This window comes from Cydia splendana, chromosome 1 (genome assembly GCF_910591565.1).
Source record: "Cydia splendana chromosome 1, ilCydSple1.2, whole genome shotgun sequence".
NCBI classification, from domain to species: domain Eukaryota; kingdom Metazoa; phylum Arthropoda; class Insecta; order Lepidoptera; family Tortricidae; genus Cydia; species Cydia splendana.
The window spans coordinates 32,694,081-32,825,074 of record NC_085960.1 but is presented as its reverse complement, the minus strand read 5'-3'; the positions used below and the strand labels follow the sequence as shown (position 1 = coordinate 32,825,074).

Sequence of the window (130,994 nt, the reverse complement as noted above, 5' to 3'; positions counted from 1 at the left end):
CTCATTAACGCAGAGCCGTAACTAAAAGCTCTGCCTACGTTTATAATTCGTAAAAAAAAAACATTATTATTGTATTGTATTGTAACTTTGGGTGGGAACATATTATTGGCATTTTGGATGTATACATATTTTTAGCTCACAAAACAAACGAAAACAAATGTTGCCCGAAAAGTGGGTTAGGTTAGGTTAAAACTGCGTCCCCCAAGAAAACGAACTGTTGTCTGAAAAGTGGGTTAGGTTAGGTTAGAACTGCGACCCCCAAGAAAACGAACTGTTGCCAGAAAAGTGGGTTAGGTTAGGTTAGGACTGCAACCCCACGAAAACAAACTGTTGCCTGAAAAGTGTTAGGTTAGGTTAGAACTGGAACCCCACGAAAACGAACTGTTGCCTGAAAAGTGGGTTAGGTTAGGTTAGAACTGCGACCCCACGAAAACAAACTGTTGCCTGAAAAGTGGGTTAGGTTAGGTTAGAACTGGAACCCCACGAAAACGAACTGTTGCCTGAAAAGTGGGTTAGGTTAGGTTAGAACTGCGACCCCACGAAAACAAACTGTTACCAGAAAAGTGGGTTAGGTTAGGTTAAAACTGCGACCCCACGAAAACAAACTGTTGCCAGAAAAGTGGGTTAGGTTAGGTTAGAACTGCGACCCCACGAAAACAAACTGTTGCCTGAAAAGTGGGTTAGGTTAGGTTAGAACTGCGACCCCACGAAAACAAAAAGTGTTGCCTGAAAAGTGGGTTAGGTTAGGTTAGAACTGCGACCCCACGAAAACAAACTGTTGCCAGAAAAGTGGGTTAGGTTAGGTTAGAACTGCGACCCCGCGAAAACAAACTGTTGCCTGAAAAGTGGGTTAGGTTAGGTTAGAACTGCGACCCCACGAAAACAAAAAGTGTTGCCTGAAAAGTGGGTTAGGTTAGGTTAGAACTGCGACCCCACGAAAACAAACTGTTGCCAGAAAAGTGGGTTAGGTTAGGTTAGAACTGCGACCCCACGAAAACAAACTGTTCCCAGAAATGAAATTATGAGAAAATAATAGTTGCGAATTGGGAAAAATTTGGCGAATTCATTTCCGCCAAAAAATATTCGGCATACAATATATATGATTCTTGCAAGTATGCAAAACATTTCTATGCCATAAGATTTTATGCTTGTAGTATTATGCTTAATGGCGAATTATGAAAAACAAATTATTACAAATAAAATTATGCGAAATGAAACAGATACCAAGTCTCGATTCGGACATTAAATTTATGCCAAAAGATACTTCGATCAATAAAAATTATGCGTAGAGTATGTGTGACGTTTATACAATAAAAGTGCAATGCGAACTACCTGCAAGTCGACATTCTGTTGTCAACTGTCATGGCGTACAGGCGGGTCGCGGAGCACACGTGACTGACCAACTGAGTTTTATTTATCACCTTGTAATACAACAGAACCTAGACGTCACAATGGCGACGAGGATAAAGAACGTAAGAAAAAACAAAAAATCGATGTAGTTGCTAAATAACCGACAAAAAGTTATCAGTTTGAAATAATTTTTTCAATAAAAGGGAGGGAGACGAATGACCCAAATAGCACAGGTATGATGGACCCATTGTGGACTTAATTTATAGCTCTGAGCACATAAACATCTTTATAAGGTACACTTCTGGTATTTAAACTATATTTTGATCGAGAAAAGAACTATTTTTACGCTAATATTATTACTATAGGGCACATTTCAACGTCTTATTCAGTTTAAATACAATTTAATGTTTTTACCTTTCCAAAAAACGGGTCGGTGAACAGAAATTAAGCCAAATACAGTAAAATAAGTTATTATAAAATAGAAATAAAACTTTTATAGCGACTGTGTATTTAAGGAAGCGTGTAAAACTATAATTAAGTTATACGTATAATAAATAAACTGTCGCGCATATTGCTGTGTAGTGCTGAATATGTCTGTTCACCGGTAATTTACTACAGGTAACTAAGTATACCAACGTGGTGCTGTCTGCGTTAACGGTTGTTGAAACAATATCTGGGTGCGCTGTAGTTTATTATTAGCTCACAAATGTATCAAATTAACGACAAATGCTTAATAATAGTTCACATAATAGGGTTAACACCTTTAACCAGAAGTTATCTACCTAAATAAATAATAAGTGTACGCTTTACTCTCAATAAAAATCAACAGATCATCTGCTATACAACATGGTGCTACTTAGCTTACGTGTGCTAGTTAGATATGCATATAAATTATTTAACCAAATCAGCATAATATTATCTGGGTCTTGTTTCTATAATGCAAAAGGAAAAATAAGTAAACAAACTGATACTGTCGGTGAAATTTGTCGTAAAGCTTAAGCTTAATACGAGTATTCTCCAAAAATGGAATACTTTTATGGTTGTAAATGTTGTTGTGTTAATATTGCACTCACCCTCCTGGGGCCCAGCCATACAAGGAAAAAGTCTGAAATTTGCTATTGAAATTTGAATCTATAGTGTAGGATTCAGGGTTGATTTTGTTTTGTTTAAAATGGAACGAAGCAAAACAGATGCAACTCTGCTTCAATTAAACATTAGGTTGTGTCGCTAAGGAGCAAAATGTCATGGTTACGGCGACGGCAAACATTGAATCCTGAACGAAGCGAGGTATTAAAATGGAATACTGAGCGTAGTGAGGGATTCAAGTATTAACGCCCAAAGTGAGAATAATTTTGCTACCATGTGACCCATACTGCTTTTCACATCACATAATATATGTATAAGGAAATAAAAAATAAAAATAAGTTAGATTAAAGAACCTAAAGTCTTAAGAGTTTAAACCTAAAGAGTCTAAAGAGTCTAAAGAGTCTAAAGAGTCTAAAGAGTCTAAAGAGTCTAAAGAGTCTAAAGAGTCTATGGAGTCTAAAGAGTCTAAAGAGTCTAAAGAGTCTAAAGAGTCTAAAGAGTCGAAAGAGTCTAAAGAGTCTAAAGAGTCTAAAGAGTAAATAGTCTAAAGAGCCTAAAGAGACTAAATAGTCTAAATAGTCTAGAGTCTAAAGAGTCTAAAGAGTCTAAAGAGTCTAAAGAGTCTAAAGAGTGTAAAGAGTCTAAAGAGTCTAAAGAGTCTAAAGAGTCTAAAGAGTCTAAAGAGTCTAAAGAGTCTAAAGAGTCTAAAGCGTTTAAAGAGTCTAAATAGTCTAAAAAGTCTAAAGAGTCAGAGTCTCAAGAAATTAAAGAGTAAAGAGTCTAAATAGTCTAAAAAGTAAAGAGACTACAGAATCTAAGTTAGAGTCTAAAGATTGTAAGAGTTTAAATAGTCTAAAGAAGTCTAAAGGGTCTAAGAGTCTTGAGAGTCTGAAGAATCTAGAGTCGTACATGTGTGCAGTAAACAGATTTTGTTGAAAATAATTATAATAAAATAAAAAAAACATTTTCCGAATAAATGTAAAAAATTCTTCCACCGAACTTAGAAAGTACCTACTACAGCTGGTAGGACCGTGGGCCTTGGGAAGGTATGGCTATGCTAATAATTCTGCCGCGCCAGCAATGATTGCGCGGTGATCGATTACATTTGGAAACTCATGAAATGCTTATCTTGTCCTCCTTAAATAAGTTCTTTATTTAATTATTTAAACGAGTTTTCAAATGCAAGTACCGCGGTTATGGTGGTGGGGCGGGGTTGCTGATGCCGACTATGGTGTATTTAAAATAACTAACTAGACATTGACACAACCTTGCCTATAAATATGAAAACTAGAAAAGTCGAGTTTCATAGGCTGAAAAGACAATGGTATTAATGTATAGTTTATGCAAGATACGAGTTCCGTATAAATAAATACCTACAATTGGAGTGAAGACTCCGTGAGTGAAACCTAAGTCCGAATAAGGAAATACCATTGGAGTGAAAACTCCGCGAGTGCTGCATGGGATATCGGCCCATGTAGTGCAAATGATAAGTTCTTCAGAATTAAAAATAAATATAGCTCATAAAAAAATCCATAAAATTTAAATTGTTAGTAATATGTGACTATAATTAACGCTAAGGAGTGAAACTCAGGTTATTGTCACAAAGACTCGTTGAACTTTAATGTATGTCTTGGGGTCCAATCCTATGTATATGTGTCTACCTGTTCTGTTTGTTACACGTTAGGTTACTTCGATAACTCCTTAAGTACAGAAACTCGGTAGTTAGAAGGTACTTACCTAACGCACATGTTCCGTGCTTACTTACGGATAGTATTACAATGATGTCTTAATTGTCCGCTTTAGAATGTGCCTGAGTGTCGTGTGCCTGCTAACTGCGAGCACTCTTCCAAGTACGCACGTTTCAGAAGCTAGCGTAATGGACATTTTTAAAGTTGCTGTCGACAAATTATAAGAATACTTTTCGCAAAAACAGAGTTTGTATGAACGATTCGTGTTTCGACTGATGCAACAAGAATGGTACTTTGGAAATTTCTAATCTAATCTATTCCTAATGATTCTAAATGTGATTTCAATGCGGAAAATTGAGCCTCCGCCGATCTAAAGGAAAATATTGAATCTAGGGGTTTCAGTTACAATAAACAAGTGATTATGGGAACAAATTTGATAAAATGTTAGGAGGCAACTGAAAGAGTTTTTGGGCAAACATAACAAACAGGTAGACAGGATTGCGATAATGGCGCCGCCTTCCCCCTAAAAGATAAAATGTGCCGGCATGTGATAAATGTGCCTACAAAGGCCAATTCAAAATGCAAAGCTGCACTAGGACTAAATCAGTACCGATAAAAGTCGACGGGCCGACTAAATTAAAGTCCAAAAATAAATAAATTACCTAAAGCCAATCAACTAATTTTAGTGCCAAAAGAACACAATAATTTTAAAAATAAATAAATTACCTAAAGCCAATCAACTAATTTTAGTGCCAAAAGAACACAATAGTAATTCTATAAATTTACAATCAGGTCAAAGGTCAATTTAAGGTAAATAAATAGACGCTGGGTCCGTCACAATGCCACACATTGTGTAGGTATCTAAAGTAAATGCTGAAAAAAATACAAAGTACCAATCAGTGACGATGCGTGAAACCTTGCACTCCCACTGCGCTACTTTATATATGACTTGTTCCTAATAGTGAAAACATACACATACGAACATAGTAACCAAATCCGTAAAATGGACGGCCAAGCGATGGCGTCAATATCGGACAGTTACCCAGATAGAGATGAGTTTTAATTAAGTGTAATAAAAAGGCACGTTAGTGGGAAATTTATACTGTGTACGTATAAAAACGTAAGGACCAAACGTGATCTTGATTGCACCAAATTGCAGTTTGCCTAGTTGAGGTTGAAACTAACAAAATCAAACAAACCTTGTAAATTGAGGTTGCAGATCGAGCCTCTATATTTGCAAGAGTACATATATATTATCAAAGAGTTATTTACTTAAGTCGTTGTTTAATTATCGTACAGGTACTAAGTACCAAGTATGAACTAAAACCCAAAATGGCCTAGGGTTTTATTAAAGCAACGGAATAATAATAAAGTAAATGTTCATGGTAATGAAATTCCATTGGTTCCTTGTAAAATATACATAATTAGAGTTAAACAATATATGCCACCATCAAAATGAACATACACAGGTGCTAGTTTTGCTCTATAATATATCTGTAAGTAATTGAACCTAAGGGAAGCAAAATGTCTATAAAAAAAAATATATTAATGTGACTGTAACCATGGTCAAATTAAGGCTGTGTATATTGTAGTCAAGGGCTACTGTAGACTATAGTCAAGGCTAAAATCAACTTCCAATTGTAAGCAGGGATTAAAGTTGTTTTCATAACATAAATAATATCATTCATTGTATAAGTAACATTAAGTTGCTAGATTAACAGTAGGTCGGTATACCATACTTGAATATAATTGAGGTCAATACTGTATTCAGCAAGTATTATAATTAAAAAACGGTAATAAAATAATGTATCCAATGCAATTTATAATAATAACGGTCAAATATGTAGGTACCTACATCATTTTACCCGAGTAATAGAAATCTATTTGTATAGATCATGGTTTGCGTAAATAACATACCAGTACACAAGTAAAACTAAATAGGTTGTGATATCTGGTATGACTTTTTACCTTACTTAACATTGGACCATTTACGTATATTATAAATTGCATTATATCTATATATTATACTATATTACCTATCAAACAGCCAAGTAAAAGTGAGGAAATCAGTTGTTGCCAATAAATAATGTACATGTACGAGATGTTATTGGAAAGCGACCTGTATGTTACAATTTTATTGGAAATTCACGAAATAGGTATTAATTGTGTGAAACATGTATATAGCTTGAACGCTAATGAAAATACCTAGAAAAGTGTAAGCATCCAAAGAAAATATGTATCAATTAAGGTTAAACTCGTAAGATATTTAAACCTCGAGTTATTATCATTTTGAATAAAAGAAAGCAGACTCAAAATTCAAAACTGAAAAAAGGAGAAGGAGAGAGACTGATATTGTAAAAGTAAAACCATAATTGTATTAAAACACTTTATTACGCTAAACAAGTACATAACAATAAGAGAATAGAATAAATGTGTACAAAGGCAAACTCATCCCTTTAAAGGATCTCTTCCAGCTGACCGCTAAGCAACTGAGAGAGATACTAGGAATAGTGTAAATATTCCAAGGTTATATTGTTAAATAATGTTTATTGTTGAACTGTTGAGAAATGAATATATCCACACCTCGCCGAGTTTCTTCCGCCGGTTCTTCTCGGGTCTGAGGTTAACGCTGTTTTCCGAACCGGTGGTAGTATGTCGGAATTAGAATCTAAATTAACCTAGCAGTTATAAGATAAACAGATGTGAGATGACTGAACTATTGTTGCATGGCTAACGCAAAAAATAAATTAAATAAATCATTATAAAAAGGAAGAGATGTGACGTTTATACAATAAAAGTGCAATGCGAACTACCTGCAAGTCGACATTCTGTTGTCAACTGTCATGGCGTACAGGCGGGTCGCGGAGCACACGTGACTGACCAACTGAGTTTTATTTATCACCTTGTAATACAACAGAACCTAGACGTCACAGTATGTATGCGCAACAATCCAGTACCAAGTGAGTTTATTCTAACAGTATGTTATGCCTAAAGGTATTATGCACAATAGAATTATTACAAAAAAAAATATGCCAAAGATAGGGGAACCGTTCCTAGCGCCTCCACACGCCTCCGATATCGGCGTCGATTGTCAGTTCTCCGCAGAAGCTCACGCAAGAAACATGTTATCCATGTCATCAAAGTTAATATGGTAGTTAAGTTTTCTTAAATTTTCTAATGTTCCGCGCAACTATCTTATTTTTTTCTGTCATAAGAAACTTCTCCTGACAATAACTAACATATAGACATTCAAGCAAATCTTGTCAGTAGAAAAAGGCACGAAATTCAAATTTTCAATGAGACGAAGTCCCTTCGCGCCTACATTTTTCAAATTTGCCGCCTTTTTCTACTGCCAAGATCTGCTTGACCAACTTTAAGGCCCCATTCGCACGACAGCTTAAAAAGCGTTGCGTTAAAACCCGACGTTGGCGCTTTTTTACCGTTTCCAATATTTGTGTTCATATGAACGCTTAAAAATCACTTGTGAGTCGTACTGCCACGTACGCATCTCAGCAAAGCCATACTTTATTTGCTATTACGACGTATTATTTGAATATAGCTTGAATATTTCAGGAATTTGTAAGCATAAGTTGATATTTTTAAGGTGAAACTAATTATAATCTTGACGATTGACACCAAAAATTTACACTTGACAGCCAACTGACAGCAGCGCCGGCGCTTTTTTAACGCTTGTGAGAACAGATACACGGAGTTCCGTATGCTCTATTCAATTTGACGCCAACGCTCAACGCCGAAAATCGAACAGTGCTCGATAAAAAAGCGCCGCGCTTAAAAACCGCCTTCGTGTGAATACATACATGGTTATCCATGTGCGTCACAGACTACAAAGAGATCAGACCGCCAACTCGGGAACAAAGACTATGTACGTTAGACAAGTATATTTTATCTGTACTCCTAGTCATGTATGACGTTTCTTTTTTTTAAATTTTGAATTGATGCGTAGCAAAGGACGTAACGTATACAGCCAACCTTGCGTGACCAGCCCCCCCCCCCTCCTTAGGAAATTAATACTTATAATTGATATAGTTCCCGGCATTTAAATTGAACACCGACTTATACAGTAAAATTGAGTCAGTGTTCAATTTAAATGCCGGGAACTACACTTGTCGCAATAATTTAAATAAAACACAATTTTATTTATTAAACGATTTATTCCTCAGTCTTTTCTTATATTTTAAAAAAGCTTTCTGCTGCATCGCAGGCAAAGTGCGGTTTTTTATCCGCACAATATCCGTTCCTTTTAATATTTTATTAATGTTATTGCACCAATTTGTAATCGAGAACTTTACTGTCACGGAAATAAAATATGACAAAATTTCACGGTGTGTGGTACATTTAAAGAAACTAAATGGATTGTTGAACAAAATTTTTTCCATAATTTTGGCCGTCAGATTTAATTCATGGGCTCGGTGTTCCAAGAATCCGTTTGTTTCTTTAATAATTGTACCGAAACACCGAACAGCACCTCTGGATGGGTAAGTAAGGCGTTTCGTGGCGGCATCATACTCTCTTTGATGAATCCATTTGTGGATTGCGCCTTCTTTAGTAGTAAGGCTTTTTCTGCAACTGTCACATTGATTATTATATTTCTGCATTGTTTTTGTTACCACCCATCCAGCAGTGTACGCTCGCGAATGGAGAACATTTAGTTGCTCCCGTTGGGCCTCTTCTACAGTATCTTCTACATCTCCTACTTTGGGATGACCCGGCTCGACCCTAGCAGTTTCACTATCTTCAAATAATGATTTTAAATTAATTATTTGGTCTGCCGAGTCATCCTCACAATTATAAGCGTCACCATGAAACTTTATCATTCTAGTAATCAATAATGATTTAAAGGTGTTCTTGAAACTGTGGCAGTTGGGGTCGTTGTTCCTATAATTATAGGCCCTGACTTGGCCAAAGAAGTTTTCAATTGGATCTGAATTGAAGAACCTTGGGCGCATTATTGTCATATTTTTGCTCTTAAAAAACTGCCACAGCTTCATGAATGTTTTTACCGTGGCAATAAAGTTTTTTAAGGAAGGCACGGATTTCGGATTTCCCTTGGAATCTACATATTTAATTTTTTCCAGTTTCTCGATGCTCTCCGGCCAAAATTCATGGTGCTTAGATTTTTCTGTCACTGCACAGCGTAGCTCTTTTCCTTTCTTTTGTGAATAGGTTGCTGATCCGTTGATGCTATCAAACAATTTATCAAAGAACAAAACTGTTTCAGCAGTGTTTCTTAATGTTTCACTCACAGGTCTGCCGTCCGCATAGTGAGCTAAAAACAAGAAAATGACCATATTTGTTTATTTTATGCATAATAGATTTGTGAAGTTCAAGTAGGTACTTTATCATCAATAGTATTCACTATCTATACCTATTGTTCTATCTTCATAAATTTCATTTCATTCCCTGCAGCACTTTATAGCAACAGACAGACAAATATTTTCGCATATAATATAAGTAGGGATTCGTGTTCTGAGTCTTCTCGGTCTACCGGATATTAATCTAGATATGTACCTATATACCGGGTGTGGCCTGTAATATGAGCAAAAAATTAAACTGTAGGCTGTACTCCTCATACTGACCAACATTTGTTCAGCGACTTTAAAAAATAACTTGTGGTTTGATTTCTAATACACTTTAAAGTTTATTCTAAGACGCAATGTATTGCGAATTTTGTTATGTTTAAGGCGTGACAAGCAACGTCTATCACAATGATATGGCGCGGCGATGGCGTCCATTGAAGATAATATTTATTTTGTATGAAAAATAGGGAGTCAAAATACTTCATAATTTTTAAAAGTTGTTGAACAAAAGTGTCACCGTTTAAGGAGTAGAGTCTATGTTTTAATTATTTGCTCATGTTACAGGCCACACCCAGTATAACTATATTTTTACTCTTGCATTCTACAAATGGGTACCTAACTATTTATGTTAGTGAAAAGGAGAAAAATTAATTACTTACAGAAGTTGGCTGTGTAAGATAGAGCCGAAGACAGTGTGTAACTAAATACTTTTACACAGTTCTTGACCTGAAAAGAAATATATATTTCAGTACTCAATATGTAATATATCGTTAATATATTAAAATACCAATAACCAAACTATATTTTAGCGGATAAAATGCAGCAATGTGAATGTAGTATAAATTACTTGAGTATTAGGATATAAAATCATTAAAATATTCCAACTGGTCATAACATTCTCAATGCATCTATAGGCTGATTATAAGGACGGAACCATTTACTACAGTACATAGGTAAAGCATATGCTAGTTGATTGTATAAGAAAATCTTTAGTTATACTAGATTTCACACATTGAGAGGGTATCGACTGTCAAGTGAGTCAGTGACGCCCTCATTATTGTGTTTTCTAATAAACCAATCCATTTGTCTATAATCCAGTAAGTGTAAGTATATATATTAAAATTGTAGCCCTATTGATTTCACCAACTTTTGTTCATTATAATCATTATTGTCTCATAGCTTTATTTTGCTACATCATCTAAATGGCAAATGGTGGCCACTTTTTTCCGTTCAAGTGATGAAGTCAAAAGTAAGTAACATATAAAACTATATCACAGATTAATTATTGTGGTATAAGTAGGACAACACTAATATATACTTATTTATACAGAAATTAATTGGTTTATTAGAAAACACAAACCCCCTAATGAGGGCGTCACTTGACGCTCTGCGCAGTCTTAGTAAAAATCGGCACCAACCTTCATCTTTTTAATTTTTTCAGGTATCACATGCTGGTCATTTAACTTATGCAGCATTCTTGTTTCCATATTATTGCAGTCCGTTTCGTATACATCCACGATGTCTCTCCATGTGGATAATTTTCCTTCAAAGGAAATGTCTTTATTCAAAAAATTATTTCTCAATCCTTTAATAAGATGAGGAGGGTCGAATATAACCATCAGTTTGACTTCGTTTATTGTTACTGTGCCATCTAAAAAAAACACAGAAAATTAAAAAAACACTTCAAATATCACACCTTTGAAATATCTTATTCTATTTTCGAGTTACAACTGTTTTACGATGGCTTTGCAATGATCTGCCCCGCGCTATGGTAAAAAAAATTAAGCCTTGAAGAATTATTTAACATACATCAATTCAAAGTGTTATTAAACCTATAAGTACTACTAACCTGGTTCCTGATTTGTCAGTAATTGGTCACGCGCTGTGTCAGCCTTCAGGCAATTTAGAGCCGCTTGGAAAGCTGACCCTTGGTCGCAAATAAGGGATATCGGCTTTAACCCGCATCCTACAACCGCTGTGATAATATCCACGAGTATACTTTTTAATTCTGTGCCTTTAGTAGCGCCTTGGCAAAAATAAAAGGCTATTGGCTGCTGCCACTTGTGGACAGCTCCTCTCAACATAAACACGAGGGCATGATCAGCGAAATCATTTTTTCTCTCGCCAAGCTCTACTAACCCATTAATTTTATCTTTGTTTTTGTCATAAGACAAGCCAGCCTCTAAAGACATTTCGTCAAATATGACTGAACACAGTTTTTTTTTGTAGCTCCATTTTTCGGTCTGAAATTTAAATACATAGATAAGCGTTAAAAACATTTAACTAAATGTATATATATAAATAAAACTAAATTATATCTAAGATCCCTTAATAAATCTAAAATTCAACACAATATGAAACTACTAAATAAACCGCCAGTGAAAAGGTACCTATCACACTTGCTGCGTTCAATTTCGATGGACAGCCAAGAATGACTCACAGCGCGGGTCAAGGTCCCTTTTAAATTACAATTATTACTAGTGGCTCTGTGAGCTGTAGACCTCGCGAGCAGAGCTTGAAATAACATGGTGCTAAGAGCTTTAAATACACCGTGTTTTTTTTTATTTCCGTTAATTTCAAGGGTGCATTCCTGAGCTTAAATCAAGTAACTTTCTCAAAGACACCGATGTTCTAATTAAGTCCATTTCGGAGATAATCCATAATTTATTTTTTTACTATAAGGCCTCTACAAGCGTGTACACTTGCCTTAGGGCCGGCTTACATATTGATTAGTGTTTAGAATGAGTTCATACATTTGCTACTAAACTTAAGTACAATCTCGGTCGATTGAGGTACGAAATGACATTGATATGTCACAGATTTCAATTGTTTGGTTGAGTTAAATGTAATGCCCGTGTTACAACAACGCTATATGCTACATTTAATTACTTTTTAAACAAAAAAAAAAACAAAAAAGAAAACAAAAAAAAAAATTTTTTTTTGAAAATTAACTATGCCATTTAGTTCTTATAAACGTACTTAACTATACCCCGAAGTTAACGGAATTCAATAAAAACACGGTGTATAGTAAATTAAAGAAAAACAATACGAAATTTATGTGTAAAAAAATACAAAAAGTTATAATATCCCAGCATACAATTACTGGGGATCGAACCCAGACCCTCTGTACAAACAGAAAAAGCGAACGTTTACAAACTGAGCCAAATAGTTCTTAGATGGGTTGACGAAATTTAGCTACTCCTTCTCAAATTAAAATTAGTTAAAATTAAATATCTAAATACCGACTAAACCAGCGATAATTTTTTTCTGCATTTTTTGCTATTAACTCTGTAAACATGTTTCAAAAAGAAAAAAGTCTTATGATATCGATACGACTATTTGTTTAGGCGCCAGGTATCACGACTCCGCCATTTTTAAAAATTTCTAAAAACCGGATTGACAAAAAAAATGTATTTAGTCATAAAATTCGGTCACAAAATTTCACGAGAATCGGTTAAGAATTGCGACCTGTAGAGGAGAACATCCGGACATACGAAAGCAAAATGCCCGAGTCAAAACGTAGACCTTCGCTTCGCTTCGGTCAACAATGAAACTCTATAATTTTCAACAAAATGAAAACAATATTCCTTTTATTAAAATATATTTAAAACCGGGTCCAACGCGATTTTTTTTTACTAGGACATCAGTTAGCTGCGACCACGACCACTGAAACCTGTGTCGAAACGTCGGAAATTAAGGTTACACAATAAATTCGCGTAAGACCAGGTCTTAACTGTTTTAATATGTGATCAAAATACGAAAGTTCAAATTTAATATGCCTTTTTTGCTTTAGTTTTTTTTTTACAATCTTCGCAATGTATTTTTTATTAAAAATTATGATTTCATGATATTGTTTAACTCAGTTATCAATTACTTAATGTAGATCCTAAGATTTTATGACGTAGATACATACCTCTCTTCTTATTACTTCAAATACTTGAGGACAAATCCCAGACTCGATCTTAAGTCCTGCAACCATTTTATTTAGAGTCGATCGCGACGGCAGGATAAAAATTTTGTGCAGGAACCTATAGCACTTAGGGCTTTGTTTCATTATCGACAGTGCTATTAGTTTTTCTTCCAATGAAAATCGACGCCCTTTCTTATTTTTATTGCAAAGGTTGATTTGCATTTTCAAAATAGTTTTCGCATACGGATTCATGTCTTTTGTCAATTCTTGAAAGGATTTCTCTTTGTTGAATTTCAAGGCCCTCTTAGCCCTGTGGTAAAAATCTGCCTGACGTTTAGATTTTTTATATTCGTCGTATATCATTCGGCCCGTTGGTGTCAGGTTCATTAATTTCCCAATCAATCGTTTCCTCTGCTTCTGTGGCCTTTTCGCACTTTGAACTTTAACTTCAACAACACCTGAAAAATATAAGCATTTAATTTAATTTAGGAAATTTTTATGTGGACACTTACTAGTGTCCGACCGAAGGTTCGGTTTCGGTTTCGGTTTCGGCCAGTTTCGGCCAAAAAATCATGTTTCGGCTGTAGTTTCGGTTTCGGCCAAAAAACGGCCGAACCTTTCGGCCGGGCCGAAACTTACGAAATGGTACTTCGTACTATGAAACTAAACTATGTGACAAAGACCAAAAGTTGGGGAATAAGTAGGACAACAATATTAATATGTACCTACATAATATACTGATTCATGTATAGGTACAGTAATTAATTGGTTTATTATCAAAACAATTCTACTAATGAGGGCGCCACTAGACGCAGTCTTAAGAGGCTGTTAATACCTATAGCACGCACACTGTCTAATTGTATCGGAGTAAATGAAATAGCACTGTCGCATGTTACTGGGCCTGGGCAAAGGAATAATAAGAAAACTCATCATCTTCCTCGCGTAATCCCGGAATTTTTGCCACGGCTCATGGGAGCCTGGGGTCCAATTGACAACTAATCCCAAGAATTGGCGTAGGCACTAGTTTTTACGAAAGCGACTGCCATCAGACTGACCTTCGAACCCAGAGAGTAAACTAGGCCTTATCGGGACTAGTAGTAGTACGTAAGAGTTTACTACTACTACTAGTACTACTACTACTACTAGTCCGGCTTCCTCACGATGTTTTTCCTTCACCGAAAAGCAAATAGTAAATATCAAATGATATTTCGTATACCTATAAGTTCCGAAAAACTCATTGGTACGAGCCGGGGTTTATACCTGCGACCTTCGGATTGAAAGTCGCACGCTCTTACCGCTAGGCCACCAGCGCTCAAGGAAATATCTCGCTTTTTAATACAATGGACGTTGGTTGGAGTTTGTGCTCAACTACTTATCCTGAACCCTGAAGCACGGCTTTGACTTCGCATGAAAGTTCGCCTCACTGGGGTACTTCGGACTTTTAGGCCCAGGTGAAGATCGGTACCCGGCCTTGCGATATTTTAACAAAAAATTTCGCGCTCGCTGCGCTCGCGTTTTTGTTTTGGTTGACCCTGTATCTACATGTTTACTTGACTGGTGAATGAATAGAGTTAGACTAAGAAAATTCTGCAATTATTTTGATAGCATACGCAGTGCAACTAGTGCAAATGTTATTTATACGTAATAATTTCATAGAAGTTTTGACGTTTATAATAACACTTGCACTGCGTGTGTTGTCAAAATCGTTGCAGAATCATCTTGGTCTAACTCTAGTAATTTTCTTAAAAAACTGCTAAAGTAACGTCAATTTCAAGGACATTGGGTGTTGACAGCTCCATAATATGTGTGTAAAAGCGGTTTTATGACATTTTTTTAACGATTTTAACAAGTCTACAAAAGGTTCGGTTTCGGTTTCGGTTTCGGTTTCGGCCGAAACTAGAGCCAAAGCCGAACATTCGGTTTCGGTTTCGGTTTCGGCAAAAAAACATGTTTCGGTCGGACACTAACACTTACTTAATCCAAAATCCTTCCTAAATCGTAAAGAACCGTATTCCGGATAGTATGGGTTCTGGGCCATGTCGCGTCCCGAAGTAACTTATATATCATTAGATATAGTGCATAGCCTATATCGAAATGCTAGGAACACAATTTTTGGCTCCGTAACTTTGTTTAGACTAGTTGGGAGGTGAACATATCAAAAGTCCCCGGCTGTAGCCCCGGTGCTGGGGGGTAGAGGGGGGTAAGCAGGTCTAATTTTTCGGTTTTTCACTGATATCTTGGAAACTTTGCGTCTTAGCGACATCCCCCCCCAAACAAATGATACCAAACACGGCCTATCAGCTTCACTAATGTAGATATCAAGATAAAATTGAAAGCCCTAAAATAAACTTTCAAGAGCGGATATCTCAAAAACTATTTAAGATATCGAAAAACTTGACTTAATAAAACTTGTAAAAAGAATTATCAGCTTTTAGTTTGTCTTAGTAGTCATGTCGCTAAGACGCAAAGTTTCCAAGATATAAGTGAAAAACCGAAAAATGAGACCTTCTTTTCCCCCTCTACCCCCAGCACCGGGGCTACGGCCGGGGACTTTTGATATGTTCACCTCCTAACTAGTCCAAACAAAGTTACGGAGTCAAAAATTGTGTTCCTAGCATTTCCCTCTATACCTTCTTATTGCTTGGCCTATGTAATTTATCTGTAAAATATTGAAACATTGTATTCATACTTTTCAAATGACAGATTCAGTTTTTTTTTAACATTTTAAAATGTTTGACTTTGGCCATAATTCAATTTAAATGGAAATCGTTACCGCCGCGCGCTACAAATTATTATTCACAAAAAATATATGAGTGCCTATTATAAAGTGATACTTTTTAGAATGAGGAATAAATGAGCTAAATTGTCCAATATTTTATTTAGTATAAATCACTACACTGTGATTGTAAAGGCCAAAATTGTCCTAAAAATACATATAATATTCATTTTTTGTGCAAAATTCAGTTTATTTGTATGAAAAGGTATAACGATTATTTCAAAAATGAATTCCTCGTCTCTAAATTATACAAAAATGATATATAACTTGCCCTTATTGCTAATAAAATGAAGAAATATAGCATAGATTAGACCTGGGGAGCCGACTATTTCCCCTCTCCCCTTCTTTTGGGTATACGGTATGATTTCGTTGCTACCGGGCCAAATTAGCGCATTCTCCTTCTTCCTCGCGTTATCCCGGCATTTTGCCACGGCTCATGGGAGCCTGGGGTCCGCTTGACAACTAATCCCATGATTTGACGTAGGCACTAGTTTTTACGAAAGCGACTGCCATCTGACCTTCCAACCCAGAGGGGAAACTAGGCCTTATTGGGATTAGTCCGGTTTCCTCACGATGTTTTTCCTTCACCGAAAAGCGACTGGCAAATATCAAATGATATTTCGTACATAAGTTCCGAAATACTCATTAAAAAAAATTAACCAAATTAGCCCATTATTTGGTAATAAGAGTATGCAAGGCATCTAACACAATAATAAAACGTCTATGAACAGAAATGGGAGACATATTTTATAAGATTTGACAATATCCTTGAAGAATCTTCAGACATAAACGGCAATTAAGCCACCAGTGTTGGGTTGCCTATAATCATATGCCCACTTTGATTAACAATGAAACTATTTTTCCGTGAATGTACTCGTAAACCCCTATCCGTTAGTATGCGATTCATTAATGGACGCACCATGGCCCAAATCGGGACACGGTTCTTTGTAACTGCGTTTAGTAAGACTCTGACTGCACTAACTAGAACCATTTGTTTAGTTAGGATGCCAGTTAGGACGATTGAATTAGTGTGTAAAGCGTTTTTATATGTTTTCCGAGCAAAACTCAATCTCCCAGGTACTTTATACTTAATTGTACTACAATGTACAAATTGCGGCTAAAATATCAAATATAAATATTGTCAAGGTAAATACTAACTTTGAACTTGAGACTGTTCCCTTGGTGAATTGGTAGAGGTAACCTCCTCAACCGCAACACATTCTGGAATATTTGCTTCTGGCAAAATCTGCTGCTCTTCAGCATTTGATTGTTTGATTGCAGCTTCAGCAGTTGTTACAAAGACTGCTGAAACAGAAATAACAATTATGAAACAATCAGTCTCACACATATGGATCATGCCTCAGTTCTAGCAGGCTCGCACGGGGCATACTCTAGTTAGACTTACACATGATGATCGTTATTCAAGAATTTCGAGACCTGAACAGGTAAAACTTAGTTTCATTAAAATTACTAGTTACACAAATTGACTTCTGAAATTATTAAATTTCCATTCACTTAGTATGGAAAATGGTAACGAAATAGGAATATAAACCTTGGGGCTTTTTTTCTCCTATTAGAACAGAGAGACTTCGTGATTCTGAGCACTTAAAATAGAATGACACATTTATTTGATTTGATTTTTCATTACTCAGTGACTATCATCATATTCATAACGCGAAAGACAGAGTGAGATAACCCTATAATGGGCATAAGAGTGTTAGAAATTGTGTAAAATTGAACTCTATCACATTGTAATAAAGTTTCAAATGATAGTGGGGAATAGGTATATTGCCTTTGCTTTAAAAATGATTAAGTTTAAGTACTATTTTATGTAAACACTGTCATTGCCATACAATAACATAAAATATTGCCATTGCTTTAAAAATGATTAAGTACTATTATATGTACTGTCACTGCCATACAATAACACAAAATAAGTTTTTGGCCAAAATTTCATTTTTGGTACAAGCTTTTATCGCCGACTGTACTTTTTTTTCCACAAGCAACGAATACTCATCGAGACAATTCTAAGAACCCCAAACACAATTAGGTTTCGTTGTTTTATCACGGAGTTCCTATGGCCACCTCCGGTCTCCATCATCAGATCACCTCGATGACACCATAATATTGCATTGTCACCCGACTTACATATGTATGTAAAATTTCAGCTCAATCGGAAACCGGTAAGTGGATCAAATTTAACTTGCAAGATTTGATTACACACAGACAACGGTCAGGTGAAAGTAAATAAAAGCTTGTAAAAATGATAAGAATTCACTAACCTTCATTGTGTGACTGTACACTAGGTGAAATACAAGCTGTAACCTTCTCAGCTACAACAAGTTCTGTAATAAAGCTGCTGCATAGTTCGGGCATGGTCTCCTTTTCAATGTCTGAAGTTGTCGGGACAGGTTCTGTGGCTATAGAAACGGCTGTAACATAAAATAGCACTTTAATTTTTTTTTATAAGATTTACTAATAACTTGTGATAATATTAAAATACATAGGAAATAGTGTCATATTCATTTATTTAGCTTACCCATAGTCTGTTTTGGTGTATGGCCCACTGCGGTTGATTTAACCCCCGATGTGGATGGAATGGCAGGAGACGCTAAAACAGAAATACATAATAAACACATTAAAACCGTTGAAAATTATTGTTAATAAGGGCTTATAATTATTATAAAATATCTTCCAAAGGACCTACACAGTGCACATTGCTACAAATTTGTTATGGGTAGTTACGGAAATACTTCTATGGGATAACTTTGGCTTTTCTTATATACATGCGTAATTAAAATGTACGTATATTGGTAAGGCATGTAGGTCCTTCCTCTGACAGTTTTGTTTCCTTATTGGAAATATTACTGTGGTAGGGTAGAGTGGTAAAATAAATTCATTGCCTTCCAAAACGGAGTTATTTAGAAAAAGTATATTTGAAATGGCGCCAAATTTTTTAATAAAATTCCTATTGAACTAAGAAATACAGATGACATGATTAGTTTCAAAAGTAAGTTATTTAAATTTTTAGATAACAAAGCATATTATGTATAAATAGATTTTAATTAACTTTTAAATGATAATTTTGGATGATAAATATTTAATAACATATAATTATAGTGTATGTGAATTTTTGTTAGATGATTTTGATAATTAATGGTAACTGCGCACAGCATGCAGTCACAGTCCATAAATGAAAAATTGTATGCCTTACGGCACAACATAGTGATACAGTGATGTATATGGGACCTGTACTTATGTTTGACAAATAAATACTTTTGACTTTTTTTTACTTTTGTGGTGATATTTTATAAAAAAAAATATTGCCCATGGAAACACTAGCCATGCCTGACCTTAATACAAGAAATTGATTCTTTACATTGCTTGCAGATCTAAGTACCATTAATGAAATATATATGTGCATAATAATATTAATAATGTCTTTGATAAGAAGGCATTAATTTGCACCTAAAATGTAATTGAGTATCTATCATGGCTATCATGCATTTCAGAAAAATTAAACAAACCTTTTTGAGGCACTTGTTGACAGTATGTGTGGTCGTCATGTGATTTACGAACATATGCATGTTCTTTCAGCGGATCCATGTTTTCTAAAATTGATAACAAAATATTATTTTTAAATAACTAAAGTGAAATGTGGTATTATTTATCTACAAATTCTGCATGGTGTTTTTTTAGGATTGGGAAATTTCTATATAAATAAAATAATTAATAAAAGACTGCAACACTTGCCAATGATATCTTTACCCAAAGAAGTACAAAAATGCTAAGCTAAAATTAACACACAAGTGTTAAGATATTAATATCGATCGCATGAAATAATTATCTTACTAGAAACATATGCTCTTATTACAGGAATAAACAAACACTTTGTATTACCTACACATAATAAAATCACCATGCCGTGATTCATGAGTCATCAATTGCATAGAAGTTTATGACATTATCTTTTATGGTCGTAAATGATACGAATTAGATTAGACTGATTTATTATATCACTTCTTATCATTTTCTACACTTACCGGCATTTTCATGAGATGGGATCCCACTGTTAATCTCATCTTGACTGAATAACGAAGGATAAGCCTTCGCGTTGAGACGCCGTGTCGATGCCGAAACAAACCGCTGTTCGAAGTGTTTCTCACAAATAAAAGCTTTTCGAACTTGCTCCGGCGACATATTTCCAAAACCATTTGTTTCCAAACACTTCAACCACATAATGAGTCTTTTCTCAGTACTAGGAAAACGGTACAAAGTAAAAGCGTCCTTTCGCAGAGTTTTACACACACAGCACTGATAATACATTTTGCACAATGCATAAATGCTTGCAGAACTGGGTGATGGATGAATCACAAATAAAGCGGAGAGGATAAGTACAAGAACTTCACTCGATCAACACTTTATTGCAATTGAAAATAATTTAAACTGTTCAAAGTTTTCAACAAACATGGGCGACAACCACTGACAACTGACGTTTAGGCGACGATCGGCCAATCAGAGCGCGGCAAGTTGTCAGTATCATCTAAAAGCAACATGGCGCTATCGTACACATTCCGTTGTACGTAGATTAACAGCCGTGCATCAATGTGCGTCATTCAAACGCTTTTTTAACGCGCGTTGAAAAAGCTGCCGTGCGAACGGGGCCTAACGATAAAACTGTGCAAACGCATCGACAACGATTTTTCTAATATAATTTGCAACTGCCACCGATCAACGATAATCGACAACGATTTGTCTTACACACGGCAGATAAAACTGCGCAAATCGGACTGCACAGTTTAATCGCTACGATTTAATGTTACGTATGTAGCCAGCATAATACAGTCACTTGCGCAAGTCACTTGACTTATTCCCGCGAACCACTTCCTTGATTTATTTGCTTCTCGGTCGCTTGAATTAGTAAGAGCGATAGAGAGGCAGATAACAAAGTTTCTTAAGGCCCCAGTACACAATGGGCCATCGCCGGCCACTCCAAGGGACGCAGCCATGCGGTAGAATAAGATAGCAATATCACTTGCTCCCTCTTACGCATAAATGCGTCCCTTGGAGTGGCCGGCGATGGCCCATTGTGTACTGGGGCCTTTACTTCAGTTAAGCCCCCTCCACACTCGTGCGCGAATCGCGGCGAGAAGCCGCGAACGCGAGTGTGGCGTTGATTTTCGCAGACAGCGAAATCGACTACACACTCGCGTTCGCGGCTTCGTCCGCGATTCACGCGCATAGCCTGGAGGGGGCTTTAGGGTTAAAGGAGTACTTCAGTTATTTGATCTGTGCGCAAGCATAATATGCAAAAATACCGGCGCGACGAGTTTACAGCTCGCGCGAGTACTTCTCGCTATACCTCTTGCCCATGAATCTAGTATATAGCTGGATCTGGCATGAAAGTTGGGGGGAAGTGACCGAACAGGATAGTCTTATATGTATCTTTCAGTAGGAGTAGCAGCGAAAGAGCAATTATTGTTGGTCCTTGTCACAGTCTCACATTTTATTTGTTGCCCGCCGTAAATTTAGTATGGATTATGGTGGGCAACAAATAAATTCGACCAACCATAGTGTCGCATTGCGTATGTTTTGTCCCTCACGGAGGCACGCGTATACCGCTTCTATAGGAACCTACCTTCTATAGCTGGTCAAGCAGATCTTGTCAGTAGAAAAAGGCGGCAAATTTGAAAAATGTAGGGGCGACGGAATATCGTCTTATAGAAAATTTGAATTTCGCGCCTTTTTCTACTGACAAGATTTGCTTGACCGTCTATATGCTCTTGCCTTTACGTGGTCCAGCTAATTGCGCCGCGTGCAATTATCCAGAGAAAAAAAAAATCGAAAAATACACTTGATAACTGTCAGTTCAATGAGTTCAAAGCAACTGTCACTGTCAGTGTCAACAATTTTAATATTTGTGCTAGTACTCGAGAAATATATTTCTACTCTTAATCCGCTTTAATCGTGTGAATCTTGATATAAACGAAGTGAATTAACCCAACAACAATGGTTATTAAAGCGGGCGGTGATTCCGCTAAAGTTAATTCGGCTGTTTACAAGGATAAAAGCAAGCCGACAGACATTCGGCTGAGCAACATAAATGCCGCAAAAGGTATCTACACTACGATTACCTATATGACTAATAACATCTGATTTTTTATTTCTATTGCAACGACAATATATGAATGAAATACATAATCTTCGAAAACATTATGTAATAAGGAGGCTTAAATTATCTAACTACATAGCTATTTTCCCTTTAACCGTCTGTTTTACGCGATATTTTCATTTTTTATACGTCTCGGTTTTGTTGAAGTTCTAAGTTTAGTCATGTGACTATAGAAAGGGAATAAAAATTAGAAACTTTCTTAATGATTTACTGTAGAAAGGCACAGATTCTATGTTATATGTGTGATTAGTTTCATTATTTACATCTAGGTATATTATTATTTTCCAGCCGTATCAGATGCTATCCGCACCAGTCTCGGGCCCCGCGGGATGGACAAAATGGTAACAATTAAATTCTACTGAAAATTTACAAGTCAACAATTTTTTATTTATTCACATTATGTATTGTAAGTACTTACAGTGGTGTAGCATCAAATAAGGAAAGTATGTTAATTAATTGAAAGAGCCTTAAATAAATTGTTATCTTTTTAATTTAATTACTATTAAGCCTTTTACTAAAGTGATAAGGATATAAAACATTGAGATTGAAACATTTTGCAGCTCATTCTAAATATTTACTTTTAGATCCAAGCCGCGAATGGTGAGGTGACAATAACCAATGATGGAGCCACTATTTTGAAACAGATGAGCGTGATTCACCCAGCTGCTAAAATGGTAAGGGTTATCAGTGTATATCCAGATATTCACACAGGTTGTTTCTACTTAAATAATATTGGTTAATTTTGTTTTATATAAGTATGAAAAGTGATATTGGTTAATTTTTTTTTATATATGAAAAGTTTATGATTCATTACTTGGAGTCTACTAATCCAGGATATTCATAATTGGAAATAATTGGTGTCATACCATACATGTTTGTCATTGAGTCATTGTTATTCATTTCTGAAAAAAAAAACAAGATAACACATGTTTTCAATTTTATAACAATTTGTTTATAGTTCGTTATTTGAGCATTAGAAGGATCTCCTCAGAAGTAGCCCTGAGGCTATATATTGGTATTATGTGGAGTAATATAAAAATAATTATGCTTGGGATTTTTCATAGTGTACCATGATTCTGAAATACATACATGTATGTATATAAACATTGTACATAATACAGGTGGAAAACACAATAAAACAAAATGTATGCAATCTACAAAGGCAAACATGTAGAGGACATGGTATTAATTGCTATTCACTTTAAATTTTAACTACATAAAGTGCCTGATTTAGAAAGTGCTTAGTTCCATATAATTGTATGGCTACGAAATACTAGAAGTCAGGAACATTTAGGACGCAAGTTGGCTATGAGTATATTTTGTTGCCATTTCAGTTGGTAGAACTGTCCCGCGCCCAAGATATTGAGGCGGGTGACGGCACTACCTCAGTGGTGGTGATTGCCGGAGCCCTGCTGGATTCGGCTGAAAAACTCTTGCAGAAGGGCATCCATCCTACAGTCATTTCAGATGGGTTCCAGAAAGCTCTACAAATGGCCCTACAGGTAATTTTTTTTTTTAACTGCTTAAATTCACTTATTTATTTTATTTTTATTTTATTTATTTATGTTATGGAGATCCAACAGCTATCTATACAGAGTATGCCATATTAATAAGAGATGGAAAGCCAATTACAGGATCACACATGTAGCTACAGATTATTACATTTAAGTTTACTTAAATGAAAAGTGTCAACGCTCGGACACAGCAACACACAACATAAAGTTTTTTACAGTACCTACATATTAAGTACAATCCAAAAATGACAATATTTTAAAACACCTACAATCAGAAATACAATAGAATACTTATAAAGAAATACAATACTTATAAAGAACACTAATAAATATACCTAATTTAAATTATACTGTAGTGTTTCATTATACATATAACTTCCATTTGGCCGCCAAAGATGTCAACTTTCCTGCATTACACAAGCCACACGAGGGTTAAAAAATTAAAACAAAACCCATGTAACTCAGTTGTGTTGTATTGTCAACACAAAATGTTGCACTATATTGACCAAATAATGGTTAGTTCCCGATTTGCCGGATTCTCGTATACTCGGATTGTGACGTGCGAAACAGGAATCCGGCAAAACAAGAATCTGGTGAATTGGGAACTAACCCAAATAATTTGTGCAATAATAATTGAATTATGGCCTCTTTTTGTTTACATTTTTTTAAAGATTCATGTGGAATAGAGTATACAAAGAGCACCATATAAATATGTACAAAGGTAGTGAAAAGATATATTTGTTTGAATTAATAATTATTTTGTTAAGACAACTTGTAACTCTTTATAAATTATTCTAATGGTTCCCCATTCTCGTAGGTGATTGAAGGCATGGCGACTCCCGTGGACCTCCAGAACGAGGAAGCCCTGCTACAGGCAGCAGCCACATCCCTCAACTCTAAAGTTGTTTCTCAGCACTCAACCATTTTGGCTCCTATTTCTGTCCAGGCTATTCGCGCTGGTGAGCTATTGATTCTAATAATATTTGTTGTACAGTGAAATCTCGATAATCCCGCACGTCGGTGGTCCGGTATACCCAGTAATCTGGCACTGAATTTCTTCATCCAAGTTAACTATTTTGCTCTTACAGAATGGCGGCATTCTTAAAGCGCGTGTCGATGGCAAATGCGGTGTGCATAAGCCCTTATAGCCAATCCTTCACACCATTAGGTGGGTCCACACGAAACGAGCCCCCTCGCAAGGGAATTGTGTAGACGTGCCTCGGCCGCGTTGCCTCGGGCGAGGCACGTTTCGCGCGGCAATTTCTGTGTGGACCCGCCTATTATAAAACGCCCTCAGGAATGAGTACTAACTGTAGTTGATTTCCAGTGATGGAGCCGATAGTGGGCGGCGTGGGCGCGCGCGTGGACCTGCGGGACGTGAAGGTGCTGGAGCGGCTCGGCGGCACCGTGGAGGACACCGAGCTCGTGCAGGGCCTCGTCATCCCGCACCGCGCCGCCAACGTCAACGGACCGCACAGGCTTGAGAAGGCCAAAGTCGGCCTGATACAGTTCTGCATATCGCCGCCCAAGACTGATGTTAGTAGCTGTAGTTAGTGAGAGTGTTGGAGTGGGGCGTGGCTCGTGCAGTCTATCCAGACACTGTACAGTCAACTCAAATATATTTTTACGCTTTTGCACCTTACTCCTTTGTAATAAGGCGAAAAATGTTCCTATTCAACTGTACGTAATACAATACATCAAGATCAATGAACTAATGATTCACTTTTGCCAATGTAAATCAAAACCTAAAAGCCGAAAAGTAATCTTTCCATTGGCGTGATACTTATGACGTCTTTGGCGTCAAAGTTAATAAAAAAAAACTACTTAATTTAAACAAGTCAGGTATTTAAATAACTAGACTTTATTTCGTATACAGATGGACCACAACGTAATCGTGTCGGACTACGCCGCGATGGACCGTGTGCTCAAAGAGGAGCGCCAGTACATCCTGAACATCGTGAAGCAGATCAAGAAAGCGGGCTGCAACGTGCTGCTCGTGCAGAAGTCCATCCTCAGGTCAGTTTACTAACGAACTATCCATTTTTTACCCGCAAGACAGGCTAAGGATAGAATCACATCTATCAGGATCGAGCCGCATTTTATGTATGAGCAAATAACTCAAGAATTGAGGCAAATACCCAGTATGTACGAAAGAGACTGGCCAATCAGATTACCTTGAAGGAAAATGAAGTAAATGTTGCATTTTATAGGTTTTTGTTTGAGACTTGCTTAAAGGTGATATTCCATCTGTCCAATATCTTGGTCCAATGTTATTGCGTCTCACTCTCATTAAGCAAAATGTGAGGCATAATACACATTGGACAAAGAAATTGACCAGGAGGAATACCACCCTAAGCAGCATGACTGTTTTGCGCGAACTTTGCGTGGCTATGCACCATTCATTAACCCGGTGTTAACCGGTTAAACCTGGAGTTACAATGATTGTCAGTATAATTTGACATTAGGTTAACGGTTTAATCGATTAACCTCGGGTTAGTGGGATGGTGCAAGTGGCGCTAAGCTTATAATAATGATTATGTTATTTACTTAACTTAAATATTGACGTCCAATTTCGTTGTTCCAGAGACGCTCTGAGTGACCTAGCGGTGCACTTCCTCGACAAGATCAAGTGCATGGTCATCAAGGATATCGAGCGCGAGGACATCGAGTTCGTGTGCAAGACGCTCGGCTGCCGGCCCATCGCGTCGCTCGACCACTTCACCGCTGAGAACTTGGTCAACGTGGATCTGGTCGAGGAGGTCAACGAGCCCTCCGGCAGGTATATCAAGGTGAGTTATTAGCGAGATGTGTGAGATGTGACGCGTGCAAGAAGCTCGGCTGCTGACCGATCGCTTCGCTCGACCACTTCACCGCCGAAAACCTGGTCAACGTGGACCGGTTTGCTTTTATCGGTCAAACGGGCGTCGCACGTAATTCGGATCCGGCTTTAAAAATGTAGACACGGCGTTAAGCGACCGTTAGGCTTCGTTCACACGGCATTGTCCTGCACGTTTTTTTGCAGTATACGTCTTAACGGATAAATAGTGGCACATACTTTGTGCATAGAACCATTCACACGGCGTTTGTACTGCAAAAAAACGTACATTGTTTATACGTTTAAACGGATACTCATCGGACTTGTCAAGCAAATCGAATGAACTTTAACGTATTCGGTTCGCAGTGGCGAGTAGTATAGTTCTGTTTGATTCACACGGTACGATTTTATACGTTTTTTTATCGAACAAGCATCTATAGTACTCGAGCGTTTTTTGGAGAGATCGCACGTATTTTGTTTGTAATTTCGTGGTTATTTCAAAATTGTTGACGAATCTTCTATACATAACGAAGTATTAATTGATTTAGTGGAACAAAACTTTCAATAGACGGACGTCTATTGAAAGATATTGAAAAACTTTGTTTAGCGTATCTATAAATTTTGAAATGTTTTATTACACACTGATTTTTTATTTAAAGGATGTACCCAAAACTTTCTATTTTGTCGGCGGCGAAAGCGTTATCGCCATCGATACCAAAATAAAAGTACGATGAAGCGTGGATCCATCTCGGACGTCCGCCCACTTCGACAACTGCGTGAAAACTGTCGCTACTCGGCGTGAAAACGGATTTTAAACGAATGAAAATCTACCGTGCGAACGCCCGACCGGTTGGACGTTTAAAATCGGATACGTGAAAAAACGTGCAGGACGTCGCCGCGTGAACCTAGCCTTACTCTTTCCCAGATGACGGGGTGCGCTAGCGGCGGGCGCACGGTGTCGGTGCTGGTGCGCGGGTCGTCGGGCGCCGTGGTGGCGGAGGCGGCGCGCTCGCTGCACGACGCGCTGTGCGCCGTGCGCTGCGTGGCGCGCCGCCCCGCGCTGCTGCCGGGCGGGGGGGCTCCGGAGGCCGCCGCGGCCGCCGCGCTCGCCCGGGCCGCCATCGCCGCGCCCGGCGCCGACCACTACTGCCTGCGCGCCTATTCTGATGCGCTCGAAGTTATACCTTCTACGCTCGCCGAGAATGCGGGTAATTTTTTTTTACTATATATTCTAGTTAAGAAATAGTACATTATTGTCGAGGCTCGGAAGTAGCTACTTGCAGCCTTCCAGCCGAGTCATATATAGTGCTTTTCTCAAAAATGGTGCAAGAAATATACATATCATACAAATATTTTACAAAAACAACGTTCTTACGTATAAATTTTCACAGAAAAAAGTAGAAACAATTGAAAAAATTAGCTTTGCCGCCTTTTTCTTTTTTAATAAAAAATAGAAGTGTATTTTTCTGCCGAAAATACGCCAACCTATTTGAGACAGCTAAGTAGTCGCGGTACTAATCATCTGTTTGGCTGTTTAATGGGCCTGTGCCTTCATTTGATATGGCCATTTCAACTTTTAAAAAGTTTGGAACTCGACAAATAATGGAATTTGTATGCAACATTGCAGACCCAAAATCGAGACTGCAATGTTTTTAACTTTTGAATTTTTGACTGACCATAAACTACGCGCTTCGCGACCTATTTTTTAAACGGCAAAGTCGACTTTGCCGTCCATTTTTGAGAAAAAGGTTTTTATCTACACACATATCATAAACTCTCTATGACGCCTTCGAAATCCGTAAATAATGGCCCACATTACGATAAACTGTTTTGTTACAGCAAATTTCTTATCAGTGAAAATGTGGTAATAGCTTCATTACTATATCAAAATCGATTTGGTAATGCATTTTAAATTTCGAACATCTCTGAATAAAAAAAGCAATTTGATTTGACCCCTATTCTAATATCAGTCGTCATGACGTTTTATTCGAAATCAAATGACAATTGCATACAATATTGACAAATCCCGTATGTAAGTTGGTATCGGACGATATGGTAATCGACCCCGACTCTAAGTTTGTCTCTGAATAAAAAAAAACTACGGATGCGTGACATACGTGAAAAAAGTTTTCCTTTGCCGCCATTTGACGTACAGTTTATATTTTAATTAATTTGTAAGTAAAAAATAATTTGTTTTGTTGTTTTTAAAGTAACTATAACAAAAGTTTCGTGTAAATTGTGCGATAAAGATATTTCGGAGACGCCAGCTCATATCCGCGAGTTCCGCCAGAGAGGAAAGTGCCCCAATGTCGGCTGTAATATGAGGTTAGTGAATATATCATAGAAAGTTTATAATATGTGTGTAGATAAAGCAGTGTATGTAACTGTACATAATTAGGCATTAAAACACTCGTGTGATACTATTATGAAACTCATTTCATTCGTTTCATAAACCCACACTCGTATTTTAATGCCTTTCATTATGTAGCAGTCACATAAACTACTATTACAGTACATATGGACCTATTTTCCCGCACTAGTGCGTAAAATAGCACTTTTCGTGCGTATGTCAAAAGTTTAAAGGGCCATATGTACTGTAAAACGTTGTACGATACACATGCGAATAGGTACACACGAGAGAATTTCCTCTTTTCCGCACTTTTATCGTAAATAACTATTCTCTGAAATATAGCGGGTTTGCAAGTCACTCAAAAAATGACTCGTCGACCTTGCCATTACATGTATCCATTCTATTTATCCTCCCCCCACAGGCTTGAACCCGATCGAGACGGTGACGGAGCTGCGTGCGGCACACGCGGCGGGCGGGTCGGGCGCGGCCGGCGCCGGCGTGAACGTGCGGCGCGGGCGCGTGACGGACATGCGGCAGGAGCACGTGCTGCAGCCGCTGCACGTTACCGCCTCCGCGCTCGCGCTCGCCACCGAGACCGTGCGCGCCATACTCAAGATCGACGACATCGTGAGTATACACTATACTTATCTGTGACCCGGTTGACTGATTGACCGGCATACACGCTTCACTGATAGTTAACTTTCCCAGACCGCACCGATCTAGGTTTCATAAAAGTTTATACTTTTTTGTGATTCATTTCTAGACTAGTAAATTTTAGCGAAAGTGTAATCCAATTCGAACCTTTGAAGTTGAAATTCTATTGATGTCTGTGGTTTACACATTATATGTATATGTACCTAGAAAAGAAAAAGTCCGTAAATGTGTTGCTATTTTTACAGTACCACATTAATCCGTTATATCAAAAAAAAATCCTACGATACCTTAAAGGAGCGCCTCTACATAACAGTAACAACATGAAACCCTCTAATAAATATTCTCAACACCTGAATGCTAACATAGTATTTTTTCTTTTCAGGTAAATACTATGAACTGAAGTGCCTACGCTATTCACAAAGTATTAGTTTTAATCTCCTTAGTTTCAATAAACGCTTGTTTTAATTTTCGTCACAGGATGGCATTTATGTATGTTCACATTTAGTGTTATATTATATTATTACTAATTCAGAATTAATGACTGTTAGGTCTCATATACTGCTTTTTACAACTTGATATCACAACAAAAATTGGAACTAAAATAAGAAAGTTCCTAAAATATTAGTCACAAGTACTTGTGTCCGAGATAATTTTCCGAAGATATCTGCACTATTGTTTTCGCATTGAAATAACTTTTAGGGAATTACTTTCCCTAGTATTAAATGTGTAGCCTGTCTATCTTGGATATATTGATTTTTGTATTTTTTGTGATACTAGCTACAAATAATTCAAGTCCCGGAAAATTTAATAAGGACTGCACACAACTTTAAATAAATTAATATTTCAAAATAAAAGTATTAATTCAATTGACCTGTTTATTTAACTTATCCCATCGACTCACTGACCCAGTGACCCAACTTTACGTCAGATTGACCTGTTGACTGAACGCGAACAACGCTTCATTGCGTCAAAAGCTGCCAACAAACTCGATACCGTAAAATCAGGTTATTCCCACTTACCACTATAGTCCCAAGTTAGTTATAGGCAGAGATCGGACAGATTGGCGTCATTGCTCGCAATAATGTGGACATGACTCCAAATTTGATTAAATAATTGGTCATTTAATTATTTTTTACCTAACATTTAATTTGGTTCCCTAGTCAATAAATAGCACTTAAATATATTGTTGATATAAAAAATGAGTACCTACAGAAAATTTGGAAAACATACTGATTATTTTTTTTATAAATTTACATACATTATAAGAAATCTGTGTGTTATTTATTGATTAGAATCAAAATTAAACCACAGGTAAGAAATTAATTAAATGATTAATTATTTAATCAATTTTGGAGTCAGGTCCACATTATTGCGAGCATTGACGCAAATTTGTCCGATCTCTGGTTATAGGTAATCCCAATAGTAACCAAACTATAATAGTCCAGTAACAAAACTTCAAGTCATAATTAAGTATAAATGACAATTTTCTACTTGCTTTTGAGTTTTTTCTTGCCTTTATAAATTTATTTAGTCATTGAAATAGTCCCATCTAAACGACGATATACAATAATTTTGAACCATAGTTACAATACAATAAAGGGTTAAATGATATAAGAAACTGAATGCAATGCATGATAGTAAAATATATGTATTTATTTACTACTCTTACATTAAAATCATAATAATTAAATAAGAATAACTCTATCGCTGATAGGGATGTATCTGATTAGCCGCCTTAATATTGGTCTTAATCGCGGAGGGCGCTTTAGGCATGGCGGGGGCCTGCGGGCCGGGCGGCGGCGGCGGGCCGGGCGCGCCGCGCGGGCCCAGCGCGCCGCCCACGCCCACGCCCACGCCGCCCAGCGCCGCCATGCCCGGCCGCAGCCCCTTGCCCGTGCCCACCGCCGTCACCAGCGCGTGCGTGTCGCCGATGCTGTGCGTCGGTTGCATACCTGGAAAACATGTATGTTTTCAAATTACAGGGAGCGTGGGACTCCTTTGACCCTCACAGTCTGCTATAGCCGACAAAAGTTATACCGCAAAATAAACCTTAATACATTCGAATAAAGTTTACTATTGCGAGTTACATAAGATAGTAGTGGCGGTCAAAAGATTGTAGCTGTGCTGTACAGCACAGGAATCCTCTGTTTATGGCGCAAAGTTTAAGTTGTAGATTTAAGACACAAGGCGGTAGACGCGTAAAACAAGCTCAGTCTATAGTTGTTTAATAGGAATAACAAAAAAACTTAAACTCTTAAAGTGGTATCACACTAACGCACCGCACCGCACCCCGACCTTGGTGCGTCGCACCCATAAGTGAGAGCGAGAAAGATATATCTGTATCTCGCTCTCACTTATGGGTGCGACGCACCAAGGTCGGGGTGCGATGCACCAAGGTCGCGGTGCGGTGCGATAGTGTGTTACGGCCTTTACATCAGTTGCTTGACAAAACAATAACAATACTCACCTTGTGATCTCATCGACTCCCCTTCCCAATCCTCTCGCCCCTTGGATATAATCTCCCAAACATGGTTGACAACTTTTGTGAATTGGGCTACTTGTTTCTGGAAATGATAATAAAAACCTAGTAACTACAAGTCAGATAATCCTCTCCAATTTTTTAATAATAATGTATTAACCTATTTCTCTGAGTCTTGAAAAACAAAAATAGCATAGACTGGCAGCATTGAAGTAGTAGCAATGTTCTGTAAGGCACGCCATAGTCTACTAATTTATGACATTCCATGGGTTTAAAGTACCTTTACAATGCTCCAATAGTAATGTGGTGCTAAAAAAACGAAAGCGCAATCACCATAATTCAGATTTACCAGAGAATGTCACATTTAGCTTACTTTTATTAGGAGACTAGTAGAAAAACTGCTTACTTAAATGCTTTTTAAATAGGTTAAGCGGTGAGAATTAAGTTCTCTGGTTGTAATAAATAACAGCAATATATAAAAAATATACCTATAATAAAATAACTTCAAAGTAAAAATTAAATCTTACCTGAGCAGTGTCGTAGCTAAGTGTGCTAGCTTTATGATTAAACTGCTGCAGCCTCTGCTCTGCCTGCGGTTCAGGTTTCGTTCGCAGCAGATCCGGCACCAAGTCATGTGTGCAAGCCGGTACCCTGCCCTCGGTGAGCCTCGAAAGTGCCTCATCCCTCTCACAACCCAATTGTAGAGGCAAGACCACTAAAGCTCGCAAGGATGGAGCCATCTCTGCTTGCAGAATTTTACTTAAGCCGGTCAACTGTGAAGAATGTTAAATGAATAAGAATGTAAATATCCATGATATGTGTTAAGTTTGCAGGTAATCTAGTGTGATTCTGTATACAGTAATATTTTACCTATAGGATCATGTGGTTCACTGGGTTTACCTTTATTTTGCCATCAATTTTTCTGCAGATTTTCGTTTCACAGAAAATTTTAAATTAAAAATTTTAGAAAGTAATTTCAAATCGCAAAATAATCTTTACATAGAATATTTACTTCAAATAATTTTAGTTCGGATTAGTTATGTTTCACCAAAAATTTAAAACATTAGTTTTGTTTCAAAAACAATTTGTTCATGTAATTTCATTTCACAGAGTCATCGATCTGTAGAAAAGTCACTTCTTATAAATACGGTTCACCAGGATTTAATATACAGAATAGTCATTTAGTCGAATTTATTTAGTCGTTAATTTAATGCAATCTGCTTCTCTGGAAGGAATTCGTTTTTAGGGGTTGCCGGTTTAACCTAACCCACTTTTATGGATAAAGTTCGTTTTTATGGGGGTTGCAGTTCTAACCTAACCTAACCCACTTTTCTGGCAACAGTTTGTTTTCTTGGGGGTCGCAGTTCTAACCTAACCTAACCCACTTTTCTGGCAACCGTTCGTTTTCTTGGGGGTCGCAGTTCTAACCTAACCCACTTTTCCAGCAAGGGTTCGTTTTCTTAGAAGTTGTAGCTCTAAAGTAACCTAAACTCCTTTTTTAGCAATTTCAATGAATACTACGAGTATGTGAAAGGTAATTTTGTAAAATAATAATTGTTGAAATTAATATTCTGTGAACTGTAGTGTCGCACAAATAATATTCAATGAATAATAATTCTACAGTCAGTCTATTATTTTATTTAAAAATCGTTAAATAAATATTCTGAATTTTAATCAAGTTACAAAATATGTTTCTTTGAAATGAATAATCAAAGAAACAGAATTAATTGTAACAAAATTGTGCGATTCGATTATTCTATGAATAATTTTCTGTATAACAAAATTCTGCAAAAAATTTGGCGATAAAATAAGGGTACACCGGTTCACTGTCAATATCATATGCAAATAATATTTCAAAAATACTTACATGACCAGATAATATGGCATAGTTATCCAGAAAAGTTGGCCAGTTGATAGTTTCATACTCATTTTCAAGTTTAGCAATAAGTGCCTGGATAGCAGTTTTTAAATCATTGACTCTGTTCAGGATTGCTTGAAGAGTTACCTCCAACTGCTTCTCTTCACGTTGCATTTTTAGATAGGAATTTAACTAAATCTCTCACTTTTAAAAATGGCTAAAATAAATAAAAAGGATACAAATTATAGATAGAATTGAGAAATAAAGAAATCATAATTGTCATTCCATCACAAAATAAATAAAGTGAGTGGAGTCCAGAATACTCTTAATGAGAATAACACAAGGTAATAATTAAATAAGCAATAGTAGCCCACCAAACAACACAACAGCTTAACCACATAAAAAAGGTATAGATATAGTACATAATTTTATTTCTGTTCAGAAAAGAAAAGCCAGCTAACAACGCCAACAACAACTACAACTGTCAAGTGTCAACTATCATTTCACTGACAGCACGCTCTTTTGTTGCCAGGGAAAAAACGTGGTCTATCTATAGTCCACATATGTTAAAGCGTTGACACACGGTCGAACCAATCGCTTGGTGTATACTCTAAATCATAATTATAGATGGCCAAGCAAATCTTGTCAGTAGAAAAAGGCGCGATATTCAAATTTTCTATGGGACGATATCCTTTCACGCCTACATTTTTCAAATTTGCCGCCTTTTTCTACTGACAAGATCTGCTTGACCCCGTATAGATTCCAAAAAAAGTAAGACAATGTTGCCACTTTTTACTAGCGCGTCTTGTATTTATGTAAAAATAAGTAAATAAAAGTACTTATTTAAATCGTAGGCGTAAAATTACCAATAAATAAATTATCTTAGCGTATTTATTTATAAAAAGGAATTTACTATTTTACAAACAAATTGTTGCAGTGGCAACATTTTTTGGAATCTAATTATGATTTAGAGTTTAATATATATTTTTGCACACCGCGCTTGTAGTTGGAGCAAGGACCTGGTGGGCTACCGCGAAACCGAAATTCGCAAATTGCGGGGATCTTTCTCTTTTGCCAATGAAGGCGTAATTAGAGTGACAGAGAAAGATGCCCATGCCCGCAGTTTGCCAAATTCGTTTTTCGCGGTTATTGCCCTGCAAACTTTTTTTACACCATTGGTTACACGCTTGTTGCATGTGCCGTGTGCTGCGATTAATTTCCATGAAAACCTGCATCTCGTTATCATTTTTTCCCGAACTTCCCATTTAGTAAAATGTAGGAATAAAAGACTGCATATAATAAACGGTTGATATATTAATATTATACTTCATATTGATCCTTAGCTTAAATACAAAAAAAAATGTGTAAGTACCTATAGCTAACTTCCTATAAGCCAAGCAACCATACAGTACATAAATTCATTTATACAACATTTTTATTTCATTACAGTTTCTTTCTAATTAAAACTTGGCAACTCTCAATAATCAATTGAGCCAGTTTGATATTTTGCAAATCGGTTGTCCCCTCGTTGGTCTTCTTCTCTAATTGCAGTAGTATCGTCTGCAGCACAATGATCGTAGTTTCCAAGCACGGATGCGCTGGTATAGAAGAGTCAAGAACCTGAAAACAAGATTAGGATTACATTACGCCGTAGTAAGAGTAAAATTTTTGATGACTTGCTTAGACGCTTGCGAAGCTTCGATTAACAACTTGCACCCGTCTCAATTCAACGCGTTAGCTGTGTTCCGTAGGCAAGCATCTAAACAGGCCAAGACATTGTCAATTTTATCAAAATTCAAAACCGATGTGCTCAGTCAATTTTAACAAAATCCAAAACCGATGTGCTAAAAAAATGTTCTATCAGTGTTACTGATTCCAAAGGGTGGGAAAAGAGGGGCTAAAGTAACAACGAATAAACTTTGCATACGGCCTTCCGAGGAATTGTCGAGAAGTCTCCCTTTACTCACTTTACCCTCACATCCTCGAGAAATTCCTGCGCTCAATGTACGGCATGGCGACTCGCACACCCTTCCGCTCCAAAATGCATAGATCTCATGCTGGCAGCGTAGTCCAGGTGTATACGTACCGTGGTTTGCAGCCGCTTATACAGATGCGGCGGCACGCACACGATCCACTCGGGCTGGTCGCGCGAGTGCTCGAGGGAGCGCTTGAGGCGCTGGATGCTGATGGCCAGCAGCGGCGCCAGCGCCGGCTCCGGCGATCGCAGCCGCGTTATCGCTTCCGCCGCTAGTGTGTCGTAACCTAAATGGTATAGCCCGACCACCTGGAGTAAGAGAAAGTTTGAGAAAATAGTGCCAAGTCCTTTTGGATTCTCGTGACAATGTCAAAGAGAAATAATACACACAATAGTTAAAAAAAAACCTATCTTTACAAATAACAAATCCAAAGAAACATAAACCACAGGGTAAAGATTTTTGTTTAGTTCCACCAACGATCTGTGGGTTTTTAGCACAAACCCCATTCTCAAAGGGATATACAACAACGGAATGTTAACAAAGTCTAATCAGCTCTAAGAGTACAAACTAACCTGTTGTCGCTTCAAGAAGTCGCCATCAATGTTCCACAGCTCTGCCAGCACCGCCACCCTTTCCATCCACTCCTCACACTCGGCACTATTGTACCCTCCCCGGTCATCACTAGCCGTAACAGTTTCTACAGCCGCGCGGACCAGCTTCGTCACAAACTTCATCCGCGGGTTCTGTAGCTTCTCCGAACCACGCATGCTGATGTTTCTGCTCACAACGCTCCCTGTGAGCGCCTCGAATATGTACTGGTAATCAATATCGTACAACGTATCTAAGGGTTTCGACGACTTTACATTGAAATGACACTGGTAGTAAACTGTGCAAGATATCTGATAGTTTAAACTTAAAATGTCACCGTTAACTCGTTTCGTATCTTGTGCGACTTCCATTAAAGACGGGTTGCTTTCATCCCAAATCTTCTCAAATTGTATCTCGCGCTTCTCTTGATCCATAGGTAATTGCGAACACTTTAGAAACTCGTCCAAATATCTGGTAGTCGTTTCGAGGAATTTCACCATCACCGTGTTCCCAAATCCGACGTCTTGTAAGCATAGGGGTTCCTTCGGCATTTTACCAACTTTGTTGACCAATTTACATGACGCTTCGAAGATTTGTCTTACGTATGTGGACCATATGATGGCGAAGAGGCCTAACCGTAGATGTGTATCTGATATATTCCTCAAGCAGTCGATAACGATGTTAAGTTTGTCCGTATGTTGCATATCTTTCTGCCACGCCATAGCGTATTCCCAGCACATGTTCGAGAGGATATAATTAGCTGATGTACTGAGCGGGAACTGCTGGCGTAGGAGCGATAGCCATTTGAAAATTTTCGGGTTATTATCGACGTGCACACGGTTGTTCTCTATGAAGGGATAGGAGGCGCTATCATCGTCATATTCATCCTCGTACGAAATCGCGCGGTTTTCCATCAGCTCATTGGCTACTACCGCCTCTGGAACGACTCCCATGCTGCACAACCATTTAGCTATCAACTCCGTAACCGACCCCTTTCCTCTGCTATAAATATACTTCAGATTTATGCTTATATCGTCAAACTGTAGCTTAGGAAGACAGTTCCCGTCGAACGTGTCTTTGAACATGAGAATGATGGTCAGCAGCGATATGTCTTCGAGTTTTCCGATCAACATGCCCCATTTCGCGTTCTCTGTAGTGAGTGACTCCCAAGCCTCCTCCTCGCCTTCTGAACACTTGATTTCGTATATTTTGCCCACAGACTTGCAGGCCATGGCCACGATCATGCTCCTTAATGGACAGGACATGTCAACGAGTAGATCGCGAATGCTTTGCCACCAAGGAGATATTTCGTTGTATGAAATTCTCGTCGCTTCCTCGGTCGCCTTGCTCGCGTAATACAAAACAGTTATAAGTTTTTCTATCAGATCTAAACTTATTTCTTCTAGTGACATGTTCATTAAATGCATAATAACAAGTTTAACTATATCTTTCGGATCGATAACGCTTTTTTTGAGAAAGTCGCTCAACCTCGCGATATCTTTGATATCAAATATAGATTTGAAAACATCGGCAGCTAATGTATTGATTTTTTCTTGCGGTAATTCTGGTTTCAAAGAGAGATACCCAGAGCTGTCTTCCACGAGGAAACAAGATACGAGCTCTTTGTACTTGTGACTTTTGTTTTCCGCAAATTTCACTCTGGGGTGGTGTTCTTTGTACCCATTTTCTTGGGAAAGAATTAGCAATCTTTCCAAAATGCAATTATCATCTTCTAATAGGTGGAAGTCTAGGTCGTTCCCTTGTTTCTCATCTACACTAAGCTCCTCCATGCAATCAATTTTTAAATATGAATAAATTTTGATCATTAACTCCGTCATGTCGTCTGTGTTTTCATTGTTTATATTCCTGTAGAACAGCGTCAGTAAAGCGAGGTTTGCGAAAAACCGCTTTATTTTTTCTTCCTGTTCCGTTAATTTCTCTAACTTCTCAATATTCTCCCAAAACAATGTTAAGCAAGAGATAACAATTTTCGGCGGTATTTCATAATTTCGAACGAGCATTTCCAAGCAGTGTTTCTGCAGTTCTACAGTTTTTAGTTTCTCCGCTCTCTCTACTATATCATTTTCGTAATTATCTACTGTGGTCAGATTTTTCTTGACGAATTCGCGCAGGTCGCGTAGTATATGGAGGTCCTTCGAGCGGTCGGAGTGCTCACCTTCTAGAGCGTAAAAGAAAGGTATTGTGAACTTCTTGAGTTTACCGTCTGGGTCTATAAGGACACATTGGAACTCTGGCAGGTTGAGTTTCTTGTGAGTGTAACTTTTCTCTGCGCCTACAAGCCCACAAGTATTGTAAAGTAGTTGTCCGTTTTTGGTGGCGGTAAAGACGGCAACTCGGTTGCCTCTCTGCATCAGTCGGATGTCGATCAAGCCCTTTTTGGGATTGTAAATGATCAGGAATGTTGCTCGACGAACTTCTTTGATGACCGAGAGCTGGGGTTTTTTACTGTCTTGTTCGAAAACCTGAAACAAAGCAGAAATTGTTAGCTATTAAGTAACCTGGAATATTTCCCGGGAAATTAAGAAAATAGTAGCCTCGTACTTTAGCAGTTTTTACATATACACTATGGATCGCCGATGGAACACCGATCGTACCCGAAATACCATGCTACCCTCTATAAAACCTTCATTGCTGACGTCCGCAAGAAAGCCGCTGACACCACCAGATGTTACCTGCAGGAAGGCGCACTGCGCGTCCCTGTGGCCCTTGAAGAGGCGCACGAGGTGGCCGCGCGCCACGTCCAGCACGCTCACGCGGCCCAGCCCGTCCGACACTGCGGCCAACCGCCGGTCCGGCGACACCTCGTATGAAAAAGAAGAAAAAACTCACTAGCACAGTAATACACATCGGCCGACGGATTGCTACTCTGAAATGGGCTTGGGCCGGGCACATATGTCGCAGAGAGGATAGCTTAGGAGATGGAGCAAGCGTGTCCTAGCGTGGAGGCTTCGTTCAAAAAGACGGATCACAGACCTCCAACAAGATGGGAGGATGACATTAAAATGATTGCAGGCCCACTCTGGAGGAGAGAAGCAGCAAATCGGGCTGCTTGGGGGAGATTTGGAGAAGCGTATGCCCAACGGGCGCATAGTCGCTGAGGAAGAAGAAGAAGAGAAGAGCATAGTAATATTGTTTTGTTCATTAATATGGTATCCGCAAAGTAACGCCTGATTCATTATTAAAATCGAGACGGACCCAATAAGTACCTAGATAGGATTCCTCGATTCTGCCCCTGCACCGTCCCGTTACACTCCTCCCGCCCCGTCATTCAACCGTAATGTGTTTTTTTTTCTATAGAAAAATAAGATAATAGTTGGGGACAAAAGGCCGCTTACCACGACGGAAGTCCCGGCACGCGCGGGGTCCCTGAGGCCGGCGCGCAGCGACAGCGGCTCGGCGCGCGCGGCGGCGCGCTCCGCCGGCGCGGCCTCGGCGCCGCCGCCGCCCAGCCAGCCTCTGCACAACACACATCTCATATATCCAATGAGGTAAACGCGCGTAGCCTAACGCAAATGGCGCTGCTATATTTCAGGTTCTTACTCCCGTGAGTTTAATTCAAATTTTAATTCACATTACCCTTTCCCTTTTTACGAACTTAAGAATTTAAAGTTATAGATACTGCAAAACTAAAACCATAATCCCCTCTATTATATATATAGTAACAACCAGTAACAAGAGTAATCGCGCGCGCTACATCTTGAAGCGGCAGTGCAGTCCCCCCTTCCAACGCGTAGTAGAATCTTTTCAAATTCAACCTTAAACTATTAGCAGCAAGGTTCAGTTTAAACTCACGGCAACGCAGACTTTATCTTATGTGCAACCGCGCGCGCTACGTCTTGGAGCGGCGGCGCGGTGCCCCCTTCCAACGCGTAGTGAAACCCGACGAACGGTCGCGTGCCCGCGCCGAGGATCAGCGTGTTCATTGGCGGGATGGAGCGGTACCTGAATAATAAAACATATGTTATCGATTATTTTTTAAATAAAGCCCAATCAAAATACACTTCAAGGAAACTGTCATAGGGACCATCATTCAACATAAGGGAGGTCATTTCGCCAATGATACAAATTATTAATTATAGAAATAGAAAATATTTATTTGGCGTAAAAACATACATTAGGTACAACATCAAGTTAAATAAAGAAACGTACACCAAATAGGATGCCGCTCAGCATAAGCTGGTTTTCAGCGCACCCAAAATTAAACTCAAAAACTTAAAACTAATAAATAAAAACAGAACAAAATAGAACACATGAAAGAAAGAAAGAGACAGAGAGAGAGAGAGAGAGATATCACAAATATTTCTTATAGTTCACAAATATGTATTTCTTTTGGAATATGTCCGCTTAGTTATAAACTGTGTTGGGTTATGAGTAAATATTTTTTTAGGTTGTACTTAAAAGAGGTAATTACCATGTATCATATCCCCCGTAGGTAGAAGCCGCCAGGAGATGGTCATACGAGTTCTTCAGCTCCAGCCCCACCACCGCTGCATCGTTGATCAGCTCCTGCTCGCTGAAGCTCCACTTCCTCACGCCCAGGCCTCTGTTGTCAACTGAATAAGTTTCCTGAATGCCAGCTTGAACTATAATGGTTACAAAACAGTGTTAGTTAGGTGTAGGTAGTTAGGTTTTTTTAAGCATGAAGGAAGACATTGGGGGGTACGTAAAATTTTTATTTTAACCTTTATGCTTTTCTGTCATTGATTTATAAAATAGGTATGTGACATTAAATTACTTTATGCTTGTGGACATCCTAGCTAAGGTAATCTTAGAAAAAATGGGTCAGTTTTATTATTTTAAAGTTACTTTATTACAATTGGCTAAACAGATGAAAATCAGCAAGGCTGTCCACAATAATTAAACTTATAATAGAAAGAAAAAAACTGTTTTGCAATGTTACCCTAGTTTATGAAACTAATATCTTGTACTGAGTACTGAAAATCCTGTTATCTACAAGATCGATAATACATACATTAGATTATTTTCTAACTCTAGCTGTTAGTTGCCTCCTGCTCTTACAAGACAGGATATGTGTACTAGGTTTAAGTATTGAGCAACATCAGATTTGTGACACTTATTGCTAACAGATAAGGTCTGAAATGTTTATAAATTGTAGTAGTGTTGGAGAAGAAGAGGAAGACCGAGCATAAATTATTTCAACCAAATAAAAGAAAAGGTTCAGGTTGTGTCATACCAGAAGGTTATGGAGTTGGCAGAGGACCAAACGAGTTGGAAATTGCTCCACCGACAAGAGCACAGCTCTTAAATATAAAGAAGAAGATAGTTGCAGAATTAGCATGCTTACCTTTAGCAAGCTGCACTTTCGCATTTCTCAGCAGCTGAAACAAACTCGCCCCGGTCAAGATACACACACATGTTGAGAATAGCACATGTATGTCATCGGGCAGTGTCCCGTATGAGCCGGTGTGGCAGGATATCTTCAAGACTGGGGTTTCATCAAGCTTCTCCAGTGACAACTGGTGTCCGGTGTTGGTGTAGAAACCAACACTGCCATTGTTGAAGCCTATGATGATGCAAAACCAGTCAGGTCCATTCTGGAAGAAGTTTTTTTTTTACTCTTTATATTTTGATGGTTTGATTGATCTAATCATGTCAGTGTATGTTATTGAATTTGTGTTGTCATTTATTTTTCTGTATTGCTGTGGATAATAGTGTCATCTTTACAATAACCTATTGTCTAGCAAACTCCCACAGCAGGGAATGTGAAATTATAACTTAAAAGATAAAAGATAAAATTTTTTATTTGCAAGAACACGGTTACAATAAAAGGTCTTAAAAATATAAAAGTTCCACGTATTCAACCTGCAAGCAGGTGTGCAAATTAACATGCAATGTGTTGCTAAGCATCACTTATTTTTACCTACTTAAAATCTAGAATTCTATACTTATTTACAAATATCATTATTATCCTATTTATTAAAATTATTATTTATGTCAAATACTCCTTAACACTGTAAAAACATTTTTCTTGGAGCCATTGGGTCAACCTAATTTTAAATGCCTCTCTACTTTCTAATTTAATTTCATCAGGTAATTTATTAAACAAGGTTATACACATATTGTAACAGTTCTTTTTATAAATATATGAGTGGCAAGGAGGTTGGTGCAGCAAATTTTTGTATTGTGCCCTTGTGTGTCTTGTACTCGTCTCACTACGAGATGTAAAGAAGTTTGGGTTATCTTTGACAAGTAAGCATGCATCTTTAATGTATTGGCACGGGAGTGGTAGTATGTTAAGTTTTTTAAACAATGGTTTACAGCTTTCTAAAAACCAAGTGTTTTCTATAGCCCGGATACATTTCTTTTGAACAATAAAAACTCGTTCCACTTCTACAGAGTTTCCCCACAGCACTAGTCCATAGCATAACACTGAAGACACGTATCCATGATACGCTATGAGCGCAGCTTGTGTTGAGACCGTTCGTCTCAGTCGCTTCAGAGCAAATATAAATTTATTTAACTTTTTACAAACTTGATCTATGTGGAGTTTCCAATTTAAATATTTATCAATATTAAATCCTAAAAATGTGCACATGTCAACTAAGTATACTTTGGCGTTATCATAATTTATATCTAAAGGTAGTGTGTTATCATTATAATTACAAAATGTCATCGCTTTCGTCTTGTTTATATTAATTTGCAACTTATTTTTCTTGAACCAAGTAATAGCGTCTGATAAGGTTTTATTAACATTGGCCTCAAAAGTGTTCTTGTCGTCTCCTGTTATTACCAGGGTAGTGTCATCGGCAAATATAATACAGTCTTGGCTAATACAATTCGGAAAATCGTTAATTGCAATCAAAAACAGTAAGGGGCCAAGGATACTACCTTGAGGGACTCCAGTATCTTTAACCAAAAATGTAGACCTAAACCTTTCCTTGCATTGGCTCTTATTATTTCTACAAATGATTTTCTCGATTTCCGTACACTGCATTCTGTTTTCTAGATAGCTTTTGATCCATTTGTTAGCATTCCCTCTTATACCGTATAGCTCTAATTTATTCAAGAGAATTGAATGATCAATGTAATCGAAAGCTTTGCTTAAATCAATAAAAATTGCCATTATAGGAAGCTTCTGGTTTAAGCTCTCTGAAACACTTTTCACTAGATTGAAGCAGGCAAGTGTAGTGGATTTTCCCTTGCGAAATCCAAATTGTTTGGGTGTTAGAATATCGTGCTTGTTTAAAAATTCATTCAGTCTCACGTGAAGCGCTTTCTCTAATACTTTAGATAAGACCGGAATTAAAGTTATCGGTCTGTAATTATTCGGGTCTGATTTATCACCCTTTTTAAATAGAGGTTTTACAATCGACAATTTCAACTCCTCAGGAAAGATTCCTTCAGTAAAAGATAGGTTTATGATGTGACAGAGTGGGCGGCATATATAAGAAGCACACGACTTTAAGACCATAGTTACAATTTCATCGTGTCCATAAGCTTTACTATTATTCAGTGATATAATGATTTTAAAGACTTCACTCTCGTCAATCGGTCTCAAGAAAATTGTATGTGAATTGTTTACAGAGGTATGATATAAAGATTTATTTAATGTCATGTCAGATGAATTATTCCGTTCATTACTTGTTAAGGCTATCAAATATTTATTTAAACAGTTACAAATGTCATCAGGGTCAGAAATTATTTGATTGTCATAATTCAAAATGTCAATTTCGTTTTTGGAATAATCTTTGTATACTGTCGTTGCAATAGTATTCCAAGTAGCTCTACATTTATTTTTATTCTCTTTAATATATTTGTTATTATTAATTTTTTGGGCCCTAAAGATACAAGACTTGAATAAAGAGTTGTATTTTTTAAATTTAAGTTTATTACTCTGTCGGTTTACGGTACTTGCTCTATATTTAAGATATAACTCACGTTTTGTTCTGCTGGATTTTCTTAAGCCTTTCGTGAGCCATTTTATTTTCTTTGAGCGATTTGTAATTTTTATTCTAATAACAGGAAAGCATAGTTTGTAAAGTAAACAGAATATATTATAAAAATTGTTAAATGCTTCTGACATCACATTTGAGTTAAAAACGTCATTGAAAGAAAGAGCTGACATATATTGGACAAACTTCTGTATATTTTCCTTATTGTAATCCCTTTTGAATTCAAACCAAGTCGAAAATAACTTTGGCTTATTCAATTTTATCTCTAGTGGCTGAGCCGACTCATGGTCCGAAAGTCCTAAATATACCAGTTCAGCATCAGCGCTCTTTGTATTACTCGCAATTAAATCTATACAGGAGTTTAACCTGGTCGGACTTTTTGTATGAATGTTAAAATCGAAGTTCTGTAAAATACTTAATAATTCTTTTGTATGTGAATTATCTTTTAATATGTTTAAATTCCAATCGCCACAGATTATAATCTTTTTTCGTTTAATTAATTGACAATAAGTAAAAATTCCAACTGAAGAGTTAAGTAATTAACTGGGTGGTACATTCCATTGTCAAGAACTTGAACATGAATAATTTTATTATCAACAAACTTTAATAGCATTATAGCTAATGGGCACAGATAAACTCAAAATAGATTTAAACAGACAACAACACAACAGAAATGGGAAGTAGATAAAATTTTTATTTAGAACAGCCATAAATAATTACCTGCGACGAATGGTGCGACGGACAAATAGAGAGAGCTAACATGGACGTTATATTTGCAGGCATTGTGCCACTCCACGATATCAGATAGGTGTTCCGATCCGTAGAGCGGATCCACTGAGAAGTAAGCAGGCACAGGCGGTTGCGGTAGCCCACGCCCAACAAGTTACCGCACGGTGACAGCGAAACAGTGCAATGAGACAGCCAACTTGTATCTTAAAAATAAAACATATGTTATATTTTACCATTCTCTTTTTACTCATATATATTTTTATACTGGTTCTTTAGTACCTTCCTTCTCTGGTATGAAGAGAGCACGTCCTAAACTAGAAATATCTCCACAATCGGCAAATAATTCCACTTGGCAGGACATGTTTATTAACCATTAAACAAAGAGCTTAAAAATATTTTACACTAGGGTCAAGCTTATACATATAGAGCTAGATATAAATTATACAGAATAAAAGAAACACACATAATATTAGTCTGAATTAAAGCAGCACATTTTGAACCATAATTGTTATTTATAATTTTATTAAAAAGTGTTGATATTATCGAGACAGATTCCATGAAAATTCTTTATATAGTAAACAGCTGACAGCTGTCAAAACAGTATGACAGACAGAGAGCTAAATGGCTAAATGGTACTTCCACACGGAGCAAGTAGCTTGCATGAACTTACTTGCTCCATTTACTAGTACGCGCGAAATATTGGACTACTTAATCGAATGAATAATTTTGCATATTAAGCCCCCTCCAGACTATGCGCGTGAATCGCGGGCGAAGCCGCGAACGCGAGTGTGGAGTCGATTTCGCAGGTCTGCGTTCAGGACTCCACACTCACGTTCGCGGCTTTGCGCCGCGATTCGCGCACGAGTGTGGAGGAGGCTTTATAAATAATTCCGCAGATTAATAATATTTCTGTAATTTATTGGAAAATAGTTTCGTCAAGATACATATATCATTAGCCGTTTACATTCGTGGCTCGTGTCGTGTCTCGGCCAGGCGAGCGCGAGACGAGTAGGCTTGTGCCTGGGCTATAACCGCGAAAATCGAAGTTCGCAAATTACGGGCATTTTTCTCTGTCACTCTAATTACGCCTTCATTGGAGTAAAAGAGAAAGATCCCCGCAATTTGCGAATTTTGGTTTTCGCGGTAGCCCCTCTGCTCGGTCACTTCAGAGAGCGCTCCGCTCTCGGTCAATCGGTCAAACGAACTAGTTCGGTCTTTTAGTTCCTTTAGTTCAGTTCGGTCGTTGAGAGCCGGGAATGAATAGGAGTCGATTTTTCATTGGTTTCTTTCCAATCTTTGGTAACTGAATACAATTCAACTTGTACGATACGATGTGTCGATATTAAAACACCTTAACATAATTAAAAAATATCAAATATGTCGAAATATATTTGTTTTTCCTTCATATTTTCGGGCTTAGGAGTGTCACGTCGTACTTTCATCTCGTTCACACTCGTGCCAGCGACATTGACAACCGTTTCGTTCCGTCCATTTTACGTTTCACTCAGTCAAGCGCTCTCAAATCCCACTGAACTAAAGGACCTAAAGACCGATTAAGAGCGTGCAAAAAGATTTAGTTCCTTTCGGTCCTTGATGGGATTTCATTCTTAATAGTTCTTAGTTCAGTAGGGCTACCGCCAATACCGAAAATCGTCAATTGCGGGCATTTTTCTCTGTCACTCTAATTACGCCTTCATTGGAGTAAAAGAGTAAGATCCCCGCAATTTGCGAATTTCGGTTTTCGCGGTAGCCCCTCAGGACCGACTCAAGCCTAGAGACGAGCCACGAGCTCACCGCTTACACTCGCATCTCGTGGCTCGGCTCGCGGCTCGGCTCGTGGCTCGCACGCGAATGTAAATGTCGGAATAGCTATCACTTGGCCAATTTCTGAACTAGAGGGGAGTGTCAATGTCATGTCATATCAAAGTGTCAACTCGATGAAGATAGGGATGGGGCTTGTGCGAAAAAATAATTTTATTTACTTTTATTGGTTCCGTATTCTATTTCGACGCAATTGCATCGGTATTTAATCAGAATGAGATTAACGTTCGTTACAAGATTAAGAGCGGAGGTTTTTACAGTTTGATGTATGTTAGTTTCGTTAAGAAGCGCGATGGGGTGCTTACATAGTAAGAAGGAAGTTTCAGAGTTGCATCCAAACGTATTTCGGGTGGTAAACATAGACGAGAACGGGCTGGACCTGTGTTCGGGGCAGCTGGAGATAACCGACACGGATATTATTCTGTACAGGGAAGGGAGGGACTCCACTGTGTGGCCTTTGCACTCTCTTCGAAGATATGGATTTGAAGGAGAAATATTCAGTTTTGAATCAGGTACGAAATTTAAATAAAACAATAGTTGTTAGAGGAAGATGGTCTAATCAGCTTACTATTAAGAACTAAATTGAAAATCTTATAAGAAAAAATCTTATTCACACGGTTTTACAAAAATATTGAGTTTATTTACTTGCCAGCTGAGTATATTTTTTAATCAACTTCGTTGTTTGTGTGTTTTATCTTATGTAATAGTCTATAAAATTTTATTGTTATTACATTTTCCTTTAAAACCAAAATTTTATTAATCAAACTCTCATTCTTGTAGTTGTAGTTAGAAGTAATTCCACTATGCATAATAGGTCATATTATGCTACGTACTAACTATGTAGTATAGACTGTTAGACCACATAAATAATTTGGTTGCTGTTGTCTCCTTGCTCAGTGGACAGAATTACAAAAAGAAATAGTTTAACCCATAACATATTCTATAAATTTAAACAGGTTGATTATTCACATAGAGCAAGTAAATTACATCTTTTTTGTAATAGTCATATAATAGACTGATTTTTAGGGTTCCGAACCCAAAGGGTAAAAACGGAACTTTATTACTAAGACTCCGCTGTCCGTCTGTCAGTCTGTCTGTCTGTCCGTCTGTCTGTCACCAGGCTGTATCTTATGAACCGTGATAGCTAGGCAGTTGAAATTTTCACAGATGATGTATTTCTGTTGCCACTATAACAACACATACTAAAAACAGAATATAATAAATATTTAAATGGGGATCCCATACAGCAAATGTGATTTTTTAGCCATTTTTTGCGTAATGGTACGGAACTCTTCATGCGCGACTCTGACTCGCACTTGGCCGGTTTTGTAAGTTATTTGGTTTTAAACCTTAACACAGTAAAGTAAAAAAGTAAAAATGTCTTGTTAAAATGTACCTACAGTATACATATATACACCGTGTTTTTCTTGAATTCCGTTAACTTCGGGGTATGGTTAAGTACGTTTAAGAAAACTAAATGGCATAGTTAATTTTGAAAAAAAAAATATAGTTTTGCTTTTTTTTTTCAGAAAAATTAATATTAAAAAGTAATTAAATGTAGCATATAGCGTTGTTGTAACACGGCCATTACATTTAACTAAACCAAACAATTGAAATCTGTGACATATCAATGTCAATTCGAACATCGATCGACCGAGATTTTACTTAAGTTTAGTAGCAAATGTATGAACTCATTCTAAACACTAATCAATATGTAAACCGGCCTTAAGGCAAGTGTACAAGCTTGTAGAGGCCTTATAGGAAAAAAATAAAATATTGATTATCTTCAAAATGGAGTTAATTAGAATATCGGTGTCTTTGGGAAAGTTACTTGATTTAAGCTCAGGTATGCACCCTTGAAATTAACGGAAATCAAAAAAAACACGGTGTATACAAAGAAATTGTAGTTTTTAGGTATGAAGTATCAAGTGCAAAAAGTTGAAACTATGCAATGAAGTATCAAGTGCAAAAAGTTGAAACTATGCAATGAAGTATCAAGTGCAAAAAGTTGAAACTATGCAAGTAGTAGACAGAAATATTAACCACTTTATGAACAAAACCTGTAGATGTCGCTAGCTCATAACACATTGAAAAAAAAATTTAATATTTTAATTCCCGCATTCTTGTTTTTTTTTAAACAAGTAATATTAATATTTTTTGTAGAGGTCAGTCTTAATTTATAGAACATTGACTAAGAATTTCAGAAAAATTGTGTGGGTAGTTTGTGAGTTAATAATTATTTTTAATAAATCTTAAAAATGACGTAAGTCGGAAACTATCTAACATAAGAAGCTAAGACTTGGGCAAAATAATAGACACCATTAGGGGTGCTTACCACAAAAAAATCGATACTCTATAATAAAAGGTCGCAAATGTATGAAAGTCCGACCATAGCCTTTCCAATTCTCCTTGTGAATATTGTCATAAACCTTCACATAGGTAGGTCCAACTCCATACTCCTCATGATGTTTTACTAATATTTCTTAGTTCTTTAATTGTACCTTTTGGTTTACAGGAAGAAGATGTGAGACAGGTGAGGGCATATACGGATTTAAATGTCGCAGAGCGTCACTGCTATTCCGGACATTGCAGCAACACATACAACTGCGAAACGTGATCCACGACTCCGTGCCGTACCCCGTGACGCGCCTGGCCGGCTCGCCCGCGCCGGCGCGCCAGACGCTCCAGGCCAGCGTCGTCCACCGCTCCTCCATAGACAACAGCATAGACAACACGCTCGTACAGCCCGCAGTTGCCCCCACAATACCTACTGTAGTGCCTCGCAACGTTACGCAATCACCCCGATCCCCATCTAGCGTCGACATCTTAGAAGTCATGCCGCTATACCCCCGTACGCAAGCGAGCACCAACCATGTCACTAACGTTTACCAAGTCAGGGACTTTAAGAGGGAACACAACAACAACCAAGCCGAAGCGACGGCGGAAGTGCGACACGTCTACAGCAACGACTTAAATAGAGATCTCGCGATACTAAGGAATACTTTGCGTCAGGAAACCGTCATTAACACTATGAGAGATATCGAAGATGAGACGCGGTTCCTTGAGAGCAGATATCTAAACGATAACAATCCAGAAGCGGAGCAAGCGACGCCGCTATCACCAACATTCAGCAGTAGTAGCGAGCATTACGCGCAGCTCAGTATAGAACAACAAGAATCCGCCAGATTATACATGAATTTAGTCCCTTGCGACGTCCCGGACGCGAATAAGAACGAAGGGCCGCCATCGACGCCGCTAACCCCTAAACAGGCGGAATACTGCAATTTTTTACCCGTTAACAAATCCGAGGCGAATACCTACGCTAACTTAGCTCTTGGCGATAAAAACTCAAAAATGCTGCGTTTCAACGCTCCGACCACGGAGCATAGTCAAAAGTTTTCCGAATCTGATACATTTCCATCATTATCCCCAGTTGAGGAACTAGAAGTGAATTACGCAGTCCTAGATATAGACGGGAATAAGGAGGTCAGGCCCCGAGAGTTCGCGTCACCGGAGAGTCAGTCCTACAACAGTTCGAGAAACGAGAGTACCGCGTCGTGCGCGTCGCAGGGGAGAGGGAGGTTGGTGTCGCAGGGCAGCGTGGAGCGCGGCGCGGCGCCGGCGCCCAGCGTGGGCTACACCACCATCGACTTCGACAAGACCGTGGCGCTCACGTCCGTGGCGGCCGGCGACGTGGACGACGGCCAGCGCAAGCGTCACGACTCCACCAGCCCCAGCGGCACTGACAAGCCTAAGCTAAGTTTCGGTTAGATATTTATTGTGTCTGGCTTACACTTGACTATAAAGGCTTCGTCACACAGTGGCGGCCCAAAAAGAGACTCAGATATCGAAGCGTATACTAGTATCAATTATAAGTAGTGATATCCAATGCCTAGGTTATGAACAGAAGATTATTGCATTTGTTCAGGTAGGTATACTGGGTACATAAGTACCTACCTACCCTCTTGCCGGTTTGACCATAAGAGTTTGTCAAATATATACATAATATTAATCATAATCAAGTACCTCTGTGTTGCCAAAATACATAATATAATATTGTTGAGTAGGTACTTACAACAATAATTTGCCATTTACCTAATTGCATATATTTTTTATATAAATGTATTGGCTAACTAATCGATAAAAGTGCCCCAATGCTGGGTTAAGGCCTCTTTTCCGCCATTTGGCCACTCTTCACAATATGTATCCAGGTCGTCCGAGATCCATCCTGTGTGATCCAGTCAGTAAATTCTAAATTAAAAAAACATTTCGGGAAAAAAATATTATTCAATATCACCTTGAGCGGGGAATCTTACTATAGGCACGTAACCGGGAAATTATTACCGTAGCGGCACATCGTTTTCATGAGTATGAAGTTTGTTATTGTCCTTAAAAATGGAGGCATCCCTCTATCTATAGAAATTACGCTCTTTATGTAATTCACAATGCAGGCAAGCTCAGAAAGTTTAATAGTAAACGTAAGTGTTGAATGTCAAATTAGAGAGTTGGTTTTGTTGTGAATTGAGAATTAGTTAATAGGCGGGTCTACAAATAGCGACCTGCCTCTCGAGGAAATTGCCGCGTGAGGAAGGTCTGAAGATGTGAAGATGAAAGAGGTGCCCGAGGCGTCAGCCGCGCAGGCATTTGTTTCGGGTGAGGCAAATCTCAAATCTCAACAGACCGCGCGGCAATTTCCTCGCAAGGCAGCTCGTACTGTGTGGGTCTGTCTAATGTGGACAGTTTTTCTACAGGAAAGCTGCTGCATTCCGAAAAAAATGTTATACCATATTTTGAGGCTTATTGCAATATTTGTAGTATTCATATTGTTCCTTTATTTAGTATTAATGACATTACGTACCATTGACGTACATAGTTGAGAAATTAAATAATAAAACCTAAGTACATTTGACTTCCAAGAGTACAGGCTGTTTTTATCCTTTGATTATATGTATAAAAACGTGCAATTTGTTTAAGACTATTTAATACTATAGGTTCGCGATAATTTAAGTTTTTTTTAATGCTTCTGAAGTCTGACTCAGTGAATATTCATAATAATAATGAAAATGGGTGCCTATTTTCTTATAGGTAAATAATTTGAAAATAACGAGAAATGCGATGAAAATACTAGTAATACTACCAATAAAGTTTACTCTTACATTCGTTTTGGGAATGAAAACAACGTTACACGGCATCGTTGTATTAGTTATGTAACTTATGTAAATACATATAGGTACATCATCTACATGTGGGGCTGTCCATAATCGATTTTTGACGATTGTTTACCCCCCCCCCCCCCAAATCATTCAAAACTCGTTTCCTCCTACGTCATGCTACCATCATCCGATGTCCAGACCCCCCCTCCCCCTAATTTGAAATGACGTAATTTATGAATAGCCCCTGTAGGTAGGTGCTGACTATAGAGTCAGCAGCAGAATTTACTTAGCAAGCGAGGTTTTCAAATCGATCAGACAAAATGTTATTGTTTAGGGAGTAAAAGCATGTACAGATAATATTACACCTCGCCACTTCAGCTGTATAATGTACATAGTTTCACACTTCACAAGTTCACACTTCAGAAAACGACAAACGCAAATAGGGGGGCCCACACAAAACGAGCCGCCTCGCGAGGATATTGCAGCTTGGATTGTGTAGACATGCCTCGGGCGAAGCAAACGCACTCCCGAACGCACTGCCTCGGGCGGCAATTTCCTTGCGAGGCGACTCGTTCTGCGTGGACCCGCCTAATATCTAATATTAGGGAACTTTATATAGTTTATATTTAGCGATATGCATCGTTAGTTACATAAGTTAGTAAAGTTTTTGATGTAAGTTGTACAGTATAAAGTTTAGTGTATTGTTAAACGCTGTACGTATAATTCCGTACACGGCGGGAAGAAGTTGATATCTGGCGGGATAAAATTGAAGAAATTTGAACCTTATGTAATTTTATTTTAGGTTCAAATTCCTTCAGTAGAATATCTCGAGTTATCAACTTCTTCCCGCCGTGTACGGAATTATACCTACCTATAATTGCACATACCAAAGCATTGTATATTCGCAGTGTTGATAATTGTGTTCATTTTATTTTATTGACATAAACATTACTTTGTCAAAAAATACCGAGAATCAGTAAAACATTCCCGGTACTATTTATGACATAAGTTTTGATGTAAGTTTTCAAGTTGATATAAATATAAAGTTTCAGGTACGAACAAGTAGACACAAATTAGGATTATTTGTAAAGAAAAAAGTGACGTTTCGTATAAAAATGACATTGGCGCTAACGTCCCGCTCTATTATATTGACGCATTGACAATAACACGCCTAAGGTTCCTTTTTATACGGGCCGACACAAACATAAATGTGTTATAGATTAGACAGTTTAATGTTACATGTTGCGCAATACGTTACGAGGTAGGTAGAGGCCATACGGCGAAGGGTGGCGTTAACCTAATTTAAAATTAAAACCAGTGGCGGATTTGCAGTCTTTGCCGTCCTAGGCCCCAGGCCGTGTAGCCGCCCCTTTCTCAGCACCCATCATATTGACTACATTTTGAGTTATTTCTTGTTATAATCAGCGAATTTTTTGTCACAATTTGCCGCCCCCAAAAAACTTGCCGCCCTAGGCCCGGGCCTACTTGGCCTTAGGGCAAATCCGCCACTGATTAAAACTTAGTCACAAATGAAATTAAGGCCTCCACAGACCTCCCGAAAATTGCATGCGACTTGCGTTACATTGCGGTATTTGATCGATTGATTGATTGATCTCGTAAAACCTACTTACCCGGCAATTATCTAAAATCGCATACGATTTGATGCTAGATCTGTAGAGGCCTTTAACCTTTACATAAAAAAGTTATAAATTATTAGGCCCAAAAAAATCGGACAGATGGTATCTAGTAAAGCTAGTAAAGGAGAGTTCATTTCTCGACGACCTAGTAGGTACCTACATTCGTTCATAAAGGCGCTTCCTACTGCAGCGTACATTTTGTACGGTTGTGCTCTAAACAGCTGAGCACAACCGAGGTTTGAACCCACGATTTTTCAAATGGCCAATTTTTATTAAACAATTATCACATGGCAAGGCCTTCTTGACACTTTTCCAGGCATAGTACGATTTATCCATCACATGCGCGCCAATAGAATTTCAACCTTAGCAATCCGATTTAAGATATACAAATTAGATGACTTGTCTTCAAATTAATCTTCAAAGCTGAGGGCCTACCGCGAACCACGAACCGACGCGGCCTGGAAAAGGGTTAACTTGAAATGTAAAATTCAAATGGTTTCAAACAAGCGTGTAGCTTAGCCGTGCGCCGCAGTGGGATTTGATCATGCGTCTCATTTTAACGAATAGTGTGCTAAGGTCTAAACCGAAAGTTATGGGCTATAAGTAATACAGTACCTATATATTAAGTACATTGTGCCCAAAGTCTGAGACTGATAGTTTGTTACCGCATGTAGGCCCCGAACATACAAATCTTGTCAATAGGTAGCCATGTTTCTAATTAAAGTAATTATGTAAATGTCGATTAGGACATTTGCCTAGTGCTTTTTCTCGATTGTGTTATATAATTGACATTATATTAAGCACCTTATTTAAACCTAATACTCATTGGCCTGTTAGAGCATGAGACAGTTATTTGCTAGAGGGAGATAGTAATATCTACCTATGCTCGTGCCGCCCACCATACACACAGTTTACTATGGAAGTTTTAGTTTTATTGAATTTCATTTGTTCGAAAATTCTACTTTCTAAGTTTTAAGAAGGTTGAAATTCCATTGACACAGAATGTCCATTGTAATGTACATTGGGCGGCACAAGGATAAACTTCTTTCTCACAGCCTTTGCTCTTGCAGAACTGTACCTAAGTAGAGCTGAAGTGCTAGGTTAAACTCTTAACAGTTAATTACTGTGTAATTCCTGGTTGTATATATTTATAATGGTACGTCAATATCGAGCCAAGAAACGACCAATGAACATGTTTGTCTCACTCTATCAGATAAATGTTACACAGCTCTGTCGTTGATTTGCTCGGTGTGGACGCACTAAAGTACGAACGTTGACTTGCCACGCAACTATCTTGTTTTCATACAACGAAACTTGTTTGGGCCCGTCCAAAAATGTATGAGCAGTTTTTGCATTGTTGCAAGAAGTGAAATATTTTTATATATTTTAGGTGGTGGTTAACTAGGCACACGGTCATCAGTTGATGGTTCCTACTCGTTGTGCTCATGTTTTTGGCCAGCATTTTGTAGAATTGGCACAATTACCTACATTTGTCTTCCGTTATAGTCGTCGCTTTTCAAATAAAGCCATTTTATTATGCAAAATTGAACTTTGACGTCAGAGAGATCACATTCTTAAAATGCCAGAAATATTTTTCAATATGGCTGCTTTGTTCAAATTGCTAATATATTTTTTTGCATTAGGTCTATCTAAGTAGTATTCTATTATATTATTTTAAGATTCACATGGAATAGATCAACTTTAGATGTTGCGGAAAGTTTCCAAAAAGCTGGAAAAGTTCTCTGAAATTTCAGGAAAATTGACAGGAACCAAAAGAAAATGTTGAAGTTTGATATGGAAAATTTCGATTTCCATGCAAAAAAGTTAGAAGTGTCCGATATTATTGCATGTGGAAATTTCACAATTTTTGAAACTTTCCAACGGCACATTAACGATCGGAAACCGCTAAAAGAAGGCTAAAACCGTTAAGTCGGAGGTTCCCAATCTTTTACAGTCCGCAGCGTACTTGCAAGTTTACAATTTCACCGGGGCACCCTAACCTCTAGCTAGGCTATTGGAAATAGATAGGCAACATGGTGTGAAGGATTTGCCTCACGTCACGGGCGCCCCAGGGCGCTGCGGCGCACAGTTTGGGGACCCTTGCGTTAAGTCATTTTACACCGACCACCATTTTGATCGAGTAAATCATTGTAATTGTGCCATTATATTTATTTAAGCATAGTGTGATGTAAATGGAAACCAAACGTATATAGCTTTAATTATTGTAGTTTATTTGTGATAAGTGAGATAGCGTGTATCTTAGTTGAGGTGAAATTGCATGTTTTATTCCGTTGTTCCTTTAAAGTTAAGATACATGTTCATATATTGATACGTCGGTGTCAAGTCGTTAATTTAAATGCAAGTGCCGGCAAATAAAGGAACGCAGCTATGAGAAAGAAAGAGAAAGATGTCTAGACATGTAAAACACATTGTAAAATTGCATCTTTTATTAGAGAGTCGCCGGCCCACTGCGGCGTACGATAATGTCGATACCTTACGTAATATACCTATCCCTAATACTCGTACACATGTTTTTGCATGCACGATTATGAGAAACATGTGCGAACCCACATAAAGTTTAAATGTAGATTGTGGATTTGTGGCTGTGCGCCGCAGTGGGCTACAAGATTTTAATACACTTAAGAGCTATGAAAACTCTTTGTAGGTACCTATGGTTTTTTTCTCGAGTGACCCTTTTCATTGCTATTAAGTGTAGGAAGTTGTGAGCGTTTCTCATAGAACGGCCGGTGTGTTTTATGTTATTGCCAGTGCAATCCAAACGGGCTGCCTATTATTGTGGGGGTCTTATTTTACTCGATGGAATTTAATAAAAAATGTATTTAAATAGCCACGTAATTTTATTTACGCTTGACCCAAAGTGATATATAAAATTCTATAACTAGGCATGAATATAATCGCGGAATACAATAGGTATAATGCATCCATCTTATCGCAGATTGATATAAATACCTATTTAAATAGTAAGTACACTATTTAATGTAAATCTACAATATAGCAAGCCGAGTTTGCCGCATATAGAGGAATCAGGAACAGCGGGTAATTGGGAACAGTGACATTTAGAGTAGGTGTACCTACTTCTAATTGTACTATTCAATCTTGAATATGTTAACACAAACGTCAAGTGCCCCACTGTTAGTACGAATAACTTGCACTTTCGCGCTTGCATTCCGATGGATGCGAGAGAGATTGGTTCAGTTTCGAATGAACTGAAGGTGAATGAAAATTCTGTTTACTTGTTAGTTGTTGAATCAAAAAGGGAATCGTTAAATATGGTGGCCAGTGAGATGGGGAGGAGTTTTGCCAATGGATTTTTGTTTGTAGCAAGTAAGTCCCTACCTACTTGCATACTTCATTTTCTAATACTATATTCTCGATCACATTTTGTTTTTAAATGACTAAGCCAAAAAGGAAACGTTATAATTACAACTTTAGCAGTGTATAATTATGTATGTGGATGGGAACTGATTTTTTGTGTCATGTAGGTAGGTTTTACCTAGTGGTCCTATTCGCATTCGATGTACAAATCGAAACAACTGAGCCAGTTTTGATATAGGAGTTAATCGACTCTACAGGCATATTTTAGCAGATAATTCCTGTACGATGCAGTAGGTATGTATTTATATTTTAGGCTTAAAATTTGGATAAAATAAGTTGATTCCTTTGCTAGTTGGATATTTAATGTTTGTTGTATAAATAAATAGATCTTTACCACCAGCTATGATTCAAGTCGGAAGCGATTCTCACCAGTCTCACCACTGTTTTATTTTTCAGACATGCTTAACACAGTGGCCATAGACAAACTAGTGGTTCCAGAGCTGGTGCAAGCTGGCAACGCCACCATCTTGGACTGCCATTACTCTGTCTTGGATGATAAGTTTACTCTGCAATGGTTGTTCAATGGAAGTGAAGTGTATGAGTGGAGGCCCGGGACGGCGCCTAAAGTTAGCGACATGTTGGAGGAACGGCTGGATCTGGATTATAAAGTTTCAAGTAAACAGTTATGGTATTAAAGTTAAAGGAGAGAACTTTATCTCTTCGCTTTCGTACACGCAGAATGAATATTTTCATATACCACTTCCATAGGAAATTCCACGCCCTTTTTCCCCCCTTAAGACATGATTTCCGGGATAAAAACTATCCTATGTCCTTCTGGGGTTCAAACTATCTCCATTAGAAATTTCATCTCAATAAGTTCAGCGGTTAAAACGTGAAGAGGTAACATATAGACTGACAGGGTTACTTTCGCATTTATAATGGCCGGTTTAGATTCGCGGCTCGGTGGCTCGTCTCGCGGCGCGTCTCGTGTGGCTCGCCTCGAGCGCGTAAGCCCGTCGAGCTAATGATTACACTCCCGTCTCGCGGCTCGGCTCGTGGCTCGTAAGCTCGTCGAGCTAATATATTTTAAACACTAACGGCACGGCATAAGGTTTATAACCGAATGACAAGCCGAACGCGAGTGTAAACGGAACCGCGTGTCCCGCGCGAGCCCCTTTGGCTCGTGTCAAAAAAACCGCTCCTCCACGCGAGCCGAGCCACGAGCCCCCCGCTTACACTCGCGTCTCGTGGCGCGGCTCGCGGCTCGGCTCGTGGCTCGCGCGAGAATGTAAACCGCTTTTAATATATTGTACCTACATTCCACAGATGTAAGCACTCGACAGCAGCGTAGCCCGCTGCGCATCGTACAAGCGGCCCCGGAGTTAAGCGGCGACTACACGTGCCGCATCCGACACGACTCCGGCGCCAACGCGAGCCAGACCGCGACGATGCTGGTCTTCAGTCAGTTGACTCTTTATTGTGAGATAAGAAACTCTTTGGATGTTGCACGTGTGCAAATGTGACTGAATTACTTTCATATGCCACATCATTGAAATAAGTGCAAGATGTACTTGAATAGCTGTTTGCCAAAATGTCAATATCAAAATGAGGATTCTTTAAAATAACGCACACTAGTTGGCAGCACTGAGATCATCAGAGAAGAGATAATAGAGATATACTTTGGCGTCTAGTCGAGATGGTTTAATCATTATCACCGACAGAAAGCTTTTTTTAAGTGAATGGGGTTTCGTCAGTTACCTACCAAAGAAAAATGACGTGGTCCTTCGAGCCGGATATTATCCATTCATAAATGGAACCAGCCTTTAAATTCCTACGAAAATCGGAAGAGTTTTTCAATGATATAGGATGCAAACGAGCACCAGAGGGGATGTAAGTGCGTTGCCGGCAGTTTAAGATAGGCGTATGCCCTTTCCTTGAAGGTTTCATGGTCGTAACGGCACGGCGGTAGTTTACGAGCATTTCGTTTTGTGAAAATATTGGTTATTAATGTTTTCAGGCCCTGAGAGCGAGTTTGTTTTGGACGTGCAACCTGAGGGCGACAACAACACGTTGAACATTAGATGCATGGCGCGCGGACTCTACCCGCAGCCGGATTTAACTCTCGAATATAACCAGTAAGTTAAAAGCCTACTTTTTACACGACTACCGAAGTAGGACTTAACTACCTACATTCCTTTTTAGGGCTCCGTAGCCACATGGCAAAAAACGGAACCCTTATGGATTCGTCATATCTGTCTGTCCGTCCGTATGTCACAGCCACTTTTTTCCGAAACTCTAAGAACTATACTGTTGAAACTTGGTAATTATTAGATGTATTCTGTGAACCGCATTAAGATTTTCACACAAAAATTGAAAAAAAAAAAACAATACATTTTGGCGGTTCCCCATACCTACTTAGAACTGAAACTTGAAAATATTTTTTTATCAAATCCTTACGTGTGGGGTATCTATGGATAGGCCTTCAAAAATGATATGGAGGTTTCTAATATCATTTTATTCTAAACTGAATAGTTTGCGCGAGAGACACTTCCAAAGTGGTAATATGTGTGCCCCCCCCCTGTAACTTCGAAAATAAGAGAATGATAAAACTAAAAAAAATATATGATGTACATTACCATGCAAACTTCCACCGAAAATTGGTTTGAACGAGATCTAGTAAGTAGTTTTTAATACGTCATAAATCGTAAACCGCAATTTTATTAGGTATGTTACTTACTGCTACGGAACCGTTCATGAGCGAGTCCGACTCGCACTTGGCCGCTTTCTGTTGAGTAAAATTATGATATTGACAATTTAAGATGAAACGGGAGCTGAGCTAAAAGTCAATTTTGAGATTTCAAGCTGAATATACCCGTCGCTCTGACGGGGCGTGAGAGACTGTATTTGTGTGTGTAATGCACGCACACAGATGCGTACGCTTGCACCCGCGCGCGCCTCATTGCCGACAATTTGCAATGTTATTTTTCGTGCGTTACTGCCACGAGGCGTTCACTTATTACTTACTGTGTTGCGATTGAATTTTTTGACCCGGCTTACGTTTACGGAACTCGATAATCTTTCTACTACTGTGACTTGGCTTTGTTTACTTGACTTTGCTGATCAGCTTATTGTTTTGGACTCCGTGAGTTGTGGTTACCTATTGGACCGCACGCAATTCATCTATCTTTATTCAAGTAATTAAGCGTAATTAGCCGAAACCTTTATAAGAGTGTAATTCATAAGAAGTACATAAGATATAATTTATGTACTGGTTTGCTGTTAGCTTTTAATTGTATCACTTTACATATATGTTACTCAAATAACTAACACGGTTACACTGTTGTAAGAACATTATTTTTCAGGTAGGCCTTATTATATAGGCATATTTGCTATAGGCCTTATTACCTCCTAGTACCTTAGTAGTACTAGTACTACTACGGAAATTGATTCAAAGACTCAAGACTGACTTAAGTCGCAGTAGGGTGTAGGGTTTTTTCTAGGCTTAATGAGTTCGCTGAAGCTTATTTTTTATACTTAGCGCACAGAACCACTAGTTTAACAGTATCAGCTCTAACCACATGTCACCATTTTGTCCTTTACGTAACAAACTCAGGGGCCCAGAATATCCGATGTACCTATCAAATCAAGGTTCTGTACCAAATAAGGCCCGGTTATTATAGTTCGTTATTTTTTAGCATTAGAAAGAAGGTAAACAATCATGACGTGTCTTTTTATTAATAATTATTGAAAAACGCTTTCAAAAATTAGTTTATATTACTTATGAAAGCAAAAGAATATAAAAAAGTATATGATTAATACATACATACATACATACATACAATCACGCCTATTTCCCGGAGGGGTAGGCAGAGACCACGGATTTCCACTTGCTACGATCCTGACATACCACTTTCGCTTCCTTCACATTCATAACATTCCTCATACACGCTCGCCGGTTTAGGGTGCTCTTGCTCATTAATATGATTAATATGATTTATAATTCTAACATATTTGCTATGACTTATTTTTCAATGGTAATTTTTAATAAGACATGTCAAAATCTGTTACCTTAATGCAAAAACTAGGGTTCCGTACATAAGTCCGACTCACGCTTGACTGCACATTTCTAATAGGTTTTCCTGTCATCTATAGGTAAAGAACTATTTTGTGTATTTTTCAATATTTTAGACCCAGTAGTTTCGGAGATAAAAGGGGGTGAATGGTCATTTTTTGGCTGTTTTCTTAAATAACTTCGAACCTATGTATTTTAAAATTATAAAAAAAACATTTCCATCTTTAGGTCACTAATTTACATATGTGTACCAAATTTCAACTTAATTGGTCCAGTAGTTTCCGAGAAAATAGGCTGTGACAGACGGACAGACAGACAGACGCACGAGTGATCCTATAAGGGTTCCGTTTTTTCCTTTTGAGGTACGGAACCCTAAAAACGAACTTTAAGCGTGCTAACTTTCAAAATTTCATTTTTTATAAGATAGTAAAAGTAGATGGGCAAAAATTTTGCGTCCATGTCCACCAGTGAGTAAGTGATTGAGATACCTAAACATTTAACTTTATAATGTAAAATGATATAATTTACTAACCTACTCGTTTAATTTCAGGTAGGTTGAATAAGGAACCAAGTAACCATGGGGAGGAGCAGTATTTACTAACATTTTCTTTTTGGGTCTTCAGAGTGTATCGTTTCCTTTTTTTTGCACATATTACACTTAAATATATATTCTCTGTGTAAACCCTTACGTCTTTCAATGACAAAGGCAAGATCAGCAAATGTACAATTTGTATGATCGTGCCTGATATTTGAGATCACAGAAAATAAATATTTTAAATCCACTATTCTGCGACCTTCTAAAATTTTGTTTTATCATGATTCATGATCAAAAAGCTCGGATTCAATAGTCATATCAAACGTCGATTATGCAGTTGATGATGAGCTTGCATTTTCTACCATTGGTGCTGCAAATGCATCAACCGGTGGCGATAAACTTTGCCCTCTTGTAAAACAAATTACTATTGTGATTGTGTCCAGCAAAAGGCCAAAATTCGGTTTACTTTCCTGTTTAAAATATTACTAATTTATTCATATTTCAGATTAGGTACATAGGTAACTGTCTGAATGTTACAATGCCAGCTGGCAAATTCTATCACATTTGTTTGTTTGGTAGTCATGGTAACATTCACTTACATTGATATCCTTATTAAGATCTGTATCTTATTATCCAGACCTTAAAATATTGCCACCGTTGCCCTTTAAAAAAATACTGTTTAAATAATTGGCTACTCAAACAATGCTTCTATAGTATAAATAATGACTACACAAAAATGGGTAGTATTGTATATAATGCACGAAATAAGGCCCGATTCTTAAGCGGGTTTAAATTTTGAGGCCATGTCCGCTAATACTATAGACAAAATATCAAGTTTAATAAACACAAAAAAAAAAACATTGATGGGCCTTATTTTATAATTTAGGCCTTACTTTGTAATTTAAAGTAGAGTTAGGCCAAGAAAAATCTATAGCGATTTTGATAAAACACGCAGTGCAAGTATTATTTCAAACGTCGCTTCTATGAAATTATGACATATAAATAACACTTGCACTGCGTGTGCTATCAAAATTGCTGTAGACTTTTCTTGGTCTGACTCTAAAATATTCTTTATTACACCACAAACATAAAAACAAATTTAAAAAAAACCGGCGAAGTGCAAGTCGGACTCGCACACGAAGGGTTCCGTACCATTATTTATAAAAACGGTCACCCATCCAAGTACTGACCCCGCCCGACGTTGCTTAACTTCGGTCAAAAATCACGTTTGTTGTATGGGAGGCCCCACTAAAATTTTTATTTTATCCTGTTTTTAGTATTTGTTGTTATAGCGGCAACAGAAATAAATCATCTGTGAAAATTTCAACTGTCTAGCTATCACGGTTCGTGAGATACAGCCTGGTGACAGACGGACGGACGGACAGCGGAATCTTAGTAATAGGGTCCCGTGTTTTACCCTTTGGGTACGGAACCCTAAAACCGATTTACAATGTAGATAAAGGTAGCAACAGGCGGTCTTATCGCTGTTAGTTCTTATTCTTCGTTTGTTTAGCATTAAGGGGCCCACTGATTAACAGTCCGCCGGACGGTATCGGACTGTCAGTTGTTCGGAACTGTCAAAATTTTGTTCTAACTGACAGGCCGATACTGTCCGGCGGACTGTTAATCAGTGGGCCCCTTTAGAGTGAAGGTGACGTGTCTTTTTTAAGCATGCAATCGTATAATTATTTATTAGCTTTTTTTGTAATAGTTATGTACTTAGTGGTTAATATTAGTATTTACTATTTTTTTTTTCAATAATGCTTAAAAACGAAGTATAGACATGACAACCAAATATTAACGCCATTGTAGGGCAGGATATACAGAACATGAATCATTTGTACTGTCACGCTCCGTGATTGTTGAGCCATTTAGGGTTCTAGCTAAATTGGACATTCCATAGAGCACGAGTAAGTATGGAACAACCAATTCAGCTAGGACCCTAAATTGCTCGACAATTACGAAGCGTGCCTGTAGGTACCTAAAAATTTTGTTAACCCATTTTAACCATGCAATAAAATATTTTTGATTTTGATTTCTAATTTGAAATATTAGAATCAAAAAGTTCATAATAGATTGTATATCATAACTACAAAAATGTGTTCCCTACTCTCAACCCAAAACCCCTTGTATCTTAGGATCTAGATATTTTCACACAAGACGGTTTATCGATAACTTCTTACATCACTAGATTATCGACATTAAATGTCGACTATTGCCCATCACTTTTCTGGCTGTGTACGTATTTAGAAACTTGACTCCGCCCCTAAAATTAGTGCGATAGGGACAACTGCAGCTGAGGCGAAAAATCCTGCGTAAAAATGACAAAAATCGAGGTTTCGTAGTCCTCTTTTTCCTCCCCCAAAACTTAACCAATCATAACCAAATTTGGAAATCTAAATGATTATGAAATTATCTGTGTCGGACCGTTTTGCTTTTTTGGCTAATTGATATCAGTTTTGAATACCACGCCTCTCATTGCGGCATAGTCTATTAGGCCATTTTGGCCGTTTTTGAAGGGCTCTAGCGCCTTAAAAAACAAAAATATCAAAAAAAGCAAAACGGTCCGACACAGATATTGACAATATTAATCTGTGTTGAAAAAATCATTGCTCTAGCTTCAAAAACCACGGAGGAAAACGAGGACTACGTTTGTATGGAGGAATGACCACTCCTGTTGGCTCTTAAATACGTTTACCTACCTATTTGTGATTTACCTACGTGTGCGTTGTAAAACTTATAAACATGAGCGCAACTACTGATGTGCCGTCGGGAACTTTTCAAAATTGCGATATTTCCACATGGCATAATTTCGGAAACTTAAATTTTTTCCCTGAAATTTCCGAGAACTTTTTGGAGTGAATACCACAAGCACAGCGAGTCCCTATACTAAATAGTAGTGATTTGTGGTTACCGTTCCAGCTCCCCGGTGGCCCAGCAGCAGCGCGTATGGCGCTCAGGCGCGTTGTTCTCAGCAGAAACTTCCACCCGCGTACGCGCGCACCGCGGCCGCGCCGTGTGCCGCCTGCAGCTGCCGCTCGCCGGCTACGCGGCCATGCGCTCCTACGTACCAGGTGAGTTTCAACCTTTGACCGCCAAAGTGTAAGGCCTGAGTGGACGCTCGAAGCGGAGCGTTCGGCGGGGCGTGCAGCGTGGCGCCGGGCTCACAAGTGATTTGAGCAGCGTGCCTAAGGCCGCTCCTATAAGTTTGTATTTGTTTAACATGCACGCCGCACGCCCCGCCCCGCTGCACGCTCAACTCGAGCATCCACTCAGGCCTTACACAAAGACGTTAACTGACGCGCGCGGCTGTCTACAGCCCAATATTCATCGCAATATGCATCTTTGACCGGTTGGTTAGACAGTTAACACCACGTCGTCATTGCTCTCGCAAATTTATTCCAAAACATAGTTTTCGGCTGTTGTCAAAATGTGAAATTAACTCTAATATAACGTTAATAGTCTGTGCTATTGAGTGAGAAGTGAATAACGTTAAAAAACCTTAGAACTGGAGCAATTTGATAAACAAATAACAATATCTACGGACGGGTAGTGCCGCGCAACGTATCACACAGTGCGTCGGTCTGCATGCAAGTCCCGCGGTTACGCGCGAGACATAAGCTCTAAAGTCGCGCGCCCGGGCTCTAAGGTTTTGTTGTACAACCGCCGCGCTGGTGGTGTCAAAGATTATTATATTATAGACTGCGCGCTAGCCCGGCCTCTGTGTACTCGCCTCTGAGAGACTTTGTGTGCTTCTTAGAATATATTTTATTAATTTTGTGGACGATAAACATGAAGTGTTCCGGTTGCTTTAAGACCTGCGCCATCGCTAGCTGCATGCGATGCACTGCCTCACCGTGTGATAAAGTATTCTGTAGTCAGTGTGTGAACCCCGCCTTATTATCGCTAGATCGAAAGAAGGGCTGGAAATGCCCCGACTGCAGCGCTGCGCAAAAAAAGGGAGGGGATAACAGTACGACCCCGATCCGTTCCGTTAACGAGGACCAGAGCATTACTATGCGTAAAAAAGAAACTTCGAGTAATTCGTCACAAAATGATATAAAAGAGCTGGTTTCTGAAGTAAAATCTTTAACAAAGGAAATTCAAGAATTAAAGAACCGGCTGGAACAATCGTCGTCGTCTCTTGACCGCTGCCATGAAAGGCTTGACGAATTAGTGAACGCTCAGAGAAGCTCCGATGCCCGTTTGGAACGTATCGAGCAGAGGGGTGAAAGCTGGGCTGTTAAACTTCAAGCGTTTGAACGTACAGTTGCAGATGGACAGGCAGAGCTGGCCGTGATGAAGGCGGAAAATTCACAACTTCGTGAGGAACTTGAAAAAGTTAAACAGAGCGCCGATTTCATTTCTGACCAGCACGACGAACTCAAGAAAACAGTAAATGAGCGCACAAGTCAACCTATAGACCCCATCCAATCAGAAAGCTTCAAAACCTCAATTGAACTAAAAATTGACGCCTTAGAACAGCAGGCAAGACAGTGCAATCTCGAAATTCAAAATCTCCCAGAGAAAAAAGACGAGAATCTTGTTAATTTGTTGGTAACTCTAGGTGAGAAGATAAGATGTAGCATTAATCGTAGTGATGTAATTAGCATAAGTCGTGTGCGACCCGCAATGGAGAGCAACAAACCAAAGCATATTGTTGTGAAGCTCAGCTCGCGGGTACTACGGGACAACGTTCTAGCTGCCTATCGCACCAGGAGAGGCCTGACATCCACGGAGCTGGGCGTGTCCGGGCCACAACACACGTTATACGTCAATGAGCACTTAACACTACGCAGAAAGAAGCTTTTTCGGGCAGTGCGGGAAGCAGCGAAACAAGCGAAGTACAAGTACACGTGGATTTCTAACGCAACAATTCTCGTACGCAAAACAGACACGTCACCAACAATTGCAATTCACACAGATAATGACATTAGAAAAATCAAAGGTGATGCTGCACCCATCTCGAATACTAATTGACATATCATTTAGCACTTGCCACTTGTTCATAAGATTATTTTTACATGTTTTTATCTCGTTCTACGAGATTATTTGTTACGTGTTGGGTAGTTTGTGCATAATAAGTATTTTGATTTCTGGGCACTTATTTGATTTTGAAAGTATCTTTATTGACAACTGGACACCATTATACTACGTTCCTCCTTGCTTGAATCATTTTTCATATAATCCTGTTTCGGAAATTATAAACAATAGTATTAAATATACATGTATGTATATACTTGTAGATAAATTACCTGTACAGTGCTTTACAACTTGAGTATATATTATCAGAACTGCCGAGGGATTCGAACTAAACTCCACACATTATTTATGAACATACTATCTAACAATTACGATATAATAGCACTTACAGAAACTTGGCTGGTACCAGAAATATACGATAATGAATTTATTGATCAAAGATATTTAGTTTTTCGATGTGATAGGAATAGAAAAGCATCACAAAAGGAAGACGGAGGTGGGGTACTGATAGCCGTACTGCGTAATCTAAAACCAACTAACATTTTACATAATATGTCCAATAGTAATTTGTCTCATAGTATTGAAAATGTTGTAATAGCCATTCCCAACACTGGCACAAATAAACACCACCTTATCAGTATAACTTACATAGTCAACTCTTCGCCAAAACCTATATATGAACAACACTTTCACGATCTATCCTACCTTCTGAATGATCCCAATAGAGAGAGTTATATCTTGCTCGGCGATTATAATATTCCTACCGCGGACTGGTCTTCCACTAATCAAGCAAGCCTTCAACTTACGGGGTATTCTCCTATATGTTTAGCTTTGGGTAATTTTATGACTGTCTACAAAGCCTCTCAATTCAATTACATTAAAAATCATAATCATAGAATATTAGACCTACTCCTAACTAATAATAAATGTTGCGTCAGTCCTGTCGCTACTCCACTTTTACCATTGGATCCACATCATCCACCATTCTGTGCAGTGGTACCAATCGATATAAAGTGTTCGCCAATGAGGACCAATCCCAGAATTAAATATAACTTTTATAAGGCAAATTACGATCTAATCAATAAAGAAATTGATGAAATAAATTGGGCAGACATACTTAACGATGTACCAGCCGAAAGAGCGCTAGATGGTTTTTATGAGAAAGTTTATCAGATTATAAAAACTCATGTCCCCCAATCCAAACCTAAATGTTCGCATTTCCCAGCCTGGTTCTCCAAATCTCTTATACACATTTACAGAAACAAAAATAAAGCTTGGATAAAATGGAAAATCTATGGCAATATCTCCGATTATCAAATTTTCTCCCTCTATAGAGACAGGTTTAAAAGTGAATGTACTAACTGTTTTACAAGATACAAGAGAGGTGTAGAAGAGAGTATACGAAAAAATGTAAAATATTTTTGGACATACATAAATAATCGAAAAGGTAAAATCGGCATTCCATCTGAAATGTGTTATAAAGACCATTGTTCTAATGACCCTAATACAATTTGTAACCTATTCTCTAACTTCTTCAACTCCGTGTATGAACCTTCCACACTTGATAGTAATACTTGGTTACCGCCTTCTTTTTATTCTAGTAGTTGTGATGTCATTTCTGATATACACTTTACAATTGAACAAGTCGAGCGCTTACTCAAAACTCTTGATCCCACAAAAGGCCCAGGACCAGATGGTTTGCCTTCTATATTCTTAAAACAAACAGCTCCCTCCATAGCAAAGCCTGTACATATCATATTTACAAAAAGCGTGCAAGAAGGAAGTTTCCCACCTATATGGAAATCGGCAAATATAATCCCCATCTTTAAAAAAGGATCAAAACAGGATATAGAAAATTATAGGCCTATCTCAATATTGTGTGCACTGGCGAAGGTATGCGAAAAACTTGTTCATGGCGCATTAAGCGTATTTATGAATAACCAAATCATACCTGAGCAGCACGGATTCACAAGACAGAGATCTACAAATACTAACTTAATGGTATTCACTGAATTCCTATTTGAACATATGAATCGAGCTGCTCAGGTGGATGCGGTATATACAGACTTCCGCAAAGCGTTTGACAGGGTCGATCATAAGCTGCTCCTCGATAAAATAGCTTTTAATGGCATTCGCGGAAATCTGCTCAGATGGTTCCTGTCTTACGTTACAAATAGAACCCAAAGAGTTGTGCTGAATGGTTTTCGGTCGGACGTAGTCGAGGTTACTTCTGGAGTTCCGCAGGGCTCCATTTTAGGTCCCCTGCTATTTAATATTTTCATCAATGATATAAAAACATGTTTCATGAATACTAGCATCTTATTGTACGCAGACGACCTAAAAATATACCGAAAAATTACGAATGCAATAGATTGCAAACTCCTACAAGATGACCTGGATCGCCTGACCGATTACTGTCATGCAAATAACTTAGAACTAAGTATTTCTAAATGCAGCGTAATTAACTTCACTAAAAACAAAAATAAATATAGTTATACATACAAGCTATGTGATGAGCCTCTACAACAAGTAGACCACGTGCGAGACCTCGGAATACTCCTCGACTCCAAATTACACCTAGACCAACATGTTGATATGATCGTCTCCAAAGGTTATAAAATGTTACACTTTGTTACAAGGGCAGCTACAGACTTTAAAATAGCCGCTACTTATACTTATTTGTTTAACAGTCTAGTTCGCCCTAAGCTTGAATATGCAAGCACCATCTGGGACCCATTTTACAATAAATATATTGAAGCTATTGAAAAAATACAATATAAGTTCTTTAAAAATGTCAACTATAAACTGTTCCGAAACAGCAAATTAACGTACAGTAACTTAACATCCAAATATGGATTAGTCTCTTTAAAAAATAGACGAATTTTTCTTCAAGCAATGTTCCTTCACGGACTGTGTCACAACAAATTTGACTGTGCACAGCTTGTCAATAAAATATGTTATATAGTGCCCAGAACTGTTAACCGCCGAGACACGCGCGCGTACCGACTGTTCGCGGTGGCCACTTGCCGCACCAACGCCGGCGCGCGTGCGCCTCTCCGCAGGCTACTTACCACGTATAACCAACACTTTACCCACTTAGATATATGTCATTTACCCGAGATTAAGTTTAAATATGCTATCTTAGATTCCTTTAAAACTCCTAAGTGAAATTTAGGTTTAGTTAATTTAGTTTAAGTTTAATTTAGTTTAAGTTAAAGCTTTGTATCTGCATCTGATCTAAGCAAACTTTTTCATTACATATTTGTTATATTTATAAGGCATGACGTCACTAACTTAGCACATAATTTTGACCTGTTTAAATAAGTAGGTACCTACAATGTACATCAAATAATTATCAGTTTCCCTTTTTTGTGCCAACCATTGCATAATTTTGTTGTAATCCGTGGATAATGTCGTTGGTTATGCATTAAGTTAATTTTAATTCTACTACTAAATGTAACACTGTATTGTATAGCTGTTTGTTATCCCTAAAATGAATAAAATAAAATAAAATAAAATAAAATAAAATATTAACCTTGATCGATTCTAATAAGGTTCATGATAAGGCGCCGCACACGATAGGCGTGGCGTTCAAAGGATTAAAAGGGCGGGGATCCCATCTGGGAGATATGGTGTGATTTAGCTCGACCGCTTATGCGCACTAAACGCTTCACGTAAATAATGGACGCCCCTACCAAGTCATCAAGGTAGGCCCTAAAAGTAAACGGAAGTCTTAGACAACCGCTGGCAGGAAGCTACTATGAACTAAAGTAGTATATTTATTGTTTCAGACAACGACGCAAAAAATTTGCAGAGCAACGCACCAGCCTGCAATTATGCTCCCATCATTTTAAGTATCGCCATGGTAACGATAGGATGCGTTTTGAGGTAACCACGTGTGAAACACTGGATACAATTATGTATTATTAGGAAAAAAACCCTGCAAAAAGAATACTGACAGCCAGCCATGCTTGCAGATACACGCAATTTTTATCTTCTCTAAGGGATCTCTCTTCAATTCAAACAAATAACTTGGTGTAACAGTTCAATAAAACCCAATAAATATTTCTAATAAATTTAATAAAAAAATAAATTGTTTAACAACAGCGATGAAACTTAAGTAATCGTATAAATTAGACTATTGTTAGTATCACATGTTAGAGTTGCAGGTGTAGAAGGGTCGCGAGCGCCGCTAGCGCCCAAACTGCGGTCGTGCGTTCGGCGCCGTCGGCTGCAAACAAACAATCACAATAACCTGCAGTAACATGTTGCTCAACGATGCACGTAAAAATATCTGATGTATGCTTAACCCTTTAATGCACATAAAATAAGGTAGTGAGTTGAAAGGTCCTTGAACGTCGAAAAAAACGATGACGTAGGTACTATTATACTAATGAATTTGGCGAGAAAATGCAAACAGTCTAAAGTTACATGTCGTTTTCGACCAAAGTAGGTACATCGCGTAATAAAGGGTTAAGTATCTTATTAGACATGATAAACTAGAGAGTCATATATTGTACAAAAACTGCGAAAAATAACATGCTCAAACCGGTCTGTATAAGCTGACATTTTTTTTACAAAATATAATTTGGGGAGTAAGGGTCGTATTATTTATGTGTACATAATTAATTGTATATGTTGTGTATTTGTAAATAATTTATAACGAGTGGCTGCGTCCTCAGTATATTTTTAGGAGGTTAGGATATTAATAAATAATAATACATTTTCTTATTAAAGAGTATTCCAGACATCGGATTATATGGGGCAGAATTTATTGACAGCTAGGGAGTTCCTATATCGATAAACTCAATTATCAATGCTTCTCTCATGTACTAGTGATCGCTCCAAGTTTTGTTTCTAAAAAATACATTTTTATTCATTAGCATGAAACCAAATAATAACTAAATTCCCTTTTTCGTTATTTTAAAAGGATTTTTGAAACTTCACTCACCGTATTTTTTTTTACCTAGCGGTCATATAAAATAGGCTTTATGTAAACTTTATCATCGACCCCGAAATAATACTTACAATAATACTCACTATATTACTCACTGATCACTGTATTAGGGAAAAGTATCGATATTTTAATTTATCGATATAGGAACTCCCTAGCTGTCAATAAATTCTGCCCCATAGAATCCGATGTCTGTATTACACATAGTTTATAATTGGCGCCCAACGTGGGTCCAGAGTGGTGAGCTCAAAAATTTTCACTGTTAGTATATAATATGAGATCTATAATTGTATTGCTGTAATTAAATGTACATAAATAGATAAATACTCATATTAACTTAAAAATGACACAATTAATTTGAATTATAATAGATTACAGTCAAGTCATGAACCCACTTTTATTTGTATATTATAAACCTACATAATTTAAGTATGGTTAATAATACAATAATCATACATATACAGCGGTGCGGGCCTTTCTGTTGCGTGTCTATTTGTAACCTCCGAGCGTTAAAACATGCAAGCAATCTAGGAATACTGACACTCAGTTAGTGAACACTAAACTAAAAAGACAAGGGATAAATTTCAATTATGCGACCTATCTAAAACATAATAGGTGTATAATATTGGTTTCAAAATGTGTCATTTTGGTAAATGTACACAATACACATTATATCCTTACTCAATGGTATCGACAATATTTACAATATATGTACTTATGTGTGAATATCATACAATATGCTCTACTACCTTTACAAGGGGTATATGATAAATGTGTTCTTATAGAAGTTATTTGATTCAGAACACATACATTGATAAATTGCACAAGAGAATTCTGGCCGATTAGCAAAATCGAAAAACCCAGTATAAACAGAGTGAACTGTCATTGGTAACTAAGGGTGTAAACAGGACGCTCTAGATGCGGCGACCAGCGTGGCGTCCGAGGCGGCGTCTATATTAAACAAATGCAAATATATGCGAGGCCTCAGTGTACTCTCAAATCCCTTGGACGCTCGCCGCAACGCGCCGCTGGTCGCTCGCCCCCGAGGCACACTTACGGGTAGGTTCGGTCCCGAGCGCCGCGGGGACCTCTGTAGAGTCTGTGGTGTCCTCCGGCGCAGCGGTGCTGGTCGCGACCCACCCATCTGGCCACGACAATACGTTAGTGCCACACGGATTAGACGCATGCCACGGTCGGCCGGGGAGCTAGCTATTTTAGTTTATTTCTTGCAAATTCTAGGAGCTGGCTTGTCTGTCTTGGAAGTTTAGTTGGTATAGGTACACAAAGTACCTATTTACTTTCACTGGTAAACCAAACTGGTGCTGGCGCTACTTTAGCCATCAACTAACCACAACAGACAACTTTTCATAACCAATCTAAAACACCCCCACTTTCAGAAGTCAAACTGACATGTTGTATGTCCACAAAGTAGTATTTACCTACTATTAGGTACCTTTACCTATAATAACTGAAATCGGTATTAAATGACGTAATTATTTTGCAGCTAGCTCTCTGTCTATAAATATTTGTCAGTCCCCTTGGATATCACGGGCCTATAATCCCGGCTTTTTGATAGGCTTGCGTGGGGACACAGATCCAACACGTAGAGGCCCCTTGGAGAGTTTTTATGTCATGTAGAACGCCTGCTGGAACCCGTTCACAGGTGCTACAATAGACACCCATGAACCGGTCTCAGCAGGCATTGGGACTATTGTAGAAAAAGAGAACAGTATACCGGTCTATGGATTGAAGTTTGGGTGGACTATGAGTCCCCTTATTGTTACGTTACTTTGACGCACTACTAAAATAACTAGCTATAAAGGCCACATTGCTAACACGTACCTAACATATAGTTTATACAATTATATCGTACACTACAGGCATAAAACAAAAAAAAAATTAACACAAAATTTGGCAGGCTGGATTTTATTAAGCTTTATTTCTTCTGTAAATGTACCATATAATTAGTAACGGCAAAACGTATTACTCCTGTCGGCAGACTATTAAGATTATCATGTAATTTACATTAATAACAACCAAACCCTGTAATACATTACATAATAACCGAAGCATTTATTTACTTGTAATTTGATAAATTCAAATTATACTTACCACTTTAAAACCTTCTATAAAACAGGCGCAACACAAATCATGGGTGCATTCAAAGTATTAAATACATTCCTACTCAGCCAAGCAGGCCATCACAAGATGCTGTTACTGCATGCTCTAGCTTCATCCAATAGTGCAGGGGTCTCCAAGCTTTTTGACCCGAAAGCTAAACTTTTGAAAAAATCGTGCGGCCAAAACTTGTTTTTTAGGGTTCCGTACCCAAGGGTAAAAACGGGGCCCTATTACTAAGACTCCACTAGCCGTCCGTCTGTCTGTCTGTCACCAGGCTGTATCTCATGAACCGTAATAGCTAGACAGTTGAAATTTTCACAGATGATGTATTTCTGTTGCCGCTATAACAACAAAAACTAAAAAGTACGGAACCCTCGGTGGGCGATTCCGACTTGCACTTGTCCGGTTTTTTATGGCTGATGTCGCTATTGTGGACCTTAACGTGCTTTAGAATAGAGCAAGGACGCTAAGCCCGAAGAAAATCGTACATTGACCCGCTTATTTCTATCTCTATTGAACGCGCGTATTTATACCACTTGCACAGTGTCATTGACCGCCGGCATTACGGGCGCGACAGCAATAACTATAATTAAAAAGAATGATTAAACTAGAGGAATTTTGTCAAAGTAAATTATGTAGTCAGTACATTTACTGCCATCTTTCAACACAAATGATTAACACTTTTCTAACGCCATTTGACATTGATCCTTATTTTTTCACTGATATGTGTTAAATTTGTTAAATGTCAAAAAGTATCGCCATCTACTCGACGATAGGCCAATACCCTTGGCCTACTCGCCTCTATTTAAAATTCTCTTTGCTATAATTATGCGCGTGCGAAAGAGATAAGAACACGTGGGTCAATGCACGAAATTCTTCGTGCTCAGCGTCCGTACTTTACACTATTTCTCGGATAGGACGGTGTAAACAAACTTAGGGTAGATGGAGTACAGAAGGGAGAGAAGGGGGGTATTCTGATACATACCTACGTATGTATGTAGTCTAAAACGCGTTTTAGGCTCTCCCGCTTCGTTACCGCCGACAAAATTGGAAGGACTTGCGGGCCGGGCATCGACCTTGGGCCATAGTTTAGAGACCCCAGCAATAATGTAACTACACAAACTACCATGACTACGAGGCGATATGACCCGTCTTAGGAGTTAATACTTTATCTAAATAGATGAACTGTATTTGGACATCTAGTTTAAAACACATAAACCTTGCTGCTGTAGGAACCGATTATCAAACCCGGGTTGCGTGGCGTTTTAACGACACGTATCGCTAGATGGCGTTCTCAGACTAATCCACATGGGCACAGAAAGCAGTGTTCCTCCATAAGTGCGTCACTACGGAATAAACTAGGTTCATGGGTTAAAATGTTGCCACTCGTTTGGGTTGGAATCTTACTTTCGTATTACAAATAACTGACATGGATACACGGCCAGCATGCAAATGTATATTTGTCCTAGTTGCTAAAGTGCAACTGTACAGAAAATACGTTACACTCAAAGTGTCCTATTCAAAAAATTGTCGCCGAATTAACATATTTTTACACTTGACTGAACCTAGTATTTTAAATTTCCATGAATTCCCGTTCAGCGCATTTTGAGTCCTAATCATACAGCAGTAAGGTTTAATTTCACAAACAACCCTTAGGCCCACTTGCACCATCCCACTAACCCGGGGTTAAGCGGTTAAACCGTTAAGCTAGTGTCAAATTGTACTAGTAACTATGGCAACTCCAGGTTTAACCGGTTAACCCTGAGTTAGAGGAATGGTGCAAGTGGGCCTTAGTGTAGTAAATAAAGGTAGTGGACCCCGCAGTAATTCCTCAGCCAGAAAAAAGTTTACAGTATGATAAAGTATCAATAAATAAAAAGAATTGTATAAATTTCCAAAGAATAATAATAATAGAATTAAAGTAAATACCTAAAGTCTTAAATCGTTAATATCTTTTTACGGAAAAATGCTCCGTTCAAACTTTCTTCACCAGACATATTCATGTAACGTATTGCAACAATATATGAAATATCAAAAAATTATCCCAGCAGAAATACCAGTATTAATAAAATAAAAATTTTTGGCGTGTCTTGGACCGGAAAATTGCTCAGTCAAATTTTTTCACTGGAATGCCATTTTATTGCCGTTTTATACCTACAAAATGAAAATCTAAAAATGTTCCACTCTCAGTTTTTAATAGTTCTATAATACATACATTTCGATACGCATTTTTTTTTGGATTTTATTACCCACTGCGCCAAATTATATTCTAAGATCATATAAGAAGAAAAAAATGACAGAGCAATTTTCCGATGAAAATGAGCGTCAAAAAAAGGAAGTATCATAAAAAAATATTCTCATGATTGACAAAACTTTTAGATTTTTTTCTAGTATCACATACTCATACAAATAACTTATTTTGTAAAATAATTTTGGACTGAAAAATTACTCGGTTCAATATATAATCAGATTTGTGTTTTTACCTAACTTAGGAGTGTTTTTTTTTTGGATATTTATAATGTTAGTCTCGGCTCATACTATACAATAACCAAGCTAAATTTCATCGACTGAGAAATTAATGCATGGGTCTCCATACAACAACTTGCTTCATTTACTACACTACCTGGCATCTGCCCGGCATCGAACATACCTGAGTGATAAGTGTCAGCCACCGCCATAACATCCGACGTGATGACTTCATCTTCAAAGGAGAGTTTGCAGGAGATCTCCACGCCTTCGATGTCTTGCCGGTTGAGTGTTGCGTTGGTGGACACGTTGTATAGCCCGTCGATCGGGCCTTCTAGGACTGTGGTGTTGAATGTGGTGCTGAATGTTTGAAATAATTGATTAGATAACCGGATATAAGCAGTAAAATTGTTTAATTAAAAAATTATCTTAAACTCAGGTTGTGAATAATCAAATATTTTATGTAGATCAATTTTAAGTGGGTTTAGCGCAAAATACATTATTTTAAAATCATCCGGACTTTGGTTAACACATTCACTGGCAAAAACATGCTAGGTGTGTTCATCTTGTATTTAAACGAAGAATACTAGGATGACAATCGTTTAATTCATCATAAACTCGTATTAAAGCTATCTAAGACGCCCATTTTTTTCCTAAAGCCCCCGCGTTTTGTGGTACTTAATACCTGTCATAGCTGATGGTGATATTAGGCTGCGGCGCTACCCCGACGGCTTCGCAAACCACTAGGACTTTTTCCTCGCCTTCAAATGACAGCTTCGGCCCGTCCCCTATGCCTGCAACAGAAGTAAAGTTAGCGAATAGTGACAGGATAAATAATAGAATTTCATACAAAATGACCGCGAACAATCCCAGTCCGAATGGAATTAGGGACCTCACCCGACGGCGGTAGATTAACTTTAGATTCAGAAAATCTCAGTTCGATTAGCAACAGCAACGCGATGACTGAAAGTTCAAAATGGCAGTACTGGCAGATTATGCCATGTATGAGTGCCTGCTTTAAGTGCTTGTGAAAATCGGTCAAACAACTTCTTATTCTTGTTGCTCTGGTTACGCCAAAATATTTTCAACTGACTGGTCCAAGGAATTTACACACACATTAATGCGTATTATGTACATACGTACCGTGAGCACATATAGAGACAAAAACGATTTCCATTATGGCGTATCCGCCCTGTGGTAATACTCACTGAATACCACCATGTCCGAGGCGTTTCTCCTTTCTTGGAAGTCTTGCTCCTCCTCCACTTTGCACTCGAAAGTGCCGGAATGCTCGGGCTGCAGGTCCCATAGCGCCAGATTGTGTTTGTCTTCTTCTATTAATGCTGTTAACATACAATAACATTTATTAAGTGGAGTGGAGTCCAAAGGAAAAATTCAACTATAAGGACCCAAGAACATCAGATTACAATGAACTGCATCTGGAACCAATTAGAACAATTATCTGTGGAAACTATGACATATCTTCTACTCCGCTTGCTATAATTTTATATAAATTTGTAAAACATGATGCTTAATTGCAGCATTATAAAAAATGTAAACGAGCAAATTTTAAGGGATTTTTATCCGTTCCTTCCGTGAGCTCCGGTGCCATGACTTCATAAACAAGAAACTGATCTAATTGTTTAAATTCTAAACCTGGAACTCCAGCACGCGAAATCTGACTGCTACGCTGTCTGCTTCAAGTTTTAAGCATGCATGTCCAGAGACGAAAAAAATTGAAGCAGAAACAACTGCAAATATATTTTTTCTCAGACCTTTTTTTCCACTTACTGATGTTAAGAAGCGGCTCAGTCCTCGGTATGATGATTTGCTGCTCGTCCCCTAACACGCGCTGGTATATCAGCGTCGGCTCTTCTACGCCGTCCGGTCTCCAGAACCACTTCACTATGGCCACCTTCTCTGTGCCATCGTGCTCGCATAGCAACTCGGCATCGCTGCCTTTCTCCACTGCTTCTGGTACGGAGAACTTTGATATGTCTAACTGCTGACTCACTGGAAAAGTTGAAGACACTAATTAGACGCTTTCAAATAAAAGAAGAAATGTTTTAAGGACTTTACCAAAGTTTCAAGCTGTTTGTTTAGATACTAACATTTTATTTTTATGAACTAACTATATAGCTAGTTTTATGACGAACCAAGTCTGCTCTCGGTGGTTCTTTCGATTAAAAAATGAGATAATGTTTTAATTTAATTCATTTATTAAAGAGACAACAGTGGCTCATAATGGTTTTAAGTTCGAAAGACGCACGATAACTAAAAAAAAATCTCCTTTTATCGGGTCCTAGAAATAACCAACATATATATTAAATTTGCGGCTTTTAAATGAACCGTTTCGAGTGAAATTCCCATTTCCCCGAAATCTATATTTCTTTTAATGTTTCTCATTAGGACAACCATTGATATTTTTAGATGCTTTGGTGCACATTTAGATCCGCGCGGACATCCGTCGACTAGAGATGCGCATAATCGTTCACTGAGTTGAAAAGAGTGATTCATATCTTTCGCTCGCGGTGATATATATCACTCATTTAGCTCATTTCGCTCAGTAGATCTGTAGATTAAATAGTGAGTAGAGAGAGATGTCAATCAATCAGATTGATTGAATTGTTTGGTTTGATTTGTATTACCTACGCACTTGATCGTTAAAAAATATGCATTATTAGTGTTATATAAGCTATACTATACATACATTTACTACAATATACATATTAAGCAGATTTTCCTTCATACTTGGACAGGCTTAGGACTGTCAATCTAGATTTTTTAGGTTAATAATAAAACGAGGGAAAAACAAAGTTTCTCCTAAACGTACCTCATATTAAACATAAACCCCTCTAATCTAGATTGGCAATTATGATGAAAATCTGATACTATATAGTGTACATTTCATAAAAATATTAGACTATCATTACATTAATTACACTACCTAAGCCCGTCAATTAAATCTTAAACTAAAATTGGTCAACAAACGACAGCCGTAGTCTGCTCTCTCGACATCCAACAGTACTCTGTACATAAAAGTGCGTAAATGGGATGGTTATATAATACGCACAGCCATAAGTGCGACGAAGAAAGCAAATCACACGGTACGGATCCCGCCATGTTTTCCCGGCACCCTCCGAATTCATCCGAAACGCTCCGAAACCGTCACTCCGCATCGTCTCACTCGTTTGGCTGGGCCCGCTCATTCGATCATGAGTGGGAAAGAGCGAGCAAGTAACACCGATATAAAAGAGTTACTGAGCGAAATGAGCTAGTCAAATCTGTACTGAGTTGAAGAGTGAGCTAGTTCAATCAAAAGATACAGTTCATTTGAATCACTCGCTCGCGAACGACACATGTCTACCGTCGACTAATGTGCAAGCTTTGACACTTTTGGCGGTGCGTTTCGTAATAGGCTGGTTGAAATACTTAGAATAGAAGAACGAAAGTGGTTTCATTTGAGTTCCGGATACACTGGACAGCAGATATTCATCGACGGAGCAAAGTTAGGGTCACCTATGCACTTTTTATTTGTAAATTCCACAGTTTTTGGCAGTATCTTGAGTATTTGTTTGCCAATGTTGATGAAATTTGGCAGGAACGTAGTTACGAATGAATGTGAGGATCGGTTTGGAGGTTAAAGAGTTAAAAGGACGCGACGAACTACAATTTGTATTCAACAAATGTAACGAGAACCTTCAAACTGTGGATAGTAATCTGCGTCAGTTTATGTTGCTATATACCATTCATTTAGTGTTAGTAAGTCTTACGTAAACTGCGCTTCCGCGCAACATCTTTTTACAAATGACGCATGTAACCATAATAAAGCATAATAATTTGTCAAATATTTAGTATAGGCATATTTAACTTATGTTTATGGCTAAATATGGCCCAAGTGTGAACACGAGCCAATAACCATAACCGGTAGGTACCTAGAGAACATATGGCGTGGGGTATACTAAAGTTAAATAAGTAGGTTTCATGGTTGAGGGTAATGTTAAGTTAAGTGCGCACTCAGTACGGGTCTACGGTACTTAGCTAAGATACTATAGCCTCTTAAGAGCGCTATTACATTTCGGCGTTGAGCGAGTTTAGGTATTTTACGCGCTGCGGCAGGCCGTGCGAGCTCAGTATGCCGATCCCTTCTACCACACTCGCACTACAATGATGGATTAAACATTCTTGATCCTTCGCGAAGCATATTGAAATCAACCATAACAACACTAACTGTACTTAACTTTTAAAGTTCTAAAACTGTTATTTGGTAAGTACGAAAATACTAAATGCAGTGCAAATGTACATAGGGGCTGTTCATAAATTACGTCATCTATTTGCCCCCCACCCCTCAAATCATCCAAAAATCAAGCTTCGGATGAATCTGTTTCCTCCTACGTCATGTTACCATCATCCGATGTCCAGACCCCCCCCCCCCCACTCCTCCCATTTGAAACGACGTAATTTATGAATAGCCCCATACTCGTACTTATGAAGGTATATTACTCGAAAGAAATTATAGGTACCTACTCGCTTATTTACATGTTTCGTCATTGCATTTGGTACCTATAGGTTGTAAAGTTTGTATCAACGAGGGTTTAAAAACGAACTGGTACTGAGGATCTGATGATGATTAAGGTGGTCACGGATACCAATCAACCATGTAGTAACATGATTAGGCTCGTTTGATTCGTCTCAACAAGATCTTTGACACTGAAGATACATAGGGTCTGATGATGGAGCTGGAAGGTGGCCACGGGTACCAGTCTATCATGTAACTAAACAACTTCGTGTTTGGGCTCGTTTGATTCGTCTCAACAAGATCTTTGACACAAGACAGTACTCAGGGTCTGATGATGGAGCTGGAAGGTACCATTACCAATCAACCATGCAACTAAACCACATCGTGTTTAGGATCGTTTGATTCGTCTCAACAAGATCTTTGACACTAGGTGATACTCAGAGTCTGATGATGGAGCTGGAAGGTGGTCACCGGTACCAATCAACCATGCAACTAAACCACTTCGTGTTTAGGCTCGTTTTATTCGTTTCAACAAGATCTTTGACGCAAGATAGTACTCAGGGTCTGATGTTGGAGCCGGAAGGTGGTCACCGGTACCAATCAACCATGCAACTAAACCACTTCGTGTTTAGGCACGTTTTATTCATCTCAACAAGATCTTTGACACAAGGTAGTACTCAGGGTCTGATGATGGAGCGCGAAGGTGGCGACGGGTACCTGTCTATCAGCTCCATCATCAGACCCTGAGTAGTATCTTGTGTCAAACATCTTATTGCGACGAATCAAACGAGCCCAAACACGAAGTGGTTCAGTAACATGGTAGACTGGTACCCGTGGCCACAGTCCAGCTCCATCATCAGACCCTGAGTACTAACTTGTGTCAAAGATCTTGTTGCGACGAATCGAACGAAGCCAAACACGAAGTGGTGTAGTTGCATGGTTGATTGGTACCGGTGACCACCTTCCGGATCCATCATCATACCTTCAGTACTACCTTGTGTCAAAGATCTTGTTGCGACAAATCAAACGAGAGCCCAAACACGAAGTGGTTCAGTTACATGGTAGACTGGTACCCGTGGCCACAGTCCAGCTCCATCATCAGACCCTGAGTACTAACTTGTGTCAAAGATCTTGTTGCGACGAATCGAACGAAGCCAAACACGAAGTGGTTTAGTTGCATGGTTGATTGGTACCGGTCACCACCTTCCGGGTCCATCATCAGACCCTCAGTACTACCTTGTGTCAAAGATCTTGTTGCGACAAATCAAACGAGCCCAAACACGAAGTGGTTCAGTTACATGGTAGACTGGTACCCGTGGCCACCTTCCAGCTCCATCATCAGATCCTGAGTACTACCTTGTGTCCAAGGTCTTGTTGAGACGAATCAAACGAGCCTAAACACGAAGTGGTTTAGTTGCATGGTTGATTGGTACCGGTGACCACCTTCCGGCTCCAACATCAGACCCTGAGTACTATCTTGTGTCAAAGATCTTATAGAAACGAATAAAACGAGCCTAAACACGAAGTGGTTTAGTGGCATGGTTGATTGGTACCGGTGACCACCTGCCGGCTCCATCATCAGACCCTGAGTATTATCTTGTGCCAAAGATCTTGTTGAGACGAATCAAACGAGCCCAAACACGAAGTGGCTTAGTTGCATGGTTGATTGGTACCGGTGACCACCTTCCGGCTCCATCATCAGACCCTGAGTACTATCTTAAGTCAAAGATCTTGTTGAGACGAATAAAACGAGCCCAAACACGAAGTGGTTTAGTTGCATTGTTGATTGGTACTGGTGACCACCTTCCGGGTCCATCATCAGACCCTGAGTACTATCTTAAGTCAAAGATCTTGTTGAGCCGAATCAAACGAGCCCAAACACGAAGTGGTTTAGTTGCATGGTTGATTGGTACCGGTGACCACCTTCCGGCTCCATCATCAGACCCTGAGTACTATCTTGTGTCAAAGATCTTGTTGAGATGAATAAAACGAGCCTAAACACGAAGTGGTTTAGTTGCATGGTTGATTGGTACCGGTGACCACCTTCCGGCTCCATCATCAGACCCTGAGTACTATCTTGAGTCAAATAAATACATATAGAATGTCAGGTCGTTTCAAATATTTTTAATCCTGTCCGGTAGTTTATTAAACTGTACCATTATAAATTATAATACTATAAAAACAGTGCTAGGATCAAAGTCTCTCGTTGCGGTTTACACGCACACAGTATAGCGTTTTACACGGCGCCCGCCGCACACAATGATAAAAAACCTCGTCGTCGCCGTTGAAAATGTGCGGAGCCGACCGACACACGTCCTGCCTCTACAAGCTCTGCCGCGGCACTGAGCTGGTGCAGCGCGCGTCATCGGTAATATAGAGTCGTTTTCAAAAAATTGCCAAAAAATTATAGTAGAATTTCATAAACACTAATGTATACCAACAGTATAAGCAAACGTTGCAGATTGCTTGAGTATGAAAATGACTTCGATATTAAGTAGATTTTCGTAGGAATTGACACTTGTTTCGGAGAGAAAATCGAGTTCGTTTTACTTTGATTTTCTCTTTCTCAAAGGTATGTAGGAAAAATATAGTTTGATATGCCTAAAGTACAGGGTATTAGTAATACAAAATAGCCAGGTTTAGCAGAGTAAAATTCTCAACATTTCCAAATAAGAGCTCGCCATTCAGTGCTGCACGGGGTTTTTCGGAAACGACCATCAGAAAAAAAATCATTACTAATTTAATAAGTCCTTTTTCTAATATTTACAACGATATTTATAAAGATAAGAAGACGCTTTTACTGGAACAAGTACTCATTGTTTCTAATAATGAGCGCAAAGTCCTGAATTTCGTCGACTAGTATCATCAATTTTGCATTATTTCGACTTTTCTTGTAAGAGCGCTCTTAACACATTCACTGCGAAGACCCCGTTAGGTGAGTTCATTTTCTATTGAAAACGGGGGGAGTGGGAGGTATGATACCTTAAAATCGATTTCAAAAAAAACTTTCGACGTCAAAAAAGACAGTAATAGGGAATGCTCTATAAAAATTTCAGGTGTGTGGTATTGGTATGTGAACGCATAATCAATTTATGTTTTCAAGAAAACTAATAGATATTTCTAAGCAAATTAATAAAGCATCATAGGTCCCGGGTAAACTACCTAATGATTGGCTCTCTCAATTATTGTTATTTGACCCTATTTTTGTAAGAAAGTCACCATCTGCTACTTTACAATAACATTGAAGGGACCAATCACTGGAGGGTCGCCATTAATATAAATAGTTTACTCAATCATATTTGAGTACCTAATGTAAACTGACATTGGTTATCGCGTACCTACACTAAGTGTGTTGGTAAACAGTAAAACACCGGGAGTAGATATGTAACTACACGACGGTCATCCATCGACAACGTTTATATTCGTACGCGGTCCTTTTCACGGCACCGGCAATGAACTTGACTTCAATTGAATGACATTCAATTATTATATTAGGCGTCCTGTAGATTTAGAGTTTAATTTGATAACATTTGGAACTTTATTGGTAGTAAAACTTCAAAAGCTCGCCAATATTTCATTAAATTAGGTCATATAGCGATGAATAAGATTATCTCGGCCAACCTTGAAGCGGTCCGGGAATGTTAAAAATACCTTAGCGGTGGCGCGCCGTGGGCCGCGAATGTTATACAATTCTATAAAACGCGTGGATATCCTTTTACTGATTTATAATATGAAATGCTGTGTATGATGCTCTGGGTGATTTTTGAAAAATGGAACTAAGTAACCTGATAGACGCTCTAGCTAGATGTTTATTCGGCGTATTGGAGTCAAAAGCACGACTGACGAATGATGACCCGAGAGCAAATCTAACTTCTAGGTAGATCCGTACCACCACGATCTATAAAACTATTAGTAACAAGATGCATAATTTTTATACATTTCAAAGAGAATTTTCCGAGTTTTCCGTGGCTAAAGTTTATCTCAAGCACCTTTAGGTATATGGGTAGGTTGTACTTGTAAAAGTTGCTAATTGGGAGTTCAGGCTTGCGTCCACGTTACAAGTACATATACAAATAATACGTTCACGAGTTAAATCACGAGTTTTGAAACGTGAAATCCGTAACTATCTTATAAAAACATGCATTGTATAAAAACATAGACTGAAACATCGACGTTATCTAAAAGGTGAAACTGACCTACGACACCGACTATATTAAGCAGATTATTTTAATTTCGCGTTAACTTCTCAAAGATTAGAATAGAGATGACATCTCGCATTCAGCACCGCAGCCGACGGCGCCCGTTTTTCTCAATCGCGGTCACCACTGAATTTAACTCACTAACAAATATAACTCAAAACTCAGAAACAAATATAGATCGAAAGTGAAATGATATAACTTCCAACGGAGTTAGAGATGTATGGGTAAATTATGCAAAACATGCATTTTGAGCATTTATGAAACTACAATTATAACTATTTATTGTACCTAAATATCAAAATTACTAAAGAAATATGCACTATTTCAAAGTCAAATGCCAATAAAATTATGCATACATACCGAGACAATTGTTTACATGCAAAAAAACCTACGCAAATTTGCCGCTGCTACGCAAGCTGGAAAACACCGCAAACATTTTATTCGCATTTTTTCCAAAACTTCACAACACTTCACGAATTGAGGTAAAAATCTCACCTGCCACAACGCAAAGGACTAACGACAATGTCCGTAACATCGCGATTTAGAAACTTTAAAACTGTATGAGGAACTTATTGGTAAGGCGCACTTCGCGCGTTCAGCGGTCCGACTGACTGGCCGCCCGCCCTTCGCGCGGCCTTCGTGCGCTAAACCGAACGCGCACGAGTTTTACGACAACTCACGTTGGACGATCAGTTTCCGGATATTAGTTATGACTATGACGGATTTACAATCGATGTTTGTGAGAGGTCAGCTGTAAAGATTATGAATTACGACCTTGTTCTTCAAGCTTTATATATACCTACACGTTATACAATACTGCTAGTGTCTATAATTTAGGTACTCTAAGTAAGCCTTAACTATACGTTGGAAAAGAGTGCACGCTTTAATTGCGCAATCGTGAAAACCCTCATGGTTCTTTAATACATAGTCTTCGGATTATTTCTGAACGGATTAAAACTCTATCGATTTCATAATGTACAGATTCCATGAAAACGTAACCAATTGGTCATTCGGCAGGCAGGGCAATACCCGCTATCTTTTTAAAAGGGAGTTATTTATTTATTTAAACTTTACTGCACAGTAAAAATTGTACAAAAGTCGAACTTCATGCTCATGTGTGTCATGTGTGTTGTGGGGTCTAAACGCGTGTCCAAAAGGCTACAGAAAGTTCTTCAACTTATTTAGTCTAACCCAGAGGTCGGCAAACTTTTGACAAAAAGTGCCAACAGCAGTAGAAAATGTTGATTTCAGGGGTCTTAAGAACTGTCAAGTATTCATGTTTTAGGTCACTTGAAGGGCCGCAACGGTACCTCCAAAGAGCCGCATGCGGCTCGCGAGCCAGGGTTTGCCGTCCCCTGGTCTAACCCAAGGCACGATCAAGCCAAACGGCGTCGCGAGAGACTAGTTAAACTAGTCCTAATAGTTTTAAGGACGTACTGGTGTGCATTGCTTTACATAAAAAATAAATTCAAATTGATTGGGGTAAAAATGTCGGCTGGACCTGGTTATTTTTACCCCCGCCGAGATTACAACCGTCAGAATCTGGTAATAAATTATACGTAATACGCGCGCACGAATTAACACCAACACATGTCTGTGCATTCCCAGTGCTTTATAATAACATGCTAGCTAATCCAGTGTATGAGATACCTTGTAGCCCATCACAACTGTAAGCAAAGAGAGGTCACACATATATTGGTCATCTTTGCAGAACGGTAAGTACCTAATAGTAATACGAAGCTACACAATAGGGTATTATACTGTATTTAAAATAAATTATTTTACACCATGCAAGAAATAAAGCACCAGATAATTATTAGAAAAACACAGATAGGAGTTATTTTTAAACACAAGTTCTATTTAATAAATCGGATAGAAGTATAAAAAGTAGGCGAGTTGACCGTGACGTCACGATGTAATGTTTCATATAAATTCCATATTAGCAAATCGTTTTGACGGTTCTAAAAAAGTAACTGATTTGACTAGTAGGAAAATACCCTATTGGCGATCAGCGATTGTTTATTCACACGTACCGCAAAATTATTGAGTAAGATTTATTTCAGAATGTTATCATTATCCTACATAAACAAGTATGTTCAGTAGGTATATCGAAGTACAGTATATCATTAATTTGATATGAATGAAGTTTTAATTCTGTGTATAAATTCTAAATTGTATTCAATTTTTTCATAAATTTTTAAACAAACTAGACATATAATAAATGCTCAGAGCGCAGAGACCTCGTGACGCGATACATAGGTACATATATTTCATTTTCATAATAAATAATTTCATGAATATACCAGAATACCAACTCAAGATAACGTCTAACAAACTTGGAACATACAAACATGAACAGTACACCCCCAGTTGACCTTGAGGGTTTACTTCACTCGTCGATGAGAATCTTTAAATAATATACCTACTCGTAATCAGTGATCGTACATTTTCCAGCATTTTTGGTGCAGCAGAGTGGTGTTAACGGAATTGGTATAGATAATATCAACTGAAATGGTAAATAAGGTAATATTAACGTAATTAACGCTAATTAATCATTAGGGTTGAAATTATTTATACCAATTCCGTTAATACCACTCCGCTGCACCAAATCGATTCGCGTGGTGTTAACGGAATTGGTATAGATAATTTCAACTGAAATTGTAAATTAAGGTTAATATCAACGTAATAAACGCTAATTAATCATTAGGGTTAAAATTATTTATACCAATTCCGTTAACAACACTTCGTGCACCAAAAATGCTGGAAAATGTACGATCCCTGCTCGTAATGTTTTTGTTTTTATGTAAAGATTCAATAAATTAAATTACGGCAAATTTTTATCAGTGTTTTGTGTATACACCGTGTTTTTTTTGATTTCCGTTAATTTCAGGGGTGCATTCCTGAGCTTAAATCAAGTAACGTTGTCAAAGACACCGATATTCTAATTAACTCCATTTCGGAGATAATCAATAATTTATTTTTTTCCTATAAGGCCTCTACAAGCGTATACACTTGCCTTAGGGCCGGTTTACATATTGATTAGTGTTTAGAATGAGTTCATGCATTTGCTACTAAACTTAAGTACAATCTCGGTCGATCGATGTTCGAAATGACATTAATATGTCACAGATTTCAATTGTTTGGTTGAGTTAAATCTAATGCCCGTGTTACAACAACGCTATATGCTACATTTAATTACTTTTTTAACTTAATTTTTTTTTTCACAAAAGCAAAAAAAAAATATTTTTTTTGAAAATTAACTATGCCATTTAGTTCTCTTAAACGTACTTAACCATACCCCGAAGTTAACGGAATTCAATAAAAACACGGTGTATTGTACGTACCCAGTGTCCGGGGTAAGACTGCTTATAATTTCCCGGGATTGTTGTATGCTTGTCCCGGGATTGTGTATAATATCCCTGAAGATGTCGACATCCTGTTGGGAAATAAATTAACATTAATAATCTTGAAGAAATCGCTTACCGTCGCCATCAAATTATCTGAACAAATCCCCTCTACCTATTATCAAGACGTTAAATTTCATGTTCAGTAAGGCTAAGATGGTCGGCTTTTTATCATCTGGTATTATGCCTATCACGTACTAACATGTAAGTGCGAAAGTGACGCATGACATGACAAGTGATAAAAATGCGACCATGATACCCCCCGCAGATATTTTTAGTACTTACGAACTAGAAAGGAATTTTAAGTTCGGATACTTACACAGTTTTGCTGTTTATTTTGGAATGGAATAATTTAATACGAAAAGCCACGGATTTTAACTAGAGAGATATTGTAATTTATTTTATACAATTTTATAATATATACCTATAATATTTTTTTATATCTTTTAACTTATAGTTAAACAAAATTGAACAATAAATAATACAAAATTAAAATACTCGTACAAGTCTTAGTCTTACATAAAGTATCTTTGCAATAATCAAATTTAAGTCCCTCGCAATCGTGTCATTTTTGTGCACTTCATCTTGTAGGCACATCGCAATCGTATTCTTTTTGTGCACTTCATCTTATAGGCACATATGTGTTATGTCTAGTCCGAGTATAACATCGGGCCGCGTTACAAAGTGAACCGCTCCAACAGCCTATCGCTAAACGTGATATCCTTAAAGAAGTCGTGCATGGTGGTGGCGCGCGGCTTGGCGCGGGTGCCGAGCACGTGCGCCGCGGTGTCGCGCACGTGCGCGCGCGGCACGTCGCCGCGCAGCGCCAGCAGCCGCACCAGCTGCTCCTCCGACATGTTGGGGCACTTGTCCAGCACGCCGTGCAGGTCCAGCGAGAGCATCTCGATGTCTTGGCAACGGAGGACCTGGTGGAGAAACGGTGATAGCCTGGTTTGTACCACAGATTTAGGCTCTAGTTTGTATTTTCTGGACACAAAAAATAACACATAACATAATTTATTTATTTTATTTACATGGAGAACCAACAGCTATAACTAATGATAATGATAAATTCATGCGTTAACGTTACGGAAGTTACGATGGCGGTTAAGATGAGGGACTGAAAATTTAGAAATGACACTGGACATGATTTATATTCAATTTAAAATTGTTAGCACCCTTTAAGATCTCGATATCTTATCTGGTAGATAATGATTCCACTTGTGTGTAAGTAATTCGTTCTATTCGCCTCTCTCGTAAAGTAAAATAAAATTAAATTTTATGTGATCTCTCGAAGAACTTGTATAGCGAATCGGTCTAAATTATCTTTCGTGGACTATTAAGGCCGCGAACTGGACGCTCGCAACTAGCGGCGCAGGCTGTAGACTGGACGCACACGAAAGGGAGCGCACTGCGGTGTCGTCCAAAACAGATTATTATACATTTTGATCATGTCACTCTCGGTGCCGGGCGGCGCGAGCGGTGGTTCGCGCGACTCGATAAAAACGTGTAGACCCGATGATGAACTTTGATGATGAAATTTGGACGACAGAGCTCCAATCCGCGAGCGTGCGTCCAGTCCGCGGCCTAATTGGTTGTCTTGTGTTTGATACTCACCTCAGCCAAAGAGCTGATGACCTCAAAAGGCCAGTCCACGTTGACGCCCTCGGCGCCTATTCTCCGGAAGAAGGACCGTATTTGGTTGGCCTCCTTTACGATCTTTGTAGCTGCTTGCTGCGCTTCTTCGACAGTTTTGAAACTCACCTGGATAACAAAAATATTTAGCTTCATAGTATTTGAGGGTACCTAGAAATCGATAAGAAAAAAAACTTTTTAGCACAAAATTCACTATCGCCGAAAATAACAGAACGCCCCAAGTTCAATGACGTAACCTTAATATGTTGTGTGTATAATTAAATTGAAATTAATTGAACTTCCCACATTTGATTATTACAGACAGAGAGACAATGGGATCGTCCTCTTTTCGTCATTTGGCATCCTGTCTTGTAATTTAGAAAAAAAAAACCGGCCAAGTGCGAGTCGGACTCGCGCACGTACGGAACCCGTACCACTACGCAAAAAACGGCATAAAAAACGGCTTATTATTAACCGGGCAACTAAAATATGAAACAGGAACTTTCACTGGGCATATAATAATATAATTTGGCTGTGCATTAATATTTTAGCACCAAAACAAATGCTTGTTGTGTTTTTAGCATTTGTTGTTATAGCGGCAACAGAAATACATCTGTGAAAATTTCAACTGTCACGGTTCATGAGATACAGCCTGGTGACAGAGAGACAGACAGACGGACAGTGGAATCTTAGTAATAGGGTCTATTAATCGCTTAGTAAAAGCATCCTTTTTATTAAGCGATTGGCAGTTTGTAACGTTTTCCTTACCTTCTTGGACAACATGGCGGTTATATACTTCTTATACACCAAATTCTGCGCTTCATTTATCACATATTCGAAGTTTTTCTCCCTCAAATGGTTATAGTCCTGGAAGTAGTCTTCCAAAGTGACGCAAATGGTGTCGACCGGGATGGAAGACGGCAGCCATTTTGATGTGAACAGGTCGTCGAAGTGGACTTCGAGGTCCAGGAATGCCTCGTCGAGGAGGAACCGAGCGGCTTCGTCTCTTAGTTTCTGTGAAGAAATCGGGTTTTTACTTCTCATAAGTGTAAGGTAGCTTTATCCTCCTAAGGCCCAGCCATACAAATGAAAAATGCAAAATTTGCCACAGAAATTTGATCCCTTAGTGTAGGAAATAGAGTTCATTTTGCGTTGTTTAAAAACTGTACGAAACAATATAACACTTTAAACTCTCGCGTTTTGTACACATATTTAATTACACAAACGGGTCTACCGCGATATAATTTCATTGTTTTTACCTTTAATTCCGACGTTTCAGCTGAGTTGCACCAGCTGTCGTCACGGAAAGACTTTCCAAACATGGTGTGTGTACCAAGAGTCGAACTTGCTATACAGGATGATTAAATTTTATTTTAGCCTCCGACTGGAAATTCGTATGGACGAGAGAGCCCATATAACCATTCCAGTCGCAGAATCACAAAGTGGTAACTAAATGTCAGATGTGTCGTAACAGAGTCCACACAATGTGTCTAGAATTGTTTCGAAACAAAGTGTCGTCGCCGTGTCTACACTTTTCCGTAACAAGGTGTCGACACATTTGTGTGCACTTTGCGTGCGGTTTGCGACTAAATCTGACAGCAAATTTGTGACAGCAAATGTCAATATAAAATACCTCTTGAAAACCAAGGTTTGTCAAACTACTATTAGTGTCTCGGGTGCTCGTAATTCTAGTAAGTCATCATGGGCAATGCAAATGATAATAATCGACCGAAACCATATAAACACCCAACACCCGTCAACCTTTTACAGAAAAGTTTTTAAAGAAATTCAATATGCTACTTAGGTCAGGCAACGAATGCTCCAAAAGTTGTAGAGGGAAATGCTCGGAACACAATTTTTGACTCCGTAACTCGGTTTGACAAGTTAGGAGGTGAACATATCAAAAGTCCCCGGCCGTAGCCCTTGAGCGGGGGGGAGAGAGGGGGCTTTGAAGGTCCCATTTTCCCGTTTTTCGATTATATCTCGGAAACTATGCATCTCAGCGACATGGCCACTTATACAAAATGAAAGTTAATTTAATTTGTTACAAGTTTATTTAATCAATTTTTTCGATATGTTGAATAGTTTTTGAGATATCCGCTCTTGAAAGTTTATTTAGGGCTCTCAATTTTATCTTGATATATCTATATCAGTGAAGGTGCTAGGCCGTGTTTGCTATCGTTTTCGTATAAATCTGGGGTGCTGAATCCATTTAAGATATCACATTGACACCATTCCACAAAATAAAAAGAAATCTTTTTAGGGTTCCGTACCTCAAAAGGAAAAAACGGAACCCTTATAGGATCACTCGTGCGTCTGTATGTATGTCCGTCTGAATACACAAAATAGTTCTTTACCTATAGATGACAGGAAAACCTATTAGAAATGTGCAGTCAAACGCGAGTCGGACTTAATGTACGGAACCCTTAATACGCGAGTCCGACTCGCACTTGGCCGGTTTTTTTGAAACTCTTCTTGACGCTTAACCGCTGAACCGATTTCGTTGAAATTTGGTATAGAAATAGTTTGCGTCCCGGAACAGGACATAGGATAGATCTTATAACCAAAATCATCTTTTGAAGGTGTGAAAAGTGGCGTGGAAATTTGTACGGGAAATCAATAACCACTGAACCGATTTATATGAAATTTAGGATGGTCTACATCTTTGATTTAGTTAAAAATGATGAAAAAACATGACTTCAAACCTAAACTTAAACAGTATTAACTTCAAGAAGTCAATTCTGAATTCCCCCCTACACCTCATTTCACACCTTTAAAGGATGATTTTTGAGATAACTTATTATATCCTGTCTCGGGACTCAAAATATATGTGTACCAAATTTAAATTAAAACTGTTCAGCAGTTTAAGCGTGAAGAGGAGTTTAAAAGAAAGTATTTTAATAAGTTTATATGTTTGTACTTCGGAATGGTGTCAATGTGATACCTTAACTAAATTTGGTACTGCGAATTTATACGAAAACGATACCAAACATGGCCTCGTAGCTTTACTGTTGTAGAAGTCAAAATAAAATTGAGAGCCCTAAATTCTTATTACTTGGCCAAACTTGTGTAGAAGGAAAAGGTAAAATAAAAGTCTTCGGCAGGAATATAAGACACAAATATATATTTTTTTTGCGTTACTATTTCATTCATCAAATATAAACATACCTTGATTATACTATTCTAGTGAGATCCTCATAGATAAACAAAAACATTTACTTAAAAAATTACAAGGTCGAAATGTCACGGAACTTGTGAGAGTAATATGTGAAAAATAAAAACTTTTATGACAAAAAAAATCTGGACACAATTTAAGAATCACCCAATTGCGTCGAGGAATCATCTGTATTTTTGCTTGTTTCATTACCTCCTCGCTTCTTTTTTGTCCTTTGTATTCTGTAGCAATTTGTTAGATCTGAAAATAAAGATAACTTGCGTCGTCACGGATGTCGATTTATAGGTTTTAGGGAGTGCAGAATTCGAAAACGACGATCATTTTATAATCCAAGATGGCGGCTACGTATTTTGTCATAAAAGTGGAATCCAAAATAGTCATCATTTTCGAAATCTGCGCCCCCTAAAACCTATAAAACGACATCCATGACGACTTTTATGACATAGTGCATGGCCGCCATCTTGGAATCCAAAATAGTCATCATTTTCGAAATCTGCGCCCCCTAAAACCTATAAAACGATATCCATGACGACTTTTATGACATAGTGCATTGCCGCCATTTTTAAATTGAAAATGTTATCATTTTCGAAATCTGCGCCCCCCAAAACCTATAAAACGACACCCATGACGACTTTTATGACATAGTGCATGGCCGCCATTTTGGAATCCAAAATGGTTATCATTTTCTAAATCTGCGCCCCCCAAAACCTACAAAACGACACCCATGACGACTTTTATGACATAGTGCATGGCCACCATTTTGGATTTCAAAATGGTCATCATTTTCTAAATCGGGGCCCCCTAAAACCTATAAAACGACATCCATGACGACTTTTATGACATAGTGCATGGCCGCCATCTTGGAATCCAAAATGGTCATCATTTTCGAAATCTGCGCCCCCTAAAACCTATAAAACGACACCCATGACGACTTTTATGGCATAGTGCATGGCCGCCATTTTGGATTCCAAAATGGTCATCATTTTCAAAATTGGGGCCCCCTAAAACGTATAAAACGACATCCATAACGACTTTTATGACACAGTGCATGGCCGCCATTTCGGATTCCAAAATGGTCATTATTTTCGAAATCGGCACTCCCTAAAACCTATATATCGACACCCATCTCGACTTTTATGACAAAGTGTTTTGCTGTAACCATCTGCATGCAAGACATTTCTATTATTTTTACGTACAAAAATGGCCCCCTGTCAACTTTCAATCGATAATTTATTCGATTAATATTCAGATTAATTCAATTTCAATCTATGTTAGGTCAACTAAACTAATCGCGATTAAAATTTGAGAATTACTTTTTTTATTCCATTAATTAGTCGAATAAACAGTTAATCGATTAATGCCCATCTCTGACCACGGCATTTTTACACTTTGAGAATATCTGAAAACAAATCAACACAAGGAGCCATTTTGCAAATCCAGTAACATACCAGTAACTTTGTTATTACTTTTGACAGCGCGTGTCATGTGTCAACACAGAGTCAACACAAAGTCGAAACATTGCAACTACTTTGTGACTGCAATATTTCTCAGCCTTAAACCATATTTATACATCATAATTAACAAGTTTCGTAGTATGTAAAGCGTTATTTCTGTTATTTAAGTATAGTATACGCATCGAAGTACTAAAAATGCTTCAAATAATATAGTTATGAACACAGGCACTGAGAAGTAAACAATTTCATTTCCGGCTAAACTAAAACAATGTGGTGGCGCGTTGATTATATTACACCTAGTTTATCAAATCACTCGAGCAGTTTAATTCCCCATAATAATTTAAGTCCTATTGTAATATAAATGCAAACAATATATAATTACGTCTTGTAATCCGTTTTAGAGATGGCGTATTAATGTCACTTATTTTTATTTAAGTATTTTTCCATCTGACAGTTTCCATTTGACAGGAACAAAATGAACGAATGAACGAATGATTTTGGCATGAAGTAGTCGCAAACCCGAAACAATGTGTGCACACGGCGACCACACTTTATGTCACTTTGTGTCATGTGTCGACCCTTCCCCATTTCTGGTAACTGTGTCGACACGGCGACGACTCTGCGACTGGAATTGTGACCGAAACAGACGGTGTCGACACAAGATGTGTCAACACCGCGTCGTAACGGCGACTGGAAATGGTTGTATGGGAGGGGCGTATCTATGCTAAACGTTCTGACAACACTGACACCAAAGCTGTTAATATCAAATCCGAGCAAGACATTCAACGTGTTTTCGGTGTGGTCCCTACTGCCTCCGATAGGAAATAGCTACGATTTAATTCGACAAAGTGAAGTATGTAACCAGTGTAACCACCTACCTATACATGAAAATTGGAATGTAATTACTGAACGCGTATGTATTTATCTTGAAAAGCAATGTCATTTTAATGGTTTATTATTACTATATGGACCCTATAAATATAACGATGCTATTTGCTATTACCACTCATTGCATCTGACGCATGTGAATAAAATTACAATGTCTTTATATTTTCTTGCAATACTTACTTATTTGAGACCTGAAAATTGGAATGTAATTACTGTACGCGTATTATGTATTTACCTTATTTACCTTGAAAAGCAATGTTTAATTTATCATTTTAATGGTTTATTACTATATGGACCCTATAAATATAACGGTGCGTATTACTACTCATTGCATCTCACGCATGTAAATAAAATTACAATTGCTTTATATTTACTTGCAGTATTTTCCTATTGGATACCTCTTTCTAAAACGTTCAATGAATGTCTTTTAACGCTAAACACATGTAAAAACAAGTATATAGCAACGAGCGATAATGAAGCAAGTTACTTAATTATGCCTTTGTCCTATTTTAAACATGAATTCGAGTATTTTTGTTATTATCATGGCATACAATATCTTAAAAATATTAATATACGTATATTTACCAATTTGCGGCACGTAACTATTCTAAAAAGGTTTCTGATAAATTTAAAGTACGTACAAATCTCACACTCTTATATTATACAGTTTGCAATTAATAAGTTTTTGAAAGTAGGTCTTTTGAATCCTTGCTCGCTAGGAACGCGTCATGAGGAATTTATGGTAGCTTTTGAGCGACACGGAGTGGATATCCTGGCAATAAATGAAACCTGGTTGCGAGAGGGGGAGGGGGGCCGGGCGCCGATGCCGGTGGGTTACCGCTTACGTCACATACCGCGTCCCGCGGGTGACAGGACACGAGGCGGCGGCGTCGGGTTCTACCTACGTTCTGGCATCTACGCGCGCCAACTACATCCACCAGAGTCACCGCTAGTGGAACAAATGTGGATCAGTATCAAGCTGAACGGCCTGAAACTTGCGATCGGTACCGCTTACCGCCCCCCGTGGTTAAATATAGATACCTTTATAGACGCATTGACCGAATCCGTTTGTGCTTTCTCCACATTTGATCATACTGTTCTCATGGGTGATTTTAATATCAATATGAGCTCGACTGACGAAACGAATACTAAGAAAATGGTAAGTTTTTTACACAATATGAGCCTCAATCAATATGTTACTAGCCCAACTCACTTCACAGATCACTCTGAGACAATTTTAGATCTTATATGTAGCAATTGTAGCGTTACCAACTTGAAGGTTGATCACGTCCCAGATCTTAGCAGCCATGCATTTATCTCTTGTAACTTAAGCGTTAGAAAACCTAAGCCGTTGCCTAAGTTTATAGTGTACAGACCTTTGAAAGATATCGTCTTGAATGAATTTAATGCTTTTACTCAATCTGTCAATTGGGATCGACTTTTAAACGATAATATCAACGACTCCGTACAAGCTTTTAATGCATACATACTGTACATCTATGACACATATGCTCCAATTAAAAAATCCCTAATTAAAAAACAAGGATACCCATGGATAACACCTACGGTAAGGGAAATGATGAAACTGAGAGATGAAGCCCACTCTAAATTTCGCACGTCTAAACTAGATTCCCATAAACTGTATTACAAGCAACTAAAAGGTGTCGTAAATGAGGCTTTGTGGTCTGAAAAAAAGGCATACTTCCAACATAATATTAATAATAGTTCAAAAAATCCTCGACAACTATGGAAAAATATTAAACGTGATATTGTTAGCTTCAATTCAAAACAGTATAATCTTCCTCCCAATTTAAATGACCCAAATTTAATCAATGCTCATTTCCTTACTCTCCCAGGAAATGATAGTGTCGCGATCTCTGAACTTACCTTTTATGAATTTAACCGCTTCGGCGCGTCTTCATTTAGCTTAAAACCGGTGAATGAAGCTATTGTTTCCAAAATTATCATGAAAATTAAGTCAAATGCCCAAGGTGCAGATGGGATATCACGTGACATGATCATACTGACACTACCACATACCCTGAAAATTATTACAGCTTTAGTCAATAAGTCTATCCAAACTGGAGTTTTTCCGGATATGTGGAAGGAAGCACGAATCAAACCAATTCCTAAAAATAATAACCCGGCTGATTACAAGGATCTCAGACCGATCAGCATTTTACCATTTCTGTCCAAAGTAGTTGAAAAAATCGTTTGTCAACAAGTAACGGAGTATCTTAATGCTAATGGGATCTTGCCTGAAAAACAATCCGGGTTTAGAGCAGGTCGTAGTACAGCGACAGCACTACTAGATGTCGTCGACGACATTTTGTCAGAGGCAGACCTTGGAAACGGAACGTTATTGGCTTTACTGGACTTTTCGCGTGCATTTGATACAATTAATCACAACCTACTTATATCCAAGCTTGCTTACTATGGATTCGACTCTGTTGCGCTGAAATGGTTTTCCAGTTATTTAGAAGACCGTTCTCAAAAGGTGGAACTGTGCAGTGAAAGTGGTACCTATAGCTGTTCTGTGGCCTCACCTGTTCCTCGGGGAGTTCCACAAGGCTCAATATTAGGGCCAATATTATTCATTCTGTATAGCGCGGATATAGTAAACTGTTTAAAGAATTGTAGCTATCATATCTACGCCGACGATCTACAAGTATATTTGCCATGTCAACCCAGTGAAACCTTAGTTACGGTGGACGCCATTAATCGGGACCTGAATCGCATAGCCGATTGGTGCTTACGTAATAACTTAGTTTTAAATCCAAAAAAATCTAAATTTATGGTTATAGGCACTAGACATGTGCGCCGCGCCGCCGCGCCGCCGCCGCCGACGATTTTTCCACGCCGCCGCCGCCGATAAATTTGAACGGCGTATAATCGGCGTGGGAAATTTTGATACCTATCGTGTCTCATTCCATGTTGCGTAGTGAGTAAATAGTGTCAGAGATATAATTTATAGATCCTTATGCTTTTTCGCTTATTATTTGCCAGTGAACCAAATTAGCAACATTTTTGTCGTTGCGGTGTTAGCTGTGATAACGATTTAGCGTTAATTTAAACAAGATCTAGTTTCTGGATCTCAGGTTATTATTTGATATTTTATCGCATAGCTTTTTTGTAGAACGCATTTTGTTTTACATCAATAGTATCTTGATTGTCAATTTAATCAGTGAACTAAAGTCAAGAAAATAGCAGGTTTATATCCTTAGGACATATACATGCTATTTTCTTCTTAGAATCTCCAGCAAGCTGTCACCACGATTATAATTGCGTATTTTATGATTTCTCGTATGATGCTGGTGACACGCATAAGGGTCATTATTTACAGATATGATTTGATTTATTTTAATACTTTATTTGATTTATTTATCACATAATATACAATTTCATTTAAAATTACACACGACCAATTATTAGTAATTTTATGGTGATCATCAGCTTCTTTTACTTAACAATATATTATATTTCAATCAAAATTATAAAAGTCAGGATAAAGCTTCGTAATAAGCTATACCTAAACAATTATACCTACTTATAGGAACTTAAATCACCAAGTATCATCACTAAGCTAGCAGTAAAGAAAACAAAGTAGACCTTAATATTCCATAAAACGGGACACTTCAAAGACATTCTGTTGAGCGAATCAACCTGCCAGAGACGTTTACTTTCGAAAACGATGACATCTTTATTCTAACATACATTTCTGTTAAACTTCAGTTCAGACATGTAGTAGATGTAGATGTAGTTCATCATTATTTCGTAACAAATCCTAGGTCATCCAATCAAATCCATGGCATCGGGGTCTCCTGTCGAAGTTACCATCTTATGGATTGCCGGAGGGACTATGCAAATGGATCGCTAGCTTTTTGTCCGGCAGACGCATACGAGCCGTAGTAGACGGAAGCTGCTCCGATAGCATGGTCATTAACGCTGGCGTTCCGCAAGGTTCTGTGCTATCCCCTACGCTGTTTTTGCTGCACATCAATAACATGTTGTCTATCGATGACATTCATTGCTATGCAGACAGTACCGGGGATGCCTATTACACAGGCCGTGCCAATATCCCTCATTCTGTGGTGCTGGAGAGTTGTGAAAAGCTTGTGTCAGACATTGAGAGCACTCTATCCTCCAGAGTTTTGGTGTGGGGTCGGGACAATTTAGTGCGATTCAACCCCACCAAGACACAAGTTTGCGCGTTCACCGTTAAGAAAACCCCATTTACTGTGGTCCCACAGTTCCAAGGCACAGCCCTTACCATGTCAGGGAGTATTGGGATCCTCGGTGTTGACATCTCCAGTGACGTCCAATTCCGCAGCCATCTGGAAGGTAAGGCTGCGCTGGCGTCCAAAAAACTCGGTGTGCTCAATAAAGCGAGGCGATACTTTACTCCGGGGCAAAGACTGCTGCTTTATAAATCGCAAGTCAGTATGGTGCCATATGGAGTACTGCTGTCACCTTTGGGCAGGAGCACCTGGATGCCAGCTTGGACCCTTTGACTCAGTCCAAAGGCGCGCTGTGCGAATCGTCGATGGTCCCAAACTCACAAGCGGTATTGAACCTTTAAGTCTAAGGAGAGACTTTGCCTCCTTGTGTGTGTTCTACCGCTTGTACAATGGGCTGTGCTCTGAGGAACTATTTGACATGATGCCAACGGCCGCTTTCTATCACCGCACCGCTCGCCGTCGGCAGGGTGTTCATCCTCACACCCTAGAACCTAAATGGTCGCGTACTGTGCGAATTAAGAGTAATTTCCTCCCGCGGACGCTCCGGCTGTGGAATGAGCTCCCTTCCGAGGTTTTCCTGAGGGTCTACAGTATGGGGTTCTTCAAAAAAGGAGTGTACAGGTTTTTAAAAGGTCGGCAACGCGCATGTAACACCTCTGGAGTTGCAGGCGTCCATAGGCTACGGTGACTGCTTACCATCAGGCGGGCCGTATTCTTGTTTGCCACCGATGTGGTATAAAAAAAAATAGGTGAGGCGACAGCGGCTAGAAAAGTCAATATAGATTTAAGACTTAACTTATAAAGATTTTTTTTGTGTTTTATTTGTATTCCGCTTACAAAGTAAGTAAAAATACTGCCTAAAATGTAGCGTTTTAATGTATCCTTTTTACTTTCATATTTAAACATGCCGTTGGTAACCGTTAGGTTGGTATTGGTAATAAATGGTTGCCAAGTGACATGATGGGATATAATTTTTGGCAATAATTTAGAAAACACACATAATATGTTTTGGATAGCCTAGAAAATACTCAGAAAGCTTTAATGTAGAGTTTCTACAGCCACGTTCTCATGCAGTATCAAAAATAATGCCACGCCGATTTCACGCCGATCACGCCGCCGCCGCCGATCAAAAAATCATCGGACGCCGCCGCCGATGATTTTGCCATCGGCGCACATCTCTAATTAGGCACTAATAAACAAAGGCAAAAAATTAATGAGTTTGTACCACAATTAAAAATAAGAGATGATAATATTGAACAAGTTACAGAAGCTAAAAATCTGGGAGTGATCATGGATGAAAACTTAAGATTCCATAATCATGTTTGCGATGTTGCTAAAAACTGCTTCTATAGGCTTAAGATCCTGTACCAAGTTCGGAATTACTTATCCATAGACCTCAGAATTACTCTATGCGAATCACTGATACAGTGAAACCTGGTTAAGTGGGACCTGGATAAGTGAGAAACCTCTATAGCTGGAACTCATGGTGCGGTCCCGACACTTTAGCACTGAATTACCTCTGTTAGTGAGATAAAACGAACCTCTATAACTGGGATTAGTTGTTGTGATTTTATAGTCACATTTACCTCTATAATTGAGACAGAGAGTGTATTTTACCTCTTTTACTGAGACTATATTTATAAGATTAGATTTTCCTAATTGTTTTTTTAGAATTTTATACGAATTACCTCTGTATCTGAGATATCGTCAATCTATGACCTCTCTAACTTGGACTTTATTGATCTATTATATCCGTAATTTTACTAACTCTTAGTCTATCCAAGTATCCACAAATTCCGCATTTGCTTAATTGTGTCTAAACGACTTCAAGTTTCATTTAGTTACTTTATGTAGTTAAAACTATCGAAACGAAAGCTGAAATCTTGATAAGTAACAAGAATAAACAAATTTTCATTTAATTAATTTCTAAGACGCAATGAAGTCCGTATCAAATTTAATTGAAAAAATCTATCCTTTGGAAAATCATTCAAAATAAATGCAAATAAATATTTAAACAGACTTAAAAAATATTTAGGGACAAGGATTATTTTACCTAAACATTTAAAGATAATTACAAAATACCTTATTTACCACCTCTATAACTGGGATATATCCTCTATTCTGACCTCTATTAATGGGACCCTCTGTAAATGAGACAGAAATTTATTTGTACCTGGCTAACCGAGAGCCTGGGTAAGTGGAATACCTCTTTAAGTGAGACAAATCTGCTCGTCCTTTGAAGTCTCACTTATCCAGGTTTCACTGTATTATCAAAACTTAATTATGCTGACACAGTTGTAGGTCCCTGCCTCTTATCTCACACAAAGAAAGTGATTCAGAGAGTCCAAAATGCCTGTGCACGTTACTGTTTTATAATTCCACCAAGAACTCACATAACTCCATATCTTAACAGAAGTGATCTCATGAACATGGAATCTAGGCGCTCTCTCCACTTTGCTTGCCTACTGTTCGGGATTGTGAAATCTCAAGCACCTCGATACCTGCATGAGAAACTCCGGTTTTTGCAGCGCCAAAGGATATCTACACTTCTCATGTGCCCCAAACACAAAACTGCAGCATTTCGTGGCAGTTTTAAGTACACCGCCACAAAATGCTGGAACAACCTCCCGCCACCTTTCAAGCAATTAACTTCCTTGCAAGCTTTTAAAGTAAAACTAAAAAGTTATCTTCTCTCTAAGCAAAAAGTAGTGTCAGAGTAATTTCATTTAAAAAAGCATAAAAAATATACAGAAAGTCAACAAGAGCAGTAATTTCGAATTTTAGGTAGATACTGTAACTATTTATAGTTTGTCAAAGGTCTGTCTCATTTCAATCATAGACAGAGAGAATCATACTATCTTTGTCTTACACTAGTACTAGCACCCAAAAGAAAAGGATGAGTATATATTATTTATTTATATTATGTATATAAGTAACACTTTCCAGGCCATGCTAGTCATACTATCACTTGATGTCAACTGCTTCATTGTCGCTTCGCTATTTATTGTCGTAATAATTAGTTACCTATAGTTTTATCTTAATAACTCTACTGTAGCTGGTAGCTGCGCCCAACTACGCTCCCTACAGGTGTTCACGGAAGACCAGCGTCAGGTACTACTCCAGTAGAACCCGGCATTATGCTGAGTGTTCACCTTTTTCAGTGTATGGTTACAGTGTACAAGTTAGTTATAAGTGTTTTTTTTTTCTTTCTGTGTATGTATTGTATAACTGTGTACTTATACTGAAATAAATGGGATTCTATTCTATTCTATTCTATTTTTTCACAAGAATTTAAATGGTTAGGAAGGTCATATTTTTTTAATATATGTGACGTCCCACGGTCAAAGGTACCTTATGGCGGGTATGGAGTTATGCATACCCCAGTAATCTACAATAAATAAGCTATCGATAACACAAAAGATCAACCTTCTAGGTTGCGTAGTTACAGAGATATGATTTTTTGAAAATAATGTTGTGAAATGAGCAACTTTACGATAGAGAAGTTTTAAGTTTAGCCGCCTAAAAAACTATGTTCCTGAAGTAAGTTACATAGTTGACTACAAATAATAATACCTTATATATCTGAGATTAAAAAAATATTGCGACTTGTTCTGTAATGCAAATAGAAACTTTTGATATCGACTGATTTATGTGTATACTAACCAATCTCTTGAAAATAAAGTTTTATTTCATTTTCACGATTGATTGCAATGAGCTCTCAAGATTTAAATTTTATCTATTAGAAAACGACACTGACAGACAGTTTAAGCAAAAAACAATACCGATTTAGAGGTGAAAATGTATTTTCTGACTTTTTCATATAAAATCACAAAATTGAATATTTTTACTTTTAATGTGACACACAATCAATTTTTCTGAGCACATATGAAAGAAATTCTGTCATTCAAATGAAATAAATCCTAAAACCCCAACTAAATACTATATTTAACCCCTTATGCCACTTTAAACTTACATAACAATAACAGTATTGGCTCCATACATTTACGAAAAGGTACCTTATGGAAATAAATCTAATAATACATCACTACAAAATATCAATCATATTACAGTTTATATTTTATGAATAGAAAATATTAATTTACATTAAACTGCCCCAAATTTAATTAGTTCTTCGTCATAATAATCTTAAAAAAGACCAATAATTTGTATGTAATGAAAAGGTACCTTGTAATTAAGTTACATGATGAGGCATGATGATGATGATGATGGAACAGTTAGGATAAACTAATAATATTTTGGTAATGGTATAAATCGTCTATTTCTTATCAATAATATATTTCGGTTGCTATTGAAGATAAGCGGCATTGAGGTTCAATGACCTCAGATATTCCATAAGGTAATGCGTCGGGTATTGGCAATTTTCAGCAAACCAATGGCTAAGTTACTGCATGCGACCAAACCAAATGAAGATTATTCTAGTTAAGAAAGACTTGACGAGAGTAACTTTGGTATAATAGCAGGCTACTTGGATTTGTGATGTCGGTCGATGTACGGTTATAATATTTGCGAGGCGCCCCAACCAGAACTGAAATTATCAAATTAGTTTTGCAGAATGCTAATACAGTTCTCTACCAAACTTCTTTTCCCGTATTGACTAGTTTTTTTGGGAATTTTCAATCTTTTTTCCATAAGGTACCTTTTCTACTAAACTCTGAGACGACATTACTAGGCTTATAACTAACTTATAACAAAAATAAAAACAGGTAAACAAACGTTACGCATTAAGGTTTCAGATCACACAATAAAAAAAAATTGAGCATTTTTTCACCTCTTTACAAAACATTTCATATCTCCGAAACTAGAAACCCTCATAAGGTACCTTTTCCCGTGGAACGTCACATATAGCTTTTAGTCTCATAAATATTTGTACAAAATTTGAAATTCGTCACTTTCATAGTTTAGGAAAAAATAAATAAAACAGTTTTGGGGTTAATCGGGTTTTTTTCACCCCCAGGGGGTAACAGAGGAATGAAACTTTGTGCAGGGTATTACCTCTTCAAAAGGCATCGTTTGATTATAGTTTCGACCCAAAAACGCTGGGGGCAATTTTTCAAAGGCTATCCTGCTATACCCTTTCCAAGAACTGAATAAGTACTATAGGCATGAGTATATTAGGTTGCATTAAATAGAATTTTATGCTCTAATACACAAATATAACTTGTTTGAAGACTGGCTTTTCATTTCAGCGGACAGGCTAAACCAACTTTATTGCCTTGGTTCACTGTGTACGTGTGGCTCACTCTGTACCTAAAATGTGTCGAGCAGCGTATTGACCTTGCACTCGGCGGGCACGGCGTGCCGACCCGGTGACCAGTGTCTAATACCGCAGTTCACTGTGTCCGAGTGGCTCACTGTGTACCTGGAATGTGTCTAGCAGTGTCTAACATGCCCGCGGGCATTGTCTATTACCCTGGTTCACTGTATCCAAGTAGCTCATTATGAACCTGGAATGTGTCGAGTAAGGTGTCGAACTTGCGCTCGGCAGGTGCGTCCTACCAGCCCGGGGGCATTGTCTATTACCTTGATTCACGGTATCCTAGTGGCTCACTATGTACCTGGAATGAGTTGAGCAGGGTGTCGAACTTGCGCTCGGCAGGTGCGTCCTGCCGGCCCAGGGGCATTGTCTATTACCCTGGTTCACTGTATGCCAGTGGCTCACTGTGTACCTGGAATGTATCTAGCAGGGTATCGAACTTGCGCTCGGCGGGTGCATCGTGCCGGCCCGGGGGCCAGTGCCTGGCTTGCGTTTGTTGCGCGAGGCGGACCATTTGTTCGCTGTTGTTGACTATTGTGATCATGTGGTGGGTGAAGTACGCGCACCTGGAGCGGTCGGAGAAGTGGCTATTCTGTAACAACAATCAAGGTCTTATCAAGGTCTCAAAACTGTCAGACATAATCGGTTGTCAAACTGGTGCAGATCCACAGGACGCTCCGGTCGGAGCGTATGCGATGCCGTATAGCGAAGTCCCGCTCGCATATTATGGTCGCGGCATGCGAATCGCATGCAAATATTCAGAACTTAAGAGACAGTAGGGCTGATGACCGCAGGGTCAGATAGCTTCTCTAGTGGTCACTACGTACCAGAAACTTAACTAGATCTGGCCATGATAGCAGGTCGCTGTAGACGTTTTTAAGGGAATCTTTGCTCTGGTAGTGAACGCCTGCCAGCTACCTGGTAACACTTATGGTCGAAATGGTTTTAATTAGTAAATCTATCAATTTATTCTCTACTCCCAGGTACAGCGAGCTGCAAAAGTGTATACCGAATTTATGAATAGAATTCATTCATCTGGGTGTATAATCAATATGTAACATTCTTAATACCTTGAACTGAAGTACACCTTCTCTGTACATGTTGCCATAGCGCGTCACTTGCTCGATACTGAGCATCAATGCTTTGAAGGTGATCTCCTTACTTATCGTTTGAGTAACCTGTGAACAATAATGACATTTACAAATTCAATAGCCAAATAAAAAGTGGCAACTGGTAGAACATGTCTTATGTGGCTCTACTTCGATTCCAGTTTCATTCCATAGCTCATCACCTAGAAGTCCTGTTCCATCATCTGAACTGAAAGGTATAGTCCGTAGATTCGTAACAGACCCCGAACTGCTAATCCTTTGTCTATTGTTAAGTAAATCCACACTTGCTACTTACCTGCAAAAAAAGGGTCTTAATTATTCTAATTGTCACTTGAGCGCGGGCTAGTCCAACTCAAAAAACCAGTGAAGGTGCGCTCTCCGATAACGCGCCTACGTTACGCATCTCGATGACACATTTTTGACTGGTTCGACTTGCCAGCACTCAGTAACCGTAGAGAATTACACGACCCTTTTTTTACATGTAGAGGCACGTGCGGTTTTACTTAACAATAGACAAAGGATTAGCGGCTCGGGTCCACTTACAAATCTACAGACTATACCCAATTTAGTGAAGTAACTCACCTGCAACTCGGTTTAATCATTTGGAATGTAGCTCCGTTCCTTACAGCTTTTTATTAAGTTTGTACCGTAGCGTTAGTCAAGTAGAGTTACCTGCAGATTTTGGTCGATCATTTGAAATATGATGACCGGCGCGTGTGTATGGTACGCGTTGGAATGTGGCTCTACTTCGGGAGCGCGGTCTCCGTTCCATTCGGCTCTCTCTGACTCGAGAGTCTTCTCCATCCATTCCATGTAGTTGCTCTCCATTTTCTGTGGACATAGATGAATTTAAACTACCTTTAGTTCATTTAGTTTAGAGACAATAAAAGTTAGGGAAGGTCTCGACCATTTTTGAGTGCTAGCAGGGGATCAGGTAGCTGACCTCAGCAGTGCCGTGAAAAATCCATTTCATATAATATTACACACTATTATATACATAGGTATAGTTTTAACACCCAGGATAGTCGCGTACTATCTGACCACTCACAAACTGTATATACACCGTGTAAACACACCTCCAGATACCCGTCGCAAAAGTCCTGCAAGCTCTCCTCACTGAGCAGCGGCGGCAGCGTGGAGACGTCGATGTTGAGCTCCGGGCTGCCCATCAGCTCGGTGCCCGGGTATGTGTTCAACACCCAGGATAGTCGCGTACTGTCTGACCAGTCACACACTGTATATACACCGTGTAAACAAACCTGCAGATACTCGTCGCACAAGTCCTGCAAGCTCTCCTCACTGAGCAGCGGCGGCAACGTGGAGACGTCGATGTCGAGCTCCGGGCTGCCCATTAGCTTGGTGCCCGGGTATGTGTTCAACACCCAGGATAGTCGCGTACTGTCTGACCACTCACAAGCTGTATATACACCGTGTAAACAAACCTGCAGGTACTCGTCGCACAAGTCCTGCAAGCTCTCCTCACTGAGCAGCGGCGGCAGCGTGGAGACGTCGATGTTGAGCTCCGGGCTGCCCATCAGCTCGGTGCCCGGGTACGTGTTCAACACCCAGGATAGTCGCGTACTGTCTGACCAGTCACACACTGTATATGCACCGTGTAAACAAACCTGCAGGTACTCGTCGCACAAGTCCTGCAAGCTCTTCTCACTGAGCAGCGGCGGCAGCGTGGAGACGTCCATGTTGAGCTCCGGGCTGCCCATTAGCTCGATGCCCGGGTAGGTGTTCAACACCCAGGATAGTCGCGTACTGTCTGACCACTCACAAACTGTATATACACCGTGTAAACAAACCTGCAGATACTCGTCGCACAAGTCCTGCAAGCTCTCCTCACTGAGCAGCGGCGGCAGCGTGGAGACGTCGATGTTGAGCTCCGGGCTGCCCATCAGCTCGGTGCCCGGGTACGTGTTCAACACCCAGGACAGTAGCGTCACGTATTCGTTGCCTTCTAGACCGCTGTCGACTACGCCTTGGAGCTGAAATGATTGGGTAAATTAAGATATGCTTAGGACTGGTCAATTCTTGCGGTATTTATGGACCGATATGACCTTCAAACCTTCAAGAAAAAGCGTACTCCCGTCTCCCGTAAGGCCGGCGACGCACCTACAACCCCTCTGATGTTTATGGGCGACGGTTATCGCCTACCATCAAGTGATCTGTCTGCTCGTTTGCCTCCTATATCATAAATAAAATTAAAATATGACGGCAAAAGCTGTTATTCAAGAGATACTCGCATCGGCCGGCGCCTGCCGACGCGTCGACTTTTTCGCTCTTATTGCGCGGACATAAAGCTTTTTCCTATCCTATTTTGCCGAATGCGCGTCGATATATCTGGGGAGACCCTAATGTATATAAGGGTACTTACACTAGATGAGAAGCAAGTATGATACATGTTGACGTATTTATTCAAAATATCGTAATGCGGCGGGAAGCAAGGCACACAGAGCGTCTTAACCACTCTCAAATCCTCCAGAATCAACTGTCTAGTTAGTTCTAAGTATATGACAAGCCAGAGCTTGTTGTCCTCCCGTTCGTCACGCTTAAATACTATTTAAATGCTGAGTGAAATTGTGAACTTACGCTTGAAGAGAGGCAGGTATGATACATGTTGACGTATTTATTCACAATATCATAATGCGGCGGAAAACACGGCACACAGAGCGTCTTAACCACCCTCAAATCCTCCAGAATCAACTGCCTCGTTAGTTCCAAGTATTTAACAAGCCACAGTTTGTTGTCCTCCCGCTCGTCGACGCGCGTGCCCTCGGTGCGCTGCGCGACGGCGCGCTCGAGCTCCTCGAAGGCGATGGTGCGCCAGTTCTTAGGGCGGCCGGGCGGCATGAACCCCGTTTGGCTTTGTTGCTGAAAATATATGGGGATTTTAAGTTGGAATATTACAACGGAATTAGCGTAAGCAAAAAAAAATAGTGGCAGTAAAATTCCTCAGTTTCAAGATTAGCAAAGATAGTTGAAATTTTTGGGGAGGGGTGGCGACGCCGACGATGGAGGGGGTGGGGAAGGTTGATGAAAAATAATATCGGTCTATAACGAATACGTATCCCAAATGAAAACGTTTTCCATTTATTATGCCGTAATTTTCGCGAAATGCAATCCAGTCCTCGAGTTTGACAGCTGAAGGAGATGGCGCTGTAGGGTGTCGTGTTTTGTAGTCACTGAATTGTCAAACGTTAACTTTTGACAATCAAAATTACCGCGTAGTGTACGAACAGCGCCGTCTACTTCAGCTGTCAAACTTGGGACCACGTTTTTTTCTTAGAGTTCAGTAATCTTCTTTATTAGTAAATAAACAATGAATTTTTGGTATATTAACCACCTGAAATATAAAATCAATGCTTATTTTTATCAGGCAAACTGTGTGTCTCAATTTCAAACCTACCTCGAGCGCCATCTGGTCCCTCTTCTCCTCCCTCTCAATAATCCTGAGCGCAGTGACTATAACCGTGGGCTCCTTGCGCACCGTATTCAGGGTCCGGGCTAGTATCAGCTTGATCTGCTTCTCCAGCGAGTTGGACACCATCTCCACATCCTCGAAGTAAGCCTTGAGCATGATCTTGTCGTGTGAGGACTGGTTCGGTAGCCGGTGCAGCTCGTAGAGGAGATCGTCCCGTGAATTCTCTAGATCGTTGAGACACTGTAACAGAGGTATCGTAAATAGGATAGATTCCAAAACGAACTGAAGGCAATCTAATTTAGACCTTAAAATGTAGTGTTAAGGTTGATATTCTATTGATATTCTGGGAGAAAGTTTTTTAGTCTTCACATCAAATGGTAATCAAAGTAATCATGCAAAGTCTTGGCCCATTTTTGATAATCCGCTGAAACTGTGCCTTCTTAGTAGGACTGGCTGAACATCGCAAAGGGCCAAAATTACCAAAATGGATTCATGGATTCATAGGTTGCCAACTGTGCAAGTTAACTATTTGCAAAAACATTAGATCCGCCAATGGTCACTTAAAAATGTTGCTTTTGGTACAACGAAAGTTGCTTATGAGGCTGTGGGATGTTTAATTGTGTAAGTATAATGTGCGGTTTTACTTAACAAAGGATTACCCAGTTCGGGGCCAGCTACAAATCGAACGACTATACTATTATGTTATACTGCCCTCCTAAGCCACGTATATCAAAGACAAATGAGTTTAAAAATGAAATTACATTGCTGTGATATCTGATAAAGAACTGAAGGTGCACATTTTCTTTTTTTTGAGGTACCTACTGCTTATCAGGGCAGTATAGTTCAGACAATATTGTGTATATCTATAGCTGATGATAAATGGCCTACCTGATGCGCATGCAGCAACTTCCCTTCCCCGATCCACTGCATGGTCTTAGCAACACTATCCGGCACTGTAAATATATGCTTCAGGCTGTCCATGGCCGTCACGTACTGCGAGTGTCGCGAGTCCTCTTCTCTTACAGCTTGTAGTGACGCGACTAGTGGAGGCACGCCTTTTAGAAGCTCCTCTAATTCATCCATCCTAAAAATTAAGAATTGTGTTGGTTAGTTATATTTCGTGGTTATTTTGTGCCTTTTAACATCAACATCATTAATTCATTAAAGTGAACTCTTTTAAAAATAGAAACAAACATTTTCGGTCAAAGCACAAGTGGACATTGATACGCAAGCTATAAGCTCATTCATAAATAAAATAATATACTCGTGAAAAGTAGGGTTACTCTAACATCTCAAGCTCTTCATTTAATCCTGGCAATGTTTTATCGCCAGAACAAGCCATGTCGCCAAGAAAATATTGTGCAAAACACTCAAAACAGGTTGGTCTGTTACAACCTGCCTCGCCCGAGGCATCAGGACCAGACCCCAGGGAGGGAATGATTTAGTTTATTGTAAAATAGATAAAATTAAAAATGGGTAGTAAGCTCCCCCAAGTTATTTTCTGCAGTCCTTGAAAACATTTTCCGTAAACTAGAATGGGGTCACATGGGTCTCAACATAGATGGTAAAAAACTAAACCACCTTAGATTTGCAGATGATATTGTATTATTTGAAGAAGATCCGATCAAACTGCAAGGAATGATTGAGTCACTGTGCAACGAAAGCAAAAAAATTGGGTTAACAATGAACACCACAAAAACAAAGTTAATGACCAATTCAATAAAAACAGAAATAAACATAGATACGATCGTACTAGAATATGTAGATGAGTATACATACCTTGGCCAACTAATATCTCCGGTAGACCTCACTAGCAAAGAAATAAATACAAGAATAACCAATGGATGGAAAAAATATTGGTCCATGAAAGAAGTTATGAAGTCCACTAATCTCAGCATTACCATAAAAAGAAAAGTCTTCAACACATGTATCTTACCCTGCATTACATACGGATGTGAGACATGGTCACTCAACAAAGAACACCGAGACAGGCTTAAGTACTGCCAGAGGTCTATGGAACGTAGTATGACGGGAACACGAAGACTGGACAAAGTGAGAAACGAAGACCTAAGACAAAAAACAAAAGTGACCGACATACTCACCAAAATAGACCAGCAGAAGTGGAGATGGGCTGGCCACATGCTGAGAGACAGGCGGGATAAATGGAGTAAGATTGTAACGGATTGGTACCCAAGAGGCTGTACACGGAGCCAGAGGAGACCTCGAACAAGATGGGAGGATGAACTCAAACTCACAGCGGGTCCGAACTGGAGAAGAGTGGCCCACGAGAGACCTCAATGGAAAGAGCTAGAGGAGGCCTTTGCCAAGCGGCACACTGAGCTTAGAGATATACTCTAACTCAGAACAAAGGGGCTAGATAGATAGATAGTAAGCTCCAAATGTGCTTAGAAATGTTAAAATAGTAATATTAAGTAATAGTTACTGATTATGATATGAATGTAATGTGTAAAAAAAAGTTTTCCATACTTGAGACCGATTTGTTGCACATCATCAAGGCACTCCTGAAGCTGTTTCAACCCCACACTGACTCCATCTAGCTTGCCCTGTACCGCAGACTTCAGCTGAGCCTCAATGGAGGCCTTCTTATGAGTAATCCTTTTCTTGTACTGTTCAACCTATAAAAAAATCTGTTCAGTAAGTTCTTACTTCTTAAAAGGTTAATTATGTCAAAATTAATTTGGCTGTAATGAAAAACTAAAAATTTCTAGTATCTAAACATTTTCAGTTTCTCAAATAGATAGTTTACACACAGAAAGATATATGAATGATAGTAAACAATTTGATAACAATTTTTGGGGGCGGTGACAGGAAATACACAGCAATCCTAATTCAACTTTTTTATTTGATAAGATTCCATGCTTCAATGAAAGAAAGAATATATGTGTAAGCTGTACCAATAATAAATAAAATAAATATGCTATAGATATAGTCATTATTACACTTTAGGGCCACTTGCACCAATCCAGGGTTAGCCAGTAACTCGGACTTAACTGTTAACACAGGGTTAAATTGTACGGATAACTCCGAACTTAACCGGTTAACCCGAGTTAGTGGCGCAAGTGGCCCTTAATATAGTAATAACAAACCTTTTCTAGTTGACCTGGTCTCTGCATCATATTTATAACCATTTTTTCTGCTGCTGCTTTTGCTTCCTCTTCTATTTCGTCCATGGTAGACATACTGATGCTCATTGTATCTGGAAACGAATATTTGTTCAGGCTATATTACGAAAACAAGCAGAAATTTTGTAAATAACTTAAGATTGTATGATGTCATTACCTTATTAAATGCTAATAGTTCTCAAGTTTATTTAATAGTTTATGTCACTTTTACAGTATACACACGCATTCAAGAAAACAAATAATAAATCGTTTCCTATGTTTTTTTTGCGCTAATATTCGTAAATCCGTTCCGAAAAGTTGTATTTGGGCTTACATTACAACTTTTCAGTAATTATGACAGGTGACAATTACAAGTTTGAACCATCACACGAATAAAAAATCTGATTCGAGTGATTCGGCTATCGTAGCTGCGTTTATATGACTAAGTGAAATATCATTAAAAAAAATAGACGCACATTCTGAATTAGTTCTGAATCCACTTTGATTATTTTTTAATGTCTAATGCTCTCTTAATTTAAACAGAAAGCTATTATAGAAATTAGGTTTAATTAATGTATTATTCCCTCATAGTTTTCTACGGTTATTTAATGTAATGTCCATTTTTTATTGTTTAAAGTTAACTTAATCTTAGTTTTAGAACGACTGTCACAAACGTCAATGTCGTCAATAATATGCCAATGACACTGACACACGTTTGTGATATCACTGCAGCGGTGTTTGCACTATTCCTATTATTTTTGTGTTAGAATGTAGAATTTATACTGAATATATAACCAATTATAATTTTAAACTAAAACATAGAGAATAAAAAACAATATGTGGTCTATAATAATTTTAGTAATATTCTCAATTATTGCTTTTCTGATTACCGATGAATTGATACCCAATTTGAAGGAATTGTTCATAAAAGCTGGTTTAGGTGGCATAGATTTATGTAAAACTAGCAAGGAGAAAATGTAAGTTATTACAATTTGATATCCATAACTTTATAAAGCTTTTATATGTTACTTTAACTATTTCTTAAATTGTTTCTTTATAAACTTGAACTCTTGAACTTTGCTTATAATTAGTATATCATTATGGTTTATCTTGTTAGCAGTATAAATTATCTGACTAACCGTATTGTTTCCAGTCCTGAAGCATTGGGAGTAGTCTCAGGATGTGTTTTTCTGGTGACATGTTTCTTATTCATTCCTATAGTTTTTGGCAACAGCCTTATGGACACTGCAAATTTCCCTCATAACGAAGTAAGTGGTTTATTAGTATTAAAAACTATAATTTCACCTTTGTAGTGAGTCTGAAATATACCTAGTACTAGTACAAATTTAATAAAAAGATTTTTATATGTGCCATTTTCAACCAAAAGGGTACTTATTGTCGGTTGTCAATAAGGCGCTATTTCCATATAGGCTTAATTTGAAATCAACCTTATCGACAACCGACAATGTGGTACCTTTAATTTGGTTGAAAATGTCACATATAAGTATTTTCTATGTATGTTTGTAGTTTGCAGAGTTGTTAGCAGCCCTCCTGTCCATATGCTGTATGCTGCTGCTAGGGTTTGCAGATGATGTGTTGGACCTGCGGTGGCGCTACAAGTTACTGCTGCCCACTATAGCATCCCTGCCTTTGCTGGTGGTCTACTATGTCAATTTTAACTCCACTACATTTATTGTGCCAATGCCTTTGAGGCAATGGCTCGGGGTATCAATTAATATTGGTTAGTATTTTTAAAGACAAGTTAATAGTTAAGACTGTTAATTTGCATACTAATATGCATTCTTTTGAAATAAACAGATTGACCAAATTATTTGTAAATAGAGCATGATCTGGCTAATCTGGCACTAATGCTGGCAGAAGCATAAGCAAGCTGGCAGCTGGAAGGCTAAACTAATGGATAGTTGGAATTGGAGAGAGGAGTCAACCCTTGTATAAGTATTTTACTTATGTGTTTTAGGTATATTGAAAAAGTATAACAAATAGATTTAATAATAGACACTAAATTACTGGTTTTTGGCTATTTTGAAATGAACCAGTTTTTTAATGCAGCTTCATATAGTTCATATGCACTACAAAAATTTCACTACTTCCAGCTGTACAAAATTTATAAATGTATTTTCTAACTTTTTCTATCTGAAAAAAAAAATATTGTTTTCAAGAAAGTTGAATATTCTGTTTCAGGATTTCTCTACTACATCTACATGGGAATGTTGGCAGTATTCTGCACAAACGCCATCAACATCCTAGCTGGAATCAACGGCCTGGAGGTTGGCCAGTCCGTGGTCATCGCCATCTCCATCATCATCTTTGACATCATCGAGTTGAGGGGAGACCAGTACAAGGCCCACACATTCTCACTACATATCATGATCCCTTACTTGACTACTGCACTAGCATTGCTGAAGCACAATTGGTAAGCAAACTTTTCATTGGAAAATAAACCTTGTTTGGTAGCAGATAAAGTGCAATTTGACTTTTAAGTAGTGAGTATGAGTAAGTAGTGAGTTGATGCTTGTACCATCGCCCACACTATTAACTGTCCATATATTAAGTGTTGCTGTTTGTAAAAAAAATTGCATTTTGACAGTTTGTGGGTACTTTAAAATAAAAATAAAAATTCAATTAAAATTCCATTTCCTTCCAGGTACCCGTCCCGAGTGTTCGTCGGCGACACGTTTTGCTACGTCTCCGGCATGACCTTCGCCGTCGTCGCCATCCTGAGCCACTTCAGCAAGACAGTCATCCTCTTCTTCATACCACAAGTCATCAATTTCCTCTACTCAGTACCACAGCTTTTCCGTTTCATACCCTGCCCCCGCCATCGCCTCCCTAAATACAGCGCTGAACTAGATTTACTGCAACCTAGTAGAACTGTCATAGTTAAAAAAGAAATGAAACTATTAGACTCTTTGATGCTTGAAATCTTAACTGTGCTACGCTTAGTAGATAGAAGAGAAGACAATGAAAGCATAACTATAAACAATTTGACTTTAATAAATTTCTTTTTAATCAAACTTGGGCCTATGTCGGAGGTTAGATTGACGACAAAGTTGATGCTCTTCCAAGTTTTATGCACTTGTATCGCATTTTTAATAAGATATCCGTTGGCGTCATATTTTTATGACACGTAGTTAGGTAAGCATATTTCCATTTAGTTTTAAGGTAGATAAATACTAAATGAATGTTTTACAAGTGTTGTTTTCGTTGCGTTATTTATATTTTATGAATATATTTTGTCATGTAACTAAACTAAGAATTTATAGTTAAACTGATCACAATCGTCGAAACAGTTGACTAATCATATTTGAACCTTATTACTAATGCCATACGGTCCACTAGTAAATAGTCAATGGTGTGTGTAACTGTACAGTCAGCATCATTAGTAGCTGTTTGAAACTATGTGCCAAAAGTATCTGCCACCCTCTATTAGAGCCAGCCAGCTTTTCAGAATGGAGATAAAACTACAGTTTTCGTTCACACGTATTTTCTAGTCTAATTTATCACTACACGTGCGAAGCCGAGGCGGGTCGCTAGTTCTACTTAATATAAAATACACGACTTAACAAAAATAGATATGACTTCTATTTTTGTTAAGCTTTTTCAGAACTACCGATACTTTTGACGCATTTGACGCTTTTGACTTTTGATGGTTACTGTAGTAACAGCAACACTCTTATCTGACCTCGATGTACCTTATGTCTTTGTAATAAGGTTCACATTGTCAGTTGACAATGGATTCGCATTCTGGCAATCACGTTGTGTATAAATGGGTGAAAATTGCCTTGCCAAATGAAGAAATCATTAATCCTTGTATGATCTGATGAAATGTTCAAAGAGATAGATTATCTACAAGTTAAAATATTAGGCATGTAAAATATTCCGTATTGACCGATTTGAGATAAATATTAACAAAAGTAAAGATGTTTTTTATACACCCCGGATACTAAAATTTTCTATACAAAATTAAGTAATTTAGGCAGTAGATTGGCCAATGGAACAGTCATTTTATTATCTGGGATATAAAAATATACCAAAAAAAATAACATGAAAAACTACATAAAATTGTTTTGCGTGGTTTTACTAATAATTAGTCAAAACACAGATATTCATATACCTAATATATATTAAAATCAGACTTTGTTATACTATACTATAAGATAAGTGTTTCATTTAAAAAATTCCATACCTAATAATAGGGTTACAACCTGTAGGTTCAGACACCTTCGGTAATTGGGGCATGATACGAGGTTGATAACAATAGACGCGAAACGTGAAGGAAATGCTGTCTTATCAGTCGGCTTGACTCGTGTAAATATTGCTGATGGTGTAAGCTTGCCTACTTATTTGCTGTTTTAGACCTTATTTAAGTGCAGTAAGGTCTATTATAACAGGTGCTTCTTGTTAGGTGAATCTGCGCTATGGAAGCTTGATAAGGCTTTCTGTATGGAATTTGAGACAACAGCATTGCTAACAGATCGTTTATAGACCTCGTTGCAATAAGGTGTAGGTACGTTAACGATGATGCAACATAGATACATCTATTTATGATATTTCACAATTTTTTCTGTACATCTCGACTTTATTTCACGGTTGTTTTGTTGTTTATAGGTATGTACAGCAGTCTGCAGCAGAAGTTGCTAAGCGGGCGAGGTGTTAAAAATTACCTTGACACGCTCTTATTCTCTTAACAATAAAGTCGCGTAAAGATCATTTTGACCACCTCGCCCGCTTAGCAACTTCTGCTGCTGACTGTACCTACAGTCGACGTCAAAGATATGTTTACACCTCACTCCTTTATAATAAGGCGAAAAATGTAGGCATATCTGTGACTTTGACTGTGACTGTGGATACATATAAATACGACTTCCTTGGATTTCGGGATAAAGGATAGTATTTATATAGGGATTGAATCATGGTAAGATTTGTGGGTTGAATTCATTGTATTATAAACTTCAAAATTAAGGTCACTACTATGTGTAGATATATTTTATAACTTATGTCAATGGAACAAGGTGTAAAATACAACAAAACATAAATTAGCCATTTCAATTACAGTTTAATACCGACTCCAAACTTTCTAACAAGTCACGAACAAGAGGAAACAGATCATTTTCTAGATACAACATAGGTAAGCCGACTTACGGTCACCACACATTGGCGCTTCCATACTTACTAATACCTAATACTAATTTAGTATGAGGGCGCGATCTATTATTCAGTTCCGCGGAGTCCATGTTTAGGATCCGTTGGTACTCTAGGCGAGCGGTTTTCAAGTAAAAGAGCGCCTACGAGTGGTGACCTCGCGGTCGTGAGCCTTTCATAAAGCAGGGTATGTGAAAGGAGAGAAGTAATTTGTTTTAATTAATTATCTGTCGGCGTTAGCGTCGAGCGTGCGTTTCGTGGCCGAAGCATTAGTAGGTAGTGAGGCAGATAGGTATTGCGATTTTGTACAAATATAGGATTACAATATTGTTAACCGTATTAGTCTGTGTAGGTATATATAGGTATTACGTGTATTATAGCACCGTTGTACTCTATTATATAAGTAAGTACCTACTTAATATATCGATTATTGGATTATTTGGAGTTTAGTAAGTTTTAAAATAAACGTGACATCAAGCGGTGCACATAATAGCAAAATAATATTTTATTTAAAATTATCAATATCATTTAATCGAGAAAAGTAAGATCTGCCACATTTGAGAATCATCCGTTCTCCCCATCCACCAGTGACTACCTATCTGTTTAATTAATTATTCTAGATTTGACTACAATTGGGTAGACTGTTTGGATACAAAGTAATTCTCGATTTTGGCTAGATTGCTAATAATAAATTTATTTATAAATACATTTTAAATAACCAAGCTTCTAATACATTTTCGCATTTCTCTCAATAAATTCAATTTTATCAATACAGTTAACATTCAGTTTAGCCAAATATCGTACAAAATATTGTCTTCAACGTCGTTCTCGTTGATGACCCTGAGCGTCTTGAGGGTCTGCAGGTAGAAGGTCAGCTCCGAGGTCACCACGCCGTGCTGCGGACTGCCATTCGCTACAATATTCATTTTCGCCAACTGCTCTCTCAGTTTATCCTTAAAATTATCATGTACCCTTTTATAAATGTTTCTTATTTGTTCAATTGGCAATATATCTATCAACGCTTCATGTAATTTAACTAAGTGTTTAGAAATATTTCGGAATGTCTGTGAAGGAACTGGAGGTTTAGCGTCCCACCCGGTCAGCTGCGAGCAGAGCATGTTACTAACTATGAGGCATATCTTATTTTCTATTTCTTGCTTATGGCTAACAATATCATTCTGAATACTATCAAAGCCAGTCATTGATACCTCTTTTGACTGTAACTGGCTAAGCTGTTCCTTGATTATGGGCAGAAGCCACAGTAAGACCTGCAGAGACCTGGATACTAACGCTAAGTTTGAAGTAGAGATTGTTTTCAGCCCGGCACTCTGTATTGCACCCGCCCCCAACACCAACTGACAACAGCGGGAGTTGAACAGTCTAGTCAATTCTAACATGCAGTGGACCAAGTACTGGACGATGACTGGAGACTGCTTTGTCGCATCACAGTATTCCAGAAGGATTTTAATCAACAGCTGCACAGTGCCTACAACTGCATATATTTCTTTATTTATAACTAAGAATTTTCCATCAGATTTAATAGTTTCATATAGTTTTGTAGAAATATCGTTAGAATTAGATATCTTGTCAATCAATTGTTGAAGTTCAACAGGGACATCAGCACTTTTCCATCGCTCAGCGTTGAGCGTAATTGTCAGTTGACTTCTTCGGTCCGAATGTAAATTTTGAATATATTTCATAGCAAAGCTCCTCAGTGCCAATTTCATTGAATTGCTGTTGTGGCCAGTCATTTTTTCTAACTCGTCTGAAAAATTCTCAATTAGCGTTGACAATTTGGATAACTGAGTCAAATCTGAGAACACAAAGTCCTTGTCAGATTTGGTGACAATGAGATTGGCACATCTCTCATTGCTGTAGTCTGATAATGAAACAATCATTTTGTCCAACTTTTCTTCCACAGATAAGAGCTCTTCAGGGGTCCACATTTCTTCACTCTCATTTCCTGTCACATCATCCATTTGGCTGATTTCTATTACTAAATCTCTTAAACACAAGATCCTTTTAAATAGCGTAATTAAATTTGGAGTAACTTTTTGGAGAAATACAATACTTTCATTGCACATTAACGAGGTGTTGTCTGCATTAGATCCTCTTAGAACTACCTCTGTGTTGCCATCTCTTTCTGATACTATCTCTATTACACATTGCTTGATTGTAGCCTGAATTGTGGTCATAGCCTCCATTTTAAAAGTTTCTATAAAGTCAAATTCTTTTAATCTTAGTATCCCAGAAACTATAGACACAATTTTATCCCTTTCTGGTATATCTGTGAGGTCCTTGGGTGGCCTATTTAAATCTGTCACTATAAATCTTTGGAATTCATTGCTTAACATTTTATGAATTAATCTTTTCATTTCAGTCAACTGTGGTGACAAATGTCGGAATGCCTGGATCCTCGCAAGTTGAGTGGAAAGCACTTTTTGTGTGGAACTGATCAAGTCCAAGGCAGCTACGTAGTCTGAAGTACTCAAGAGGAGTTGGATCATGGGTTGGGTTTGCTGGACTGTGCCTATTAGTTTAAGTAGTTCATGCACATTATTTAAGTTTTGATTTATTCTTGTGAGGCTAACTAGTTTCAATGGATTTTCAGTTAGATTGGTTTTAACTGCATGAATGTTGTTACGGGTCGACCGCACAGTCTTCACTGCCCGGGCCATTTGCTCCATAATCGTGTCATGTGACAGCATAGCATGGAAAAATGCATCAGATTTCTGTGCAACTTGCTTTGAAATCTTCATCTCTATAAAATCTAGGTACGTACTGAGCGTCTCTTGCAAGGAGCGAACAGCCGCACTTGGGTCTTGAGAATCCACAAGGTTCGGAAAAACTTTGCTAAACACATTTGGATCATGTAGCTCAAATGTCTGTTCGTAGAATATCTCTGGAACCTCACAATTCGTTTCAACTACAGGGGTTTTAACTTTAACAGCTAGGTTTTCTTTAAGCTTGCAATGTCTTCTATGCCGTCTGACAATTCTTTTACAATATGCCTCAAAATGTAATAATGTTATTTCTGGTACATATGGACTAGGCTGTATATCTACTTTATCCACAAACCCATCTCCCCATATTTTCGTAAAAAAGTTACTCTGCTTTCCTCTGTTAGGATCATTTAATACTGCAGGGAGGTTTTGAGATGATGAATAGAATGTCCAGTCATCTTCCACTTCGTCCTTGGCGAACAGGTGGTACTCCCTTACGTGATACTTGAATCCTGCCTTCCGTAAATCTCCAAACTGCAGCGAGGCACAAATCCCATTAGGTCCATATTGACATAAGATAATGGAGCCTTCCTTGATACTGTGCCTGTCTTGAATATGCCTGGAAAAGAGACGAATTAAATAAGATTCATGAATATAAAAAACATTAATAGTATAACAACATATAATATAGAAACCTTTCAAATTCCGTAGTGGTGCTGAACAGAAGATTGGGGCAATGTACACAGTTCTGCCAGGTTGGCGTTTTCTTACAGAGCGTGATATTGTCCTCCATAACATGTTTGTCGCCACGCCCAATATATAATATTCGAGGCAACCTAGTTTAATATTGTGTATTATCATCTAGTATTTCACATTTCCGTAATCCAGATCACGATACCATAGCAAGTCAGAAAATGACAATTGACATCAATGCAATGACATGAGCTAGTGACTGACGAACGAAACGAAACGTAGATACGAAATGTCAAAGTGACAACTTTGGGTTGCCATACTTACGTATTTTAAATTAAAAGCCGTAATAGGCTACCGCACTGCACCGCGACCTTGGTGAAGTCAAAATATTTATTTCTCGCTCTAACTTATTAAACTTATAGCTGCGTCCTAAACGCACGAACGGCGATCACCTGTCCTGAACTCGGAGTAATTAACAATGGAGCCGCCATTAACAGGCGTTCCCCTCTGTCGAAAATAGGCGGCCAATGGTCAATCACATGTCAACCATATGTATGGACTGACGTTTATCTGACATGACGTACCTATACATTTGATGTGCCCCTCCCCCGCAAAAAACGGCAGACTATTTTGTACCGAAAATTTTAGAGATGGCGTCTCCGTTGGTTATATCCTCTAAGGGTGATATAAACTAGCAAAAAGCAGAGCTTTGTAAGGGCTCGCGGAGTTTTTCTACCTAAACGTATGTACCGGACCGCGACTTTGATCCAATCCGAAGTTTATTTCATGTTCGATCGAGTGGGTGGGTATGTAATAAGTCAGTTAAGGCCGTAACACACTATCGCACCGCACCAAGGTCGCGGTACGGTGCGATAGTGTGTTACGGCCTTTAAGAGCGCAATTATAAGTGAGAGCAAGAAAGACAAATACTAACCGGACCCCGGTTGCTGTCAAGTACGCCTGTTTGTTACAGCTTTTACTTTGTCCATTAAAAACGTCTCCAGACGACAAAATCAAATTGCCAATATCATCCACACGTAATATACAATTTCATAAGCGCTTATTAGATCCTACACGGTCGCCCAGTACTTTTTGTAAGGATGCCAACTGGCTTTCCTACATAATGTTGGGTCAGCGAGCCAATGTCCTTGAATTTATTTTTGCGTCCACACCACACAATTCAGCGAAAATCTATCCCGTCTGGACACCTACTGGCGGTAACCACACTGCTCCGCACATAAACACACACACACAGTTCCACTAGGTACAGCCAAGGTTCAGCATTAGCTCTATCTTGGGTCCTGCTCTTCTAAGTGCTCGTTAAGACGTGTCAGATGACCAAAACAGCGTGTGCCTATGTTGCACCAAACCTGAGTTCCACTAGGTACTGCCAGGGTTCAGCATCAGCTTTATCTTGGGTACTACACCTAAGTGCTCATCAAGACGAGTCGGATGACCAAAACAGCGTGAGCCTATGTTGCAACAAACCTGAGTTCCACTACGTACTGCCAGGGTTCAGCATCAGCTCTATCTTGGGTACTGCTCTCCCAAGTGCTCATCGTGACGAGTCGGATGTCCAAAACAATGTGTGTCTATGTTGCATCAAACCTGAGTTCCATTATACCTAATGGAACAATGGCAGTACCCTGCCAGGGTTCAGATCCGCTCTATTTTGGTTACTGCTTTCCCAAAGGCTCATCAAGACGAGTCAGATAACCAAAACAGCGTGCGCCTATGCTACACACCACCTGAGTTCCACTATGTACTGCCAGGGTTCAGCATCCGCTTTATCCTGGGTACTGCTCTCCCAATTGCTCATCAAAACGAGTCGGATGACCAACAGTGTGTGTCTATGTTGCACCAAACCCGAGCTCCACTAGGTACTGCCAGGGTTCAGCATCACCTCTATCTTGGGAACTAACTCTCCTAAGTGCTCATCAAGATGAGTCGGATGACCAAAACATAATGTGCCTTAGTTGCACCAAACCTGAGTTCCACTAGGAACTGCCAGGGTTCTGGGTCATTTTGTTGAACTGCACGCCGTCGTTGCAATTGGCGTGCAGTCGGCGTGTAGTTCCCATACAAGTTGCAGTCGTGTGTCGGCCCTAAGTCACTGAAGTTTGTATTAATATGCTTATCTTTATTTATAATTTTAGCAGTTCCAATCAATAGTAACACCAAAGGCGCCATTCATTAATTACGTAAGACAATTTTTGCCAGGTTTTGACCCCCTCCCTCCACTATGTAAGAAATAATAAGAATAGGCTGACCCCCTCCTTCTCCCATTCCCCTATATTACCATATATTACGTAAGAATCTAAAGGAAAAATTGAGTACCTACACGTTTGGTTTGTAGGTATTAGTGCTTATTTTTCAAAAAAAAAAATTTTTGAATGTGATATATGTACCTGTACAAAGGTACTTGAGCTCGTTTAAGCTAACTCTGCACCGTGTTTGATAGCATAGTGTGGAAGTATTATTATTATGTATTTTAAACGTCATAATTTCATAGAAATTAAATAAAAAGTCGCATCTTTGTGATCTTACGTAAGAACTATGAAAACCCCCATCCCCCATGTAAGAAAAAATAAGATATGTTCGACCCCCCTCTACCCCAAAATCGTCTTACGTAATAAATTAATGGCGCCAAAACTGTTTCTCGAACTGAAAATACCCTGATTTAAGTTTGCTAACACAACATGATTGATCAGTTCATCAGCGTCACAAAACCAAAATTGACCTCCGCAGTGAATAGGTATACAGCAAGATTGATTGTTCTAGTAGCTAAATTGGGAGTCAAACCAAGCGAAGCGAGGTGGGTCTGAATCCAAAATTTTAACCCACTTTTGTATTCATCGTTGTTAATGGCGTAAGCGCCATCGACAATATTGAAATTGAAAACACCATATAGGTATCGTTGTCTGAGTACCCACAACACAAGCCTTCTTGAGATTACTTTGGGGCTTAGTCAATTTGTATGTCCAATATTTATTTATTTTTTTACTAGTAACGCCATCTGTTAGAGAAGTAGATAATTATTACATATTTAGATTAACCAACAGATGGCGCTAGTAGTAATACAAAGTGTTATTACTTTATTTTATTTTTTTAGGTTTATAAAATTATATTTTTATGTTTGATAACACATCTAGACATGAATTTACATTACTATGTCAAATTTCAAACCTAACAGTGCAGTAGTTTTTCCGTAAAGTGTACCACAAGAATGCATAGTTCGTCGAATAGTGATAGGGCTCGCTTCGCTCGCCCTAATAAAATATTATAGGTACTAATTTTTCGAACCTTGTTGTTCACTCCTATGTTTTGGGCCCACTATTTACATTCATTTTACATTACTCATTTACAAATGCAAGAATTAAATGATTTGTCGCATTTCGTTGCGAATTACGAAGCGACGAATTCGCGTGCGGCGATGACTAGATACCTATAAATACGGTACTATGGCGCTCGTTGTGCATGGTATACCCTGCGGCGCGCACCGCATCTCCGATAGTCTAATAAAACATGGTCTTCTCTTCCCAGAGTGACACAAGCCTACGTCACAATAACATTGCCCCTTTGTATAGCGCTATCGCATACTATCATATAGCGCTGTCGCATGATGACGTAGGCTTGTGTCAGTCAGGTGACCTAGAAAAGACTGGAAGAGAGTACCAGGCGGAATATATTATTATACCATGGTGTTATACCATGCGGTTTACTTTGCCACTTTGCATACAAATAGAGATTCTACAGTAGGTAGGTACTTACTAAGTTAAAAATCGTAGCATCGGACGTCGCTCCGAAGTGCGGAGCAGTGTGATAAGCGACAAAGGAAATGTTTTTATCGAACGAGCGAGCGAAGTGAACGAAGTTCTTACATTCGACTTGGGACACGCGGCTGGCTGCACGTCCCGGCATTTCGATGTTTTTAACCTGAACTATCAGAGGATAGTTTGATACTCAAGAACTTAAGTAAATTTGTTCTAATTTAAATGAAATTGGGTAAATGTGTAGTTGAGGGCATTATATTTTAGTCATTAAATTATGAGCATGCTCGATCAAGGGGTTATTGAGCTAGAAGAGCTTAGAAGGCTAAAAAGCTATTTGTGAGGGGTCTTGCTATTCTGGTCATCTTTTTGTAAGAAAGTATGGTCGAGTTTGGTATCAAATGAAAGTGCTCGGCTTGCACTTTTATAATATCGTTTTTAAATTACTATTTTGAAATAATTAGCAAGTTAAAAATAAACATAATACTTATAGGTATTTGACATTTGACAGGAAATATTTCGGCTTACCACAGATACAGTAACAGTTAAGGGCTCCACAGACCTTGTAATATATCCACGCGATTTTTGATCCATTGCCGCCTATAGTGGGACATAAAATAGTAGAAATTAAATTAAATGTAACTCTAAAATTTCCATACTATACTCGGTCAAACAAGCTTAATTGTCAGTAGAAAAAGGCGCAATATTAAAATTTTCCAAAAAAGCCCAGCATGATGCTGGGCAGCGACCAGGACTCGCAGTAGCCGCGGCAGGCGTTGGTCGTGATCTTGATGTCTTCACCGAAGAGCAACTTTTAAATACACTTACGTCTTCCGACTCCATTATGTTGCAGCACTGCCCAAGTGAAGTGACCGGGTGCCGCTTAAACCCCAGCATGATGCTAGGCAGCGACCAGGACTCGCAGTAGCCGCGGCAGGCGTTGGTCGTGATCTTGATGTCTTCACCAAAGAGCAACTTGTAAATACACTCACGTCTTCCGATTCCATTATGTTGCAGCACTGCCCTAGCGAAGTGACCGGATGCCGCTTAAAGCCGAGCATGATGCTAGGCAGCGACCAGGACTCGCAGTAGCCGCGGCAGGCGTTGGTCGTGAACTTGATGTCGTCACCAAAGAGCAACTTGTAAATACACTTACGTCTTCCGACTCCATTATGTTGCAGCACTGCCCCAGCGAAGTGACCGGGTGCCGCTTAAACCCCAGCATGATGCTAGGCAGCGACCAGGACTCGCAGTAGCCGCGGCAGGCGTTGGTCGTGATCTTGATGTCTTCACCAAAGAGCAACTTGTAAATACACTCACGTCTTCCGACTCCATTATGTTGCAGCACTGTCCCACTGTCACATTTTTGATCCATTGCCGCCCATAGTGGGACACAAAATAGTAGTAATTAAATAAAATGGATGGATTTTTCTAGAGATGCATCGGATATTCGGTTACTATCCGGTATCCGGCCCTTATTTTAATATCCGGCCGGATACCGGATAGTAACTTTGCTTGATTTCAGAGTAAACAAATTGGATGTAAGAAACAGTCACGGTCATATCGTACTTACTCGTTTATTATTTCAAAACAATTTTAACATCCACTCACTTGCACGCGTAGGTACCAACTCATTTCGAACAAAGGAATGAGTCCGCGCCAACGTACCGAAATGTAGGTATTGTTCCGCCGGCCGAATATTCGGCGGCCGGATACCGAATATTCGGCCGATGGTCAGGCCGAATATCCGGTATCCGGTATCCGACCAAACAACTATCCGTTGCATCTCTACTTTTTTCTACTGACTGAAATGGCTTGACAGACTATAATTGTTGCCAATGCTTACACATTTTACGTCACTAATGTGACAGCTCCGTAGAAAGTGGCGCCGTCATTTATTAACCGACTTCCAAATCTCAAAAGGAGGAGATTCGATTGTGATTTTTTTAAATGTTTATTACTCCATATTTAATGGGGACTATAGCCCAAGCCCTCTCGCGCATGAGAGGAGGCCTGTGCCCAGCAGTGGGACGTATATAGGCTGAAATGATGATGATGATGATGACTCCATATCTCCGTCATAACTGGACCGATTTTGATAATCTTAAAGGCATGCGTATAGAGATTTGTGTATTTTCACCAGAAAATCAAGAATTTACATTAAAAACTGTCGCATTTGATGAAGTGGAACTGCTGATGAGGATCAGAATAGAACTCTTCAATTACTACACGTTTGGCGATTTCGAATTTCGATTTTGACGGAGCTGGCCCTGGAGCCAGACCTGACCCGGATCCGGGCTCCTGGACCTGAACCCGGACCTGGACCCGGACTTGGACCTGGACCAAGACCTACTCGGAACTGGACCCGGACCCGGACTCGGACCCGGACTCGGACCTTGACCCGAAAAACCACTGATACCTAAGCTAAATAAATCACTATGATTACCTACCATAAAATGTAGGTATAAAGTATAATGATGTTAAATTTACTAGCCCCTCCCGCTCAAACCCCCGTACACCGCATCGCACGTGCCGTTAAGTGGGTTAGGTTAGGTTTGAACTGCGATCCTCACAGAACTGTCGTCAAGCTCACCATACTTGTTAACCTATCGAATGAGATGATGCCTTTACTGATACTGGTTAGCGATATGTAATCATACTACATACCTATATGAGGCCTGGACGTTAGTGAGATGACGATTCACTCATTGCTGGTGTCCTACTTTATTACCTGCATATAAAATAAGTTTCACCTGATTATCCACCTGGTTTCTTGAACCTCATAGTCGCCTCCAAACCTCCCCTTATAGCGACCCCATTCCTCACACTAAGTTTACCATAAGTTCATATTAGCCATCAACAATTCCCTCGGATCACTGTTCACTCTGAATACTGATATACGTTAGTCACAATTTACATGAGGCACATCATTAATCTAATAACACCATAAGAAAGCCGTTGAATTGATCCCCAAAGCAAAATTCTCCCTCCGTATCTGTTCGCACATAACCTCCCTTTCTTACTATCGTTCGGCGTCTACCCTCTTGTCTTGTCCTAAAAAATCACAATAACCTAGAAGCGGTTATTTAACTTAAACATGACTGCGAGCGCCATCTACTCCATGACGCTGGCAACTATTAGCCGGTTCGCATGTTCGCGACACTCCCGCCCCGCAGGAAAAAGCTACTCTTTTAATTGAAATTAGATGTCCATAGGCAAACATGTAAATAAATTAACAATTAGATGATAAGAACACTAATGTGAATAATAATGTATTTGAGCTGTTCATCCTCTGAATGCCTCTCTCGGCTTTGGCGCTGTGAATCGGCATGACCTGAGATTTCGTACCATTTCTGATGATGTCGTAGAAATGTGCTGTGGCACACCGTTTCTGAGACTGATCTGATTGTTCATCTGTATTTGTGCTGAGCTGATAAAGAACAGGATCTTGAGACTGGTCTGAGCATTCATCAATGTTTGTGCTGAGCTGATTAATAATTTGATCCTGAGATTGGTCTGAGCATTCATCAAGGTTTGTGCTGAGTTGATTAATAATATGATCTTGGGACTGATCTGAGCATTCATTGATATCTGTGCTAAACTAACTGATCTCTGATTTGAGAATGAAAGCAGTATCCTGAGATTGGTGCGAGCGACTGAGCGTTTATCGGTGTCTGAGCTGAGCTGAGTAGGATCACGGCTGCGATTTGTCATCTCTGGTCTGTTACTTATCTCTCTATCTAACCTATATCTATGTCCTATGTCTATGTGTATTTCCCACAATCTCGCGAGTTCGGTTCCAAATTGCTCCGAGCAGTCCTTAGTTACAACGTGGCAACACCGATTTGATATCGAACATCGGTGTTGTTAGACAGTGAGAACTCAATTCTCGCTATATTTTATCTATGACTACCATCTGTGATGTTCTGATGTTTTATGCTGCTTTGCTCTTATGATATCGTTAATAACTTGTTTCACTACTTCAAGGGTCAGAACTTCTACTACAGCAGACGTATACATGATGACCAGCATAATTTGCGTAATTAAACAACTGTAACTTTATTAAACACCGCGGCGACCGCGCGATCGAACCATAGTTATTACACAGACAAAAGCGACCGTCTTATCCGAACGTGACGTGTATATGTAACCTAAGTTCCCACTTCTCTTCACTTATTACTACTGGCAGTAATCTACTATGTGAAGTATTTTAATATACTTGCTTATTCATTAAACCTACTGCTGACATATCCATCTCTTCGTGTATCTACTTCATGTCCGGCAGCCCTCCCCAGCCAAGGAAGAATTACGCTATTCTCATTTAATCACAAATCAACATGTAAAAGAAAGAACGTATCTACAACTCAAGAGAACCACATTATTTTTTATTTTCTTAAGCTAAGCTAAGGATATTTAACAGACTTGTCAAATCAGGCACTTATTTCGAGTCAAGTCGCCTTTTCTTGTAGTTCATTCTGATTTATTAAATAGATATTGTGCCAAAAATTACTGCAGTTTTTATTTTTCTAATCATTTTCTGATGCTGGTGTGAAATAATCTAGTTTAAAAAGATTGGGACAGTCGTGTCAGCCTCTCTATTAGGTATGAAAGCCATCAATGCATTTAACCTGAGCTACACTCAAATAATATAAACTGAGCACTTTATTTTCATCTTGGTTAGTTACAAAACCTGTCAACAACTATTTTTTACTGCGTTACATTTACGTTACCGTGGACCTAAATATACCTAACCTAACCTATATATATATATCATGCTAAGGATCGTAGAAACATCATAGCAAACTGTACCTACCGAGGTACCGATTCATTACGACTTTACATGACTATTCTTTAATTAATGTAACCGATCAGATCTTCAAGTGTAATAATCGCCCGCTTCCCGTACTACGGTATTTTCACTGCTGTGTCTATCAAATTGACCCACTAAGTTCCCTTTATTCACGAATTTTCACTTCACAGCTTTGATAACCATGAGAGACATTGAAGGGTACTCACTCAGTACTCTCAGTAGCAAATACTCAATGTGTGGCAATTAATAGAGAATACAGTGGGCACGGCGTCTGTATACTCTTTAAAGGCTTTCGCAAAGACTTTTGATTTCCTTAACTGGAGTAAAATGTCAGGGTTATGAGCGAAATGGGGATAACACGCCGAGTTATCTTTTTAAAGTTGACCAAGGAGTGCAACTGTTTACTAACATCGGTGAATACATAATGAGTATTGGAAGGCTGTTAGGGTGGTGTCTGAGTTGGTATGAGACTGCGTCCATAAAAGCCGATTCCCACCGGCTTGCCTGTTTTTGGACGTTTGAGCAGAGTTGTAAAGGAAATATGTAAGCCAATTAGCCCCGGCTTGCCTATGGATATGTTTGACGCGCCGCCACTGGTTGATAGCCAACTTATCAATAACCTCAGTTTTGCAAATGACATGACTATAATTAGATTAAGTGTCTGTGGAAAATAACTTGCGGTTCTGTTTCTAAAATTGAGCATGTCAGATATGAGTCCATAACTCCATACTCAGGATTCAGACCAGATTCATACCCCAGGATCAAAAGAAATAAGACGAAGTTGATGCATGTCGATCTGGTAAAATGAAGAGTACCAATACATTGCACGATCTAGAGGCAAGTTGTTGGTTTACTTGGGATCTTAAATAAGCGACGATGGCGTTTTCGACCAAAGGGTGGTCAGAAGAGATCAGATAGCCAAAGCTGCGGTGAAACGACTTTCCAGGGTATGCATATGGGAGAACATACAACCAGTATCACACTAATGCGGACGCCTTGTTTTCTCGATCTTTCTGTACATGTCCAAACCTAGACCATTAAAACTGAAACCCATCATAGGACAGATGCATTTGAGAGGTGGTGCTGGCGAAGAATGCTTGAACGCAGTAGGTGAA

At 38.6% G+C, this 130,994-nt stretch overlaps 11 protein-coding genes across 16 annotated transcripts; 4 read left to right on the top strand and 7 right to left on the bottom strand.

Moving 5' to 3' along the window:
- Positions 1 to 8,210: 8,210 nt before the first annotated feature.
- Positions 8,211 to 13,037, bottom strand: LOC134805587 (uncharacterized). The gene is made up of 4 exons (XM_063778887.1): positions 11,292 to 13,037; positions 10,861 to 11,093; positions 10,102 to 10,168; positions 8,211 to 9,411 (listed from the first exon to the last, which is right to left on the bottom strand). The coding sequence occupies exons 1-4, from the start codon at positions 11,719 to 11,721 to the stop codon at positions 8,279 to 8,281; spliced, it is 1,863 nt and encodes a 620-aa protein (XP_063634957.1). The 5' UTR covers positions 11,722 to 13,037; the 3' UTR covers positions 8,211 to 8,278.
- Positions 13,038 to 13,256: 219 nt separating this feature from the next.
- LOC134805493 (uncharacterized) lies at positions 13,257 to 20,692 on the bottom strand. 2 transcript variants are annotated; one of them, XM_063778799.1, is made up of 6 exons: positions 20,172 to 20,692; positions 19,656 to 19,739; positions 18,668 to 18,739; positions 18,411 to 18,560; positions 17,287 to 17,433; positions 13,257 to 13,810 (listed from the first exon to the last, which is right to left on the bottom strand). In XM_063778799.1, the coding sequence occupies exons 1-6, from the start codon at positions 20,452 to 20,454 to the stop codon at positions 13,329 to 13,331; spliced, it is 1,218 nt and encodes a 405-aa protein (XP_063634869.1). In that variant the 5' UTR covers positions 20,455 to 20,692; the 3' UTR covers positions 13,257 to 13,328. The 2 variants fall into 2 exon arrangements, with proteins under 2 accessions (XP_063634869.1, XP_063634893.1); XM_063778823.1 differs by having other exon boundaries at positions 17,287 to 17,430.
- A 1,321-nt stretch (positions 20,693 to 22,013) lies between these two features.
- LOC134793584 (T-complex protein 1 subunit delta) lies at positions 22,014 to 30,499 on the top strand. The gene is made up of 11 exons (XM_063765200.1): positions 22,014 to 22,243; positions 22,589 to 22,641; positions 22,885 to 22,974; positions 23,635 to 23,802; positions 24,632 to 24,773; positions 25,142 to 25,350; positions 25,691 to 25,830; positions 26,399 to 26,603; positions 27,555 to 27,837; positions 29,401 to 29,606; positions 30,016 to 30,499. Exons 1-11 carry the CDS (start codon positions 22,138 to 22,140, stop codon positions 30,031 to 30,033), a joined length of 1,620 nt encoding a protein of 539 aa, XP_063621270.1. The 5' UTR covers positions 22,014 to 22,137; the 3' UTR covers positions 30,034 to 30,499.
- A 779-nt stretch (positions 30,500 to 31,278) lies between these two features.
- LOC134805340 (mediator of RNA polymerase II transcription subunit 8) lies at positions 31,279 to 34,409 on the bottom strand. Of its 2 annotated transcripts, XM_063778743.1 has the most exons (5): positions 34,345 to 34,362; positions 33,980 to 34,187; positions 32,640 to 32,885; positions 32,101 to 32,197; positions 31,279 to 31,585 (listed from the first exon to the last, which is right to left on the bottom strand). In XM_063778743.1, the coding sequence occupies exons 2-5, from the start codon at positions 34,142 to 34,144 to the stop codon at positions 31,335 to 31,337; spliced, it is 759 nt and encodes a 252-aa protein (XP_063634813.1). In that variant the 5' UTR covers positions 34,145 to 34,187; positions 34,345 to 34,362; the 3' UTR covers positions 31,279 to 31,334. The 2 variants fall into 2 exon arrangements, with proteins under 2 accessions (XP_063634813.1, XP_063634776.1); XM_063778706.1 differs by having other exon boundaries at positions 33,980 to 34,409.
- An 855-nt stretch (positions 34,410 to 35,264) lies between these two features.
- LOC134793568 (rab3 GTPase-activating protein non-catalytic subunit) lies at positions 35,265 to 45,743 on the bottom strand. Of its 2 annotated transcripts, none has more exons than XM_063765180.1 (10): positions 45,477 to 45,743; positions 45,189 to 45,400; positions 41,861 to 42,110; positions 40,967 to 41,138; positions 40,348 to 40,497; positions 39,891 to 40,011; positions 39,228 to 39,356; positions 36,519 to 39,017; positions 36,057 to 36,254; positions 35,265 to 35,590 (listed from the first exon to the last, which is right to left on the bottom strand). In XM_063765180.1, the coding sequence occupies exons 1-10, from the start codon at positions 45,556 to 45,558 to the stop codon at positions 35,414 to 35,416; spliced, it is 3,990 nt and encodes a 1,329-aa protein (XP_063621250.1). In that variant the 5' UTR covers positions 45,559 to 45,743; the 3' UTR covers positions 35,265 to 35,413. The 2 variants fall into 2 exon arrangements, with proteins under 2 accessions (XP_063621250.1, XP_063621257.1); XM_063765187.1 differs by having other exon boundaries at positions 40,967 to 41,108.
- A 1,366-nt stretch (positions 45,744 to 47,109) lies between these two features.
- LOC134793557 (uncharacterized) lies at positions 47,110 to 50,866 on the top strand. Its single transcript, XM_063765171.1, has 2 exons — positions 47,110 to 47,530; positions 49,534 to 50,866. The coding sequence occupies exons 1-2, from the start codon at positions 47,287 to 47,289 to the stop codon at positions 50,787 to 50,789; spliced, it is 1,500 nt and encodes a 499-aa protein (XP_063621241.1). The 5' UTR covers positions 47,110 to 47,286; the 3' UTR covers positions 50,790 to 50,866.
- A 6,187-nt stretch (positions 50,867 to 57,053) lies between these two features.
- Positions 57,054 to 70,698, top strand: LOC134798411 (uncharacterized). The gene is made up of 6 exons (XM_063770831.1): positions 57,054 to 57,153; positions 57,601 to 57,819; positions 58,471 to 58,605; positions 59,162 to 59,279; positions 64,674 to 64,825; positions 70,526 to 70,698. Exons 1-6 carry the CDS (start codon positions 57,099 to 57,101, stop codon positions 70,624 to 70,626), a joined length of 780 nt encoding a protein of 259 aa, XP_063626901.1. The 5' UTR covers positions 57,054 to 57,098; the 3' UTR covers positions 70,627 to 70,698.
- A 99-nt stretch (positions 70,699 to 70,797) lies between these two features.
- LOC134793535 (uncharacterized) lies at positions 70,798 to 85,764 on the bottom strand. 3 transcript variants are annotated; one of them, XM_063765143.1, is made up of 7 exons: positions 85,489 to 85,764; positions 78,067 to 78,288; positions 77,484 to 77,618; positions 76,961 to 77,069; positions 76,460 to 76,635; positions 72,746 to 72,832; positions 70,798 to 70,965 (listed from the first exon to the last, which is right to left on the bottom strand). In XM_063765143.1, the coding sequence occupies exons 1-7, from the start codon at positions 85,526 to 85,528 to the stop codon at positions 70,892 to 70,894; spliced, it is 843 nt and encodes a 280-aa protein (XP_063621213.1). In that variant the 5' UTR covers positions 85,529 to 85,764; the 3' UTR covers positions 70,798 to 70,891. The 3 variants fall into 3 exon arrangements, with proteins under 3 accessions (XP_063621213.1, XP_063621222.1, XP_063621230.1); XM_063765152.1 differs by lacking the exon at positions 72,746 to 72,832 and having other exon boundaries at positions 85,489 to 85,761; XM_063765160.1 differs by lacking the exons at positions 70,798 to 70,965; positions 72,746 to 72,832 and adding an exon at positions 75,411 to 75,460 and having other exon boundaries at positions 76,433 to 76,635; positions 85,489 to 85,763.
- A 3,197-nt stretch (positions 85,765 to 88,961) lies between these two features.
- Positions 88,962 to 113,054, bottom strand: LOC134793528 (exocyst complex component 3). The gene is made up of 13 exons (XM_063765130.1): positions 112,899 to 113,054; positions 112,706 to 112,815; positions 112,086 to 112,234; positions 110,487 to 110,682; positions 109,584 to 109,838; positions 108,767 to 109,048; positions 107,980 to 108,162; positions 106,844 to 107,002; positions 106,133 to 106,240; positions 105,475 to 105,654; positions 90,801 to 91,046; positions 90,015 to 90,161; positions 88,962 to 89,323 (listed from the first exon to the last, which is right to left on the bottom strand). The coding sequence occupies exons 2-13, from the start codon at positions 112,808 to 112,810 to the stop codon at positions 89,075 to 89,077; spliced, it is 2,259 nt and encodes a 752-aa protein (XP_063621200.1). The 5' UTR covers positions 112,811 to 112,815; positions 112,899 to 113,054; the 3' UTR covers positions 88,962 to 89,074.
- Positions 113,055 to 113,444: 390 nt separating this feature from the next.
- LOC134793523 (UDP-N-acetylglucosamine--dolichyl-phosphate N-acetylglucosaminephosphotransferase) lies at positions 113,445 to 116,794 on the top strand. Its single transcript, XM_063765117.1, has 5 exons — positions 113,445 to 113,697; positions 113,874 to 113,988; positions 114,248 to 114,461; positions 114,923 to 115,154; positions 115,386 to 116,794. Exons 1-5 carry the CDS (start codon positions 113,558 to 113,560, stop codon positions 115,870 to 115,872), a joined length of 1,188 nt encoding a protein of 395 aa, XP_063621187.1. The 5' UTR covers positions 113,445 to 113,557; the 3' UTR covers positions 115,873 to 116,794.
- Positions 116,795 to 118,550: 1,756 nt separating this feature from the next.
- LOC134793517 (vacuolar protein sorting-associated protein 54) lies at positions 118,551 to 121,575 on the bottom strand. The gene is made up of 2 exons (XM_063765103.1): positions 121,302 to 121,575; positions 118,551 to 121,225 (listed from the first exon to the last, which is right to left on the bottom strand). The coding sequence occupies exons 1-2, from the start codon at positions 121,397 to 121,399 to the stop codon at positions 118,666 to 118,668; spliced, it is 2,658 nt and encodes an 885-aa protein (XP_063621173.1). The 5' UTR covers positions 121,400 to 121,575; the 3' UTR covers positions 118,551 to 118,665.
- Positions 121,576 to 130,994: the final 9,419 nt, after the last annotated feature.

Excerpts from the sequence above, each read along its gene's own strand:
- LOC134805587 (XM_063778887.1), bottom strand. The coding sequence starts at position 11,721 with ATGTTTTTAACGCTTATCTATGTATTTAAATTTCAGACCGAAAAATGG. Across the intron at positions 11,094-11,291 it reads ACTGACAAATCAGGAACCAG|ATGGCACAGTAACAATAAAC; the intron begins GTTAGTAGTACT and ends TGTTTTTTTTAG. Across the intron at positions 9,412-10,101 it reads ATCTTACACAGCCAACTTCT|CTCACTATGCGGACGGCAGA; the intron begins GTAAGTAATTAA and ends TCTTGTTTTTAG.
- LOC134805493 (XM_063778799.1), bottom strand. The coding sequence starts at position 20,454 with ATGTATTATCAGTGCTGTGTGTGTAAAACTCTGCGAAAGGACGCTTTT. Across the intron at positions 18,740-19,655 it reads TCAACAAGTGCCTCAAAAAG|CGTCTCCTGCCATTCCATCC; the intron begins GTTTGTTTAATT and ends TTTCTGTTTTAG. Across the intron at positions 13,811-17,286 it reads GGAACAGTCTCAAGTTCAAA|GTGTTGTTGAAGTTAAAGTT; the intron begins GTTAGTATTTAC and ends TATATTTTTCAG.
- LOC134793584 (XM_063765200.1), top strand. The coding sequence starts at position 22,138 with ATGGTTATTAAAGCGGGCGGTGATTCCGCTAAAGTTAATTCGGCTGTT. Across the intron at positions 22,244-22,588 it reads CAACATAAATGCCGCAAAAG|CCGTATCAGATGCTATCCGC; the intron begins GTATCTACACTA and ends ATTATTTTCCAG. Across the intron at positions 24,774-25,141 it reads TGTCCAGGCTATTCGCGCTG|TGATGGAGCCGATAGTGGGC; the intron begins GTGAGCTATTGA and ends GTTGATTTCCAG.
- LOC134805340 (XM_063778706.1), bottom strand. The coding sequence starts at position 34,144 with ATGCAACGTGAAGAGAAGCAGTTGGAGGTAACTCTTCAAGCAATCCTG. Across the intron at positions 32,886-33,979 it reads ATGCCATATTATCTGGTCAT|TTGACCGGCTTAAGTAAAAT; the intron begins GTAAGTATTTTT and ends CATTCTTCACAG. Across the intron at positions 32,198-32,639 it reads TTAGCTACGACACTGCTCAG|AAACAAGTAGCCCAATTCAC; the intron begins GTAAGATTTAAT and ends TATCATTTCCAG.
- LOC134793568 (XM_063765180.1), bottom strand. The coding sequence starts at position 45,558 with ATGTCCTGCCAAGTGGAATTATTTGCCGATTGTGGAGATATTTCTAGT. Across the intron at positions 42,111-45,188 it reads CGTCGCACCATTCGTCGCAG|AATGGACCTGACTGGTTTTG; the intron begins GTAATTATTTAT and ends AACTTCTTCCAG. Across the intron at positions 35,591-36,056 it reads ATAAGCGGCTGCAAACCACG|GTTCTTGACTCTTCTATACC; the intron begins GTACGTATACAC and ends TCTTGTTTTCAG.
- LOC134793557 (XM_063765171.1), top strand. The coding sequence starts at position 47,287 with ATGTTAGTTTCGTTAAGAAGCGCGATGGGGTGCTTACATAGTAAGAAG. Across the intron at positions 47,531-49,533 it reads AATATTCAGTTTTGAATCAG|GAAGAAGATGTGAGACAGGT; the intron begins GTACGAAATTTA and ends TTTGGTTTACAG.
- LOC134798411 (XM_063770831.1), top strand. The coding sequence starts at position 57,099 with ATGGTGGCCAGTGAGATGGGGAGGAGTTTTGCCAATGGATTTTTGTTT. Across the intron at positions 57,154-57,600 it reads TGGATTTTTGTTTGTAGCAA|ACATGCTTAACACAGTGGCC; the intron begins GTAAGTCCCTAC and ends TTTATTTTTCAG. Across the intron at positions 58,606-59,161 it reads CGCGACGATGCTGGTCTTCA|GCCCTGAGAGCGAGTTTGTT; the intron begins GTCAGTTGACTC and ends TAATGTTTTCAG.
- LOC134793535 (XM_063765143.1), bottom strand. The coding sequence starts at position 85,528 with ATGTTACGGACATTGTCGTTAGTCCTTTGCGTTGTGGCAG. Across the intron at positions 77,619-78,066 it reads TGAGCCGCTTCTTAACATCA|CATTAATAGAAGAAGACAAA; the intron begins GTAAGTGGAAAA and ends GTATGTTAACAG. Across the intron at positions 70,966-72,745 it reads GCTCGGGACCGAACCTACCC|CCGACGGCGCCGAACGCACG; the intron begins GTAAGTGTGCCT and ends GTTTGTTTGCAG.
- LOC134793528 (XM_063765130.1), bottom strand. The coding sequence starts at position 112,810 with ATGAGCATCAGTATGTCTACCATGGACGAAATAGAAGAGGAAGCAAAA. Across the intron at positions 110,683-112,085 it reads GTGCAACAAATCGGTCTCAA|GATGGATGAATTAGAGGAGC; the intron begins GTATGGAAAACT and ends CTTAATTTTTAG. Across the intron at positions 89,324-90,014 it reads TCATCAGCTCTTTGGCTGAG|GTCCTCCGTTGCCAAGACAT; the intron begins GTGAGTATCAAA and ends TTTCTCCACCAG.
- LOC134793523 (XM_063765117.1), top strand. The coding sequence starts at position 113,558 with ATGTGGTCTATAATAATTTTAGTAATATTCTCAATTATTGCTTTTCTG. Across the intron at positions 113,698-113,873 it reads AAAACTAGCAAGGAGAAAAT|TCCTGAAGCATTGGGAGTAG; the intron begins GTAAGTTATTAC and ends TATTGTTTCCAG. Across the intron at positions 114,462-114,922 it reads CGGGGTATCAATTAATATTG|GATTTCTCTACTACATCTAC; the intron begins GTTAGTATTTTT and ends ATTCTGTTTCAG.
- LOC134793517 (XM_063765103.1), bottom strand. The coding sequence starts at position 121,399 with ATGGAGGACAATATCACGCTCTGTAAGAAAACGCCAACCTGGCAGAAC. Across the intron at positions 121,226-121,301 it reads ACCACTACGGAATTTGAAAG|GCATATTCAAGACAGGCACA; the intron begins GTTTCTATATTA and ends TCTCTTTTCCAG.